The sequence below is a fragment of the Ammospiza caudacuta genome, chromosome Z (genome assembly GCF_027887145.1).
Source record: "Ammospiza caudacuta isolate bAmmCau1 chromosome Z, bAmmCau1.pri, whole genome shotgun sequence".
Lineage (NCBI taxonomy): Eukaryota > Metazoa > Chordata > Aves > Passeriformes > Passerellidae > Ammospiza > Ammospiza caudacuta.
In genome coordinates, this window is record NC_080632.1 from 22,048,181 (window position 1) to 22,170,432 (window position 122,252).

Here is a 122,252-nt window from a genome sequence, read left to right on the forward strand (position 1 = left end):
CGGTAGTGTTCTGCTGTGCAAGACACAAGAATCAAAAGGCACAAGCGATTGTGTGAAATGTGATCAAACGATGCTACAGAGAAAGACTGGATAGTGTTCCAGGAACCAAACACAAAAGATCAAAACAATTAATTATACAAAGTGGACCTGGTATTTGTGAAAGAGAACCAGCCATACACGGTGGATGTCACCATGAAATACGGAAGTATTGAAACATAATTAGAAGTGGCTGCTGTGGGAAAAGTAAAGTATAAACATCTTCAAGAACAAATTCAATAACTAAAAAATGCTACAAATATTGTATTTATGGGTTTTCTGTTTGGCTCATATGGGAACTCTGAACTTTCGAAGGCCCTGGGTCTCTCTAGCTTAAGCACAGAGGACTGCCCATGCTTTGGTTTTCAGGGCACTTTTTACTTCTGTGGGCATTGTGTACATGTTTGCTGGTAAAGCATATAGCATTATATCATCTTAATCTATGCAATAGTGAATATCTACATAACATCTTGTACTACTGGGTTTATTGTAGTATGTATTAATGCCTATAATGAAGTATTGATAGATGACAATAAAACCTGCTGCCAAGCCCTGTACCCTCAGAGGAGTAGGGTCATGAGAGACAAAAGCTTGTTATTATGGCTGAACATCAACAAAGAGCCATGAGATTGAAGGTGAACACCATGAACCTAAAGACACTGTGATCCTCTTGGCATTAGGGAGGGATTGTATGTAGAGATGACAGAGGAATCATGGTGTGATATATCACATACCATCAATTTGGGACAAAGTTTTCCTGATGTTGATCAAAGTGGTCAGGCCATCTATACTTAACTTGGAAAGGAACTTACATAAATTATTATATGCTCAATATCTAGCCTCCTTTTTGACTTGCTTGTCCCCTGCTCCCTTACAGCTACGCTCCTGTTATCAATTGACTGGTCACGTTTTTTTCTTAACACAGGATGATTTTTGGGAAAGGAGAAAATGGAAACTGATTACTCCCAAAGAACACAAATTTAATGTCCCATATTTATTTTAAAAATGAAAAGAAATTGAGGTTAGTTGTCCAGGGATCCACAAGAGCCCAGGCACTGTGCAGCCCTGTACCTCTTCTCTGTGTTTCACAAACTGAGAAGTGCCCTTTTTCACACATGATCGTGTTTCACAGACTTAGTTATGGTGACAACCTTGTAGCACAATCTAGGTCAAAGTCATGTTTCACACGAAATCCTTGGAGTTTAACACCGGCTTTAATGTAAGCACAGAGCTAGGTGAGTTTTAATAACCATTTACATATTCTCTTAACATATCACAACAGCCAATCATAAAAAGAAAAAATAATTTAAAGAAAAACTTCTTTAAATTATTAAATCACCAAAGTATTTCTTTCAATAGGATGACACTCTCTAGATCTTTTTTTTCAAAGCACTAACCCTGTCTGGCATATATTTAAATATATTAGAGAAACATTACCTATGTAGCTAACTTTGCTGGGTTTCTACACAGTGTCATGCAGAGGCTGCAGAGAGGCCTGAATGGTGTTTTTTTGAGCACCTCATCACATGCTTTCACCATTCTTCATTTCTGCCAATCAAAAATCCTTAATTAGTATAATACATCTTTGGGAAGCTAAAAAGCTAAAATAAGATCAGGCTCTATTACATGTGCAGAGATTTCCATATCGAGATTTTCCTATTAACATCAAGTTTTAAGATAATACAATGGGAATTAGGCATACTGAATAAGTCAGGTATAGAGCTCATTTCACAGTAGCACTGTTTGTACTACAGTAGAAGAATAAGGGTTTCATTATAGTTTTGTATAACATCATTTAGAAAAAAAATTAATGGATTTGAAGGTCCATCTTTACTTGTGTTGGTAAAAAGCTAGAATTTCTACAAAAATATTTTCTTAAAAGTGCCTAAAAGTTACAGGTCCTTTCCACTACAAAATATATACAGTTTTTAGTTATAGCTTGTGAGTGATTTGTAGAAGTGAAGAACTTTAAATTGTTTCTTCTTCAGATTTTAAGTCAACTATTACCACAATTTCTCTCTCTCTTTTTTTTTTAATATGCAGAATAAAACATTTCTGTTATTGCTTAAAGCCCTAAATATATCCTTAGAGTATCTGCAATAACCTGTATTGTGCATTAGTTTGGTAGCCTCCATTCAACAATATCTTAAGTGAGACCTTTCCATGGGTTAAAATATGTTTGCCAGCAAACCTGCACCTTTTTTAACTTTGAAGACAAGACATCTCTAAAGAATGCTTTAGATCTTCCAGCTTTTAGACACCTGGAAATATGACTCAGGCTGTCTTTTTGCAGTTTATTTTTCTCGTGAAAGGCACAGAGATTTCATGAACAGTACAAGTGTCAGTAGACATGTAGGTTCTTTTGACCCAGTGGAAAGTCTTCAATTGTTTTCAACTAGATCTGCACATCAGAAGCAACTACACACAGTAAAGCTTTGTGGCTGAGAAGTTGCGTGGCCTCCGGGGGTTGGAAGGAGAGGAGGGTTCATCAGTCTTGCTAAAACATGTCAGAAGTAGCACAGACTTAGGCATAGAACTGGTGAATCATTTGTCTAACAACCTTAAAATACGATGAAAAAGTTGTCCCAACAAATACTTGTGCCTAAAGCTTGAGCTGAGAGATAAAGAACAGGGAAGTTCTTTCTGTTCACTGACTGAAATGGTTAATCCTACTGATTAATTTGTTAACTTCTTCCTGAATGTGAGGTTTGTATTTACAGCCAAAATTGTTTCTTTGGTGTGCACACCAAAGTACAAACCTGACACCCTCATCCCCTGTCAGCAGGAACTACAGCCACTTGTAACCACTTTTTGCACAGAGTACTGTCCCAAGCAATCCATAGCACTCTGTTTGCTAAATAAATATCCTTATCTATGTGCCCATCTATTTCTACAGGTGTAACCAGTTAAATAATTAAAGTAAATAATTTTGTAAATGGCAGAGCTAAATGAGGCATGGTTGTTTTCACATATCTCAACTCACTGCAGATTCTTGCTGGGAGAAGCAGCTGCTTCCACAGAAGTGTCATTGCTATCTGCTTTGTGTTGTCTTACAACCTACCTTTCAGCAATACTTCCTAGATATACGCTTCTCTTCTTAATAGAATGTGTTTAAGTTCACACTGTTACCTTGCCTCTGCATCTGTAATGCTACAATACAGATAAAAAACCCGCAAGCTATTGTAAGGAAGAGTCATAGCAGGACTAGAACACTGGAGCATTTTATTGTAGTATAGTCACTTCACCATAAATGCTTTTCTTGCTTTGCTGATTTTGTTTAAGTCATAAAAATAAATAACCTACTGTAAGAACTTTGAGGTCTTAAAATTAAGCCAATGTATTTTTATCTTTCTCTTGGAATATTGTTAACGTTTATATCTCAGTTCTAAAGACCTACATCTAGTGTTTCATTTCTTTTAAAAAGCATGTACTAGCTAGAAACTATCATGTAGTGTAAACATATCCACCAGGTAGCTCAGAAGTAATTTGCCAGTTTTTGTGGCTGGAATGCTATGCGGCATGATTCAAAAGTTGCTTTTTCCACAGGAGAATTTAGGATACAGTTATGTGTGATGATTTAGGCAGATCTAACAGCTTGCCGCTTCCCAAAACGGTAGAGTCCTTTTCCCCTGCTCAGTTCTTGCCTCATGTTTCACTGCTTACCTTACACCAACTCTAATGCTTGTTATCTTCCTCTACAGGCTGATTTCAACTTTTCAGCTGCCTAATCTGGCAGAAAACTAGTTCACCAAAATAGTAGATAATTTAATTTTGGGTCACAGAGTTTTATTGGAATCTGCAAAGTATCTGGATAACAATAGCAGCAGGAGGGCTCATAAATATGCAGCTAAGCAACCTCAGCTCAGAATTCTCCTTTGCTTCCATTAATAAACTGTCTATGCCAGTCTGCCTCTTGAGGCTCTGTTTGTCAGCTGATCCATGGATCATCCCTAGATTTGTCTCTCTTTCCAGTGATTCCATTCTCAGCTCAGCTCAGGAAGCAGTCATTTCCTCTTATCCACCATAAATTGAAGCTATACAGTATTGAAAATAACCATTCTTCAATACTGAGAAAAAATGGTAGCAAATTGATTCACTAAGACAGAAGTTTTATAAAGTAGGAAGTCTGCCCAGAATAAATCCACACTGAGCATTTTAAAACCACTTAGTATTGACAAGACTTATTTCTTCTTAAAATGAACACTAAATGACATAAACAGTAGTAAAGCAACAATGGTTATCGAGTTTTGAGAGCTTCAATTACTGTTCTTAGTGAATAAGATATAAACAGGATGATTAATAAATAAGATACAAGCATAAGCATCCCATTTTTTATAACCAGGATAACACTGAAATTTGAGAAGTCATCTGTGCTCATGACTCATATCCGAAGTACTCCATTTAGCAACTGAATAGTATTACTTTCTCCTTTTCAAACTGGAGAGCTGCTGAAGAGCTATGATCTTAAATTATCAGGCACTTATCAGATGCAGTGAAAAACTAGCACTATCTATTTCATGTATTTTTATTAATGTATTTGTTAATCTTTGTCTGGTACTACAAAGTTAGTGAACCAGGCAAGTATTGAATATGAGAAATATGAGACTGATGAACCATCCAAAGTAACTTTGCTCCTGATACACTGGGTTTGGTGAACACGCCTACCATAAGGTACTAAGCTAGTTGATGTGTTCTCGATCTTCCATGGAGCAGAAGTAAGCACAAGGTGTAGTGGAATGGTCAGTTCAAAACATCCATATTATTACACATACCTCTCTGAAGTGTTCGGTGTTGACACCCCTAATTTGATTCTATTTGCTTTCAGGCCAATGAGGGCAAAACCCCTTGCACCCATTAAAAAGATTATAAAAAGAAATTGTGCAAAAACAGTATGACTAATACTTCTGTACTAAAATACTCTCTCATAATCTTAAATTATTTAGTAAACTGCAGAGCTTTTACTTGAAACAAAAATGTAGCCTTCAGTCATAGCATATGTTAAAAGATAGAGAACATACCATATGCTAAAGGCGGTGCACATGCCAGAGGCATCTATTAAGCTGCGGTACTCTAACTTACAGCATCTCAAGATAACAAGGAACAAAATTCTGGCCAATGTGTTTGACCTCTAATTCAAGTATATATTCAGAAACTAGAGTTCTTTCCATTTGCTTGTGGTGAATTTTTCAGTGGTGTATTTATTTCACTGTAAGTATATCCCCATGTTGGCAGTGTTCCTTTAAGAGCAAATCTTCAAGAAAGGCAGGTAGGAAATTACTTGATAACACTGTGTTGAAGAGACATATCCTTGCTTCTGATCAAACATTGTAATTACTCTACTAACTTTTTACATAAAAATTGAAAACAATTTCAAGTATTAATACAATCCTTTTATTTTCTTTCTTTTAAGGAATAATGCTTAAATGGTAATGCTTTCATGCTAAATGCTAATGCCAATGCTTAAATCTTAATGCTTTTAGCCCCTTTTTATTCCTGTTATCCATTCTAAGCAGTAGATTGAACTTAATGGGGCTTTTGTGCTGCTGCTTGATGGACGTTATGTGCTATTGTGAGAAACTACTTATAGAATAGTTGCTGATATTAAAATTATAGTCTGCATCTGTCCTTTGAAAAGTCTCTGTTCACGCATTTTATCCACAACCACATTAAGAAATACTGGTTTCATGTGATTCTTCATAGCAGTATGTTTACAAGATTTCTGCAGAGAAAGTAAATGCAGTCTGAGAAACAAAATAATGGCATGAATCCTCATGGGTAAGAAATATGATCTCACACACACAGGTATGTGAAATTTACAGCTGATGGCAGATGGGAATGATAGTTCTAGGCAGAGTACAAAAACATTAATTTAAAACCAACTGGCCATTTGGTCAGGCTAACTTTGACCCAGTAGGTGATATAGATGTGCCCTGATAGACAATCCAAATAGCTGAAAAGTAACATCATTTACGGGACAGCTACCACTATCAGTTAGAAAAACTTGATATGGATTAGAAACCCATAATCCTCCCACTTCTGGCTCCAAATGCAGGGAATAATTACCAATAATGAAAGCACCATTAATGTACAAAACTGTTTCTGGGCATAAGACATAGTACCGAATAATGACATTTTTTCTGGAATACTTTTCAAGTATTGACAAGCCCTTGAACTAAAAAACCAAGTAATTTTGTAGTTCAGCTTTCCTGAGGGGATTTATCTGAAGTTCTCATGCACTATAAAGAGGTTGGTGCTTCTTTTATTTTCTTGACATCTTTCACTTTGGTAGTTCCTTTAAGACTGAGTCATACGATAAAAAAAGATATTGTTGCAGAGGGAAAAAAAAAGTCACAAGAAAGAAATAGAGCATAACTTGTTTAAGAATCAAATAATAATAAATGTCAGCCTAAGCACTCAGAGTTAACTAGTCCTGTCTACTTTTATTCCTTTATGCAATACTTTAAATATATCAATTTTTGAAAACTTGTTGGATAGACCGCAGTTCTCAAGAAAGACTGTGTGTGTATACTATAGTGTTAACAGGCCACACTGATGATATGATTGGGTATACTGATGTAGCTCAATTGGCCCCCAGTAGTTTTACAATTAATTATGAAAGCTAATGATTTAACTCTATAATTTCCAGACTGATGACTAGCTTTCGCATTGACTGATATGGGAGAGTAAAAAAATTACTATCCTGAAAATTGCTATTCCTGAAAATGAAGCCATGGGAATAAAACGTACGACCTGCACACTTCTTGAAAGATACGCTCAGCTCTCACTCAGATAATTTCTATGCAAGTGTAGAATCATCACCACTATGATCTAGCAATAACATGTCTCCAGGATAGCTGCCAGCCAGGGAGAGGAGAAACAGAGCTCTACATTTCACAGTATTTTTAATTGTCATGATTTGGTGAACTAGGATAGTCCATTGCACCAGTACATTTCCAACTCAGGAGAAGGCAAGGCAAGGCAAAGCAAGGCAATCATTCTCTAGAACAACTAACTGCTAGTGTACTTATGCAATTACTAAGCTGATGTTGCAACATCCTAGCTTGTTTTCCAAAATACCCACGGCATGTCTACACTTATCAGTCCCTATCATAATTAAAATGCCATTCTTTCTATCGTACTCTCTTCACCCATTTCATTAACCCCAAGAGTATAGGAAAACTAGACAGAAAACCTAAGATACTGTTCAGAAACCTTGGACCAAGCTCCTAAGTATGGTGTATAGAGAACATCTCACTTGAAGCCTACAACTTTGAGCTTTTCACACTTAACCCCGAGTCATCCACAGTGATGCAGCAACAACGGTGAACAAATAGTGGTTATAGTCACTTCAACAGTCTTATGAAGAGTGTATCTATTGAAAATAAGATAGATGGTTGTGAGTAACATCCAAGAATCTTGCAGTCCTGTTCCAGAGAAATTCACATGTCTTGGATTTTAAGTGCAGTAGCCTGTTTGTGCTCACTGTTCTGATAAGTTTAGCAGTCACCAGTGCTGCCTTGGAAAAATATCAGTTTCTTGAAGAAGGAGAACTGTGTAAAGGCTATTAAGAAGGCTTGTAAGACTATGCTGTATGTGAAACTTTCAAAGTACTTTGCATGTCTGGAGGGAATTTTACAAAACCCTTATGAATACCAGGAGATGCATGCAGTATTAGAACAGGATAATGCTTGATAGGAAGTCTGTCTGGAATGCAGAGCATGCATTTTGAAACAGCAGTGTTCTGTGAAGAGATATAACACAAGGAATATGCAATATAATCAGCACATAACAATGTCAAGGGTAGTGAACTGAACATCCAACAACTGCCTCGAATCATTAAGTTCTGATTCACAGCAGTATGTTTCAAACATAGATAATGCTTTACAACTGCCAAATGTGAAGACAAACTGCAAACAAAAAGAGTCACATTAATATGAGAAGGCTACTAAGGAGAAAAAAGTCTCCATAGGCAGCAGACAAGATGTCACTTCCATATTTAAAAAAAATACTGTGAGACGAGTGTGTGCCTGAAGGACGCTGGTGTCTAATAATAGCATTGCCTCACACGATCTCTTTCTATGGCAAAGGTTTGTGGGCACACCCACATGAGGAGAAATCTGAGCTGATCATAAACAAGCGAGGCTGGGGCTGGGAAGCGGTGGGAGCATACTGCCTCCCCAAGACAGTCAGCTTTATGGCACTAATGTGGCACCTGAGCTGAATCAAACCCTTGGACAAAATTCCTCATAAGGCACTGGAGTCTACTACAAAGGAATTTTCTTTCATCCAGATTCCCCTTCGAAAGAGTCTGGCAAACACAGGTGTTTAGCTTCTTACAAATCCAAGTGAAAAAGAAGTCAAGTAGAAAGACAAAAAGTTCTTAGGCTCTGAACTCTCCATGTATGATGAGGTGGTTTTACACGCACTCTTTATATGTGATGTTAGTTGGTTTTACAGTGTGTATTTGTTTGAGATTTGAATATACTTAGTTTTATTAAATTTTACTTCGATTGCAAAAAATGCCATCCAGAAAATACCATCCTACCAAAAAACAGATGCCAAGGAAAGGCACAGAACTTTTTCTTCATTCAGTTGTGATAAGACACCATCAAGAAGTTGGATTAAAGAAACTTTAAAAAAAAAACCCTGAGGTTATGCTAGCAAGATGATGTGACATCACGATGTCACATCAGGGTTTTTAATATCCCCCTTTCAAATGCTGACTGATGAATTGCAGGCCAGAAGTACAATATTCTTAGAACAAATTAATGTGTCACGTGCCTGATAATATTGAAATATTTCTACTTGCCTAACTACTTTTGAGATCCAATTATTTGGTATATTTCATCCTATGGACAATTTATTTAAGCTACAGAAAAAATTGTAGGCTTCAGCTGTTAAAAAATTGGGGTACACTGACATATGTCTTGTACCTTTATGCTTGGAAATACTGGGAGTGATAAATAGCCAAATATGAGAGGAAAACTCAGGCACTTCCTAGAACCAGTTGAGAGCTTTTAGAGTACAGTATATCATTTGGAAATGTACTGCTTGCCAAACTGCAATTTTCCCCCAGAATGTGCTGTTAGCAATAAAATGTTAGTTGGCAAAGTGTTTTGACATCTGATGTGGAATTCCTAGATGGATTTAAAGATAAATTAATCTAATTAATTACTTTGCAGTTACAATAGTCGTCTAAAATCCAAGTGTCTTAGGATATTTCTGCATTGGCTATTTAACTCAGCCTGAAGAAGGCAGTCTTTGTCTTTGCTGAATAAGAGGTACCAATGATTTGTTCTGTCCGTGTTAGGTTGTCCACTCTGTTCTCTCTGTCGTATCACTATGGGCAGAAACTGGGGACCAGGATAACTGGAGACAGAGAATTGTAGAACTTGGATCAGCCATGTTCTCTGGTTTAGGACATGCCTGTAAAAAACTCACAAAATGCTCATTATAAATCTAAAGAGTCATCTGATCCATCAAGATGTTACTGAGATATGGTGCTTAAATAATATATATGCATCGTATCAATAGATTTTAACTTGGATTCAGCAGCGAGTCTGAGGCTGATGAGATTTTTGCCCTGCTATCTAATGTGGCTAATGATGATATCTAATGATAATCCCATTGATTTACAGTCATAATCCACGGTTCTCCAGAGGCTTACAGACAACTAAATAAAAACATGTCAATCTGTGCCTGATCTGGGTCAGCTTTAGTCAAGCACCTCTACCAGAAGAACATTTTCTATCAAATACAGTAGACAAGGTAAACCATGACTTTAAAATATGTAACCACACTTGTGAGTTTTCCTTATCCTAACTTCTAAGGCTGTGCATGTGGAGAGGGTGCATTTTCCTAACCAGTGACTTGTGAAAATTTGTAAGATCACAGGAGTAAGGTAAGCTTGTTTTTCTGCAAAGCAATGCTCCAGCCCATTATGGCTCTAATTTTTAAGTTCTGCTCATGTCTTTTGATAGGTCTATGCCATGCTCATGTCTTTTGCTCATGTTCTAAAGATAGGTTTTATATCAAAGAACAGAGGATGTTATCCTGTCATGCAACAGAGCACCTACTGAGTTTTGTATAACTTTTTAATAGTGATTAAAATAACTCATTCTGGGGCAGTTTTCTCAATAAGAAATTCACTTTGATTTTAATAAGAGCTCACTAGTGTAAAAATTACATTTGGTTTTAAATCCTTTGGCACAGCATATGGTCCCTAAAGGTAACCTATTTCCAGTGTTTAATAAATAAGTATAGAAAACAAAGGAATAAATACAAACATTACTTTTTCAGCTTCCAGAAAACTTGTGCAAGACAGTGATTATTGATCATATGCATGTCTGTTTTGTGAGCTATGTATGTTTTCTAAAGTAAAGCCTGAGCACAAACACAATTATCAGAAGACTAAATTTCTTTCTGTATAATTTAAAAAGGGCTACACATACTGCAGTAGTAGGAAATATTGGCTATGGCAATACATTTGGAAGACACTAGCTCATATCATACTGCAGAGATGAAGACTGAACCAATAGAGAATTTGTGCTTAACTGTTACCCTTGATTAGCTAAATATCCAAACATCTTTCCTCTAATCATCCAGTCATGCTCCAATACTCTTAGACACAAATTTAATGGAATTATTGTGGTATTCTGGGCTTTTGGTTTTTTGGTGTGTGTAGACATCTTTGAACTCACCCCCAGAAAAAGTAAAAGCACTCCCAGTATAATTAGTTCTAACAGAGAAAAAAGCTGATTCAAATGTGTGAAGTTGAATATAAATATTTTTCAGCAATAATTATAATATTGGAACTGTGTCCTTGCAGTGTTTCTCATAATTGAGTTTCTTTTTAATTTCCCTGTATACACAGCAACATAATTCTAATTAAAAGCACTTCTTTACCATGACAGCCAGTAAGAGTGACTTGTCAGACAAAGTTTTTGTAAAATAAATTAATTTTTTGTTATTAGAATAATTACTCTGTATTAGTTTAATCTCCCTGTAAATTAAGTTGAAACTGTTGCCTTTATCTAATTCTTTGTTAATTTCCCAGAAGAATATATGGACTGAATGCTTACGTTTCTTCTGCAGTTGCAGTAGATAATCACCCATACTTTCTATTTTATTTCTCTCTGCCTCTATAATAGAGACAGATCCTTGGTCCTGACAGCTGTTTGCATTATGAACTGATATTTTTAAAAGTGCAAAAGAAAAAAAGATTAAAATACAGTTTATTAAACTGACTTACCTCAAAAAAAAAGCTAGAATCACATTGAGAAGCACTTCTCAGTAGTAAATCTGGCTAGTAGCTAGCTCAGCAGCTATTTGTCTGTCCCAGAAGGCTGATGCAACTTGGATTACACTACATTGCTTGTCAGAGGTAATGTAAGGAGAAGAGAAGCACCTACAGCTTCCTCAGAGTTTCGTTGGAGAGATGAACACCATCTGTGATAATCAGAGCATTATCATGTTGACAGGATTTTAGAGATTTGACATAATTTTAGAAACCTGTATTTGCAAGTGTATTTTTCCTTTGAAGGTTCAAAGAGCTGCAAATCACTTAAATCGGGTGAGAGCATATGCCATTGAGGACTACTTACTGAGCAGTTCAAAGTACAGGCCGCTTGTTGGTACTAGTTATCTCCAGCATTTTTAACTCTTTTGAGCTGAAGGAGCAAGAAGGGTACAGTATTACAGTAGAAAATCTGTCAGGAAGTAAAAAAAAAAAATTACTAAAATATAAATGAATTGAGTTGTAACCAAGTCACACAGAGACCAGAGACACAAAGAAAAAGGGAGATTCCCCTTGTTAAGTCACAAGTTTCAGAACAGGTCACCTTCCTTTCTAAACTCCTTATGAATCCTAGGGAGGGCCAAGTCCAATCTTAGTGTTGGGTTTATGTGCAATGAAATTAACCTATGCAACATTAGTAGTAGTAATAGTAGTAGTAGCAGTAATAATAATAATAATAATAGTCAGCTACATGGATTAGCAACATTTCATTGCTATTAAATCAGTATTATTTCAATTGCTTACCAAGGATCTGTCAAATATAAGGGATCTCTCCAACTTGGGTAGGAAAGGCTATCCTAGTCCAAGGTAAGGAATTTCAAACCTCATGAGGCATCCATGCTGAAGAGGGGAGTCACCTGCCATTCAGTTCAGCTACAGTTCAGGAAGAGCTCAAACTGGGCCCATCCTGACAGTGGTATTTGCAGAACGAAGTAGTTGGCTCCTAGTCAGTAATAAAGACAAGACAGATGTCTTCATTTTGGCTGTACTATCTTGTTCTGTGCTTTAGCTGACATGTAATTTTGGGGTTTGAAACCATCTCTGGAAATATTATCATGAGGCATTTTCAGTCCTTTATACACGGGCCAGGAGCTTAACAGCATTCAAGTTCACCATAGGGCGTGAGGCCTCTTGCTCCTGTTTTGCGGAGAAAAGAAGAAACCTCACAACTTTATAAAAGTTATTAAGCTCGGTATGTTTATTTACGGCGCCGGACACATGTGGAGAAAACTCTCCTCAAAAAGGCAGGCGTTACTCTGAGAATTTCAGATCTCCTTTTATCCCCCTCTCAAACACATATGCATACAGTTTCACAATAGGTTCATACATATTCATTTTTATGGGTTTCTTGTGACCTTTACCACTAGTTCCTTTTTATCAGAAAGAATTCTGAGGTCAGGTTGACTTGCCCTTACAGCAGTCCCTGTCTCTCTCTATCATCTTCTGTCTCCTCCCCTTTATCTCTGTCCTTCACTGAAGTAACTTCACTGAGCTTAGGCCTTGCAGTCTGGCTAAATAACTATGATTTTTAACCACAGACTCAAAAAATGTACATTTCACCTACATTAAAATGGATTTCTATCCTGGAAAATTTTCACTTTGCTTCAGTCTTTAGTCAGTCTGAACAAAGGCATGGTTGAGGGTCAAGTGTCTGTGACAACCATTTACATAATATTTGCTACGATTTTGTTTAATGCACTTTAATGTACTTGATATTTTTCTCTCATATTGACTTCATGGTGAAGCATTATAAAAGTCCGTCTTTGCATTCAGAAAATAGCTTGCAGCAAGATGACTGTCTATGATTTTGTAGGATTTTTCATGAAAATAATATGGATTTTATAAAAACTAAAGAAAATACTCAGAATTTTAAATCTGCAAAGTAAATATTTCACATGTATATAACAAGGTCATATTTTCACTCATTAATAATCTTCCATTGCATTTACACTTGACTAATACAAAAGGCAGCCAAGTTTTCATGTTAGGAGCTGACGATTCCAGTTCAAGTCAATACCTGAATGAACACACATACTGCATTTGTTCAAGCAGATGGAATTCTGCCCAATATACAAGACAGAGATGATTTCACCGGACATTTATTGCTCTGCCTTTCTGGCAATCTGTCCTTCCTGAGCAGGCTAATTGTTAGCCAGCAACGGCACTCACTGCTGAGCTGGGGTAGCACATATTAACACGTGAGCTAAAGCCTCTCAGTACATGAGATCACAGGAGCAGGAAACAGTGTTCTGGTCCATAAACAGAGTGGTGGACAGAAGAAAATACCTGATAAGATTTCATCACTCACCAAGAAGCAGAACTGCTACACTGTACTATAAGAGTACAGAGTACAGAGTGGTATAAACGTACCAGCCAGCAGAATCAAGGAATAAGAAAGGTCAGTGAAGGCATTAGCATTCCTATACTACATGGCAAGCATAAGAGCTGCAAATCAGAGAGATATGTTACTTTGGAAGCGGCTTTGTTTGACATTATTACAGCTGACAAGCAGCAGATGGGACAAAATAAGACTATACCTAAGGATAAACTGTTATTAAATATTAACCAAAATGTCAATTCCTTTACTCTAACCACTCTGGGAAAGTTCAGTTTACCTTCTAACAGAAGGCAAATTATTTCCTTGCCTAGCTGACCAGATGTTAATTTTTCTCTTTTCTCTTTTAAAATTCTTATTAACAAGTAGTTTTCTACTTGCTTTGCCTTTTGTGATTATTTTGCCAGGCATCTGTTACATAATCCATAGTGTAGTAATGAGAAGAGTAGCAATATGGTTAAAATCCATGTACTTTACCTTAACGGAAAAATCCACAAACCATAGGAAAAATACCTAAGAGGAGGAATACAAGAATGCATGACTTCTAAGATGCAGCTGCAGTTTGCAGATACAGGACTGAGGTAGCAGATCTTGGTTCAACTCCAAAGAGTCACGTGTGATGTCTGTGTAGTCTCTTTCCAGTCAAGTACTCCAAATAATCTGGAAAAGCTTTCCAGAACACTGGAAAGCAGGAAAAAAATTATGAATGGAAACAGGGAAATTGCTAAAAAGTATTTTATAATAATATATGAAGTTTTGATCTAATTGTAATTAAGACACATACACAAAAGTATTTCTCATTTGTTTCCTAATAACACATCTTTATGACTGCTTGAAAAGTAAACCAACTAGTAGAAGGCCTTATTTCCCACAATTTCCAATCCACTTACTGAAAAAATAACTTTTTAATTAAAAAAAGAATGAGGAGAGGAGAGGAGAGGAGAGGAGAGGAGAGGAGAGGAGAGGAGAGGAGAGGAGAGGAGAGGAGAGGAGAGGAGAGGAGAGGAGAGGAGAGGAGAGGAGAGGAGAGGAGAGGAGAGGAGAGGAGAGGAGAGGAGAGGAGAGGAGAGGAGAGGAGAGGAGAGGAGAGGAGAGGAGAGGAGAGGAGAGGAGAGGAGAGGAGAGGAGAGGAGAGGAGAGGAGAGGAGAGGAGAGGAGAGGAGAGGAGAGGAGAGGAGAGGAGAGGAGAGGAGAGGAGAGGAGAGGAGAGGAGAGGAGAGGAGAGGAGAGGAGATGGGAAGAGTGGAAGGCAGGGGAAAAAGAAGAGAGTGAGGGATGGGGTGGAGGTGCAGCACACCCAGAAATTTATTATATGCTAGAGGATATTGTAACCCAGAAAGCCTGTCATTAAGAAAGACAAGAACTCATAATCAGATTGGCAGAGCTGAATAGCTTGAGAAATGTCAGAACAAACCTTCAGGAGACAGTTTGTTACCAAACCTCTAATGCAGAGGTTTGGTGTGAGAAGACTTGCATTGGTTTTGATTCAGTCAGTGCTGTTGGAAGCACTGTGAGAAGCTGTTGGAAGTTTACCCTGTGCTGGACAGATCCAAAGCCATATGTCTCCAAGACAGATCCACTCCTGGACAAGGCTGTGCCAATAAGAAATGGTGGTAATGCCTCTGTGATAACATATTTAAGAAGGAAAAGAAAGTTATTATGCAGATCTAATTGTGGATAGAGAAGGGAGGGGTGAGAATATGTGAGAGAAGTGAGAATATGTGAGAGGAACCATTCTGAAAGCACCAAAGTCAGTGGAGATGGAAGGGTAGAAGATGCTTCAGACACTGAAGCTGACATTCTCCTGCAACCCATGGTGCAGACCATGGTGAAGGAGCTGTTCCCATGCAGCCCATGGAGATCCATGGGAATGTAGAGATTCATTTGCACGCCATGGAGGAGCCCCACGCTAGGGCAGGTGGATGCTTGAGAGGAGGATGTGACTCTGTGGGATGCCCATGCTGGAGCAGGGTCCTGGCAAGGACCTGCAGACCTGTGGAGCAAAAATCCATGCTGGAGCTGGTTTCCAGGCAATATTTGTGATCCCATGGGGGACCCATGTTGTAGCAGGGTGTGCCTGAAGGACTGCATCCTGTGGAAGAGTGACCCACATTACAGTGATTTGTGGAGAACTGTTGCCTGTGGGATGGGCTCACATTGGAGAAGCTCATGGAGAGCTGTCTTCTGTGGGAGGGACACCAGACTAGAGCAGGGAAAGGAAAGGATGCCTGTCCCTGAGCAGCAGCAGGAACATGTGGTGAACTGACCACAGCGCCCATTCCCTGTCTCCTTGTACCTCTGAGAGGGAGGAGTTAGAGCTGGGAAGGAGGGAAGTGAGGGAAGGTGTTTCTAAGGTCTTTTTTTATTTCTCATTATTGTGCTCTGATTTTGTTAGTAATAAATTCAATTAATATCTATAATTCAATTCTGTTTTGCTTGTGATAGTATTTGATGAATGATCCCTCCCAGACATTATCTCAAGTAATAAACTCTGTTATATTTTCTCTCCCCTGTCCAGCTGCAGAAGTGAGTGAGTGAGCAGCATTGGTGGGTGACTGGCATCCAGCTAGGGTAAATCCATTACAAAAAACTTCAAATTAATACTACTAACATTTAGACCTTTTCATTCTTACCAGTCTCCCAGGCAAAAATGTTGTCCAGCCAGGTGTGGTATTCAGACAGATATATATAAATATGTGAACTGTGGCAAGTTCCTGAGGTCACCAAAGTCCAGTTCTTAGCTAAAAAAGATAATCATGTTACATAATTTCTTCAATTTCTATGAAGAAAAAACTTCTGCAGGATTAAGTCTGTTTCTTTTCCCTGTAATTTTTTTCAATTAATATTATTACTCTTTGAAAATAGTTTTACACCAGTTATGCCATATGAAATATATTTACTTACTTAATTTGCTAGTTATGTTAAGGTTGAAAACAACCTTAAAGATCATCCAGTCCCAAGTCCTGCTGCCGTGGGGAGGGACACTTCCCATATACCAGTTTGCTCCAGGCCTTATCCAACCTCAGCTTGAATAGTGCCAAGAACACCCACAACCTCCCTGAGTAACCTGTTCCAGTGTTTCATCTCCTCGCAGTAAAGAATTTCTTTATAGTATCTAACCTAAATTTCCCCTCTTTCAGTTTGTACCTACTACTTCTTGTCTTATCACTCTACTACCTTATGAAGAATCTCTCTCCAGCTTCCATGTAGGACCCTTGAGATAATGGAAGGTTGCCATCAGGTGTCTACACAGCCTTCTCCAGGATGAACAGGTGCATATTTCCCAGCCTGTCTTTCTGGGGGAGGTGCTCCAGTCCTCTTTCCTACTTTATGGCCCTCCTCCAGACTTGTGCTGAGGACCCCAGAGCTGGACGCAGAGTTCTGGGTCTCCCCAGCACACAGCAGAGCAGAGGGCAGAATCCCCTCCCTTCCCTGCTGGCCACGCTGCTTTGGATTCAGCCCAGGATCCCATTACCTTTCTGGGCCGGGAGTGCTCATGGCTGGGTCATGTTGTGTTTTTCATCAACTACCACCCCCCAAAGTCTCTTTCCTCAGAGCTGCTCTCAATCACTTTTCCATCCAGCCTGTAGTTGCGGCTGGTATTGCCATGACCCAGGTGTAGGACCTTGCATGGCAAAGTAAATAACCCATCTTTCACCTTTGATATTTCAGGAATGCTTTGACTTTTAATGATGATTCACCAATTATATAATTAGGAAACGTCATTGTTTCTTATGAAAAAAATCTTCTCTTTTCCTTACTGTTCTATTACTAGAAAAGCAGCAATTACTTTGACTGCAAAAACACATATACTGTTGCAGCTGTGCAATTATATGGGGATACTTCTTCCTCTCATAATACCACATCACAATTTGGGAAAGCAGCAGATGACCATATGAGATTATAATGAGACAGGATTTTCTTTGGTTTTTTTATTAAATTAAAACAAATATTCAGACTCTATTAGAATGACTGGGAAATAATGCAAATTAAAGACATAAAGGCTATTACATGCCTTAAGTAAGTTTATGGTCATAACTGAGTAACTCCTGGAAAACAACCATCTGGACTCAGGGCCAGGAATTAAAAGGATATTAAGCTCTGGTACCTGAAATAATAATGTTTTACTGAGTTGGTGTAAAAGGCAAGTTCATGAGGGAATGTAATTTCATGAGTGAAAGAGTGATAAACAAATTGGTTAATGCATTAAAGTTACAAGTTGCAGTCTTGAAAAATAAATATATCTATACTTTCTAGTTAATTTTTATGACAGGAGTTATTCCTCAAAGCTGGATTCAGTCATCAGAGACTTGCACATATGATGCTTTTTTCAGCAGTAGGAAAGTCTGTGCCAGGAACCTCAGTAGTGGTCCACAATCCATACATAATCTAAAATCCTACCAAAACCTTTGTGACAGACAGAAAGCAGATTCCCATAATCCCAGCCACCACTGTTGTGCTGCTGAGCACGTGGTCAGGCAGCTTTCCAGTGGCCTGTAAGTAGAAGTGTTGTTGAGGAGAGGAAAAGCGCAGTGTGGGTGCAGAACATGCCTCTCTTTAGCAGTGCTGGTTCACTCTGGTGCTGGAGTACAGCAGATCCATGCTGGAGCAGGTGGATATGTCTAAAGAAGGCTGTGACCCTGCAGAAAATGTGCAGTGGAGCAGGCTCCAGGCAGGACCTGTGGCCCTGTGGAGAGAAGAGCCCATGCTGGAGCAGGTTTGCTGGCAGGACTTGTGACCCCATGGTGGAATCATGCTGGGGCAGTCTCTTCCTGAAGGACTGCATCCAGTGAAAGGACCCATGCTGGAACAGCTCATGATGAGCTGTAGATGAGACATTATGAAGAACTGTTTCCTCTGCAAGGCAACCTGCACTGGAGCAGTGTAGGACTGTGAGGAGTCCTTCCTGTGAGGAAGAAGAAGTGTAAGAGATGTGTGAAGAACTGACCTCAGCCCACATTCCTTGTCCTTTTGTGCTGCTAGGAAACAGAGGAGGTGGAGAAAATAGGGAGTGAAATTAAACTCAGCAAGGAAGGAAGAATGGGGGAATGTGTTTTAAAATTTATGTTTATTTGTATTTATCTTACTCTGTTTGGAAATAAATTAAACAAATTTCCCCAATTCGATTTTATTTCTAATGGTAATTAGTGAGTGATCTCTCCCCGTCCTTATCTTGACACATGAGCCTTTGGTTAGTTTTCTCTCTTCTTTTCAGCTGAGAAGTTGGGAAGTGATATAATGGCTTTGATGGGCACCATGAATGAAGCCAGGCTCAACCCATCACACTGGCTACTGAAAACTGAGGAACCATCTGTATACACTTGAGATCCCCTCTTCCAGGCAGCTGCATTGTGACCACAGTTGTGACAGTGTCTCCTCTGGGCAACAAATGGCACATTTCTTCTGTCTGTTTATGTGGAAATAGTAGCAAAGTCTATTCTTTAATTCTTTTTGCCAGCAGATGTCAAATAATGTCAGAACCAGTGTCACAGATAAGGCTCCATGAGATTCACAGCCTGCAGAGAAAATTTCTCTTTCAGTTCACTTTGAAAGCTTCGGTTGCACCTTCTCTCTGCTTCCAGAAGATGAATGATTGTTTGAGAAGCTAAGAATGAGTAAATATTTGCTGCTTCAGAGCAATGCAGAGTACAGGTACACTCTTATCTCATAGTTTCTGTCCACACAGCATTATGTTTCATGGCTAGCAATAGGTAGATAGAGCTCCAGTTTTGGTAGGTCTGTTCCTTCAAAGTGAGTGACTGTTGGCACTGACAAGATGGAATTTTGCCAAGTTATAATAGCTGATGTAATACTTCTTGCTTACTGTTCCACACATAATATTTTATAGGGGATTGAGATAGTTAAAGAGATGCAGTCCTCAGGAAAATTTTTGCAAACACTGGTTTTTTTATTTTTTTTGCTTTGGTCCATTTCAGAAGTGACCAGTTTGGACATAGCTCTGAGCAGCTTCATCTAGTTGAAGAATGTTGCTGCTCAGATGTGTTGCAGGCTGAGCTGGACTGGATAACCTTTAAATGTCCCTTCGAACCTTAACTATTCAAATTATTCAATACCTCACGTTGTGTTGTTGAAGAGGAACATCTAATCTATATTCTTTCAAGGTATCATTTATGTTTCGAGGTGAAAGTATAAAACACCCTAGAACTGTTTTTATATTTAAAAGACCACTGCATTTCACCATTCTTTTTTAAAAGTGATCACAGACACCAGCTGACAGACATTCTTCGCTCAAATTTGTAATGAAAGTTTTAAAGGGAGATAGCAAGGGTCACCAACACTTTTTCTCAAAAATAAATATTTCTTTGCCAAATATGGACTGTTAAGAAGTCCTCAGTAGATAATCAGCAGCCTCTTGTCTCTTTGTGGTTCAAACTATGAATATTTGGAAACTTGGTGAACTCTGGGGGCTTCAAGGTAACCGTGATATGGTAGATTGACCTTGTCTGGGAGCAGGAGTCCACCAAGCCTCTCTATGATTCTCCTCTGCACAGTGGGAGCAGAAAGAAAATAAGATGGTAAACAAACTCACATGGGTTGAGATAAAGTCAGTTTAATAAAACAAAAGAGAATGTTGCATGTGTGCAAGCAAAGGGGAGAAAAAAACAGAAAGATTTTATTCTTTCTTTCCCATTAGTGAATGATATTCAGCCACTTCCTAGGAAGCAAGGCTTCAGCACACACAGCAGATGATCCAGAAGGCAAACACCATAAGCAATGAAGGCCACACCTTCCTCCTCCTTTCCCTCAGGATTTGTACCTGCACAGACATCCTCTGATGAGGAATTCCCCTTTGGTCAGTTTGGGCTGGCTGTCCCAGCTCCGTGCCCTCCCAGCACCCTGCCCGCCCCCAGCCTCCTGCCTGTGTGGGATGGAACGCTGCAGAGAGAGGCTGGTGCTGTGCCAGCGCTGCTCAGCAGCAGCCAAGGCACTGCTGTGTTGACAACACCTTCCCAGCACTAATGCAAGCACAGAGCTGGGGGGGCTGCTGTGGGAAAATGAACTCCACCTCAGCCAGACCAAACGCAAGTATAAAGGCTGTAATAGGTGTGTGCAGAAGTCCCTGGCATCTGGGTGAGCTTTATTATTTGTGTGAGTTACATTATCCTAATTGACAAGTCAGACATTTGACTGCATTTGAACAATCTGACTCTGTTTAAAGCTCCTTTTGTGGTTTCCAAGCATGCTAAAATGCAAATATGCATCTGGATTACTCACAAGGCAATTGCAAAATCTCTCATTGTGTAAAATGGCCACATTTGGACATCCATAAGCCAGCAGACATTAAATGGGACCAATTAACCTTATATTGAGTCCAATGGAATGAAATGTCAGAGAAGAGGACAGTGACTCAAGGCATAGGAGTAATTTATTAAAAAATCAGAGCTGTCTTGGTTGCCTTGCAGCATGTGCCAGTATACAAGTCACCAAACTATCTCCCTCCATAGAGTCAGAATTTCAGGCTTCAGCAACTAGTGTGTATGCTTCCACTGTAGGAGCTTGATTATTATGAAACTCCTCAGTATTTGGTTTGGTTACAGATAATTTTTCTCTTTTGTACAAACTACAGAAGAAAAATGACCTACAAAATGTACTTATAGGAAAGTGCAGGTGTTGGGAGGCAAAGTCTTTTTTGTCAACACAGTGCATTCAGGAGCTACAAACATGGTTTGTGTTCCTGATGGATATTCAGAACCTGACAGGAAAACTGTGCATCAGGGAACTTGTGAACCAGAGAAAGACAATAGGAACTTTTTACTGCTCAGAAGAGCACAAAGACAGACAAACGTGTTGTAAATTACTGTTGCTGGCCCTCAGAGGCAGAAGCAACACTTGACACAGATTATCTGGAATAGAATTCTTTTTCATTAAATCCACAAACAGCAAGAAATTAACAGCAAAATCTGCAGGCCCATCTTCCAATATCAGTATTAGGGTACATGTATGGCCAATCTGAAAAATTGAACTGCAGAACTGTTCCTCTTTCTATGATAATGAAAACCTCATAAAAATGAGGTAGGACAAGACTTCTGAGACTCATTAATTCATTGTTCTGCTTGAAATAGGGAAATGTTACAACATAACCAATAACATAAGAAATACTCTGTCTGCACTGTAGATTTGGAAATGTTAGAAACTTAATTCAATATCTTATTTGCAGTTGCAATGATTTAGCCTTTAATTTCAGAATTATGCTTTGTGTTTTCATAGAATCCAGACTCAATTACTGCACCAGCTGTATGGATTGCTTGTTGGAAGCCTGTGTTCAATATTACTTTCCTGCTTCATAAAGACCAATTTGAAAAGAAGATTATGAAATTTCTCACATCTCTTGTCACAGTAGTTGCCACTAATGTATTTCAGAGGCATGATTACAGCCCAGTTGGTGAGTACTCACTGTGCTGCAGTGTCTGGTTCAACATTTCAGAGGAATGTTTATGGGTGCATGTGTTATTTTCCTGGAGTCTCTGTATTTGAGCTATACCTCTGTTCCCTGCAATTGATCAAGGCAGTTAAATATTTTTTTAGCATGCAGAACTGTCTCTGCTTCTGTTCTAATCCTCTGCTGAGAAACTTATTATGGAGAAATTTTTCCAATCTTTGACCAGTGAAAGTTGATCAATAATAAATGATAAGGATTATCCTGACGAGGAATTATCCTGATGGTCTGATATTATTCTGATAATTTTCTTGAGAAGTACACAGGTTGATGCCTCTGAAGTACTATTTCTTCTTCATTATCATATTGAAAAAGTAATTAGGTATTCCAAGCCTGATGTGAACAAGAGTTAAAAGGAATGGAGAATTTTTTCAGCAAATCTGGAAGCTCTTTGTGAGTCTCCAAATTGCTGCTTCCATAGATTCCAACAATATGATGTGAAATCCTTTAAACCAGATGTGTTTCCTAATTAGAAAACCTATTTAGTCCTCAGAAACTAGAAATAAGTTCAGAACAAAGGGGAATTTTTTAATAAATTAATTTAATTTTTTGTTACCAGAAGGCTCTGGAATTTAACTGTAATGATTTTAAAATTATGGTTCCTGAACAATGTACCTAAAGCAATGCAACAATACCACTGTCAGCAGGATTTTACATCTATTCCTGTGCTGTATCAAAATTTTCCCTCATTATTGAATCTAGGGGTCTGTCTTTTCCCCGCACAATTTCTGGTGCCCCACTCCTGTGCTCCTGACACATGGCAATATGGCTAGCATGACTCATGCCATTTAATATGGCAAAGAGCTGTTCCTGTGACTGATTGGTCACGTGTCAGCTCCCTTCCTCCCCCTTATCAACTCTTGAAGATACCACACACCAGGCAGACTTATCCACCTCCATGTCATCCTCAGTGTGCCTGGGCACAAGCCACCTTCTCACCTCCTTACAGCCTTGAAGGTCTCAGGCACCTGGACAAAGAAATTGTAATGACTCAATCACAGAAAAATGAAATGTAATACCACAGAGAGAGAGAACTATAAAATTGAGAAGTTACAAGCCCCAAGTGGGACTTGGCCCACAGCTGCTTTTTGACAGCAAAACCCATGGTCCCCCAGGGGCCAGGGACTCCTCCACTGTTGTCTGCTTCCTCTGAAGATTGACTACAGATTAGATTGTTTTATTTACACTGCAAGCCAGCCACCCGATCTGTAGAGAGCCCAGGCGATTAAGAAACATCAATTAAGATGTGATTTTAAATTTGGTGCTATACTACTTATATAGTGCTACACTGATACCATTTACAAAAAAATCCTGTGCTACTGTGATCATAAAATTCTATACTGTGCTGATCATAAAACGACGTTTTTAAAAACCAGATATTTAACTGTAATTACAATCTAGTGCCATCATTCCCTGAGGTTCTCCAAAGGAATCTGTTTGTCCTTACAGTTGGTAAGGGGAATTATAGGACAACCATTTTCAATTTAAGGTTGAATAGTGGCATCTCAGTTGGGTAGAAATCAGGCATATTCATATGGAAAATTGTCCTGCTGTGCCAGTGAGGGCTTTTGGTCTGTATCTTGCCTTATGCAGCACAGGAACACAAGAACTGGAAAGAATATGGATAGGACAACAGCTTCATTTTAGTTTGAATGGAACTTCCAGATGTCTCTGGACCACTGTCTTGCTGAAAGCTGGGCCAGTCTAAATCTGGGTATTCAGGGCCCTCTCTATTTGAGGTCTCAATTTCTGACAATGGAGATCACATTACCCCTCTGTACCAGTCCTCAACTTCTCTTCACTGTGCAGGAGGCCCTGTTGCTACCCAGAGGTTCTGTGTTGCACTGGAACACAGAGCAGGAAGGTCAGAATACTGAGATAATTGCACATTGCAATGTGTAACTGCAGGAAAAAAAAAAAAAAAAAAAAAAAAAAAAAACAACAACAACAAAAAAAAAAACCCCAAAACCAAAAAACAGCAAGGAAAATTGGTTGCACTGAAATGACTCCTTGCATCATTTATCTCGTTGAGTTCAAGCTAATTCAAGGCCCTAGACAAAATCTGCAATCAGTGGAGAACACTGTGCTGTTACAGCTGCATCTTTGCCAGAATTTGCCATTTTCATTTGCCTGCTACTGAAGAGTAGCTGGGATTGAAGTACATAACTCCAATGGCTACACACCACTGGTGCTCAAAGCACATCTATGATGCAGATCATACTGGTCACTTGAGCCAGAGCTTTCCAGAGAGGCACTGAAAAATGCAAGAAAATGACAAATGGAATGCTGTACTCTAAATCCAGCTGGCTTTATGAAGCTGCTTTTGCAAATTCTGCAGGATATCTGTAGGTGACAAAACCCTTCAAAATCTGATTTTGTACAGCCCATGTGGTTTAAGAAAACTAAAGATGATTGATGTGAACTTGTTATTGGAGGCAAAGCAATCATCATAGAAGTAGAATTCAAGAGGAGTGTCTGGTTAGGTTTTTTTCCCTGCAGTATGAGAATATGGGACAAATTGGGAGTCTTGCAACCCCCAAGAGACCCAGGTACTAGCCAGTCAAGAAACAGGACACTCACTGCTCAGGCTCAGGCTGAGAAGTTGCTCTGAGAAAAAAAACTGTAGTCAGAATTCAAGAGGAGTGTCTGGTTAGGTTTTTTCCCTGCAGCATAAGAATATGGGACAAATTGGTTGGACTTAAATAACTAACACATGCTCACAGTATAAGAATTTCTCCTTACTTGGGAATAAACTAATTGCAGGAAGATGTCATCCTGGAAAGTAGAAAAATCAGAACATCTTAATAATCCTATTTTTAGTCATACATATGAAAAAGAAGGAAAACGTTCAGCATTCTTACAGACTGTGGACAACAAATTGATCTCTAATCATTACATGGGTATGATTTTTGTGATGCAACATACACAAATAGGAGGAATCCAAATGTGTTATGGATGCTTTCCGAACTATCTGACACCAGTCACCAGGAAAGAAGTGCTTCAAAAAAGAGAACATTTCTCTGTTTTGTAATGGCTTAACATGGTGCATTTGATTTTTTTTATTTTTTTTTTTTGCATCGCCTAAAGCCATATTAACCACATGAATTATCTGCTTTCTATGTTTCTTGTGGATATCTCAGTGTGAAAGATTGATCAATACTAAAAATTTTGGATTTATTTTCTTCAAAGATAACTGTAAAGTTAGACTTTGCAGCACTGCTTGAGTGTTTATTAATACAGAAAGTATTTTGCTCTGCACGTTACTTGCTACTTTTTCTTCTTTATCCTAATTTAAAATGCACTGCATGAACTGCAATTCCTATTATACATGGAAATCAGGAGTGTGAGAGGAAACAGGACCTTATAAATTCCAGATTAGATGCTACTTAACTTCATTATTTCATTAAATGAATATGATTAGGAGTATGAACATTAGCACAAATTAGTGACTTGTGTGCAAGGATATGCCTGTATCAAAAGGTAAGAGACTCTTTTTTACTAATTCCCTAAGCTGAAAGAAACTGTGAATTATCTATGCTTCAAGAAATGCAGATCTGAGAAGAAGTAGATTTTCTATTCAGATAATAACATTTTAGGATTTGTTATTTCACAGAAAAAGTTCACTTTCTTAATCACCCCTTCCTCCTAATGTTTGGCAAAAAAAAAACCAAGCTGGAAATCTGCCAAGCAGAACTTAAAAATGTGGTCAAAGTTCTAGACAAAAAAAGACAAAGCCTGTTTCCTTCGAAAATAAGTGTGAAAATGACTCAGAGCAGGGACAGGAATCCTGCAGGTGTAGATGTACCCTGCATGAGCAGACTGAATTTAGAAAGCATCTTGTGCACATGCAAAAATATTGTGGGCCTTGCAGATTTGTATTGGAACAATCTCTGAGATTAGAGAGACAATGGAATTCTTGATTTTACTTCTCTGCTATGCCGGTTTTACAGATTATTCTGTAGGTATTCATATTATTCATTTGTAGGTTTGGGTGTTCCTAGGGTTATCCTGTACACCCATAGTTCCTATCCTCTCACACTTCTGAGTGGCAACTTTAGACAAATTTTGAAGTATTAGAGAAGCTTCCCTGCATCGATGTGCGTTTGTTCGCTTGTCACTTCACAAGGCGCCTGTAAATGCAGGGAAGAGAACGTGGTTCCTCACTGAGCCACAAGGGTGGGTTTGGAGCACTGCCGCGGCTTTCTTGCCCCTCCCCTGACTGGCAGAACAGGAATTAGGGATCTGCCAGACTTCTGGGTAATGAGATCCTTTGAGTTTTAAAGAAATTGACACTCGTCTTGCCTCAGGGGAAAAAAATCGCTCTCATACAAAGGACCTAAAATATAGCATTCCTGAATCAGCAGCTACTGGGAGCCTTGTAACCCCCTGCGAGACCCAGGTACTAGCCCGTCAAGAAACAGGACACTCACTGCTCAGGCTCAGGCTGAGAACTTGCTCTGAGAAAAAAATCTCTGTAGTCAGACAGGATGAATATGCTGAGCAGAGACAGGAGACCAACACGAAGGATGTAAAAAGAAAAATTTGCTAATGGCAGTAAAGGGAGCATGCAACCCTCCTTTCCACACAACCTGATGAAAATACTGGAGGAAGGAATTACAATTGAAGCCTGTGCTTACAGGGAAGGAGGTTTGTTCTCAGGTGCTCACTAAAACATACAGATGTGCCTATGTTGAGCAAACTGCAAGAATAATGCCCAAACTCAGAGAGAATGAGGCTTCTTGTAGAGAAATGTGTAGCCAAGAGCAAGGTTAAAAGGGTACATAAAGCCAGATAAAAACTTCATATGTAAATCTAGTCTATCTTTATTTCATAAGAGAATTAACTCATTAATATAGCTGAGTCCATTTTGCCCTCATAATTCATGACTGGCTGTGGATGTGTAAATACATTGCAGGTATGTGTCTGATACTGGGCTTCAATAATCCCAACAGGGAGCTAGACAGGTGTTTGCCAAAATGCAACAGGGCAATACAAAGACGACTTGTAGTAATAAGTAGATAAAGGTTTCCTCTTCCCTTCCCTCCACTATTCTGATTATAAAAAGGTTAAAAGAGCTGCAAGTCTGCAAATGATTAAAAACAACAGTGCAAACATACTGTGCCTGACATTTTCACACCCCTCTCCAAACTGTGCATGACATTGCCTTTCTTATCTTCAAAACAGGTTTGCATCTCAAGTCTAATTCTCAGCCACCCTTCTGTGCAGAAAGCATGTTAGGGAAGACAGATGTTAACACTCTGAACATCCCTCCCTTCCTTCTTCTCCCCCCAGTTTTATATGCTGAGTGTGATGCCATATGATATGGAATCATATGGTTGGTTGAAGTCAGTTGTCCTGGGTTGTGCCATCCCAAGCTTTTGTGCACCCCCAGTTTGCTCACTGCTGGGGTGGTGTGAGAAAACAAGGCCTTGGTTCTGTGTAAGCACTGCTCATCAGTAACCAAAACCGCCCTGGATAAATAATGCTGTTTTCAGCACAAATAGCACTGTAATAGCTATTGTGAAGAAAATTAACTGTACCTGAGCCAAAACCAGAACATCATATTAGGAATATGTCCACAGCTCCTAGTGAAACAGCAATGTTGTTGTGCAAATTTTTGAACTATATAATAGGGTTCCCCTTCTTGCTCATCTCTCTGCATTGATGGACTTTATAAAGCAATGGGGAAATGATGCTGTGCATGAAGGTATAGCTCTGAAAAACTCTGTCACAGATTTGCATTGGGGGAATTAAAAATTTTTTATTTCTTTTATTGATAGATCTGATATCTGATTAGCAGAAGATTTTTTAAAACGCAATTGTGAGGCATTCTCTATCTCTTCATTTGAAACTGCGTTCCACTATGCAGTGTAGACAGAACAAAACTGCAACAAACTCTCCTGTCACTGATCATAATGCACAATTGAAGCACCACAGGCCAAGCTATCATCTGAGTAGTTCTTCTGTTTGCTTAACTTTTTCATTGTGGCAGAGGCCAGAGTTAGGCCTGGAGAGATCAGCCTGCAGGTATTCCTATCCCCACTTGAACATCCATTCAATGCCTCCAGCATTCCTTAAAACCAGACCAAATCAGCACTAGGATGAGGACTAAAGATATAGTGAGACTATAACAGCTGGGCAGACAGAACTTAGGAAAACCTCCTGTAGTATATGGTTACCTTTGGGCAGATGGAAAAAGATTAAAAGAGCAATACTAAGTGGCTGCGACTGTGGTGGCGCAGCTGACAAATCCTTCTGGCAACACACAAGCTGAGCAGCATGATCCACACAAGTATCATCTCTGCATTTGATTTACTGTATCCCTTACCTAGGAACACACATGGCAAAAGTACCTACCAAAAAATATGCAACATCCTGTTTTTTAGGCTCAGCCCTGGCCAAAACCAGGGCTTGGTTCGTTTTTAGGCGCAAGCTGGAACCTCCTACCCCACCACAGGGGGAGGGGAAGGGGGACACACAGGTAGCAGTAGTAGAGAATTCAGAGTTCAAACTGTGCAGGTGGTGGCTGCAGGTCCCACGGCCCCTCCAGACGGCAGGCGGAGGCACCTAGGAAAGGAACGGGAAGGCACCAACGCCTTCCTGACGGCGGCAGCTCCCCCCCCCCCGCCCGTTAGAGGGCGCAGCGGAGAAGCCCCGGCGGATCCCGTCGCGCCGGAGTGCGAAGCGGGGCTGAGGCGACACCGGCGGCGACACCGGCGGCGGCACCGGCGCCAGTACCGGCCCCGACACCGCCCCGCGCAGGGCCGGCCCATCCGCACCGCCCCGCCGGCACCTGGCGCGGCCCCGCCCGGCCGCGGCGGTGGGCGGGCCCCGCATGCAGATGCGTCCCCCGCCTCTCCGGTGCGTGCTGAGGTCAGGCTGGGCTGCGCTGCCAGCGCGGAGCAGCGGGGTTGAGGTCGCGGCAGACCCGTAGTCGCGGGGGCGGGCGCGGAGCTACGGCGAGCGCCTGGCTCGGGCCGGGAGCGGCTCCCTCCCGCTGGGAAGCCAAGGGGCTCGGCGGGGCCCTTCCAGCCGCTGGCAGCGGGAGAGCGGGGAGTGCGCGGAGCGGGGCGCCCGGCCCGCCCCGCCGACCCGCTCCTCCATGCGGGCGGCGAGCGGGGCTGGGGCGCGGGGCGCCGGGGGCAGCGCGCAGCGGTGCTGAGGCCGCGACCGGGAGAGACGATGGCCAAATGGCTGAATAAGTACTTCAGCCTGGGCAACAGCAAGACCAAGAGCCCTCCGCAGCCCCCGCGGCCCGACTACCGGGAGAAGCGCAACGGTGCCGGCATCGCACCCCGCCCCGAGGGGCCGCCGCACCTCCACCACCACCACACCTCGCCCGGCTTTTCGCGCCGCCGTCCGCGCGACGACACCAGCGACCTGCTCCGCGCCTACCGCGCCCAGAAGGACCGCGACTTCGAGGACCCCTACAGCGGGCCCGGCTCGTCCCTGCGCAAGCTGCGCGCCATGTGCCGGCCGGACTACTCGGCGTCCGAGGACCTGGGCGAGGGAGCCCTCAAGGCTTCCTCCTCCTCCTCCTCTTCGTCGTGCTGTGCCACGCCTCCCACCACCGGGTCCCCGCACCTCTTCCGCAGCCACAGCGAGCGCCGCCCGGCGACGCCACCCGAAGTGAAGTACATTTCCCCCAAGCACCGGCTGATCAAGGTGGAGAGCGGCGGTGGAGGTGGCGACGGCGCCGGCAAGAAGCTCAGCAAGGGCTCCAAGCAGCCGACGGTTGCTGCCCCCTCTGTCATGAAAGATAAAGTAAGTGTTGTGTTCCTGTTCCTGCCCCTGTAGGCTAGGTGGTAGGGCTGGGGCTACGTTAGGCCCTGGAAGGACTGTTGGCCAGGGGACCAGCTGCTGCACATCTGGAGTTGCCTCTGTTCTCAGCCATCCTTCATTGGGTGGCCTGGCCCTCTTTAATGCTTTAGGTCATGCGGGGCATGTGCAGGAGTAGCACGTGAAGTGATGGTGCCCTGTCCTTATGGCTTCAAGCTCACTTTCCTTCTGATGGGGACATGTTCCCAGGTGTGTCTGGCCCTCCTTTGAGACACAGTTCACTGCCAGCCTCATGATGGGTACCAAAGCTCTTTTTGTGACCCTGCAGAACAGGATATGAATCGTTAGGGGGATGCTTGGGGAGTGCTAGAGGCCCTTGAAAAGCCTTGCGCTTGTGACCCCAGAGAGAGGCCTCAGCGACACTGCGTGTGGTATTGGACAGTCATATATGAAAAATGAACTGGTTTTATGGAGAGAGTTTGTAATTTGTTTATTTATAAACTTCTTACCTGTAGTTCATTGTTTAAGGTGGTTCAAAGTCCTGTGTTACAATAGCAGGGCAACTTCCATGATAGCTGTGTTTCCAACTGGTTTGTAGCTGAAGCAAATTCCATAGCTACTTGCCCAGTTGCAAACGTTATCCTGTCTTTTACTGGTCCTTCTCTTCAAATTTTAACAAAACATTCTAGACACAACCCTGGAAAGTACTGGCCTTGGGAACTGAAGTTAGAGAGGGAATAGCATTAATTTTTTTTTTTTAAGAACAGCACATCCTCTTGCCTGTGTTGGTCTTGTGAGTATAGTTCAGTTTCTCTCATGTATTGGAAATAAATGTTTCTCTATTTTGTTAATTGGCATTTTCAACTCCAGGATAATAGTCACATCACAGGAATGTCAGGTATGTTCTGAATGTTATCTGTCTGAATGATCTCTGTGTACATGTTTAAATATGCAACATGATTGCATTGCCACACTTCCATGACAACTTGATAAATTATATCTGTCCAGGTGGAATTCCAAAGAAATCTGCTTATGATGGTGATGATATAGGGTGAAAAATCTAGGATTTATTCTGTTGTCTTAGTAGGTGTTCCTGACTGGAAGCAACTGTTTTTTGTGGAACTGATTGATTAAAGGCCAGCATCTCTCTATGTTTTCCACTATATGTTACAATCTATTCAGTTTTCTTTAAATTTCCTACACTGATATTAGGTATCCTCTTTTAGGGAACGCCTTTCAGCAAAAACAAGTGCTTGGGGCAGAATGTATTTCTTTTTCTTTTTAAAAAATCTCTGTTCAGTTTTAGACCATACTGAAGCAATTTTTATCAGAAAATACGTATTTGTTGCTAGGTAACGTGCTGCTTTGTAACGGTCATAAATCGGTATGCTTGTCCCAAGGCCTTGTTGCAGGTTCTGAAGCTTGTAGGCAAAAATTCTCATATTTAGGGGTTTTTTTCCCAATTATTAAAAGAGAAAACTATATGTGACAAGCAGGAAATCTAAATGCGTCTGAGAAAAGCCAACTGTGGCTGCCTGCAATAGCATTTTTATGCAACATAGCTTGCCTTTTGTTCAATTGTGTTAGTTCATCCCAGCAATGGATGTGAAATCTCATTTATTTCGCAGCCCCAAAATGTAGAGTTTGACAGTTGAACTTGGTAAGTAGGGATCATAGTGGGCCAGCAAGGAACTGCTTCTCTTCTACACCTGTGATTCACTGAGGAAGAAAAATTGGAAATTTAGTTAACTGAGAGTTAACTGAGAGTTCATTAGCGAACAAAGCAATTGAAAATAAACTTCTCTAAGATATAATAGGAAGACAGTAAAGATAGAATAAAACCCCCCAAAGCTAGAGGTCTGCTTCATAAGAATTCACAGACATGATAAAAACATTTTAAAAACTGGGTTTTTTATGCTGTGTGTAAGATAGCATAAGCTAGTAAACAGTTTAGGAATAAAAAAATAACTAAGGGCCATATAGTTCTGTCTTCACAGAAGTATGTTAGTGTTTAATGATCCAGTAATGCCTGTTAAATGTTTGTGTTTCATTCCAGCATCACTGTTTCAGTATTTTGGTGGTGGGTTTTTTTCTGAATTCATTTACAAGGATAGAATGCTGTTTTCCTTTATGTGTTGATGGAGAAGTGAGAAGTAGGGGTTTTAGCATATTCAGTGAGCAATTTTATATCTTCTGTGGTTTGTCATCAGTAAAGAACTGGATGAAAATCTCAGTTGTGTGTCATACTTGAAAGAGTTACTGGAATGGGAAGGAGATTCATGGAAGTGCTTGTTTGGTGTGGTTACTTATAAAGGGCAAATGGCAAAGTACAGAGAGTGGCAGATTGGTTAGCTGAAATTCCCAAAGGAAAAGAAAAATTGTAAACTAGCTGATTCAGGGAGTAAAGGGGATGGAGATTTAAAGTGGTGGCAGACATGATTATATTATGCAAGATTTTAGACAAAGGCTGGTAAAGTAGCCAGAGAGATGTAATCTATCTGGGATTCAGGAAGTTTTGATATGTAGCAGTGGAAATACCAATTAAAGCTGAAACAGACAAATCCAAATTGCCATGCACCTTTTAGTAGTGAGGTGACTAACCTCTACAACAGATGCAGTGAGAGTCATCATTTCCAGATGTGTTTGAATTCATATTGTTGGGTGGATTTATTTTTTTTTTTTTAATTATGTAGGTAATACAATTAGGTGGGTTTGGGGACTTTAACTGTGGCGTTTACCTTCAGACAAGGGAGAGCAGGGTGTGTTACAATTAATGGCTGAAGGAGTTCAGGTCCTTTGGTATGGTGGATAAGGAAATTATTGACTCCTATCTTTAGTGCTGGTTTGTGAGAGCTTAATTTATTGGCTTGCTACAAAGAAGCTAGGGAGTGTGGGCAAGTTGAAACAACATGTGGTTGTATTCTAGATGAATCTGGCATCTCCTGTATTTGTGTAAGCATAAACACAAGACTTTGTTTAAGACCAGCTCACTAGGCAAACCACTTGTGAATGGAGATCAAAAGAAATAAGCTGAAATCTTTCTGAGTGATTGTCTTCTATCTGGATTTACACACACTTGGTGTGTGTAAATCCATGAAGTAATAACTGAGGGGGAAATGTCTGTGTGGAAGAATACTTCAGATATGTTTTCACCTATTATGTATTTGAACCTAACCATTTCTCTGCCAGGTTTAGCAGCTAAAGAACCTGAGATATTTCCCAAAAACAGCTGTGTCATACTTCATCACAGGAGGTTCTTAAGATTTAAACCTGGGTTCATAGCACATTGTCCTTTAAAAGACATTTATTTCATAATGAGCAGCATTTTGCACTATCTCTGTCCAGTAGAGACAGAACAATGTTAACAATCAATGTAATTCTTCATATTGAATGCAGAAGATGCTGCAAGTTGCAAGATCCATTTCCACAGGTGTTAAAGAAATTTTTGACATTAATCTCCCTTCTTCATTAGATAGGTTTGTTGGCACAGGTCAGTTATATATCTGGTAGTGCCTCAACACAGGGACTCTGAACAAATAAATCCCTAGGCAATTATACACTTACAGTCCAAACTCCCTATCCCTCACATGACAGTCTGGACAAACAGCAGCATTGGGGTCTGGGGTCTTCTTACTTCTGGTTTTCTGTTTTGTTACCAATTGCTTGCTGTATATTTTGTTGGTTCTGCCATCCTTGTTGTAATATGGTTGTTGCAGTCCACGAGCTGTGATCTATTATTTTTTAAATAATATTTAAAATGCTAGTTTTGTCCAGTTTAATTATTATTAATGTATATATTGTTAGCTCCAGGCTGTACTGTAATTGCTGTTCAACTTAGACAACATAACCTTATAGTTCCAATAAAGTTCAACCTACAGCCTAACAATTCTAGCTATTCTAGATATTTTTGTCAAGCAAGCACTCAGTACTTTCAAATAGTACAAATAGTCTTGAATGGTAAGACAGGATGTATCTGAAGCAGTAGAGAATAACTTGATTCTGCACAGAGTCGATCTAGTGCAAAATCATGTGAATGTTGTGCAGCAGCAGCAATTAACCAGGCAACTGTTCAGGACAGCAGAGCTGCTGACTTGATGTATGTACAAAGTTCTGAAAATACTATGTATGCGTAAGAAACATGTGCCTTTGCAGTAGACTAGCAAAGTAGTATACCTTTTTTAACTTCTGACATCTTGCACAGAAGTGATTAGACTCTGTACAGCATTATTAAGATCTTTATATTATTAAAACACTGTTTTAGGTTTGAGCAGATGCTTGTCTTATTTTTGTATATGGAAGGTCTATATTTTATTTGATCTTTAAATTGAGAATAAATCACGTGCATTTAAAACAATCTTGCAGCTGGTATTTCAAGGTGAAATACTGAGAAAACACTTGAAATGTCTAAACAGTGTTGAGGTTATTTGTATCAGAGAATATTATTTCTAGAGATCCTAAACTACAAATGTAACTCAGCGTCTTATTCCCGTGTTTCATCCATTGCAGCAGAGTTTCAAGCTGCCTCCATATGGTTGGTTCTGAAATAGTCCTCCTCTCTACATGTGGTTCCCATTGTTATATGGCTCTGTCTTTGAGTAAAAGAAAAGAAATAGTCATGGCTGCTGGTTGTGCATTAGTTGCTTAGGCAAGGCCATACATAAAGGCAGGAAGTTATAGTTTTTCTGCGTATCGATGTTGTTACAGGGCAGCTATAATGCAGCTAGAAATGCAATTTTTTCTCATATGTCAGTCTTATGATTAAGGGACTACAACAGTCTTGTGAAGAGGAGGATATTTAGATACAGCCTGAGACTTTGGAGTCTTGGCTTCAGAGCTTTTTTGGAATGATGCAGTAGGCTGTTCAGTTACCAGTATGCCTGGCATCTGCACTGTATGCACTGCTTGGAACACTCATGGCTTTGGAAGCTATCCAAATTGTCAGACTTCTGGACATAAAGAGATACAAGCAGAGAGGGACTATCAGGAAAGAGTATGAAGGAGTTGGATGACGTGAAGATTTAAGAAGGGAGTGGTAGACTTCTGGAAGAGTGTATCGTGTGTATACCTTTGCAGTAAGCATCTTAACTCCACTGTAAGAAAGTTCCTCAGATATTGCCTTTGAACAAGGGGATGGACTTGTTGTTCTGCTGCAACACTGGGGTCACCATAAATGCAGCTTTCTTACTACTGCATGATAGCACACATGTTACCTGCAGTCTTTCCTTGAAAACTGTCCAGATGAGGAAAGACATCTGTACTATGTTATTTTACATATCCAACTTGCACACCAACTGTTAGCATTAGACTGTTGTAATGTATATGTGTAAGTAAAACCTTCTATAGGCTAAATAAGGTTATGCAATTTACTATGATTCAAAGGGTATTCTAACTCTAAATGAGAAATTAGGAACAGCAAAAATTGTACGGGAATTCAAGTAAGTATTTTAGCCTGATTAATGAGGAGAAAGGATCTAGAAAGGAAAAAGATGAAGCTGTATTTCTCTTTTTAAACATTAAGTTTGCATGTAATCTTGTAGTTTGCTATCTGATCTTATGGCCAGTTTACCATTTTATTTCTTGGATCACTGAAGAAATGTCTAGTTTTATAAGATTCTTTGCTCCCCAGGCTCACTGACTGGTGTAAGAGAGATGTTTGTGTCTCTAAACACCTTTGTATATGTCCTTGCTTGTGCTAACCACTGCCTGGTGGCAAACAATATGGTTTGACTTTTTACTCCTTTGCTGTTCTGTGTCATTGTGGTTGTATCCTTAACTAACAGTATGGTAGGCATGGTTTGGAAGTGGAGGAAGTGATATGAGAATAAGCAGTTGAAATAGCATAATGATGGATTCTAGCAAGAGATAGGAAAGGACTGTGGTGCAGATCTTCCTGGATAGGCTGTTGTTTTTGTAAATGTTACTGTTAGACAGTCTATTTGCAAGGAAACAGGCATAAGGTGTGGTTTTGGAGTAGTTGTGCATTGTCAGGAAGTGTGGAAAATCGTTCAATTGTTTTACAAAATATATTCTGCTAATGACATAAAAGGGGTACAATTTTTTTAAGCTTATTTTTAAAAACTTTGTTTTCTAAAGAGAATATATCTTAATTTTTCTGTTAGTCTATCCTTCAACAACTCTTAGATCTACTGCAAAATCTTCAAAGCTGTATTTTCAGATTTAAAATACTTTAATGGATGGGTCAAGGAAGCACTTGTTTCTTTCTGAGGGGAAAGGTACAAACACATTTTTAAACTTTGAGCAGGAAGTGCTGCATTGCCTGCCATGTGTAGAGTGGTGTGCATTGCCCTTTGTGAAGCAGTGTGTCACATATGGGATGGCAGGGGACTTCAGTTACTGCCTGGGAATACAGGAGAGAAATGGAGGGCAAGAAGGCAGGAACTGTTATTTGTATCAACTTGTTAGCAGTTCAGTTTTGTCCCTGTGAGTGTGTGGACTTATAAAAACTCAAGAACAATTCACCTTCACTGAGCACCAAACCTTGTATGTGAAAGAATAGCTCTTGAAATCCTGTTATTAAATACTGTGGATTTTTCCCCCAGCATCTCACTATCAGTTCACAACTCTCTGAGAAATTTAGGCACCACATTTCCTAATCTGTGTTTCAATTACCGTTTAGATGAGATGTATCATTCTTTGGAAGTCACCGCTACGAATGAGGTCTGTGATTCTTTCCGGGGTTAGAGCTAGTGTTGGTCTTTCTTAATACCCAAATTTAGGATTAGGAGGAAAGACTCTATATACATTTTATCTGTAGGGTAGTCCTCTAGAATCATACCCTAAATTTCTGACTTGGTAGCAAGGTATTAAATGCCCTCGATATATTTCTCCTGATACTTTCAGGAATCTGGTCATGTATAGATCACTCCATTAGCATGTTTTCCAAGGCTGTGAAATTTATTTTTAATAAAAAGTGGTACTTGGTTACAGGGAGCGTTATCCAACAGGTTCCTGAATGCAGTGCTTCATGGAAGAAAAGTGGAAATCTTTATTAATATGGAAAATAGATCAAGACCAAACTTCACAGTCTTGCTGTATGCAGGCTGAGCTTTGTTCAGGTTTCAACATCAGAGATGTTTCTTATGTGTAGTTGCCTGAATTTTACATGAAAATATAATTATTTAGGAAACATCTGCTTAGGGCATATTTGGGATGTGAGACCTGGAGGTTCCTTGTGGTCAAAGAGAAAAATCTGATATTTGTCAAAAATATCATGTTGTGAAAAAACGCCAAACATACCCTGCAAAAAATCTGCAACCAGTACAACACAACACCAACCAAACAAAATAACAACACAACTCTCCCATTTAATATTGTTAATCACCGTTGGCCACCATGATGATTAGATGCATAGAGCACCTCTCATATGAGGAAAGGCTGAGGGAACTGGGGTTGTTCAGCTGGGAGAAGAGAAGGCTTTGGGGTCACCTAAATGGAGCCTTCCAATATCTGCAGGGACCCTACAAGAAATATGGAGAGGGACGTTTTTGCAAGGGCATATAGTGACAGAGCAAGGGAGAATGGCTTTGTAATGAAAGTAGATTTACATAACATTTTAGGAAGAAGTTCTTGACTGTGAAGCTGATGAGGCCCAGGTTGCCCAGAGAAGGTGTGGATGCCCCATCCCTGGAAGTGTACAAGGCCAGGTTGGGTGAGGCTCCAAGCAGCCTGGTCTATCTAAAGGCATCCCTGTCCACAGCAGAGGGGTTGGAACCAGATGATCTTTAAGGTCCTATCTAACCCAGGCCATTCTGTGATAATTTAGAGTGATTTCTACTGTAGCTAGGGACTAGTCTTTTGTGAATACAAATTCTCAGAGAGGATGAAGAATTTTCATTACATTGTGTTAAATGTGTTAACTGTGGTGTTCTCAGAGATATATTCACAGTTTTTAAGTGCCCTTGTCTTCTGTATCTTTGCTGATAGACACATGCTGTTATCTGCGATATTGGTGGGCTCAATTGCAACTCACAGAAGTTGAAAGAGGAATATATGGTCTGCCATTATACAGTTATTTAAGTATGTGCCTGCCCATGGCAAGGAGTTTGGAACTAGAGAGTCTTTAAGGTCCATTCCAACCCAAACCATTCTATTATTTAATACTGATAATATAATAATATATATTATTTAATAAAAAGAAATCTTTAAAGTAAATATCCCCTAATAAATTCCTCAAAGGTCTGGTGGACAGGAAAAGTATTTTAGATTTTTTGCTACATGTTGTGTATTATAATTTCTCTTGGATTCTTCTAGAACAGTGTGTCCTTAATCACAATAGCCACTAAATTAGTGAAATAGCTAACAGTTCTGTGCTGATGTTAGTGTTTTAAAGATAGCTTGCATTTTATTGCATCTTCTGTGTTTCTGTTCAATTAAAAACAGAGATTACCTCTATTTTTTCAGTGTGGTGAGTTCGTATTTGTTTCCTTCTTTTTCATTCCCTTTAAAATGTTTGGTTTAGTCAGATAGAGATACCTGTGAAATTATGTACTTAGGTGTGTTCTTTGGTTTCTTCCTGTGCCTGCATATGCACATTATGCTTTTGTATATCCAAATACTCATTTAAACTTGTGTTTAATATGATAATATTTGTCAGAGTTTTTTTAAGCCTGTAGAAGAACAAAGACTATGCATCAACAGTGAAGCTTGCAACTTAATTAATATATAATAGAAGGATAAACCAACCTCAATCTCAGCTTATATGTAATTTTCTGGGAGGTAGAGTGATTATTGGGCTTTTGATCTTGTATCTGCTGATGAACTTTTTAGCGAGAGTGATGGTTTTTAATTTGTCAACTTGTCTGGTAACTGAGCTGTACTCTTTTTCTCTGTCTTCTGACTTTTAACTAGCAACCTGCAAGGAAGAGCCCCTGCAAGTGTTCTCTAAATGGTTATTGACTTCTTTTAATAACTGTACTTCTATTTATGTGTTAGTTTCTTTTGCTTGATGTTACTGATGCCTCGAAGTACTACATCTACATATATACAAAAATAGAAAATAGTATCATATATGAATGGGATGTCATAGAACAGGCTTGAATAGAGCAGGGATCGGTAGTTGTAGGAGCTCCTAGCCCACACTCAGAATGTAGATCTCGCATTCTCTCAAGAGATAAGCCATAGGTCTTTGACAATAACCCTGACAAATGCAACTGACTTTGACATTATTTTGGAATCTGGATGACTGCCTTCTGGGGATTCCTGATAGCTGTGTTTTCATTTTGACAGACTGGACCTGTGAGGAAGGTGGCTGGATTTGGCAGAGCAGGGAGCCAAATTAAATATGTCCTGCTCCAAAGGTCATCCTCTGCGTATGAATGCTGTCTTTAGCTGTGCATAGAAAATTTCAACATGTTGCCATTCCTCTGATTATGTCCTGGGTAGGTGTGGCAAGTACAGAATTAGATCCTGGATAGTCTAACTAGCTGAGACTTCTTGGAGGGATGCATTTGTAGACAGTGGATGCTGTCCATTGTCTTTTACCTCCTGTCCAGTGTTTGTCAGTCAGTAACATGAAGGATCAGTTTGGAGACCAGTCAAACGAGTTTAGCCATTTGCCTTGGAAACGCACTAAATCAAAGCTGTGGAAGGGGCACTGCATGCAGGCCCTAACCTGAGATCTCCTGTGCTCTCCTTGGCCTCTGGACTGTAGAAAAGAAATGCCTGTCTGAGACCAGTTTGCTGGGCAGTGGTTGAAAGGTTGTTGGGAGAAATATAAACAAACACAATGCCTCTTTCTGGAAAGCTAATGAGCTCTGGTGAGCACAGGAGCACATTGGTTGTCACAAGACCTGCTCCTACATGCCTGTGGGGAAGAGGTGACAGCATGGTGTTCTCACAGTGGATCTTCCCCATGTGGCATGGAGGTGATCAAGATAATGATCTGCAGAGCCCCCACTGCATATGCAAGGCATGTACCGGTGATATTTGTTTAACATTAGAATGCTTTTTCTTTCTCAGGATAGCATGAAAGGAGTATGAGAACAGTGTATTGATACCATCTGTCATGAAGCAAGTGTTTTGTTTGACTAGAAAATTCATGTACTCGGAACCTTCTATTTCATCAAAAGTTTTTGTCTGTACTTTGTCTATACTTTGTCTCTCAAGCATAGAGGCTTGGAAGGTGAGCTCTTTAAGCTAAAAGTAGCTTATGTGGAGATGGCAAAAAGACTTGCAGAGTAGGAACTCTTTTTCTGCTTGAGATCTCTAAAAACAGGAAAAATAATCCTCTGAAATAGGGTTGTCAAAAGTAGTTCAGACATTTACAGTAAGTATAACAAAACCAGCAGTCATACTCATTTGAGGTTTTTTTTGAAAGAAATGGAAATACTTGAGACTTCCTAGAAGTGGAGAATTTATAGCTGTTAGCAAGTATAGAAGAAATCAAATTCTGGCACTGGCCAGCTGCTACATCTAGGCTGAGAATTACTGAATTTTATTATATATGGAAACAGTAACAGTCAGCTGGGGAGTCCTCTGACAGCTCAGCATTGTAAATCCACTTGTAATAAGACAGACAGTTCCAGGAATGGTAAAGCAGGTTGCTCTTTCTGCCGGAGTGCTGAAAGGTGGGTTTGGTATTTGCTGTGAGAGGATGTTGTTTAGGTTGGAGTTTTTTGGGTGGCTTTTTTTTGGGGGGGGGGGGGGGGTGGTCTTGTTTGACAGCATCTTTTATGTATAATTTTCCTCCTAGTATACTTTGGGCAAATGAAGAAGAAATGTCAAATAGCTGTGCTAAGTCTGCTTTCTGTTTTATGTTCTAGTACAGTTGTGCAAAGGATTGGCAAGTACTATGTGTCAACATTTGCAAAGGAGAGCAGCACAGAGCACATGCAGCCACCTAGCAGCTCTTGACAGGCTCAGAGCAGAAGGCAACATGGATGGCATTTCAGCTGCATCACTTTTGGAAAAAAAACTGCCCTTGTGACTAGGAGAAATTACTGCTGCATTATACACGTGTCCTCTTTGTCTCAAGGGTGTGCAGCTGCTGTCACTTGATTTGCTCCTTGGGCATATGTTGCCAGACAGGGGGGAGGGGACTTTTTCCCTTTGTGTTAACTGTTTTCGAAATAATGAGGGAGTAATTTTGGACACCAAGCGAAAGAAAGAATTATGTTTTCCTCTCTCGATGATCCACGTCAGTCTGGTGATTTCTGGTCAAAAAAAAAGCTTCCAGTCACTTTAAGCTCTGAGTGGAAGAAAACACGAAAAACCCATAATTAAAATGTCAGTCTTGGTAGTAAAATAAGCAAAATAAGTAGTATAAAATTGCTATGTGCCAGTGTTATGGGGCCTGAGTAATGACTCTGAAGTGTGTTAGGTGTTTTGTTTCCTAATCTTAAAGGAGATCTGTCTTTCCTAATAGAGTGTTCATTTATTCCATGGCACTTGTGCAGGTGTTTGATCTGTGAATACTTGTGTGTCCTGTTTTTCTTCTCTGACTGGTGGGATATGCTGGCAGCAGGAGACAGAAGCAGATGCCGCCTCAGTCTCTCAGCTGGCAGTGTACTCCAGGTTCTTTGTTGAAAATATTGAAACTGTTGGAATAGCACTGTGCTGTAAGTCTTACTAGTGCTTGTCTTAAAAATGTGAAGTAACTCAGTTGAAAAATCCCTTGTAAATAAAGTAAGCAGTCAGGGCAAAACCCCCAAGGCAAAACCCTTTGCCTTGCTTTGAGTGATGAGTTGGATAGGGTGATCTCTTGTGGTTCTTTCCCACCTGAATAATCTTAGGGTTTCATAGGGATTCTGATGTTGAAGCCTGCCTCTGCCTGCTTTTGTTTGCTTCAGACTCTTTTGCCTGCTGTAGATTCTATCTCTGTGCTCTGCAGTATTTCTCATAGGAGGATTTCTGCCTTTGCCCCAAGTCTGCTTGTCACATCCTAGAAACAAAGATTAGCTCTACCACTTCAATTATGGGGAGGAATGATTCCTGTGACTTTAATTGACTGATAAGAAACCTATAGATAGGTCCTACACAGCATACAATGATTTTGCAGTTGTCAGGAAAGCAGAGCAATGTAAGGTCAAATGTGAGATTTTCAAATCTTCAGATGTTTTTAGTCTCCTAGTGGAGAAGAAAATGTTTTCGGACAGATAATTTATTTTTGCTATCTTTTGTCTTGGTCCACAAAATATAAATAAAAATAATGTTCCTTTGAGCGAAAGAATGGCACAGATGGTTTTGAGGGTTTAAGTTTAGCCAAGAAGTTTTTGTCTTGCTTTTTTCAAGATCTAAAATTAAAAGGCTTCTTATTAATGCAGTGAAAAGAGTACCTTTAGAATGTTTATTTTTAAAGTTTCTAGCAATATTTTCAATTGTAGCTCATAAAACTTAAAAGCAGAGGAGATGAAGTATGTGCAAGGGAAGGAGTGGGTTTTTTTCCTGAATATTAGCAGACTTCTCTAATAAGATTCGCACTGGATTGAATTTGCTGACTGGTTGGCTCTTTCTAATTTGTCCATCTGAATCATTCCATTGCTTGTGCTAGTCAGAAATCCTTTTGACATGGAGTCTGCCCTCATGAGGTTTCTGGTGCACACTTGTATTTCAGTACCATTTAGTAACTAATCTGTGGCAATTGTGTATTTATCCTCTCTTAACCAAAACTGTACTTTGAAGATGGCATAGGATGCAGCCGAGTGAAGGTGTTTTTATTTGCTGATAGGATGTCATTGCCTTCTGCTTTGCACACTGGAGACTTTAGTAACAGTCTCCTTCCTGTCTTTCAGGTATTGATAGCTGATGACTACTCAGATCCGTTTGATGCCAAAAGTGAATTGAACAGAATGGGAAAAGGGGAGAACACCGGCTATATGGAGCCATATGAAGCCCAGAGAATAATGGCTGGTAAGGAAAGACAGTTGCATGTGTGAGCTCCAGTTGCATGGCAGTTCACATGCATATTATAGCTGCTGTGAAACAGAAATGTCCTTTGTCATGGAAAACCATGTTTCTGAAGATGCTTAGGCAGGCAGCAGCAAATTCCATAGAAGCACTGCATTTTCCTGCATATGCCTTTATACCTAAAAAATACCACTCTGTACCTCGCTTTTAAATGTAGAAGTTTTGTATTGTCAGGTAATAAGATGAAAAACTAAGAGCAATGGGAGTTGGAGTTTGTATTCCTCTTCTTGGCAATGTGAAGGCTGTCATCTGTGTATGTGGGTGAGATGGCCAAAGCATGACATTGTGTTATTCCACTTAAAAACAGTTGAACAGCTTGCTAATGGACTTTTTTCCTCAATCAGATTTGGTCTTGGTGTTGGAGGAGGGCTGCAGATCTACATCGTTCTGTAACTTCTTTCTTCCTTCCTTGCTTCTCTGATGTTTTTTTATCAGCAGTCAAAATGAGACACTATAGGATGCCAGTGGTGGTGATGTTGTATGCCTTTGAACTATTTAAATCTCTGGTACCAGCATTGTGCAACTCTATTTTCTCTGTATTTTCTTTATTAGAATCAATATCCTACTCGTTGGCTGTGCAGTCTGCAAAATGTTCTGTGGTATTGGGCCATATGTTTTTAATTTGTGATGATTTAACCAGTCAATACATATCTTTGTGCAGATCAAATGTACATTTCTTGGATTTGTACAGCAGGTGCTTTTTTTCTCATTTTGCAGTATAAGTCAGTCTTGTGCCCAGTTAAGTTGATTGTGTGCTTTCCTTTTCTATTGGCAGCTCCTGTTTTGGGCCCTCAGGAAAGATTAATCAGTGGGGGAAGATGAGGCTGTTGGATGCAAAGATCCTTTTTTCATGCAAGTGTTCCTATTTTTCTTTTCTTAAAGCATTTCTGAAGAGAGACCCAGGAAATGACATGGAAACAGTTCTTTGGAAGTTTTCAGTACCTTATAGAAGGGCTAGGAGCTGTTACTTCTCATTAGTGTAAATCTATTAATTTTAAGTCAAGGAATTTCTCAGCAAATCATATTAGTCCAAATAATTTCTTGCTCTTTATACAGCAGTGGTGAGCACTTGTAATTTAAATTATTAAGCTTATAGTGCATTGGCTTGTTTCTTCCTGCATTTAGGACTGGAGTTTGTTCTCTCTTCTTTTTCAGATTAGTCATAACAAATGAGATATTTAGTAGGTACTGGATGACTTATCTGCAGAAAGGGACAGTAGGTTCGTGAGCCATTGCAATTACGAGACATCCTTTTGCCTAATTGCTACTTGGTGCAACTGATAAGCTGTTATATCTGCTCCATGTCATTATAAAGGAAACATGAGGAGCTCTTCAAGATTCTAAAGGCACTTTTGAAAATAGGGTTTAATTGATTATAATGATAGAGCAAGTGTTTTGAATATTCATGTGACTGAGCAAGTAGAAGATGATTGATATACCTGTGAAGATGTTTTGTGTTTTGAGATCTGGGTATTTAGTTTCCAGTCATCTTGTCTTAATGTGGACAGAGAAGATCTCCCCATAAACCTCCATGGCATCAGGCTATGTTGACTGTATTCAAGCACATAGTTTTATGTGTGGGGATTTTGTAATTGCTCAGGTATTGCCTTTGCACTTTACTTGATAAATGAAAATCCAAAGGCGTCTTGTTGGAGAATTTTTAAAGGTTCTGTTTACTGAGTGAGTTCTATTATGTACGTGCTGCTACTGAAGAAGACCTTTTGACTGAAGTTTGACTTGCCTCAAAATATTTACTGCTTTATTACATTTGTTAGTTTTGTTGTCTGATGAATAGAAGAACATCAGATGGCTATCCATTTAGCCTGACTAATCTGATTAAATTCTTCTGATTGCATTTAAAGTGGCTTAATCCTAGAGAGCATGAATTTGCATAATCCAGCGGAATGCACTGTAGGAGAGATAGAAAATAAAACAGCTTTTTTTCAGTTATTCCGTGTTTACTGGTGCACCTTAACTCTTGAACTCTGGGGACCCAGTGTAAGGGTTGTTGAAATATGACCCTAAAACTTTTGTGCATGCTATGTGTTCCTTGAGTTAGTAGAGGATTAGGCAAAAGCAGGTGTCCATATGAAATAAGACCTTGTGATTTCAATATGAGAAAGTAAGCTTATATCTGAATAGAAATGTGTGATGTCTAAAGTAAGTAATATTTTTATTCAGAGCTTGTCCTTTCTTCCTAAAAGTTCTGTGGTCTTGCAGTTGTCAGGCAGTTTGTTCTGAGCTGATGTTTAATTTAAAAGAATAGGCAGTCCCTGAGTTGATTTATTTCAATTAATTATTGAAATAAATAATTTTATGTGTTCCCATGCTGTCTGTGGTTAGAATTGGGTTCGGTCAGACTTGAAGTTTCTTCTGCTGATAATGTTCCCCAAAAATCTGCAGATTTGTGGTTGTGATGACTGAAAAAACGAACAACCTTTATGACAAAGTTTGGAAGGACTTCTCAAGGAAAGACTTGACCTGAGGCCAAGTTAGAGTGTGTTGACAACATGATAAATGCATGTTGATAAGAAGCTATCATCTTTTGTCAACTGAACACATCTGCTGTGGTATTGCCATTCCTAAGTGTCTGTCCTTGTCTTCAGGAAATCCATGCCAGAGGTTCAAAGAGAATCCCTGGCAATCCAGTTCCTGAAGTGCTGTGTGGTGGGAATCTCAGCGTGGCTAGGTGTGCATCCAAAGCCACAGCAACAGTTGTTGCATCTTTGCCTTGACCACAACCTCTTTGGAGATTTGATGTCCCAGAGTAACTACATGAATATAAAGGAAGTTCTCTGTGATATATGATGTTAAGTATCCTGGACTGTGCATGGAATTGGTTGAAGATTCTGGACTGGATGCTACCAGTGACAGCAAACAGAGATAGCTGATTTCTAAGGATCCTGAGTAGTAGGTTGACCCTACTTCTCCCCTGGCATCAGTTTGTAGCTGCTGCAGTGGCATGAGGTCTGTCACAGAAACAAGCCTGTGCTGCTTTACCTAGGCTGTAGCCAAGCATCACTGCTTGGATCAGGTGTAGTATGTTCTTTATGCTTGAGAGAGGGCTCTGCAGACGAGCAGTGGCTGGAGATGCTGCATTTGAACAGAAGTGAATGGCTGAGACACTGTCAGGTTAGAGTGCTGGTGGTCATAATATCCAGGCCTCTCTGTCATCCATTTCTTTCAGGGAATGGTAGGGGAAGAGAAGTTATTTCCACTTGAATATTTACTCTCATCAGCCTGCACTGAATGTCAAATCCTGGAGAAAGGTCTGTTTGTTTTCTGTGGTAATCCCTTACCTGAGAGGAGAGAGGTTTCCTTAGTTGATGGATATATGACTATGGCAATGGTTGGGGAAAATGTGTTCTTTTTTTCCCCTTAAAATCCCCTAAAAGGCAGAAGGCCCTGTTCCAGCTATAGCCTTACAGCCACGCCTTTCCTCTTTCTCCTGACAGCTGTGCATGTTGACATAACTCTTCCAGGCATCTCTGCCTTTCAGAAAGATTTAACACCAGTCCTCAGATTGCATGAAACATTTGCCATCAAATGCTAGATCAAGGCTGCCTATACCACAGCCTTCTGTGTGCCGCATCATAGAGTGCATCTAAAACTTGTCTTTGGAGAAAGATCCAATTTTGGATCATCATTCAAATGGAGATATGCTGGTAGGCAAATTGTTGCACAAACAATTGAGTTATTTTAAGGTATGATAAGGAGTACTGCCTTTAGAAATTGAGGTAATAAACTGCATCTGTTGTCCTACTTGGTCCTTGGATTTGAAGAGAGCATCTTGCTTCCAAAAGGAGATATTTTATGCCCTGTGTAACCTCTAAAGTTACCCTCATCAGAACAAGTTATGATCTCTTGAGTATGAAGCACCTAGCATGATACATACTATAATATATAATTCAGCTTACTCAAACCACCATAAAATTAAGGTCATTGTAAGTCTCAAAATAATTTGAAACATAATGAAAAATGGCTGGGTGAGGGGTGGGGGTGTTTGGTGAGAGAGGAAGTAGAAAGCATTATCAGGATATGAGGCCTACCCTCAGAAAAGTGTGTGGCAAAATCACTTCTCTTTTTTCTGGATCAGGAATTGTATCTTCTGTTCTGTAGAATGGTCAGGGAAGGAGAAATTAAGCCCTTGAATTAGAACAGTGATTTGAAAGGTGAGATAAGCATGTGCTGCAATCAGTGCCCTGATTACTTAGAGATCTAGGAATGCCTCAGGTCCGTGCCCTGGTAGTCTTGATGTACATCACGTTTTTCCTTTGCTTTTATAAATATGACCTGGGGCTGTGCCAGAGACATCAGCCTCTTTACGAGGTTCTGGCCTCTAGTTCATGCATCTGCCTCAATGATGTGGTAGCCACATCATTGAGACACTCTTCTTGTGTCTCAGAACTCTGGAGATTTAAATGGGTAGCATTACTGAAAACAGTTGCTTTCCCTGAGATGTAACATACCATGTGGTATTCCTCATGGAGCAAATGCTATGTTATGTGCAGACTTAAGAAGGCTGCCATAGCACTATTGATAAAACATACGCTGTGCCTCTGTTCTGATCTGGGTAAATTGAGAGGTTCCTCAGGGCATTAAAGATCTCCTTTTGGGCAGCCGAAAGTAGGTGTTAAAGGAGGAAGGAATTCAATTTGTTATTGATGTATTTCTCACAAGAGTCTAGTCACACAATTGTCTGGGTACTGGACATGTTAGATCTTGTAGGTGGGATGTGCCAACCCATGAGATCAGGGAAAGTGCTCAATGTGCATTTGGTGAGTCTGAAATTGACACAAAAGCATGCTGCCACTACTCCTTGAACACTGGAAAATCTAAGTCATGAAAAGGCTTCTAGCCATAAATGGAAATCTGAATTCAAGTTTCAAACTGAAAAGATAAGCTTGTATGCATGCTCCAGGGATAGGTGAGTGATGTAGCAGAAGGATCTGTGTACTGGACTGAAGACCTAGGGAATCCCTAGAGCTTTTCCTAGGGATTCTCTAGAGCATTAGAATCATGGTACAGAGATACCTGTTTTCTTGCCTGTGTTGTTCAATGCTTTCATCAACCTGAGCAATTACATAATAGCAAAAGTGAGCACAAACTAAGCGAAGTGTGTGATGAGGCAGGGCAGGATTTTCATCCAGAGGGGCTTTAATGAATGTGAGCATTTTGTCAACAGGAGCTCTTTTAAAATTAAATGAGGGGTTATTAGAGAGAATTCTAAAAGAAAAATCACAGCTTTGTTCGTAGGCTCACAATATTAGCATCCTCTTATTTCTTCTTTTTCTTTGTATTTATCATCCTGACTCCATATGCATCATCCTGCCTGTACCATAGAACAGCAGTGATCAAGTCTAACTAGCTCATACTTAGAAATTTTGTGCTTGGGCTTATTTCTCTGAGGATGCAGAAAGCTGAGACTCCTCTGTAGGTGCAGACAATGCTAGAAGAGTAAATGCCTTCTTGCACTTCACTACTTCTTTCTATGGACTGAGGTAAGAGCCCATAGCTGCATCACAATGGAATCTCTAATGCATGACAGGTGGCCTAGCAAAAACAGTGCACCTGCCTTAACTGGGAGCTTCCCATAGACATGCTGGGAGAAGTAGCTCAGTCTTCATACAAGCTATCACAGAAATGCTGGGAATATGGAGAAAACAGGATTCCCATGAACGTGGACCTACTTCAAAAGGTCTTGGGTGTCAGTTTCCCTTGTAACTAGAAAGGCTGTTTTTTGTTCAGACATGTAACTTCATCTGAATAGTCACTAGAGCACATTGGTGGTGAGTCAGATCTTGTAAAATTCTTTACCAGGTGGCCTCTGGCGTGTTGCTTGTTGGCACCGGGTTTGCAACTGCAAATAATATAAGAAAAGCAATGATAACTACTTTGATAAAGGCTTTGATTAGAATGCCTGGATTAGCACATACAGATGGGAAGTTTAGGAAGAATATTTTTGGCTTATTGAAAATCACGAAGCCTAGCAAGCTAACCAGATCTCTAAGCACTGTAGTGGCTCTGTGTAAAATTTGCTGTCTGTCTGTACTTGAGCATGGCAGACAGCTGTAGTGAACACAGGAGAAGCAGTGTATTTGTCCACTAAGCTCAACAGCTGGCATCATTTTCAAAAAGCTTTAAGCTCCTTCTTTTGTTTCTACATTTATGTGTTTCAAGTCTAATTCTCTTTGAGGGTCTGACAATAGGCTAGCCATAACTGAAAATGAGCCCCAAATGAGAATCGATCTATTGTGAATTCCTCATTAGCACTATTATCATCCGGTTTCCAGATGATGTGAATAGACCACATGCTGGTCATTCTAGTAAAAAAATTAAGATTTTTATTTTTTCCTTTAAAAGTGTGGGAAAGTGCAAGGTAACAATTCACTCTTGAAATTTAATGTGCATATGCTCTCATCTCAACATTTGCAATGTGGAGAGCCACTGGGTAGGATTTGAAGATCAAAGATCAGTAGCACACAAAAATAAGTTTGTGATTGATAAGAAGATGGTTTTATTTGGTGTTGGGAGTTTCCTTTAGAGCAGCACTGGAAATCTTGGAGAGCTCTTCCTAGAAGTGACAAAGGAGGAATGTCTGATATGTTCTGAGCATTCCCCATCATTTGGAGCATAGTGCTAGTGTTACTGTCACCTGCTGCCATCCTGTAGTGCAGAACTCCCTGCGGCTCATGAGAAGTGAGGACATGTGCTCTGAACAGCTGTGCTTCTTCTTTAAAGTATGCTAGATGCAATTTTAATTAGAAACCTCCTGGGCTTCAGCATCTATTTCAAATTGTTTCTTACTTAATTTGGAATTTGGACAGACATTCTATTGGGCAATGATTTAAAGGAAAGAAATTGTCTAAGAACAATTACAGAAGAGAACATCTTCCTTGGCATTAGGTCTAAAGTGCATGAATTGAGTGATGTTTGAAATAGTGCTGGGCCTGCTTCAACACAAGTCCTTGTGTTCTCTGAGCAAAGCAGCAGATCTCACACGTGCCGTGAAACCCTACCAGTTTAGAAGCATGTCCAGTTGCCAAGATCATCAGTACTTCTCTTCCTGTCTTCATGAGCACTTGTACCCCATCAGTGACTGTGAGAAGATAAAGCCAGAAAGGGGAGAGCCTAGTTTCTCATGTAGTGAGAGACTGTGATGTGCAGTCGTTGCTGCAGCTGGGTGCATCACTGGGCTGGAAACCAGCTGTGCATAAAATTAATACAATTTCTTTATGTTTAAAGACGCTTCCTCCCCTAGAAAGATTTAAGGTGTTCTCTCTAATGTTTAATGCTACAAGCTTAATTTAATGTTGGTTTTGTTTGTGTTTCTACACCTTCACCTTGCGCTTTTGATTTGATATAGTTTGGAAATGGACTAAATGTGAAACTTGAATCACAAGACTGAATAAAAATTGAGTTTTTCACAGTTTCTTGACTCTTGTTCTCATTAAGACAAAAGTTTATGCCCAAAGTAATGGAAACAAGATGTCCAGAACTTTGGAAACATACATCAGAATTATAGTAGACTATCTGAGGATGCATGTTGATGGACTGTAACTTCATTTATTCAATTTCCTTGCTCACTGTCTGATGAACATGTACTTGCATAAAAAGCAAAATGAAGGAATGGATGTTTGGGAAAAAGAGACCAATGAGGTCAAGGTGCTATTTAACCTTTGCCTGCAATCTGGACGACTGGTGTTGGCAAAGGAGTCGTTTCAAGACACTTTTGATGAAGATGGTTAGTTTGACAAAATCTATCTGCTTTCCTAATATAAGCAACGTGTGTAATGTATGCAAGTATTTTTTCCTTGGTGCCTACCTGTGCTTTGCATACAGCGTTGCCTGTGGCATAGGGAGTTAGGTTTCTGTTTCTTAATATGCTGCTTTGATTCTATATCTGTTTTCACCTGCCAGTTACCACAGGGCTTCCTTCTATTCCATCCTTCTCATCCCCAGGTAAGTTTCACGATTCTGGACTGTTCTTCTTAAAAACAATGATACTTTTAATATAGAATGTGAATTGCCTGTCCTTTCAGGACAGCAATGCTTCTGGCAGCAGTTTGAGTAGCACTGAGGTCTCTGTGGTCCTAGAGGATCTTTAATTGTAGCACTCCAACAGTTGTGTCTTGGAAATATGAAAAAGAGAACTGTGACCCTAGAGTGAAAATAATTCAGTCAATTGGAATATTGGAACTCTTTTGGTTACAAAGGTGAAAGAGCTACTGTTTTTTCATTTTGTGTCCTGCTGACCTGTTTACATATCCCTCCCATCTCCCCTCTACCCTCCTCTCCCCAGCTCTTACCCTCTAGTACCACGTATGTTGAATTTGGAGGTGTCTCACTTCTCTGGTCATTGATTTGATCTTGGTACAAAGGATTCTCTTAGGTAGAATATGCCTGAATGTGAAAGTATATTGCCATGAAGGGATCCTCTGCCTGCCCTGTAGAGATTGGTGTGAGTTGTATAAACCTTTAAATTGGATAAAGTAAATAAAAAATGAAACTGTTCTGCATTTTCCCTTGTAATCAGACCTCTGTAGACTGTGATTCCTTCTGATTTAATCAGTGTTCCATCTGTTCTTTCCATGCCTGGAAAGACTTAGAGGCAGTAAACAGAAACTGAAATAACAGGTTCATTGAATACAGAGGGGAAAAAAAATCTCACTATGAGGACAGTCAGATTGTGGAGAAGGTTGCCTAGTGAGATTTTGTAGTCTCTATCTTCAGAATCTTCAGGACTGGACTGAAAAACCAGAATGTGAGTAACCTTGTCTGACTCCGTAGCTAAAACCTGCTTTGAGTTGGACATTGAACAGGATTGCTTCCACTTCCTGAGATTTTGTTTAACCGAACTTATTTTATGATCCTGCAACTGATTTGTGAAAGTGAGAAGTGGCTGTGAGAGTTAGCATATCCCAGACTAGATTGCTGGAACCCATGTTTGTTTAGTCTCAGTTGATTTCCAGCTTCATACCATGACAGTATGTTCCCAATACTGATCCTTTTAAACTGTATCTCTGGGAAGACCAGACAGGTGACTGTGAGGCACAAGGAAACAGTCTTCTGAGATGTAGCTTGAGCAGGGGCTTATGCACAAATATTCTGGTTTTGTGGAGGTAACCCTAGATGGGCAGACTCCATGCTGAAAGCATGCTATTGAAGCAAGGAAGTCTGACTCTTGACAGCTGTTCACTATCAGTTTGTGGGGGGGGAAGGAGCAGAGGCTGAACAGATGGGTTTCCAGACTGCACTCAGCCTGTATGTGTACTTCTGGACTCTGTTGGCAGGAATTGTGGGTGCTTTCCAGGTGGAGGTTATGATGGAAGCATAGGTGGCTGATGCCATTGTGACCACAGCAAAGGAACACTAAACTCATATTTGATCTGACTGGGAGGAGTGTTATTTTATTAGATAGGGGGACATCAGAGGTACATCTTGCCAGCATATCAGCTCTCAATCTTCTCAAGCTGATGCCAGCTCTATTGCTTCTTGCAACATGGCTCAAAAGCAGAATGTGGAGAATTTGTTACATGAATAATCAGCATTGTATGGTAGATGTAGACTGTTGCTGATGAGTTTTACAGGGATTTGTTATATGGAGATGTAATAGTGATATTAAAATAAAAAATGAGACATGCACTAGGGACAAAAAGTGATACAAAAATGCCTTGTCACTCTTGTATGTATCTTCAATTATGCTTTATTTTCCGTTTCTCTTTTATCCTTTTGCAAAGAGGCTTTTAGCCAAAGGAAATGTGAAAATGTTTAAGAGCAGCACGTTAATAAACAAGGTAGTGTCAGGATGACAACCCTGGGAATAGATATTTCTAGCCTAACCCTGATTTGTTGTATTTTAAAGGCAACTACTGGACTTTATGCATGCCATCAAGCCAGAAGGAATTTCTACCATTTCCCCAGCTAGCTGTGCTCAATTCAAAGGTCCTGCTTGGGGGTCCTTCCACCCCTCCCCCCACAAACTAGTGAGAGTTTTTTCTCAGAAGAACTTTCTTAATCATACTCTTTCATATTATACTCTCACTTACTCAAATCACTTTGGGTTTTTTATCTGCCCTGTACAGAAGAGTTAAGTAGGCTCAAAAAAGCTGGTACAGGAAGTATTAGTTAAGCATGAGGTAAACAGAATAGTTCTTTGAAGGAACAAGATACCCTTTCAGCCCTGATATGTTGTCATTTTTATTGTGCTTAGCTTGCAAGTAAATGACTAAAATTTTTGCCTGCTGTTTTTGCATCCAGACTCTGGAAATCCCAAGTGGCAAAAATTTGAGTGAAACCTTTAGTAAATCAGGTCTGTTTCTGACATCAGCTGTAATGTAGTAGCTAGTATGCCTTTTTCAGTTAGGAAATCCAAACCAGATGAGTGCTTTCATATTCTTGGAAGTAAATGACACTTGAAGATTCAGCCAGTTCTGTGTCTACTTTTGCCACAGAGACTGTACATCTTGCTACATCAGTTTACCAACAGTTTAATGTGGCTTCACAGCAGTGTCATAAAACAAACTTAAAACTTCAGTGAGAAGTGGTGAGAAACAGTTTTTGTGCTCTTTGCATTTTATATTGGGTGGCAAAACCATACAGCTTCTCTCTTTCTCTGATTTCTGGCTATGAAGAACTCTGGTTGAAAATGCTCCTTTGCAGGAGCTCAAAAATCTATGCAAACCCAGCTGTTCATGATCATTCTGGCTGCTAAAATTATTAGAGGCAGTTGTCTGCAGGAGCAGCCTGTTCCTTCTGGCTGAGGTCAGGTAAGCTTCATCTGGTTTTGGTGTGTGTTGGTGTGCTGATATGTCCATTAATCTTTGTTATCCTTACTCAGGTAAAGACCTAGGACACCTTCAGTGTGTTTCTGCTTGTGATGGACTGTGTTGTGCTACTGTGATTAAATTTGTTGAATAATACCAATGTACAAATAGAAGATGGAAATATTCAGTCTTCATCTGGGCTTGAACAAGGCTATTCATTGTTCAGTTTCATGTGTAGGTGTCTTGGGAGAGTCCACATACATCTTGGTTTTATGAAGCAGGATGTAAGCATGCAAAACTGATGCTATAGCAGGTTACACTAACAATTAAGAGCAACACAGGTAAACCTGGGGGAAATTAGGTTTGCCTGAAGGAACTCGGCTTGCTTTCTGCATTCATTTTCTGTGGATATTTTGAAAATTCACTGATGAAGCAGTGGGGTTTCTGCAGTTCTGGTTCTTCAGTTGAACAACAGTTGTGCTTGTCTGGGATGGGCTGCAAGACAGAAAAGCACGAGCTTTTTCTAGGCAAGTCCTGCAGCAGCAGTTATGGCTCTAATGCAGCCTGAGATTACCATGAAGGTGTCTGTGCTGCTGCCTCAGTTGAAATAGAAGGGGAAGAGTGAGAAGAAGTTTAAAAAAAGGTGATGTCTTTCATATATACTTTGATTTTGCATTATATTTTTGTAGAGTAGGACATGCTATAGCTCTTTCCTTTGACTGTGACATGCATCCATCACTGAGATCCTGGCATCATGGTAGAATAATAGAGCATAACAAAAGACAGCCTCTCTTAACTATTCTTAAAGGATCTTTTTGTATCCATCTCTTAAAAGGGATAAAAAAACCAGCAAAAAATAAAGCCTTCCACAATTGTTTCCATGGGTGTCGTTTTGTGCATAGTAAATGTTTCCATGTTCACTGTTTGATCATTTAGAGATGCATATTGAAAAGTGAGAGTGTAACTGGAAAATTTATCAGAAAGTGTTGACTCAGTTGCATCAGGATTGCAATGAATTTTTATAATGTGACTTTTTCTCCCTTGATCTAATTGGAAAATATTAAATATTGCTCTTCCAGATTTGTGATACTTCCTTTGCAAGAAGTGAAAAAGTACTCATTTATGATGTTTGCACATGACTCTTAATTGCTTTCTTAAAGCACCTGTTCTTAACAATTCTGTGCTGAATGCTAACCAGATTTGTTTGCTGTTATGTATCAGTGTAAGCACAAATACTCTTGAGTGATGATGTGATAGACTGTATACATGCAAACACTGCTGCATGTTCTGTACTGTTGTATAAGTCTTGTCCAAGAGGAAAACCCAACACTGTGTAAATGACAGATTACTCTGCAGGTGGGCTTCTAACTAGGAATGGACATCCAATCCGGGTTTACCTGACTAGTATAATAATTACAGATAAATCTGGAAATACAGGCAAGGTACTGAATATTAGCAGCTGCACAGCTCAGCACAGAGTATTTGAAACCTCCAAATGCTAGATACAAGTTTCTCCTTCCATCAATCTCTTGCTGACCTACTTGACATAATGAGTGAAGAGATCATAGGCCAAAGAGGATGAATTTTCCCAGTAATTTCAGTGTTCATATCCCTGTCACTTTTTCTGTGCTGTCAGCTGTCATTTAATGCATGCAAGGCCTTGGATTGTGATAAGTAAAATCAATGGTTGCATGTAATGACAACTGAGCAGCTTTCTTCATCTAATCATGCGAAGGTAGAAGTCTAAACTAAACCATTTTTTCTCCAGGGCTGAACAGCAAATGCAAACCATTTTTTATTTCTACATTAATGATCCTTATGGCATGTATGTGCAGAACTGTGCTAGATTTTGAATTTACATTGGAGTTACACAGTTGGAGTTATATTTGGAAGCTTGTATGTCCAAGAGGTGGTGATTCATCTTCATTAGGTGCTGAATACAGTTGCTAGATTATCCCCATAACTCAGTTTGAATGACAGAACAGAAAGATTCCAACTAGGACAATACTTCCCTTGGGGAAAGTGTGTAAAAGTGGGGAAAATTGCAAATGACCACAGTGGCTGATCTCTGCTTCTTGCAGTTTGCCAGTTGGAAAATTGCAAATGATCACTGTGGCAAATAATCACTGTGGCTGTTCCTTGCAGTGAACAGGAGAAAAACCAGATGGTTTAGCGTGCAGATGCTGTGTGGCTTTTAAGTCCTGCCAAAGGAGGAAACAGTACTGATAGTGCCTGCTCTTCCTGGAATGCTGGTTGGGGAAAGAGCTCTTACAAATGCGTCAGATACTGCTTCCAATGCTTTGACTTCTGTTTGTTTTCTTAGCATTTTTCTTTTTAAAAATTACTAATAAAGATAAAATAATGGACATTAGTTACCAGGAAAGTTTCAGGCTATGTTTTCAGCTGGCAGCTGGGGCGTTTTGAGGTTTTTTTGGTTGGTTGGTTGATTCTTTTTTAATCATGGTGATGCAATCATTCACAGGCTGGATGAAAACATTGCACAATTCACATTTCTGTGTTCTGCTTGATGATATGGCCACCATGTCTATGGAATAAATCTGTTGTAGGAATTATTAAGTAGCAGTTCTTCTCCTTGCTTCTATGGCAAATGCTAGCAGGTGCCTAAAAGAAGATAGCATGTCTCATCTGGCTGAGAATACACCTCATCTGAGTTTGTTAAATCAGATATGGCATTTCTTCTGGCTACAAAAATCTATTGCCTTACTGTACCATGTAAGTTGTACCTGTAGGGAACTTCTTCCTACTATTTCTATCAAAGGGAGGAAGTCTGGAGGGAGGCCTCTATCTACTTATCCTTCTGTGCCCTCTCCCACATCCCTAGTAGGCTGTGCTCAAAGCCAGTAACATGCAGAAAAGATAACTCCTTTCTGTATAATTCTCATAGAATTAAACCTCCAGCTCTCAGGAAACAGTTCTCTATATTGTCTTGATCCCTTTTGCTCCCATCTGGTCACTCCTTGCAATATCATCCTGAATATATAAATATATATATTTATACTCATTAAAAATAATTTTGATCTCATTTGATAATTTGATTCTTTTGACTAAGCTTTCAGCAAACAGATACTCTCACAGACAGTAGACATGATGGAAGAAAATATCTTCCTTCTGTGTCAGTCTTGAAGAGCATTTAAATTATGAATGGTTTCTTCTTCCACTCCCGCCCTCTCTCGAGGTAATTCCTGTGAAGGTGAGATTTTTTTCTTTCTGAAGAGCACTGGCAAGGGCATAGGGGGGCATCGGTAGCAGTCATGAGCAGCAGGACTGATCTAACTGCAGGAAACAGTCATTGTCACTATAAACTTCTCTGTCCTGACATGGGACAGCTTTAGCTTGTTTAAAATACTCATTTAGATGTTGGTGTTAGGACGGCTTTCAAGGAGAATTTATTCTGTTTGTGCTAATCTTAAAACAAATATTTTGGGACACTGTAGTTTGTGTCCTGGGCCGATGAGAACTCTTGTACTAACTGGCGTACATGGAAATTCCAGCACAGCGTTCTGTTTCCCAGAGGGCTTCTGTTCTCTCTTACCTCAAGAAATGAATCATCTTTTACGCAGCTTAGAAGTTTTAGAGTATGGAATGGGGATCTTGAATTTTTTGGTTTGCACTGTTGCCACTTGGATTGCTCTATTTAGACCGTGAAACAATGATTCTTGAATCCCAAAGATCAGTACTCCAGGGAGGTCAAGAAAAACTACAAACGAACCAGGAACATCGCGCTGTGATGTAACTGTCTGTAGCAGCATCTGTAGTTGGCTCTTGGTCAAGCAGCACTAAATGTACAGAGTTGCAGAGTTTTTTGGATTCTTTGTTCCCTTATCTAAATAAAAAGGGCATCCCTACTCCTCTTCTGTCTTACTGAAAAATGTGCAAGGAGTAAGTAGGTCAGCAGCATCAAAGCACCTCCAAAGAGTCAAAGTCTGCAGAAATCAAGAATTTAAAACTGACAGTTAAACACTGCTTATTTATCAGAAAATATGGTGTTGAGGTGGAAGGCTTTATAGAATAAATTTCTGCCTTCAGGGAACTGGAGAAAGTTAATCTTTTTATTTCTTTGCCTCTGCCAAAAGAGAAATACATCTCCAAAGATAATTTTCATGTCCTTTAGAAACAGTATGGCTGTCCTTCCAGGCCACCAGGATTTAGGTGTTCTTGCCATGTGTTTTGTTTTTTTAATCAGCATCCTTTGACTCCACCAACACCCACCCCTCCTCTTCCTCACCCTTCCCACACACAAAGACAAATGTGTACTTCCTGTCCTCTTGGGCAGGGTAGTGGTTGCTTGTTTTAATTCAGTACATACCTTCTGTGGAAAATTTTAATGGGGGTTTTTTGCTGTTTTATTGATACTTATCATAAACGGTCTTCTCCCTGCCTACCCCTGCTCTGACTAGCCTAACAACTTTTCTTTATCAGGATTGCTGGAATGTCATGTTGCTTTGAATGCTTTTTCCTGGAGTAATGAGTCATTCTTGGACTTTAGTAGTATTTCCGGCGTGATGCAGGCATTGTGAAGATGTTGGTTTTCACATCATGTGGTTATGCCAAGCCCTCACAAGGAACAGGGGAACAAATATCTGTTCATTCCTGGAAAGTGGCTCACTTCTGAGTCATTTGGCTTCTCTTTGGAAGAAAAGATGAGGGAAGGAAGATCTTCTCATATCCAGCTTTTCCTGTAGCAAAATCTGGAATAATTACCATTGGATGGTAGTTGCTGCAGTCTCAAAGCAAAACAGCTCTCCCTGCCACTGGAATATAATTGGTGCTCCCTTGTATCGCAGCAGTTGGAGGCGTCCAGCTGGATCTGGAAGCAGAGGGAAAAGCAGTTTGATTTCTGGTGACCTGAGGGTAAAATTTGAACAGAGGTAAAACTTAGCTTTTCTAATGAATAGGCTTTGTAGTAATAAAATGAGAATTCTGCATCACAAGTCCTAAAATATTTTCATACTGTCTTTCCAAAATAGATTTGAAAAGAAGCAGTAATGGCGAGGCTTGGATAAGTAAGCAATTGGCTGAGTATTTTGACCTGTTTATCTGGGAATTAATTCAATGGAAGCAAATGTTCATATCAGGGTGATCTTTGCATTAATCTGTCTTATGCCTGCGGCAAACTGGCAAGTTAGTGGTTGATTGTTGCCTGCCCATACACCTGGAGCAAACAGCTCACTGCCCTTCAATGTGATTACTTGCCAGTTCAGTGATTTTCCATTAGAGCAGAACATGTGTAAAGCAGAGGTTTGAGCATTTCAGAAAAACTTATGCCTTGATAGCAAGCACTCCTGCAGATGGGTCTTTGTTGTCTGTGATCAGATCTGGCCCTGATGTGACCTTTACCTGCTAGAGATTGCCAGGCTGTCAGGATAATGTCGGGGGGGAAATGCATCAGATGCTCAGCAATGCCTCTCAATGTGAACCTGAGCATTTTCAAGTTTCTTTCTGCTTCCACTGATAATTTCTGGTTTTCAGTGGTAGGTGAAAATACAAGAAATGCAATTGGCTGTTGTCCTCAAACAGGTCTTGTTCCTGAGTTATGTTCTCACATACTTTGTTTTTTTTTTTTTCCCCAGACTTATCCGCAAAAAGCCAGTATGCTTATAGCAAGTTCTCCAAACACTTTATGGACTGCCCTTTTACGGCTTTTGAATGTAAAGTATTTGAATCCACATTCCACAAGTTCTGCTGTTCATAATTCTGCTTTGACTATCCTAGTTAAAGACAGGTTAGCCTGTTCTGCCATTGCAGAAACACTCCCTCTCCCTATAGGGAATTTTGTATACCTAGGAGGAAAAGATGCAAGAAGTTGACTCTGTTAAGGCTATAGTTGCTCGCTTGCTTTAATTACATACCTGTATCTTTCTGATAAATCTTTGGTCTGTCTGTGTGCCTTGAATAGCAGCACAGTATATGGTGAATAGCAGCACAGTATATGGTGTTCACTGCAGGCTGGTTACAGTTTTGCTCGTAGTTAATAGCAGGTTGTGTTTTTATTTGGTTAGTGGGAAACTAAATCTAGGTCAGTGGGATTGAAGTTGTTTAAATGCTGACTTCTGGAAAGAGAGCAGAAAAAAAGCAACCATCTGTAATCTGAATCCAAAGGTAGAAGGATAGAAATTCTTCAAGCTGACAGCTTGACAGCTGTCCTCTGTACAACCTTATTCTAGCATAGTGTTTACATGTTAATGTGCATTAAATAGATGAATAGATTAAATAGATGAATCTACTGGGCTTCCTGAAAATAACTATGTATTTGCAGGACTGCATGCCAAAATGACCTTGAAAATCATACTTACATTAAAGGGCTTCTAGCAACAGCTGCCTGTTGGAGTTAGGAGTATTTCCAAGTATTTTGTTTCATGCTTTCTGAAGTAGGATGAAGATTTATTCAACAATTTGGCCAGATAAACTCTGTGAGTTCTGTACTGCTGAATGGAGTTGAGTGCAGCTAAATGTCCTCTATAAAATCCCTTCAATAGAATTCTGTTCTCTGTCCTGAGTATTGCTCTTAGGCTTGTCAGATACAAAGGGCTTTGATAACCCTTGTACTTTTCTTGAAAGTCAATTTCAGTGGTACCTTTTCAAAAGTTGAGCTTGCATCTTTGTACTGTTTCCAGCATGAGAACTTCATAGTCGGATTTGCCTCACTAGGACAGGGCTTTTGGCTAGAGAAAGCAGCTAAGGAACTGGAAGGACTGTCATTTGAATTTGGCATTAGTCTTGAAAGCAGTAGCTGAGATGGACATGGGTCTGGTTTATCACTTTTGCGCCTGATATGTGTGAGCCCATGCACTTTGAAATCTGACATACTGGCAAGTAAAAACAGCTTTATTGTGCTTCTGTTGATCAATCTGTAAGTTAATGTAACTATATCCAATTCCACTCTAGTTTTCCCCGGTTTTCAGTAAATTACAGGTGGCTGTCAGACTGATAAAGAACCACCTATGTCTGTCTTACCACTGATGCTGTGATTGGTTCCATGCAATTTGTTTAAAAGTTTTCCCAATAGAATAGCAGGAGTTGAAAAAAATCAGGCAATTGATATAAGGCAGGGATTTTGTCTCCTGCAGGTTTAGACTCTTCCTGCATATTAGATGTAGACAAGCAAGATGTGCTGTTACTGTGATGCAGGAACCCCAACCTGCACAGAGTCATTGTCTTTCACCACACAGGAGAACAAAAACTCTTGCAAGCCTTTAACTTCAGGGAACATCTCTGTAACTAACATTCCTTACATGATTGTGGCAGTAAGACTCCTGCATTTTGCTTGTCTAGTGTTTCATCAAAAGATATGTTAAAAATGGGCTGTAAATGGCATTGAGTTTATTACTGCCTGGTGACATTTACAGATGTGCTTTACTTGGGAAAATGGGCTTTTATATTATCAGAACTTTTTTTAACAGTGCAACTACATTGTTTGACCTCTTGTTACTGCATGCTTGAGTTTGAGATGAAGGAAATAGGCATTGGCATCTGGCCATTATATGTTTTTTAGTCTGTTGCAACCTTTTGGAAGGCAAGCTGTAGAAGTTCACCTGTTTGGTTTGGTAAAGAAGTAAAGAAATGTTGAAAACACTACTTCATTGGCTTCATAGCTGTTCTCTGCCCTTAATGATATATCCCCTAATTCTCTTCAAACTATTTTCAGAAATATAGTGCATCTATGTGTAATCCTGTTCAGTTTTTTAGGGCTATTAAAGTGTTTGGTGTGGCTGATGTGGCTTCATGTCTTGTGGAGCTCTGTTCTGTATGTGAGTATTCAGAATTGTTCACCAAGTGGGAAGAACAATGTCAAGTTGAGTCTTGTATCTCATAGTGTTGTTTCTGTTTTGGTACCTCTCCTAGTCAAGTTCTTGGTTTTACGCAGGAGCCCAAACTTCTGGAGCCTGATTCTGTAATAACTGCTGATCTGTGAGAACAAGAATTGTCTGTGGGAGTCTTCCAGACTGCTAGCAAAATTACTGCTTTCAAAACTTAAATTGTTACTTCTTCTGATGGCTAGTAACTTAATGCTGAATTGTATACAAATGTACTTTTAATCAGCAATAAGAATTCTAATTATATAGTTCATAAAAGTAAATTTCTAAACAAAAAGTTAAATTAACAAAGTTTTTTATTTCCTAATCTTTCCAAAGACTTTAGCCCTTAGAGCTGTCACTGGTAGAGGCTGTAAAATTACCACGAGAAAGGCTTCATCACAAATGTGCTGTTGTCTTCTATTATTTGATTCTTGAATATCAAGTTTGCATTGAGCTATCTGTCTGTATTTTGCTAACACTGCTTATGGTACAGATTCAGCTGTTCTGTCGTTTATTGAAAGGAACTTTTTCTGATTTAGCTTTCAGTAAAATTGCTTTTATTTACAAATACTCTCAAAGGTGAATTTTCAAGCATATTTATACAAAGCTTTACAAAAGAGATTGGAGATGTGTGTAGAAGTGTGTGTGCATGCATGCATATGTTTTTATATATCACAGAATCGCAGACTATGGTGAGCTGGAAGGGATCCACAAGGATCATTATTAAGTCCAGTTCCTGGCCCTGCACTTTCCTCCATCTAGGTTGTAGCTTTTCCTAGAAAGACTTCTGTTTTAGAATCAAATATTCATAATTTTTCTAATTATGCTTCCTGAACATGAACCACCTTCTATTTACTGGTAAACTTTTGTGTATCGCCTGATGCTTTGGTTTTCTGGATAAAAGAAAAATGTCAGGCAAGAGTTCTTGTATTGAAATATGCTCACACACAAAGAGCCAATTGCATAGCTGTATTTGGCACACAAATTTGTGTTTGGCACTTTCAACTGATTCAGCTTCTGTTCCTCAGAAATGCACATTTCTTGGTGCAGCATTGACTGGGTCCACAGTGCGAAAGACAAAAAGATACATACCAGTTTTCTGACTTCTGAAAAAACCAAAATGTTTCACTTTCTGAACCAAAGTATTGAAGAGAGCAGTGTATTCTTTCTATTACAGTTTTTTTTTTCTCAATGCAGCATTTTTTCTTGATGTGGTTGTTCATAAATAGAAGTGAAGAGGATGTGTCTTGCTTGTAGCATCAATTTTGGTGTATATTTCTTCAAAATTACTGTATTTTTAATGCATAAATGAAATAAATTTTTTTCAAGGAATAAGGGCACTGTCATTTTGCAGACTTTTCACTGTGCTTTGAAGGGGTTTGGAGAAGTTACTTGATTATAATATTCTTGTTGATATATTACTTGATTTATGACTTTTGTTGTTTTAACAGAGAACTGCTCTGGATCTTTCCTTCATTTGTAGCTTTAAAAGTTCTCTGAGTCTTTTCATAACTTTGCAATTTGCTATATTATTGGTGTTCTTATTTTGTTGTTGCAGTGATCAGTATAATCACACAACATCTGAAGTTGGAAGGGACCTCTTGATATTACATAATAAAAAAAAATCCTCTTCAAGCAGATTCAGCTAGAATAGATTGCCCATAACTATGACCAGTCAGATCTTGAATATCTCCACAGATGGATACTTCACAGGCTCTCCAGGCAACCTATTTCTTTGTTTGACCATTATCACAGTCAAAATGTGTTTTCTTGTGTTCAGATGGAATTGCATATTTTTTGACTTGTGCCTGTTATATCTTGGCCTGTCACTGGGCACTGTCAATAAAAGTCTTTCTCCATCTTCTCTGTCTTCCATCAGGTGTTTATATGCATTGATAATGTCCCCACTAAAACTTGCTTTCTCCCAGCTAGCCTGTCTCAACTCTTTCAGTCTCTCCTCATATGAAAAGTGGTTCAGTCCCATTACTGAGCTTCATGGCCTTTGCTGAAACTTCCTGCAGTATTCTGTGGTTTTTTTGTGCTGGGCAAATGAGAACTGGACCCAGCAGTCCAGATGTGGCCTCTTCAGTGCTGAGTAGAAGGGAAAAATCCCATCTCTTGATCTGCATTCAGCACTCCTGATGCACCTCAAGTTGGCTTGTCCCTCATTCCTGTAAGGGTGGATTGCTGGCTTGTGTTAACTTACTGCCTTTCAGGACCCCAAAGTCCTTCTCTGGTGAGCAGCTTTCTAGCCTGTTAGTGTGCCATTTTCCAGCCTTCCTAGGTCTGTTTGAATGGTAGCACAGGCACCTGGTCTATCATTCACTCACCCAGTTTTGTATGAGTAGATGCGGGGACTGTGGCTTTGCCTAACCAAGGCTCTGTAAACTCAAAAGAATGAAGACACTTCCCATGACCTACCTGGTAATCTGTCCTGGGGCTGCACCTCGCATGAGGGGAAGAAGGTACCCACAGTGTATCACTTGGATCTCCTGAGCTACCTCTTGTGCCTGTTCCTCCTTACTGCTTCTTCTGATTTTGCCCAAAACGGTTTGGTTCTGACGGCTGTTCAGGCAGCCGAGAGCTGCTGTTACGACTGCTTTGATGTGAGATAAGCACTAATGCTTTTCTTTTAGTTCTTACTCTAGTTCTAGTTAATTTTTTAGTTCTTACTCTAGTTCTAGTTTTCTTTTAGTTCTTTTAGTTCTTACTCTAGTTCTAGTTCATTTTTTGCTGATATTCTGTAGGTGTAAAGGCAGACAACTTGTTTTTTATCAGCATATACAGTAGTACTGTGGAATTTATTTTTTTTCTGTTCTTTGTGTCTTCAAATTTCACTTCGGAACCATCTCTTCCTGAAGAGCTAACTATACACAAATTTCAGTGTTCTTGGGAATCTATGTACAGTTGCTTGTGAGTGTGCTTTTTAGCAGCTGACAGGGGTTGTGTGCTTCCTGCAATCTGGCTCTGCACAAGCTGGGAAATGTTGGTGGAGGCTTGAAGCTGTGGTGGTTAACTGGAGCAAACTTTTGCTTCCAGCCAGTTACCAGTGTAGAGGTAGAATTTAGAAGTCTTGTACAAGCTTGTCATCTCTATAATTACGTGGCTATTAAGAAATGGGTGGAAGTTGAATGCTCTAAAATTATAGACTGTAATGATAAGACACGGTTAGTAGTGATTCTGATGCAATTTTCCTCCTTGCCAACAGAGTTTCAACAGCAGGAAGGCATGAAGTCCCATCAGAAAAACATGCAGCTCTATGACACACCCTATGAACCAGAAGGCAGTGGTGTGGAATCTGATTCTGAAAGTGTGGTGAGTCGCCGTTTACGAGAAAGCAAATTGCCACAGGATGATGACAGGCCTGCAGATGAGTATGATCAGCCGTGGGAGTGGAACAAAGTCAGCATCCCAGCTTTGGCAGGTAGGATTCCTAGATCCCAGCCTCAAAATTCCCTCTCACAATTGTACTATATACACTTGCCTTTGGGGTAAATCAAATAGTTATGCTCTTTTGTGTATGTGTGCGTGAAGAAATGTCTGTAAAGTGAATGTGGGTCATCTAAATCTTTACCTACTGCAGAAATACGAAACTGCACTTTTTGTTTGGTATTTCAGCCAACCTGTTGTCAATCATCTTAGCAACTTATTTTGTAAAAGTTCTGATTCCCCTGCTCCTTCTCCCTTCTTTCATTTTAATGGATGGGATGTAGATAGAGTTAATTGTTGAGTATCTCTGTGGTGAGGAAGTTGCTTTGCAGGGTCCTGAAACTGTGGAGCTCTTCTCAAAGGGACAGTGTGATGAAGTGTTGGGGGTGAGGCAGGAAGAAAAGAGGAGTGACTCCAGGACTGAACATGGAAGAAGCCTGAGAGCAATGATTACTGGGTAGTCAGTGTGCATTTATCCTAGGTAAATCCTGCTTGACAAACCTGTTTGCTTTCTGTGTTAAAACTACTAGATCTCTTAATGGAAAGAGAGAAGTATGTCTCATCTGTGTAGCTTTTAGGATGTTGTGCTGTGGCATCAGCTGTGTTTGGAATGTTGTAGCCCAGATGGATGGACTAGTAGATCTGCAAAACCCTTTCAGAGTCATTGACCTCAAAGGGTAGTGTTAGTGATTCATACTCTTCCTGGAATCTGGTTACAAGTGTGATTCCTCCAAGGATATGTTCTGAAACCCTTCCTGTTTAGCACAGTTATTAGTAACCAAGAGCAGAAGGAGAGGAAATGCCCCTTATCAAGCTTGGAATAAAAGCCAAGGGAGGGGAGGGTACGTACAAAGCTGCCATTCTGAGGGACTTGAACAGGCTGGAGAAATGAACTGACAACAAGCTTACAAAACCTAATGAGAACAGACCTAAAGACTTGCATCTGGAGCAAACTAAGCCCCTGCAATGATATGGACCTAGATGTGGTTGACTTGCTGGGCTACAACTTTGCTAGAAGGGGCTTAAACAGTCTTAGGGGAAGTGGACTAAATGTGGCTAGCAATACTCCTCACCATGATGAAGGCTAGTAGCATGCTAGCCTGTGCGAATAGGAGCAAGCTAGTGGATGAAGCAAAGTGACTGTTCCTCTTCACTTCATATTTCTTGAGCTATTCATAATGCAGTGGTAGAATTCTGATATAAGAGGGATGTTGATAAACGTTTTTGTTAGCATAGAGCCAACAAAATGACAAGAAACTGAGCACATGACAGCACATGTGAAGAGATGCTGAGAGACCTGGGCTTGCTTAGCCTGGAGAAGAGAAAACTTTGGGTGGGACATAGTGGGAACTTTCTAATGCCTGTGAGGAGATCCTCTATAAGATGGAGCCATTTTCTTTACAAATGAGCAGGTGTGTGATGGGAAGATGAGATGTAAGATGAATCAGTAGAGGTTCTGACTCAAGTTGGTTTTTTCTCTGCAAGAACAGTCAAGTATTGGAAACAATTATTCAAGGAGCTCTTGCAGTCTCCATATTCAGTTTTTTTTTCATCCTGTGGGAAGAAATGACTGGATAAACAACCTGATCTGATCACATAACTTCCCACACAAGGTCAGTGATTGTGTGCTAACCAGAAGTAATTTTTCTTTCAAAAACCAGCAACTTCACTGCTTAATGATGATGAGATGCAAGTTGTGGACCAGTATGCATCTGTCTCCAGTGAGATCACATTTCCCAAATTTTTCAAATTGTAATAGAGCAACTACAGAGACTGGATTTTAAAAGTTAAGTCTAAAGAGTCATATAAGGGCATATGTAAATTATTGTCCTTCATGCATTGGTCATATTATATGAAATCTACGAGTTTTAATTAATTTGGATCTTGTCTTAACCTCTGTATTCATCTTTGTGTCCACTTTTTTGGTCTTTATGAGGTAAATCTGAAATAGGGTTTTTCTGAGTTGTTTTAAAATAAAGAATCTTAGTGGGTTTTTTTTCTTTATATCTACTTTTCAGTTTTTATATGTAACTGTAAATTAACAAGGTCAGTCCAATACAAGATTTTATGATTGGCTTATGTGTAAATATTCTTTCAAGTACTATGCAGTTACGAAAGCACATGGAGCAAAATATTGCTTTACTGAATTAATAGACTAAAGACAGGTTTAATTAAATGGTATTATGATATGATTGGTTTACTTACAGGCTCAGCATAGAGAATTGTTATTTAAAATAAGAAGAGTAAACGCTTTTTGAGATTAATTAGATTTCTCTCATTACGGCTGCCATTCATTATAGATTAATTTGTTTTAGGTACAAGGTTATTTTAGGTACAAGAATTTCTTTTGTCACAAAGAAATGTCTAAGGATTGGCCACAAGCCTGATTGCAAGTTGCTGTTTCATCTAGTGTCTCTAGAAATCATCTTTGTCCTAGGAGTAGTAAATGTTTAAAATAAGGAATTAAGAGGTCCAGCTCTGAGGTTTGAAATGGTGGAAAGTTTGCAATGGAGAAGTGTTGATCCCCTGCTGAGATGTATGAAGTGCTCTTCTGACTTAGTTGGTGGTTCCATAGTATAGATCTGGAAAGGGGTTTTTCAATTCTTAGCTGAGGTGGATTTTTCTGAAAAGTGCAGTGTTGGTCTAACTATTAAAAATTCTAGCAATGGGTAAGTCCCATTTACAGGCCCACAATTACCATCTTCCAATTCTGTGGAACTGTGGAGATCCTGGAGGGATCCTCTGCTGAAACTTTCCTATTTTGTGAAATTCATCTGGAGGAAACAACATACATTTGTGATGAGAGTTGCAGACACAGAGTCTTATGAAGCAAATGTTTTTGATTTGTCAGGTGATAGACTGTAGAAACAAAACAAAATCACCAGCAACACTAGAATTACCATGAACCTAATTACTCATGCAGGTCTTTGAAGGAAAAAAAAATTGTTCTTCTGCCATGATTTCAAGATTTGTTGCTGAAGCATAGCTAAAACCTTTTTGTTTCCAGCCTGGACTTTGGGATTTGTCAGAATGAAAGGGTGCACAAGCTATGAAGTGTGCTGAGGCTGAGGGCAGTGTGTCTGTGCTCTGACTCCTAAGGATGAGGCTGAGGCTGGTGTCATGCTGGCATTGTGGATGGAGCAAGATGTACATAGCCTATGGATTTTGCTGTGTTAAAAGATACGGCTCTGTGTAGCAGAGCTGGAATGCTGCATTTTGACTGTCTGCAGCTGGAGTTCTTTTACGAACAATTTTGGGGTTGTTTTATTGGAGGCTGTTCAGCTGAAGCTAAAATGTGTTTTTGATGGCTTTTATGGGAAGCGAGCAGGTCTTGTTAGAACTCCCGCTGAGCTGGGCAGACTGGTTTGCCCAGAAGAGTTGAGGCTGGCAAAGCAACAGGAACAAAGTAGCTTCCAGGTACACAAGTCTGGCTAGAAAAAGAGATAACACCAGGGAGAGCCCACTGGATAGACAGAAGATAGCATGGGTACCAGAGCACCTATTGAAGAATGTCACACTGAGACTGGCTTCCACTGAGTTTGTGAGAAATCTGTGCTCTTCAAACTGTCGTGTGGGCACAGAAAACATTGGGTAAAGGAAATGCTTGTGAAGTCTGTAAAGCCAGTCTTAGTATTGCGTTACAAAATGTGTGACCCTCACTTACAAAGAGGGTCTCAATGGTCAAGAGGGCCATTTGGTAGCAGTTTCCAGCACTGATCATGGGCTTATGGAAGAAGGACTTATAAATGCCAAACTTTTTCTGGCTTCTTCTGCTGTTGAATGGAAGATGCTGCCTCGGACCCTGAGTGACCTAAAGCAAGGGAATTCTGGCATGCCACTGTCACAGGGGTAGGGCGGGAATTACAGGGCAGTGGAAGAGAGGCCACATGAGGAGTGTGGAAGTAAAGTATTGCAGTCTATTCCATAACTGCAGTGGCTGGATACACTTTAGCTCTGTTTAAGAGAGGATTCATAGCAGCCAAAACTCAGATTACAGCATTGGGTAGGGAGGTATACCTGACTGAGTATCACACTTGTCACTTTAACCTGCTTGGATAGCCCTTCAAGACTGCTTCTTCCTGGGGGGGGTGGGAAAAAAAAGCCAGAAGTCCAGACACATGTCTAAACTTTTCAAACAGAGATAAAAGCCCCAACATTCAAAAGCATCTGAAATTTGACTTTGTCCTGTTTTGGAGAATAGTTCCTATGTCTTATCATCATGTTAGTGACTTTCCACACAAGCATGTAAAGATAAAAAAAGTGGAAACATTTTTAAACTAAAAGAGGAGACATTTAGATTAGATGTTAGGAAGAAACTGTTTAGTCAAAGATGATGAAGCAATGGAGCAGGTTGCTGTGTGTGAATTGTGGATGGTCCTTCCCTGGAACTGTTCAAAGCCAGGTTGGATGGGGCTTTGAATAATGTGGTTTAGTGGACAAAATCACTGCCTGTGGTGGCATCTCTTTGCTCTTAGGGTTTTGTGACTAGATAATCATTAATATCACTTTCAGCTCAAGCCATTCTGTGATTCTGTGTTAAAATCACAAGTTGTTAACAGTCAGAACTGAGTTTGTTATGTGAACGGAGCTTTTTGGCATCTGAAAGGTGTTCCTTGTTTGGAAGGTGACAATAAGCTCACTGTGTTTCAGAGAGTACCCAAGTTACATCCGGGTGTTTTTCTTAAAGTAATAATACTGCTTGTATATGTCACGGGCAGGTATCCACATGCAGTGTTTCTCCTTGTTATGCTAATCAGCTTTCATTATCCAGTAATGAGGTTAAATCTGAGTTTATGTTAAGAAAGAATCAGCATATTTCCACTATGTATACTTAGGAATGTGAGCGAATACGTTTGCCTAAATTTTACAATAAAAAAATTGTGCCTACTTTCTCTGAGTAGAGGGGCGATTTGGAAGTGTCCTAAGCTTCATGACAAAAGCATAAACAAATTTTTAAAAATCAGCTCCAAAACATTTTCCTCATCCAACATGTCTCTGTGCATTATCATTTTGAACTTGAACATTGCAGGTGTCTGCTTTAAAACACCTAATACTGTCAGCCACATGCCTACTTGGCTGTTTGTTATAGTAAGTTCACTTTTAAGTGCATGAGGCCTATAAGTGTTGAGGGAGTTCCTTCAGTTTTCCTTGTAACATTTTTCTCCAGTATTGTAGTTGAAACTCACACAGGGGCTGATGGAGCTGTTTGTGCTTGTGAGCACTGTGCTTTTTACCTCCTGACACAGTCAAGGTTCTCTGCCTGGTCCTCACTAGATGGCCTTAATACACAATCATTTGCAGCTGGGAATGTTAATTTTTGATGAAGCAGCAAATTGTAGAAGGCAATAAGAGTCAGGAATATGGTGTGGGTAGATTCTTTCACTGTTTCTGTCAACATTCTGTCCTTTAGTATTTTTTTTTTAAATTGTAGCTATGTGGAATCTGTAAGTGTAGAATGAGAATGCTGACATCATTAGTATGTGCTTAGCTACAGGTGTTGCACTGCTGTAATAAATTACAGCTTTGCAAAATAAGTTGTATTTCTTTTCTTGGAATAATGTAGCTAGTGAGAGAAATGATGAAAGAATATCTTCCTTTTGTCATCTGTTTCCTAGACTTTAAAAGCAAAAGCTTTGTGCCAGCAGCATGTGAGTGGATGCACTGTTAATTCTTTGCTGCTTGACAGTATTTCTGATATGGATATTAGCTGCCTGATTTGCCCCCAGATCACTGTCTGGATGATACCACATAACCTGAGGCAAACTGATGTTCTCACTTATTTCCTTTGGAATTATGGCAGGTGACTTAAGGCTCATTACTGTTACTTGTTTAATAGCATCAGCTCTGGAGGATCAAAGTATCACATGTCAAGATAAGCAGTAGTTATTATAAAAAGGTTTAGAAGAGCGTGAATTTTATTACTGGGAAAACAAGAGAATTTTAGGACTGTACTCTGCATAGTAAGAAACACTTTACCTGATACTTATAACTTTGTAGATAAAGCATCTATGGGTATATGTTTATTCTCTGTGGGGTGTGACAACCTCTGTAAGTGCTACAACTCTTTTGGTCCTTGCTAACCTTGCCTGGAGAGGTAATTATTGTGTATCTTGCAGCCCAGTTTAATGGAAGTGGGAAACGGCAAGCATCTCCTTCTCCCTCAAATGACCAGCACAGGCAATTAAGAGCACCTGGAGGAGGCTTTAAACCTATCAAACATGGCAGTCCAGAATTTTGTGGGATCCTGGGAGAGAGAATAGATCCAACTATTCAACTGGAAAAGCAGATGTAAGTAAGCACAGTAATTGCTCTCTAGCTCTTTGCCTCCCCACTTAAAGGAGCAGTAAGTACCCAAATCCTACTGTCCAGCTTCCCTCCTCAGTATCCCCAAAGCTCCAAAGATTTACTCTTACTAGTCCTGCAAATTGTAAGTAATTTTTGTGGGGGAGCAAAATAGTGTTAAACAGGAAACTCATCTCAGAAACAGTGACTTTTATCTGTCAAGTATTCAGTTATTCCATTTTCAACCTTGTTGTTTATACTGCATTAGGGGAAAAAAAAGTTGTATCTCACATGTAACCAAATTCTGTTTAAAGCTACATGAAACAAATATATTTGTGCCTGCAGAGGAGCATGTTTCTAATACATCTTCCATCTGGCAGTGATTCTCCTCCAGGAGAGAATGATAAAACCACTTAAACAGCTTTTAGATAAGAGATTGTTATTTCTACCCTTGTGCTATCAAACTTGAGAGTGGTATTTAGATGCACTTCTATCTAATTCAGGTTCTAGGTGAATTCCCTGTAGTAAATTGTCTGGTATCCACAAGAGTGGCCTCTGTCCTGCCTTATTGTTGCCCTTCCTTGAACAATTTGGACAGATTGGCTTATGTGGTGAAATGACCCACTGTCCTGTATCATATCAAAGGTGCAGCCTCAGAGAAGGGGCCCAGAATTCCTGCTACACAGAGAAAAATCCTGAAAAGTGAAAAAGTAGAGCAATTTACAAAAATTAGAGTGATATTCCTGGTCACTGAGAAGCCAGTGGATTCATGCAATTAAGTGAAGAAGCTGTGTCTTGAATCCCTGAAGGCAGTCCACTCCAGAAACTCTCGTTCTGGGTTAGAGGCAGAATTTATTTGCACTGGAGAGGGAGGGCATAACTTAGCATGGATTTGAGTATGTGCTTTGTGAGAATGCTTTGCTCCTTAATGCTAGTGGTATTGAAAAGATTAAGAATCCTTTTGCTTAGAACCCTCAGTAGGAGGGTTTGAGAGGAGGTAGTTCCAGAAATTGCTTTCCCTTTGACATTCTATTTTTCAGGCAGTATTTGGAAGCATAAGTTTGAAACAGATAATATCATCCACATGTTGTCATGTTCCATCTAATCAACCTCAGCCTTTGAACCATCTGCCCATTCACTGATTGTATGCTTATCTCCAGTAGAGGAAGTACCAACCATTATTGTGAAATCAGTCACTGATACTGTTAGGTAAATAAGTAAAAGGTTGTAAATTTAACTGTAGGTTTGGTCCTCCAAGTTGGGTAGTTCCAGCTTGCCAAAGTCGCTCGCCCAGTCCCAAATATATTAAAAATAATTGCAGGAAGGAGAGTGTCTGTTACGTACTGTTTGACTCACAAATATGCTGTGGTGTCATTCTGTCTTTTAGTATAACTGCAGTTAAATGTTACAATTGAAAACTGCAGATCTAGTTTTTCCTTCCTAACTATTCAAATGTCAGTGACATGAGGGATTTTTTTGTTTCTTCAGCATGATGGATCAAACCTCGAATGCAGTTAAGAATGATGCATCATAAAATGAAAGAGTCTGCATTCATTTTACCATAGAATATTCATAATAATTCATATTACTCATTTTAGTAGTGTGAGACCTCTCCACAGCACATGCCAACCCCTTCCTTCTTTTTCTTCAAAAGTGGAGTCTGTTTTTGCAGAAAGGAATACAAGAGCTAAAGTAAAGGATGCACACAAATTGACAAGTGGATGGGTAGGTTAGGATATTCCCCAAACACGCAGAAATACCAAGGTGAGTTAGTATATTAAGAAAATATTTTTAGTTACTTGTGACTGAGGAATCTGTAACTCTGAACTTACTAGCTCACGCACCCAGGGGAAGCAAAGTAATTTGTTCTATTTCCTTAATAACAGTGTAAAGAAAAAGTGTGTTCTGCTGTTTCCATTGTCTTATTGAAAGTGAATCCCTCCCAGTCTTATAATCAAGATCTTGTGGTTTCCTGTTTTGCTCTAACGCAGAAATAGAGTAGTACTGTGCATTATATAAGCTGTAATATCTTAGTATACTTACTGTATAATTGATGCTGCTCTCCTGTCTTCAGTGGAGTTGTGGCCCCTTAGTGGCCAAAACGTGACCATTGACAAAGTAAGGGACGTCAGGAAGAGCATTCTGTAAACCACAGTCAGGGTACTTACAAACCTGGGAGGAGATCCTGTTAAGGGTCAAAGTGTGTGGTTATGTTAGAATTTTGCTTTCAGGTTTGCATTGTGTGCATGTGTTTTCCAGGATATCTTAGAAGACATTCAGGTTATTCCATACTTTTGCACTGATGTCTTTCACAAGCTGTCATTGCACTTTTTTAAAACCACATCACTGATGTTTGAATTTTTGACCTTTCTTCATAAATGCTTGTATGCTGACATTTAAAAAAAATGAGCACACCCAGGACAAACAGACCCAATGCAGTTGAACAGCAAATCTCTCAGGAACTTAAAGCTGATTATCGCACTTTGCTTATCACACTAGGTAGCTGGAACAGGAGCAATCAGAGTGTCCCAATTACATGGGCATATGACTCACAAACAATTACACTTCTGGATACTGCTGCTTACTGTCAGGTGTAGCCAAAACAGCTTCCAGGCGTCACATCTGAATCAGAGTCTCATCCACTGTTTACTTTCAACTCTTAAAAGCAGGTTTTTCTTCCTCAAACCAGCCCTGTGTTCTTTTTCTATTTCTCTCTGAATATCAGAGTTCAGTATCTCCCTTCTTTTGGTAAGGTAATATTTCACTTTTGTTTTATTGGCCCTTTGGGGAGAAAAGAAAATAAAGATAATTGTAGCTAACAGGAAAAGTTTTTAAATTCTCCCAAATACATGTCTTGATTCACACTTGTATTAATATTATTCTGTCACACTCAAAACACAGTCTAGTCTTCAAATTCCTTGTTAAGAAATATCTTTCACCAGTAAATATCTAATGAGAGATGAGGAGGAGCCTGCCTGAAATAATTTGTATCTGTGTCTCCATCTTATTTGTGAAGGGAAGAAGCTGTCAGGACCTCCCTTTCTAGTCTGTCTTGACTATACAAATATAACCTCTCTTTAGTTCCCTCTAATGCAGACTTTGGTTTTAATCAAGCACTCAATGAATTTTAATTTGGGCACCAACTTTATTTTTTTTAGCATATTCATCAGATTTGACAATGGAGTCACCAGCAAGAGGCAGTTAAGGGAATGATTTCTGTCAAAAAGGCTTATCTGGTCTTTAGTCACCTATCTTTTAGTTGGAGCATCTTTCTTAGAGTAAGAACAAATGGAATTAAACTCTTCTACACAAAGCAAGCAACAGTTCCTGATAAGAACAGACAGGACTTCTGATGTGTTCATTCTTGCTTAGGCAGACGTGGTAGTGTCACGTAATGTTTCAAAGTGCACCTGGCAGTTGCAGGGAGGGAGACGTCTTCCTCAGAATCACGTTTGACACAGGGCCAGACACGTTACATTGCTCTGGAAACTTAGGGAAGGGTCAAAGTGCTTACTCCTGGAGTCTCAGATTTTGAAAGCTGATACAGAGCAGCATGCACTGAGAAGCTTCTTTGTTTGCAGTGGCTAAGTTCAATGAAGGACCCACCTCTCTCACCCAATTCCCTTTTTAACCTGAGTTGTTCAATCCACTCTAGAGATCCACCAGAGATTTATCTAAAGCTCTCAGAATTGCCTCAGCTTTGTTTAGAATGAGCCTTTTCAATAGATTTTCACACTCTTCTCCTTTTACAAAGATTTATTTTAGCAAATCTTTTCCACTGTTAACTGTCCATATTCTCCATGTGTGATCTTCAGTTTCTTTGCTTTTGTTGTTTATTTTGTGTATTAGTTTTAAAACTGATATATCCCAGGGATGAAATAGAGCAAATTGTATATCATGGATCTGTTTTCAAGACAGATTATAATGTGTTTCTCTAAATGGGAATTTCTTACATAAACATGTACACCAATCTCATTGTGTGGTTTCCTGATCTGAGTTTTCCCCTCAGCTGACAGGAATGAGAAGCCTCCACAATTTGTAATAACTTCATCCGGAGCTTTTTATCCATAATATATTAGATTTTAAAGGTATCCATGTGCTATTGGTAGCAATTCACACCTTAAAAAGTTATGTAGTTAAAGCAGCATGCGTGGGAATATTTATGTATGTTAATTAACCTCTTTGCTTTTTTGTAGATGGTATCATGGAGCAATAAGTCGGACAGATGCAGAAAACCTGTTGCGTTTATGTAAGGAGTGTAGCTACCTTGTAAGAAATAGTCAAACAAGCAAGCATGACTATTCACTTTCACTGAAGTAAGTACTTTTCAGTAAAAAATAGTAAATGTCTTTATAAGGCCTAACTTCTCTGGTGCCATACGAGAAAATTATCCAGTTTGTTGCTGCACTGTTTTAGCTCTGAAGGACCACGTGATGTATAGTAACAGTCACTGAATTAGTATCTTCCTGTCTGGGGATGTTAATAGATTTCTAGTCTTCATTTGGTGTCCACTTAAATAAATAAACTTGGATTATTTCTTTTTTCCTGGTTCTAATTTGAAATGCTCCTGCTGCTTCTGCTTTTGGCTGAATAAGGAACTGTATTGTTAGGGAATTTTATTCCTTTTGTTTTGTTTGCTTTACTGGAGTAAAGCTGTACAGCATTGTTACAGTTCTTGGAAGTCAAAAGCCCAGGATTGAGGATGAAAGATCTACAGAATTAGGAAATCAGCAGTATTCTAGTCTTAGCACTGCTCTGAATCTGCCTTACCTAGCTTAGGGTGAGTAGGATACATTACAGATGTCTTCAACCCATCATAATACAAATTGATGAACTGTTGGGGTTAGAAGGGAGGATCAAAGATCATCTAGCCCAATTCTCCCACCCATAACAGGATAATGAGTTAATTTCATTTTCTAGCTGAGGAAGATTGTCAAGGTTTTCTGTGCAGGAGAAAAAGAAGCCCGTTTACCTTGGTATAGGCTGTACAGGTGCAAAGAGAAATGTTTCCTTTCTTTCCTTCATGCAGGATAGGGTCTGATGTGGAACCCAACCTTCCATGTAGGGCTGGGGTACAGGCCAGCTTACCCTTTTCACCAGCATTACTCCTGCCAGATTGGCTTTTATGCCATTTCTTTGCAGGTGTGTTCTAAAAATACATTTTACTGCTGGGATGATGGTGATACCTGGTTGTAACAAACACTTTTATAAGTAGCACCAAAGTGGATCCATTTTTTTTATAAGTTTAAAATTCCATTCTAGGACTTGAGAAGAAAAATATTTTGTAGGAGTGTATTTTAAATCACTATTCCTCTGCTACTATTTTTGGGATCTCTCTGTAATGCAGAAGTTTGCCTTGAGCTGGAACACATCTGCTTTAGAATTGTGGTTGAGTTCCTGTTATCTCCTTTGTAATTTGATCTCTGTATACTCCGATATAGGTGTCTTCTAGATATTTTCAAACACTGAAGCATTAATGGCACAAGCTTTGGAATAAATTTTCCCTCAGGCCTGAACTGTCCCTTAAATTCAAAGTCTTGGAATATGGCCTATTTTTAAAAGTATTTCACTTAATTCTTGCATCAGCCCAGTGATTCTTGTTATTCTGCCAGAGCACACATCCAGAGGAAAGGTGGCAGTTAAAATTATATTTTGCTGTTTTGGACAGCTGCATTCATGCCTTTAGTATCCTTTTGTAGTCTCTTTGGACAGAACTATGATGTTTCCATTGCCTATAAGGTGTGTTTGTGCTTCTTAGGGACCTTTAGTATCATGATGTGTGAGTCAGCTTGCTTTTTTTTTTTTTTTTTTTTTGTTAAATGTTTCATTTCTGCTTTAGGGAAAAAGTAAGACTCACACCCTGATTTTGTACTGAGATTAAGTAACAGTGATTTAAAATCTATTCTTCTGTTTCATGTGACAAGCTTTTTCTAAAAACAAAACAGAAAGCAAAAACCAAACTCAAACCACTTCACTCTATTTTTTTAGTTTTCTTTTCTCTAATATCAAAAGATTGTTTCCCAAAACACAGCAATGAGAATCTACCCAAATATTACCTGTATTGAAAAGTGAAAAGATGGTAGAACTTGCTCATTTTCTTTTAATATAGTTGAATATTTCATAATGGAGACATCTCTGAAGACCATTTTTTTCCAATAGCAGGGAGTCTTTTTATGTTCTGTGGACATTGAGAGAGTCAGACAGGCTTGACTTGCATGGGTAGTTTGTGTGAGATATCTGTCTGGTTCAAAATCCAAAAATTATCATTCCAAATATAATGAAATGAGTGTGAAAATAGCTTTATTGCTAAATTGAAATGTATCTGTGTATAAAACAGTAATTGAGGTAGTTTAAGTTGCTCATGTCAATGTTTGTCACTTTGAGATGATGTCGTTTACCCAGTCAAATTTAATTGCATGTGGATTAGCTATCTCTGCAGGCATCAGAGAAGGTTTTATTGAAGTACACATTTATGTTGCCCACCTCAGTTAGAAACAAGGAATTGGTATTGTTAGTGACAAGTGTTTGAAGCTAAAAGCATCTTTCTATGGATTGGGTTCCAAAGACCTAAGCCTTCTTGTCAGCATTGTTTAAATTCTGCACAGCAGAAGAGGAAAAAAAAATGATCTACCTTCCCAGAACAAAATTATCGCAAAGGCATGAGGAGCAGCTGTACATTCTCTTGAATCTCCTCGTCAGCCCTGGATTGTTCCATGTTTCCTCTTCTCTGCATTCCTTCAGGGCTGTACATATTTGGCTTGCTCACACCCACCCACTCTTTCTTTAAACACAATTATAATTGCAGAAGGCTGGGTAAAAATTGGAGACCCATACTCCTGGTAACTGTGCTGTGACAAGAAATTCCTGGCTGCTGTTGAAATGCCTAGTTTTAAATTCCTTGTCTGAGACCTGTTTTTTACTAACAAGCACAGTGGTGAGAAAGGTAGAAGTATGTGTGGAAATGAAGAGGGAGAGCCATTTCTTACTTATAAATGTTTTAGGTGTTCAGCAATTACTTTATAACATTGAGCTCACAGAGATGCCTTTCTGATATAGCAATAAAACAGGATCTCCGGATGGGGTTATCATATTTCAGTCTTGGTCAGTAAAGACCAGGCACCAGCTGGGCTCTACTAGCTAGTCCTTTCAGTCAGGATTTCCCCCTCCCAGGACTCTTGCAGCAGTGTGCACCGTGCCCACACTACTTCATTTCCTGACTCACATTTCAGTTTTGAGAAATGTGGCTGTTCTCAATTTTAAATAAGGACTATCTCACAAATTAACTAAATGTGCAGTCCATGAGCAAAACAGTAACAGGCATTGCTTTCTGATCTGTCAGATAGTTCCTGCACAATCACAGCCACTGGAAGTACAGAGCTGAATTCAGAGAGGGTGGTGCCTTTTGACATCCTGATTCTGTGGATTCGTAAACAGGCATGTGGTTTCCCTGAATAGCAAAGGAAACTGCAAGCTATGGGGTTTTTTGTCATTACAGTCTGTAGAAGTGGTCCTGATTTCTAAAGCTGAGTACATAAACTTTGAGTAGTTCTGGGTTCTGGATAAATGCTGGACTTGCACCTTTCTGTTGATTTTTGTTCTTGGAAGTAAATCTCATAATATTGTAAAAATAACAAGTTTTTTCCTGTCAGTATAATTTACAAAGAGGTCATGGGATTTTTGATGGGTCTCTAAAGTAGCAATTGAATAAAAGTATTTAAAAGTGTAATATTAGTCTATTGTTAGCCTAAACCATAAAGATAAGGTCCTGGCTGTTAGCAAGAAGTATGGATTCTGTCACTTCTATGGACAACCCAACAAGCTGAGGATTCTTGTTACCTTCAAAGCAGCCGATGGGAACTGGTTATAGAGGATGGAGCCTGGGCTCAGTCTTAGTAGTGATTTTCACACACTGGGTGCAAATGAACACTTGTACACCTTGTTTGTAGAGGAAGAGATGTTTATTTTATCATGGAGAGATTGCCTGTCAAGTGTAGAATGACAGTGTTGTGTATAATATGCTTGACAAAGCAAAGCTGAAGCAGGGAAAACAGCTAAGAGGCCAGCCTCTTAATGTCTCTGGTAAATGATTTTTCAGTGGTTTTGGGGTTTGTTTTTTGGGTTTTTTTGGTTGGTGGTTTTTTTTTGGGGGGAGGGGGGGGGGTTGGTTTTTTTTCTTCGTCAGGCATTAAGCTGTGAGGTTTTATTATATTTTCTTTTTGCTGTACATAGGCTTTGTTCAAAGTTACAGCATGTAACACAAGTTAAAATTATGAAATGGGAAAATATTTTAGAGTGGAAAAATATTTTTCCACTATTATTTTAGAGTGGAAAAATAATACAATATATATTTCCTACATTGCTAGAATTTTTTTCTGATGATATTGCAAAGTTGTTGCTTTTTTCTTTATGCAAGTGATGTTTCATCAAAATTAATGCAGAAAAATCTGTTCTGACAAAACAGTGCTTTCTTCAGCAAAAATAGGGTTCAGAAGACTAGGCCAAGCTTTCTGATTGTGAGCACTGAATCATGTTTCAAAGCCATTGATATTTCCTGGAAAAAATAGTAGGTTTAATATGTAATTAATATTTATTACAGCTGCTTTTATCACACTTCCTGCATAAGATCAAAAAAGCACATTCTAATTAACTGTCTGCCCAATTCCTTTCTCATCCTCACTGGGTTTTGAAAACTGAAAGAAAATATGTGGGGAGGTTGCAATCCCAAGTCTCTTGGTATTATGGTTGTGTTGCCAAACATTTTAAGCAAGGTGTGACCGACTGTTAGTCATGTATCCGGTTTGTGTCTGTGTAAACATCTGTGCTTGAGAGTTCCAAAGAAATTTGGTGCAGGGATCAGCAATTAGCAATTTTTTCTGTGTTTGAAACTCACGGGAATGGTTGCAAAAAGGAAAGAAAGGATAGAATATTGTCTCTAGTACCACTGTTTTGTCGCTGTCAATTGAATGAAAAAGTGGTGAAGAGTTGTTGCAACATTAGAAAAAACCACAATGACATTTAGAATTCACACTATATAACAATATCACATGCTGTAGTTCAGGTCCCAGCACCTTCTCTTACAAAACGTGTATGTCTTGTCTCTTCAAGGCACTGGCTCTTACCAGTGTTCACATATGTGAATTTGGGATCACTATTTAGGTTCTTTTCTTTGAAAACCTTGGGCCTGACAGGTTCTAATAGTTGTTGCTGAGCTGAAAATAGGCATTTCAAAACTAGGACTACTCAATCAGGCACTTGTTCAGGTAGACTCCAAAAGTGCTTCAAAAACTAAGCAGAAACTTATTTACAATTACTTCAACCATGGAGCTTTTTTCCCTGCCATTGCCTGAAATTTCAGTAATCTCTTTGCATACAAAAATCAGCATTTGGAGGAGAGGAAGAGAGAATAAGACTTCCAGGTTCTTTTTTCACGTGGTCCTGTAATTCTAGTCACTGATCCAGCAGCATTGGTGGTGTTTATCAAGTGCAGATGCATCTTGCCCTTACCTGTCACTAAAGGCACTGATTCTCTGAATCCAGGCATACCAGAAGAGAGAACACTGTGAGACGGATTTTAAGGACAAATAGAGAAGGTGAGACAGCACAGAAAGATTCTTAGTGTAGATGTGAATAGTTTACAGTTGAAAGGGTTTAATTCAAGGACATGATTACAAGGTGCTGAGTTGACTTTCTTCCAGCTTAATTTGTTCTACATTATAGAAGATGGGAATTGTCTGTTTTGCTATGTCTAATTGCAACCTGTGATAGTTCATTTGAAATGGGGAAGGGCAGATAGCACATTCAACAGTGTAATTTTTGGACAACTAAAAGAGGGTGGAAAGGGAGTGAAGAAGGAAAATATTTGAAAACATAATCTTTGCTTTCATCCTCCAGTAAGCCTGCAACAATGCTCAGTTTAAAGAGTTCTGAACATCCAGAAAAGTAGCCAGGATAGAAATCAGGTCTATCACTAACAATGTGGTATTGGCTGCAAACACTAGCAGTAAGCAAAACCAGTTCATTGACTGAATGTTCTTTTTGCCTCTTAGTTCTCCTCTTTTATGAACAGAAAATTTGTGTGTGAGACACTGCAAAGCTTTGAAGTCAGTTTAACATGCCTTCCAGTTGCCTAGAGAGATCTAGTTGCAAATGGATCTCTGGAGATGCCTAGTCCAATCCCCTGCTCCAAGTTTGTTGCAGTGTGATGTAATACCGTGTTTCAGCTATCCCAGTTCCTTTCCCAGGTGTGCCAATACCCCCTCCCTTCCCCTCCCCTTGCCTCCTGCTGAGAGCTGTCCATCAATCTCAGTATTCCAGCAAGGGTGTTGTTGTGTGACTGTGACTGTCGAAGTTCAAAAGATGCCTCTCAGCCCTGGGGACATTGGGTTATCCAAGTGTCACTTGTCTCCTGAGCCTTCCTCCCTCACCTGGTTGGTGGCATACCTACCCCTTCCCTCCCCTCTCCCTGGAGTTAAAAGACATGCTGACCACGTGGTTCGTGGTTCTGTTGGAGCTGCTGCAACATGCAGAGGTCTGTGTGCCTGGAGTAAAGCTCTGGATCAAACCCTCCAGCAGGACCCGTCTCCTTTTCCCTTCACCATCGCCTAAAGCCTTTCCACCAGAAGTAAAACTGAGTTCCTGCATGCCTGGACCTGTTCCAAGTGCCTAGCTGCAGCATCCAGCCAGCCAAAGGTGTCTCTGAGGTGAAACACAACAGGTGCTGCCTTTGGTCCAGCAGCAAGGGCCAGATGAGCCCCGGCGCATTCCATCCGGCAATATTGGGATCTAACTCCGATACATGCTTATCAGGTTGCTGAGTGCTTTGGAAAACTTGTGAGGATGAAACCCTTCAGACCTGCCTTATCCTGGTTTCTGGGCTCTAGGACTCCTATGAGGAAGAAATCCCTGTGTCCAGTGGGAACTCCCTTGCAGCTTGTGCTTGTTGACAGAGAAACTTATGTTTTCTCTGTAACTCTCTCTTTTAGGCAGCGGATGATTGTAACCTGACACCCTCCATCTCACCTTTCCTTCTCCTGAAGACAAAACAGACACAATTCCCTCAAGCCTATCCTTGTATGTCAGATATTCCCATCCCCAGACTATGGTTAGTAGTCCTGCTCTGGATATGCTCCAGTATTGACATGTCTTTTATCATGGGACACTCTCTCACCAGATACGGGTGCAGCCTCACGAGCGCTCTGTAGAAGTAGTAGTCACTGTCTTCCAGCAGCTGGCTGCACTTTGCTGTGGAACTCAGGGCTGCAGTAGGTCTTCATGGGCAGACCATTGAATCATTCTCCTTCCCACCATGTGTCCTCCCTACCATAGTTCCTCTTCTGGCCTGTTGTGCCCCAGCTTGCACAGCTGCTTGGGTTTGTTCCATCCCAAGCACAGAAGCTATGTATATGCCTTGTCTACATTCCATTAGCCTGCTATTCATAACTTTTAGTTCACATTCTTTTTCCCTCACCCTCACAAGCAGTGTGGCCTTCCAGAAGGCTCACCTCTCGGGATATATTTCCAGGATTCTTTTTGTGTGAGCTCAATGATTATGTGCTACACAAGCATGAATATATACATAGGTCCTTCCTGGGGAAGCAACAGCTGTCATGAATACATGGCTTGTAGCAATTTGTTCATGCTCTGTGCATTGTCCTCCTGTTCAAAAAAGGCTTGTGCTTTTCCCTTCTCTGCACTAAAGTGCACTTAAAAGATTATTCTTCAGTCCTTGTCATACTTCTGAAATTAGCATGCACCTGATTCCATTAATGTATCTGCACACTTTCAAGTCCTTTTGTGGCAAAGCAGATTCGTAGTCAACTGAAGAAAGAGAGCAATACATCTGTCCTCATAATAAGTATTTAAAGATGTTGCTCTTATTTAAGGAAAATAATTTAGAGATTAATTATGACTTGAAAGATATATTTTCCCACTAAGAAATTGATATTTAAAGCACAACTTTAAGCATTTAGAGCCATAATTACAGTGCCTGCCATAGTTTCTGCACACCAGGTTTCTCTTCATCAGGCAATTGTTGAATACATCTGAAAGATATGAGCTTGGTTATGGTACAGGCACTTAGAGAAGGAGCTTTGCACCTGCTAACTAGAATATGGCAGATTTTAGAGAAGCTGGTTTTCACATAATTTTGTTTTTCTGCTGCAGCTTTCTGTGTCATCTTGAATTGGGTTTTTTTGCTGACACAGACCAACTCCAGTTTTAGCACTACTGTCTCTGCCCTTGGACACATCTAGAAGAAACAATGGCTTGGAGCCAGAAAGTTCGGGATTGGGACATCAAACAAGCTGTAAAAACCTTCTAAGCCTCATTTAACGTCTTGATGTGTAGGAGCTGTTCTTTGCACTTGTGTTGCCCTAGCTGAACTCTACACTTTTAAAGTAGCCTATATGTTATGTTAAGACTGCAGACACTGAAAGGTCACTTCTGGGAAGAGCTGAGGCCAGCTTTACCTCTGGTGCTGCATGGCAGTGTGGGTGCTTTCTATCAGAGTGGAATTCTGTTGGATGGGTTGCTTTGCCAAGAGCAGGCAGTGCAATTCCATGAGTTCCATGACACTCTTCTCCTGCCTGTGTAATAATGAGCCTTCCTCAAAGAGAGTGCCTGCAGAAAGACCACAGGACAGCAGCCCTTGCTCAGTATAGCGTGCAGTCTGAAGCATTACTATGCCATGAACCTTGGGAACGTGCTCACCTGGAGTAGCTTTCTCACCTGAAGCCACTAGATTATGCACAGAGATCTGTTCTGGGCAGTTACTGCCCGGGTGGAATGGGTGAGGTCTGCCCTGAGGCAGCCGCAGGGTAGAACAGCACAGGTCTTGTCTTGCCTAGCTGAGCAAGGTGCATGGCCTGCTTGTGCCTGTGAAGGGACTGTCAGGCCTCTGACAGGCCAACACCACAGATATTTGGGTCCAGATATAATGACTAGCTATAGTGAAAATAAGTGTTCACAGAAAATATTGAAGGGGCTGGAGAGAAGGGCCATGGGAAGGAAATGGATTGTTTACTGGTACACATCTGGATCACTTTCTGTGTGAGACAGCCATGCATGTGGATCAAGGCAGCGCAAGTGCTGAAAACTAAATACTGCCTTAGGTTGCCTTTGTGGTGAACTGTCCATGGGGGTTGCAACTAGCAGTTGGAAACAGTCAGTCCACTTGTCTTGGCCTGCCACCCAGAGGTACTGGCATTTTGTTCTCCTACTTTCCCCTCCACGAGGAGAGCCTGTCGTGGTGCTGCACCCCTCTTCCCTATGATCAAGCATGAACTTACACTTTGCTTTCCTTGCAGGAGCAGTCAAGGTTTTATGCATATGAAGCTGACGAAAACCAAAGAGAAGTACATCCTGGGCCAGAACAGCCCTCCATTCGACAGTGTTCCTGAAGTCATCCACTACTACACTACCAAAAAGCTGCCTATCAAAGGAGCAGAACACTTGTCCTTGCTCTACCCTGTGGCTGTACGGACTCTCTAATAACCTAGTCTCACCCCTTCCTGTGGATGGGAGGTGAGAGATAAGCAGGGTTGCACAGAATTCATTGCCAGAATTAGGAGCCTGAGTGTATAACGGAGAGAAGCAGCATTTAGTCTTGTGAATGTGGGCGCTCTGCAGAGTTGTCTGTGGGACTGTGTGTGTGATACACTTGTGCTGCAGCATGTCTCTAGAATTGTATTGCTGCGTAAGAGAAAGAACACTTATTTTAATGCTAGGAGAGCAGATAGCCTTCCCAGACCTTATGTGCGAATGAAAGTGCTTCCCAACAAAAGTTCTTCCTTCATGCTTTGAGAAGAATCAACAAGTTCTTCTCAGCAGTAAAAACCAACAACTTGTATTCTCTTGCTACCCTGAGAAACTTCTCCATGAGAAAGAGTAACCTTACTCTGAGGGACCCTAGGATATTCTTGATGGACCTGAGAAGCAGCTGCTTAGCAAGCAAGTCTCTGGCTCTGGTCACATAGTCTGAGGGGTTTGGGATTTTTTTAATACAGTTTCTTGTGGTAGTCAAATATTGAACTTCTATTAGACACACAATCTTAAAATAGTTTTGTGAGAGCAAATCATGGTCAATTACTTATGAATAGGGGATGTAATTAAACAGTAGTTTGTTATATATTTTTATCCTTTTTGGTACAATAATCTCTTAATGTTTACTGTCTTCATTTGCAAGTTTCATTTGTAGGTACAGGCAGCTAATTCTGTTTGGGACAGTTACACCATAATGTTTTAAGTAGTTAGGATAAGTAATTTTGATATGTGGGTTAGTAGTTATGCATGAGGGTCAAAGGCTTTTATAAAGCTTTAGTAGGCAAAATCTTCACTTGCTCATTCATCTGGATCAAACAGCTGTCCTACTGATGTAGCAGGCTAATGTGTATCACACTGGCTTTCCACAAGATGGCTTTTGCAGCTGTGAGAATTGCAGTATGTAGTAGAGCAGAATTTTGTTTTTCTGGTCTACCAAGGCATTCTTAAGCCATAGCCCCGTTGGCATATACCTTCTGGCCAGTGCTCTTTTTCACCATGACCAGAAGCCTGCCTCCTGCTGTATTTCAGTCACTGTCAGCCAGAAGCACTGTGGAAGCTGCTCTGTATCTTAGTCCTGCCAACTCGGTGCCCATGTACTTGGGACATATTTTTTACATGCTCTGTGTGCTCATTCAGTGAGATAAGTGAAAAATTATAATTGTACACAAGCTGGAACTGGGGAATCTATAGCCTTATAGTCCTCATGTTGTGCCATCTCCCACATACGTCTAGAATGTTGTGCATTAACCCATCAGCTGGTATAGTAGCAAACTGGTTATATGCAGGTTATGTATTTTACAGACAGCAATAGGACTGTGAAATTGTGTGCTATTTAATTCAGCTTTCTTAGCTACTACTATTTTTTTTATGTATGCTTAGAAAGAAGTGCAGATCTGAAAATTGTGATGGAATAACCACTTATTGCCTGTAAAAGTAGTTCTTCATGGTATTGTTTAATCGGTTAAGAACCTCAAGGATGACCCATATACTCTCACTGGTGCTAAATATTGTTTGCTTTTAAGCCTGCCTTATTCTTTAAATGGCTTCCAATGCAGATTGAACAGAAGTTGATCATATGTGTGTGAAGAGCCCAGTGTCATTTTGTGCAGCAGTGGTAGTGGGTCAAACTATCCGTCTTACCCAGAATCGGAAGTTGCATTGAAATAGGTTTTCCAGTGTTCCGAGGAGGGTGGCTCAGTGGAGGACAAAGAGACAACATTCCTTTCCAAGTGAAAACAATTATCCCCTTTTTGTGTACTTGATGCCTTTAGAAGGCTGACCTAGAACAGAGGCTAGACAGAGTTAAAGAATGAAGTAGGTATTTATTAAAAGGCCTTAAAGGATACACCGTGGGCAGTGTAAGAGCCTGGCCAGGGCTACACCCAAGATGAACCCAAAATGGTCACAAAATGGATGACCAGTCACAAGGTGTCACACTTTTATACGTTTTGGTCCATTAGCATATTGGAGTTAATTGTCCAGTTATGGATTGAGGTTATGAACTTCCATTCTCCTTGTTTTCTCTCTTCAATTCACCATTGTTTATACTTTTTGGGCCTGCAGCTTGTAACAGTTGTCCTTGGTCAAGCTGGAAAAGGAATTGTTTTGTCTATCTACCCTGTGAAGAGAACTTGACAACACTTAATATGAAGCTCAGAGCTACACACTAAAACAGCACAGAATCTGAAAAATATGAAAGCTGAAACTTTAGGCATCATATTACCTGCTTGCTTTTTGTATTTCCCTAAAGTCTTTACTGTCTTAACATCACTCAACTGACAAGAGCGTACAGGCACTTTTAAGTTAGTATATTATCTCACCGGAGTAGGAGTTTATGAAGGTTGCAGAGTTCACACAAATTAGGAATCAGGTGACATCTGCTCTGAATCTTGGCCTTTGTGAGCTCGAGCAAAACTATCATTCCCTTTGGGACAGAAATATATGTTATTTCTTTTGTGCGCTGAATCTGGCGTGATTGCTGTTCCATAGTCTGTTTTTCTTCTTTAAAGGGGAAAAAAAAAGTATACCCCTACTCTAACAGCAATTACCAGTAGAAGCCAATAGCATCATTAACCAAGGCCTTGTCTGGCTTCCTTAAGCACTTTGTCTTTAATTCATGGGGATAACTATTGTACCAGACCTTTCTTGTCATGGGTCTGATCAAAAGTCAGATGAAGCCAGCAAGTGCCATTTTATTGCTGTCTGCGAATTTTGGGTTGGGATCCATTGTTTCATACAAATTATGTGAATGTGCATCATACAAATGAGTATCCTGCTTATTACAGCTTCAAGGATCAGATCAAGGTTCTTGGTTCAGGAAGAGGAAATCATCTCAGAACGTATTGGTTCTCCATGGGAAGGTTTTTTTATTATTTTTCTAAAAGACTTTTAGAAAGTACTCAATAATTGCAGAATAAATAAAACCAGGATTTTGTTTGCACTGTAATGTTGTCTCTGTTTATTTAAGTGATTGTATGATATTTTTCCAGTGAAGGAATATTCTTCCCAGATTTTTTAATGTACAGTGAAAATGCGGTGTGTTAACAGTGTGTAGTATTGCGTATAGGTGGAAGATCTTGTAGTGATCATGCCTATATTGCACATTAAAAGTTTATTTAAAAAAATATATATAAACCTCTCCCTTTTTTTCCTCTGATTGCCTTGTGTACTGAGATTGTCATTAATAGCTAATAATTGAAGCAGCCTTTTAGAACAACTTGTGTTTATTTGTCTCAACTGTGTTGTGAAAGTAATCACTAGGTTGTAATTTGGAGTCTGGAAAATCATATATCTCAGTTCTACCCTGACTGATTCTCTTGATAATGTGCACCTTTGCAAGGGCCTGACAAGGGTGCATGTGTGAATGATATTGCTGATGATCCAAGGAATCCAGTTATTGCTGCTAACAGCATAACACTGGTGAGTCACTTTTTGCAGTCTTTGTAAGACGTGTTAATTTGGCTTCTATTTTGATGAGTATTTCACAGCATGGTGAAGGTTGTGAACATCTGTATGATGTGTAGGAGAGCTTTAGTGGCCAAGGTTGCATTTCACAGCTCCTTCCATAATTGGAAAATCATTTAGGTTTGTGGAAGTACAGTCATCACCATGGTTTCTCTACTTGATTACAGATTATTGTCTTATTTTGAAATTAAGTCTTCAGAGACAGAATGCAAAGCACAGGGCTGAATTAAGTTCAAAGGTACAAAACAGACATTTTCGGTTTCTCAAAGAACCTGACCTGAAGTAAGTATTCCTCTATGTTCTGAGGAAAATGCTTACTGCTTGGAGGATGACACATTTGTGTGCTTCTCCTCAGCATCCCGTTGGGTTTTGCACTTTATCTTGATGCCGTGGCTCAAGATGGCAACACAAACATCATGTGGCAATGTTGGTGGAGTCCACAAATAGTATGTTTTATCCAGGCTCTGATTCCATTTCGACACTGCTACACAACTAAGCTGTACTCTGGTGGACTTGGCCCTCTGCTGCTGCAAGTTGTTCGTGCTGTCCTTGGGTGGTACCTCAAGTGGTGCCTGAGCAAAACAAACAAGGTCTTAACAGAATTTTAAATAACAGATTAAAGACCTCACCCCACACACTATACTCTCTCCCTGCAGAGAGGGTAAAACAAAACAGATTTGGAGCAGAGCTGTTTGTAGTCCTGATATGAGCAAGGGGTAAAGGAAATAGAAAGGAGATTCAACTGATTTTCATACATTTTTTTTCTTTTTTAATGATTAGCAATGATCCCACATAAAATGCTGCATATTGCTTTCTTGTATTACTTATATTTGGAGGCCCAAATAAGAAGGCAAGAAGAAAGAAAGGAAGGAAATTGTAGCAGCTGAACCAAGTTGTTGATCTGAAATGAAGCAAATAGAAGTCTTGCTGAAAAAAAATGTTCATATGTTGCAAGGGATGACCATGTACAATCCAATTTTCTGCAGCATGTGATTTCCCATCGTGAGCCTTGAGCTTCTTCTGCGAACTAGGTATGCACAATCTAGAGATAATGTGGTGACTTCAGTGATCTGAGCCTTGTGTTTAGTTCAGTGATAAGATTAGACCAAACATTGCCTTTGCTTTCAGGGTCCCCGAATTGCATTTGTTGCTGCTAACAATTCCAAAACACAAGCTTGGTGAAGCTTATTGGCAAATTGATTGTATTAACCCATTCCCCAAGTCTGCCTCCAAGAAACAATGGTTCTAACCACGGGAGAAATATCAAGAGGATGGCTGGAAATCTGCTGAGTTGCATAAGTCATGGGGATGACTGAAACATGATGATTGTATGAAATTAATACATGGGAAGAGTTACAGGATTGTTTATAGAATAATGGCTAGATTGTGTCAGGCAGTATGGGCGGGGCCTGGCTGAAATTTAGCTATGAAAGAGTAGAGAAGGATAAGGTAACCCTTTACAAGTAAACAGCTTGTTAACTGCTGTGAAAGTTGTAAAAGTGTCATGGAGAAAGTGTGGAGATACTTTCAGCAAGGGCAGACTGAATTGCAGTGTGGCAGGAGCCATGTGTGAGATACTGAGAGAATTTGAATACTGGAACCAGGCATTTACTAGCAGTCTGTAATGGGTATTGTCCGCTGTCTCAAGAGAGATACAGAAGGTACCTACAGGAGGTAACCCAGACAAAGAGATTATGAGGAGAGACTACAACTTGATGAGAATCCAGAGAGATTCAGAAGAGATCTCGAACAAAACACTGGGGAGGAAAAGGGGAGAATTCAGGAATACCTTGGGAGAAATACTAGGGACCCTACATCCTTAGAGACTGCACACGGTAAGGCTGGAACTGCTACACTGACCCTCCTGATTTCTCTCCCAGATTGTGTGGTTTACCACGTAGGACAAGGACTACACTGATCAAACTTACCTCTCTTCTGGACTGCCCTGTGGAACAGGAAGGTCATGTTTCTCATGGTTGTCATCACAGATATCCATGTATAAAATGTTTTTGAATCTGACTTCATTTAGACTCTGCACTTTCATTTTAACTTGTATTGCAAAAAACAGCCCTGAACTCTCTATTTCTTATTAATTAACTATTGCTAATTATTTTCAAATATAAAGTTATGTGATATAATTGTGATAAATTATTATAATAAAAGGATTCCAATTAGTAACTTTGTATGACCAGGATGGATCATGGTTTCAACCTGAATATTACCAGTTCTATTTCAGTGAAAATAAGGGTCATGTAAGCAATGTCTTTGATTTTTATTGTTTGTTCATAATCTCCTTTCAGTGTTAATGTAGTAAACTTTCCTCTGAAATCATCCTTTTATTTACCTCCAGTAATTAGATCAATTCATAGAGAGGGCAGCCTATAAAATCTTGTCATCCATCTGTTTTTTCTACACATTAAGATTATTTTTTATCTCCATATAAACATATCTATGTAGAATAATTTAGGTCATCGAGTCCAACATTTAACCTGACACTTCCAAATCCACCCCTAAATTATGTCCTTAAATGCCGCATCTTTTAAATATTTCCAGACAGTGGAATGAACCACTTCCCTAAGCAGCCTGGTCTGTGACTCATAGCCCTTTCAGTAGTGAATTATTTCCATATTAATGCAGTCTAAACCACCACTGGTGCAACTTGAGGCTGTTTCTTCTCATCCCCTCATTTGTTGGGAGAAAAGGCTCACCCCCACGTCACTAAAGCCTCCTTCCCAGTAGTTGCAGAGTTGAAATTTCCCTGAGTGTCCTTTTCTATAGGCTTAACACATCCAGTCCCATCAGCTGCTCTTCACAGGACTTGTGCTCCACACCCTTCACCAGCAGTTCCATTGCCTTTCTCTGGACACACCCCAGCATCTCAATATTCTTTTTGAAGTGAGGGCCCCAGAACTGTACAGAGCACTGAAGGTGTGGCCTCACCAGTGCCAAGTACAAGGGGACAGTCACTGCCCTGGTCCTGCTGGCCACACTATTATGATGCCATTGGCCTTCTTAGCCACCCGGGCACACTGCTTCTTTGTGTTCAGCCAGATGTGTTGGCCATATCACCCCCAGGTCCTTTGCTGGGCAACTTTCCAGTTGTTGTGACCCCAGGGCAGGACCTGAGACTTGGCCTTATTGAATCTGACACCATTGGCCTCAGCCCATCAATCCAGCCTTTCCAGATCCCTCTGCAGAGCCTTCCTGCCCTCCAGCTGGTTGACACTCCCACACAGCCTGGAAAAATGACTGATGGTACGCTCAGTTCCCTCATCCAAACCCAAACTGGCTCCAGTACTGACCCCTGGAGAAAGCACTTGTGACTGGATGGATGTAGCTCCATTCACCACCACTCTCTGGATGTGGCCATCCAGACACTTTGTTACCCAATAAACAGTGCACCCATCCAAGTCATGAACAGCCAGTTTCTCTGGGAGAATGCTGTGGGAGAAAATGGCAAAGGCTTTGGTCGAGTCAAGATAGACTACATCCAAATCCTTTCCCTCATCTATTAAGTGGGTCACCCTCTCACAGGTCAGGTTGGTCAAGTAGCACCGGCCTTCCCTAGATCCTTGCTGGCTGGGCCTGATCCCTGGTTGTCTGGTATGTGCTGTGTGATGGCCCTCAGTGTGGTCTGTTCCATGACCTTCCCCAGGCTGACAGATCTATAGTGCCCCAGCTCCATACAGATCCTCCTTCAGCCCTTGTAGAAGGACATCACATTGCCCACCTGCCAGTCTCCTGGGACCTTCCTGGTTAGCCAGGACTGCTACTAAATGATTAAAAATTACTCAATGAGCTCTTCCACCAGCTCCCTCAGTACCCTTGGGAGGAGCCCATTTGGCCTTATAGGCTTGTGTGTGTCTAAGCCATGTTTGATTGTTAATTTTTTCCTCTTGGATTATTAAGCCATCATTCTGTTTCCCATCTATGCCTTCCAGATCACCAGATGTATTGATAGAAACATTTTGTCTTTTACTGTGGTAGCCAAATTAAGTCCTAGTTGAGCTTTGGCCCTTTAAACTTTCTCTCCATGCAAATTTGGAACTTGGTAGTCTTTCTGAGTGGAGACCCACTTTTCCCAAAGGTCATAAACTCTTTTCTTTACTAATTATAGCCAAAACTCTTGTCCAGACTGGTTTTCTTCGCCCTCACCCTGCCCCACCCCCATCTCCACCACATGTCTTTTGGCATTCAGGGACGGTACTTCTGCAGCTCTAAGAGTTTTTTCTTCAAAAATTGCTAGCCTTCCTAGATTCCTTTGTCCTTCAAGAATCACAGAGTCCTTTAGGCTGGGAAAGACCTCTGGACCATTGAGACCAATCTTTGACTGATCACCACCTCGTCAATTAGACCATTGCACCATGTCCTGTGTCCAGTCCTTTCATGAACACCTGCAAGGGTGGTGACTTCACTGCCTCCCTTTCCATCAAGAAAGGCTGCCCTTTAACAACCCTTTCCATCAAGAAATTCCTCCTAATATCCAGTCTGAACCTCCCCTGGCACAGCTTGAGGCTCTCCTCTCATCCTGTAACTAATTTCCTAGAAGAAGGGGCCAAGCCCCAACTAGCTACAACTTTCTCTGGGATTTTGTCCTGGTTTAGGGCAAATTTGGTAGAGAATCTGCAAAGGAGGGCCCCTCCAGAAAGCAAAACCTACACGGCCCCTCCCCCCCACCGGTTCGGGAAAAAATCCTTGGAGAGAGGTGGAAAGAACCTGTTTATTTCAGGCACAGCACCCCCCAGCACACAAAATGAACAATACCTGGTGACACCGCTCTGAGAAAGATGACAAAATCAGAAAGTCTCTTTCGGGGGTGGTTGCTCTGTTCTCAGTCCCTCCGGCGCTGGGGCAGCTGCTGCAGCCGAACCTTCGGTGTTCCCGGGTCCCAGTCCAGAGCAGGCTCGAGATGGCCACAGAAACAGGAGAGGAGAAACAGTCCAGGAAGGAATGTGGACTGTTTAGCTAGAACTAGCTAATAAGCAGAAGCAAAAGCAAGCAGAAGCAAAAGAAAGCAAAGCAGAAAAGCCCAAAGAAAAAGCGAAAACAGCCCTAGGTACTGCCCGTCTCTGTGTCCCTGATAAGAGAAACCCAAACAAAACTTTCACTCTTCAGTCTTAAAGACAGTCTTAAAAGGCACAGAACAGATGAATGGGGATACAAGCATCATAACGTCACCCCAGGACATTTTTAGAGCAGTAAGGTCACCCCTGAGCCTCCTTTTCTCCAGACTAAACAACCCTAGGTCCCTCAGCCTCTCCTACTAGGACTTATCCACTAGATTTTTATCCAGCTTCACTGTCCTTCTCTGGACTCACCCCAGCATCTCAATACCTTCTTTGAAGTGCCTTCCAAGGGACTCTGTCAACTAGGCCAAAGGCTTCCTGACAGAAGTCCAAGCTGGTAGTTCTAACCACATTCCTTAATTCTATCGTTTCATGATTACCACAGCCCAGACATCCTCCAGCCATTAGCTGCACCAATTTTACTGCTGTTAAGGCTGTTCTTCACCTCCGTTAAACAAATTAAACTGTCCCTTCCCTTACTTGTCTTTTGTACTGTCACCATGTGACTGCCTGAATAATTCTGATTTCAGGGTACTGAGAATTATCTGAATGAAAGAGTTTGAGTTGCAGAGTCCAGTGTCTGCTCTGTCGCTAATAGGAGCCCTTGTGAAGAAAACTAAAGGTGAGACCATGCTCCTCTTTCACTTGGAAGCTTCATTTAAGCTCAGATTTTGCTACTGACCCCTACCTCTGTATTATCTTTGCTTCTGTAATACATTGCCTTGTATCTCGTTGATTCTGACCCTAATCCTGACATATCACCATGGTTTTCAGGCTTAGCTTCAGGCTTTCTACATTCCTATGCACCTGCTGTGTTACTGCTGGACTGAGACTGACTTGCTTGTTCAGAATCATGCCAGAAAAACAAACAGAGAGACAAACAAAAAATAACACTGCATCTTGCTCCACCTGTAGGTTTTGTTTCTATAGAGGTCACGTGAAAATGGAGCTTGACAGCAAGAGATAATATTCTGGGATGGCCAAAGCTGCTGAATTGCTTTGTTTTTTACACATTGAGCTGCTGAGTGCTTGCATGTACACCCTTCCTTCAGTTTTTACATCTTCCATTTACAGCTGTGGCCACCCAGTGTCTGCAGAAGCAGGCTGGTTCATGAGCAAAACAAAATTTTCCTGCTTTCAAAGAAATGACATGCTAACCAAATCCAGATCAATTATAGTGGGGACTATCAAGATTTCTTAATTTTTTAAAATCTATGCTAATCCTAATTTAAAGTTCATCATATCGTGATTTTTCTACATATTAAATTTTCTTTTTACTGAATCCTAGAATTTTGGTTATTTGAACAACAGTAACAATGAAAATGGAAAATGTGTATGGCCTGCTTGTGCCCATTTTGCTTTTTATGTTTGTATCTCTGTATGCATTTCTTCTTTCCTTTCTTCATCTTAATCTCTCATTCCTCCTCCTTTTGCCTACCTACTTGAAAAGCTGAAATCTTTTGTGTCTGAAAACCTTTTATTTTTGGAATTCTGTCAAACATTTTGGTTTGAGTCTTGGAAAATTATAAAAATTATGAGGCAAAATGAAATTTTGTGGCCACTCCCAGCATATTTGGTCTTGATGCAGCCAGTCAGACAGTGCAATCCCCAGGACTCTGAAAGGGCAGAAGGGGATAGGGCTATGTTTTCTCTCTGCCCCGAACTGCCAACACTCTCCAAGTCTTGGTGGCCAAGGCACTACTGGATTACAGGGAAGGTCCTCCAGCCTTGTGAGGACTGAACATACCCAGCTTGGCCTGAGGTGGGGCCCTCTTCAATATAGAGACAGAGCGTAAAGAAACTCTTCCAGAAGTGGATCCCTCCCACAGGCAGGCAGTGATCCTAATTTCTGTAGTCTCACATGCCCCTATCCCATCCCTCACAGCCTTAAATCCTCCTGTTCCCTGCTGCTGTGTCTCTATGGGACACAACTGGGGCTGTGTAGAGATGCACTCCTTCGATAGGCAGTACGGGAAAAGGAAAGAGAGATTTCTTCCTTCGATCCCATTTTGGGTCTCTAGGACTGATGTACAGAGGGAAATCAACTCACGCTCTCTTTTCTTGGGAACACAGCTCCCTCGTGAGGCAGACTTCAGCAGGGCTGTTTGAGGCTCCAGGTTCATCTAAGGAATGGGATATTGCTGCAGAACCACCTGCAGTACCAAGGAAGCAGACATACCCATCAAATCTCAGCGCAGGCGCAACTGGCAGAAGATGTGTCTTCTAAGAGGTGAGGCTGGGAAATGGAGGGTTAGATCCTGCTATTTTCCAGGGAGCCCGGGTGCCCTGCTGCTCACTAGCCCTGCTTTGCTCTAACTGCTAGTCCCAATTGTTCTCTCAACACCAAAAGAACCCAGACTTCACCTCTTTGCCATACTCTAAAGACTCTACTACTTAATTCCTTAGAAATCAAATTATAGACTCCCACTCCTATAAACCCTGCTGCCCACCCAGCAGGCTTTTTTATCCCACCTGTTGATGTCATTGGTGTATGGTAAGTGTTCAGGGGGATCATTCTGGTGACTGTCAGCTCTGATCAGTCCATGACAAATGGTAGGATTGTGCTTCCAGCCTGGTGTAGTTCATTCTAGGTGTACTGACACCCTGTCACATGCTTCTGCTGCCAAAGGAATTGAGAAAAAAACATTGATAATATCTGTTGTAGCATACCACTTCTCTGTCCTGGACTCCAGTTGGCATAGGACTCCGGCGTATCAAGTATAGCAGCACTCAGCAGCAACATAACATCTTCATTCAGAACACAATAGTCCCTCTTAATTTCCACCAGACTTCTGCATGGGCCATATGAGATATTTAAAATAAACTGATCATTCTTTGGGTCTCCAGTGGGTGAATCAGCCTGCAGGTGGGAGCCAGGGAATCTCAGTTACTGCAGTATCACTGCTGGTGCACTGTCACGGTAGCAATCAGCCTGCCATTCATCCACCCACAGTAAGGCCACAACAGAGAAATGTTCTGAGAGGCCAGACAAGCTAGTCAGCTGTTTAACCTTCTCTATATTCATGATGGCTACACTGAAAGCTCATTGGTGCCCTTTTGAGCCCTTGAAGTTCACTGCCCTCAGGTAGTCTATGCCAAGGATACATGAGGCCTCCAGGACTGTCCAGAATAGGGTGTTTTTGCCACAAACCCAAAAATATCAATTAGTAGTATTAAACAACTCACGTAAGGGTGAACAAAATCTATGGAAGTCTATACAGTAAAACCACCAACGTAAGTCTCAACAAAGAGGAGCTGTATTCTCTCATTCTGTCTGCAAGACAACTTCCCCAGCATAGTTAAGTGCACTGCATTAACATGCTCCAGAGCTCAACAGAATGAAGAGGTATTCAGTGCAGCCAGCCAGCTTCAAAGAAACAGAAACCTGCCGATTGATGACTGCTATAGATATGGCATGCTCAATTCCGAGCTCCCATTGGCTCAATTCACATGCTGGCTGCCAAAAAGGATGTGGGGGGTTGACCTTGGCTGGATGCCAAGTGCCATGAGCAATTCTATTACTCAACAGAACAGGGGAGAAAATAAGATGAAAAAATTCATGGGTCGAGATAAAGGCAGTTCAGTGAAGAAAACCAAAGGCTGTGTGTGGAAGCAAAGAAAACAAAAATATTTATTCTCTCGTTTTCATCTTCAGGTGGTGTCCTGGGAAGCAGGGCCTCAGTATGTGTAGTGATTACTTTGGAAGACAAACGCCTTAATAACAAATCCCTCCCTTAACTTCTTTTTTTTGCCAAGTACAACATCACATGGTATAAAATATCCCCTTTGATTATGAAATACCCTCTTTGTTTTGTCCTGACTATGTGTGCTCCCAAACTCTTGCCAACCTCCAGCCTACTGGCCATTGGATGGAGTATGAATAAACAGTCTTGATGCTGTGTGAGCCCTGTTCAGCATGACCAAAACATTGGTGTGCTATCAACACCATTGTAGCTGTAAGTACAGAGAACAGCTCTATAATGGTTGCTACCAGGACAGTTGACTCCATCCCAACCAGACCCACTCACCATGCTCGTCTGTGAGTCCAGTGTCACCCAGCTGCAATCAGAATCCCATCTCCCTCCATTTCACCCCTGCAATGTTAGGGAAAGCCCTGTCCTCTGCCATTCCAGGCTGACCCTCGCACTAAACTTTCCCTTTCCCCATAGCAAAGGAGGAGGCATTGAAACCTCCTTCCATGGCTCCACGCAGCTGACAATTGGCACTGCTGGCCACTCTCCACTGTGCTTTGCTCCCCAAGCCCAGGGAATAGGGCAGCAACCCACTAGGTTGCTGTCCCAGCCATGAAGATTTATTCCTCTGCTTCCTAAAGGGCCTAGGCTTGTCTTCATCAGAGGTCTGCTTGCCCAAGAGCCTTCTATCCCAAGCCATTTTTCGAAAGATGCAAAGACTACAGCAGGGATGGGATCTGGCTCTCTAACAGGCCACAGCAGGTCAATAATCCTCATGATTGCCAGCAGCTGTAGCAGTGAGAAGTGGGTTACAGGTTTTGTATCTGCTCTGTGGAAACTCACTGTGCAGCTGGCCAGGCTTTCGGCAGAGGTGTGCCTTGGAGCGGCTGCCAGCTTGCAGACAAAGTGGCAGATTTTCTCTCCCTGGGCTCTGTTGCTCGTTGCTGAGGTACAGCCAGCAGCTGTTTGTGACCCTTCTGTGAGCTGGCTCACCTGCCTCGGTCAGGCCCTGACATCTCTTCATCGATTAAGGCGTTTCCACTCAGGCAGCCTGCACGTGCCTCCTCCCGTGCCAGGGAATGCTCCGCAACCCTGGGCACCCCTGAGGAAGGAGGCTCAGGCGGGCACAGGTGAGGGGAGGGAGCTCAGCCAGGCAGTGCCCTGAAGCTCAGGCCTTAGCCCTGCCTCTGTGGGTTCTCTCTCCACTCTCCATCCTCTTCTGGGAACTGCCACCAGGCCCGTGAAGGCAGCATTTTCACAGGAGCACACTGAGAGCCCAACAAGCAGCATCCCTCTTTGGCCTGGGCCACTGCCCAGCTGCTTTGGGATACTACAGAGCTAGCTGGGTCTTCCAAAGCTGTGATTCCAGCCCTAGATGTGCTGAAGGATCAGGGCCTGGATCCTAAAAGGAACCCCTGAAGTTCCAGTGTAAATGCTGACTCCATCACCCACCTCACAGTCCCAGTTTTGCCGCGAAGGAAATAGTGACAGCACCTGCTGTGCCAGGAAAAAATACTTCCTAGTCCTGGAGCTGCTTTGTTGAGCATTTTACCCTGTGGTCCTTGTAACCTAATGCTACCCATTGCAATGTGGGCAGGTTCTTCTAAAGATCCTTTGCAGAACTAAAATGGGTCACAATATTGTAATTACAATTAGATCTTTGTTATTACATAAAGTAAGTCAATTTCAGACAGAAAATCTTCTGGAAACTCTACAGTAGCATTCCAGATAACTTCAAGCATACCAGAAATACTTAGAACAGTTGTTTCAATTTCAACAGTACCTGAAGTTGGAAAAATCTTTTTGAAATTTTGTGGTTTTGAGTAAATTGTCGAGTATGCAGGCATAGCTCCTGAGTCCCACAGTGTAATCAATGCGGAAAGAAAATAAAAATGCTGTATTTGATTGGCTTTGAGCTGTGATTAATTTAAGTGGAATTTGGTCATGTGACTGTCTGAAATATTGGAGGGCTTGTCATTTCATTAGGGAAGATTTATGATGCTGTGAATTGATTTTAAAAACATAGAATGGAGAATATGTTCCAAACTGAAGACTGTGATTTAGCTGAGATGGTGAAAGTTGCCTTTCTTTATGGGAAAACAACTGTCTTCATTTTTACACTCTGTTTTCACAAAGAAATTTTCATGAAGCCATAGATCCTTTCCTCTTTCATCAAAAATCTGTTACTTGCAGTTCATTTTCTGCTAGAATATTTTTTTTCCAGTTTAAATTATTGTAAGCATCATGGGGGGAAAAAAATCAGTGAAAATGTTATTTGCAATAATAAAAATGTATCCAGATTAAGATTTTCTATCAAAATAGATGAATCTTTAACAAAAAACTCTAATAATGAGTTTTAAAATTGGGAAGGTAGTCTGAATAAAAAAATACACATATGAAAGTGCTAGGTAAGAGAAGGGGTTTAAGGGAGGATTGTTACAAGGTCTCCCTGTTTAGCAGAGACTTTTGTGAATCCAGGAAGGTTCTAGCATAATATTAGCTTAAAAACCCAGACTCTAGAATCCACCTAGAAAACTACAGTATGTAAAAGAATAGTTACAGTCGTATATACAGAAGATGTGGAAAATTAAGGTTTCATTAAGAACGGCTTTTTAAAAGTAGGTACTTCAATGATGTAACAGAGAAGTTCAGATGTTGTGAGAGCTTCACAAGATTTGGTGCTTGAAGGAAGATGTCAAGATGGAATGTTACAGGAAAAGGTGCAAAAAAGTTTGAAAATGACAGCTAAAATTTACATTAAAGGGAAAGTCATGCAGAATAGTCAAAGAAGAGTTTTTCCTTGTGAGATTTTCCTCATGGCAATGTGGCCAATAACCTGTTTGGAAGGGTATCCCATCCAACAATTTCCATCTTTAGAATGGCACTCCAGGCAAGTTTTGGTGATTAGCTCCTGATGGCTACATGCATTTAAATGTGAAAGGGCTCTGAATGACAACAAACAGATATAAAAAAATAAGCCAGAGATAGATGCCAAGGAGAAGTGCATATGCTGCTGTACCTTGGACAAATGCAATGTCCAAGGTACAGCAGCACCTTTCATGCAGTTAGCAATAGTGCAAGAGAAAAACATGACAGCTCAGATGGCTAAAGAATGGTATAAATCAGACTAGTGGAGGTACTGCATTATTCTGCAGAACTAAAAATACCTTCTCCTGGGAGTGATGCCTGCCCTATTAAATGCCTCACAACTCTGGAAAACTCATAAAATCTTCTGCATCCCAATAAACATAGGAACACCTTGTCAAATTTACATTACTGTAATTTCATCAAACCCCATTGCACTGCTGGAACTGAAGAGATAGCAGCAGAAAAAGGGAAAGAGGGCTTCTAGCTAACTAATGCTTTCAGGCCCTGTTGTGAGGGAGAAAGGGTATATGGATCTGCCTAGCTACTACATGCTTGTATAGGGAAAGACCACTTCATCTAGGCCTGTCTGCAAGTGACATGGATATCACTTAACTGTTTTACCAGGAGTAAACAACCCATGGAAAATTGTCCCTTCCAGAGGGAAATCACGCTGTCAGTGCAGGGGACACCGCTCCCAATTTGTTGTCATTTTGCAGTGATAGCGCCCTTGATAGCAAAGTGCTTTCGTGCTGCCATCAAGAGGGAGCATGAAACTGCATCGCTGCTCTGTTAACTGCATCGCTGCTCCTCGCAGCGCGGGCTGTGTCTGCCTCTCCAGGGTGTGTCTGTCTCTCCAGGGTGGGTTTTCGTGCCAAGTCCTTGTCACACGGCCTTCTCGCCTGTTTGGTGAGCTGTCAGTTTTGTCAAAGCCGTTCAGGACACATACCTGATACCATATTCTGGACTGAGGTAGACCGTGTAAGCATCCCAGGTAATGGGGGTGATGGGGTTGGTGGCAGTGCAGGGTTACCTAACTAGTATGGTTTGTAATTAGGGCTGCTTCAGCCACACGGAAACCAGGACACTGATACCAGTAAGAAGCAGAGCTTTGACAGAAGTTCTCATAAACTTTGGTTTTCTTCAGTCAGATAAAATTAATCCAAACTAGGTAGAAGTCTTCCATCTGATGATCTTACAGGAGTGTTTTGGATCACACTGGCAGGTCTACATAAGCAGTGAAAACTGGATCTGTTATAAGGCCAGGCATCACCTTTACCCATTCAAGATTGTTTTCCTTCAATTGTACACAATAATTATCTCCTTTTTTTTTTCTTGTTAGAATACTGACCTTGTATTTCTAAGCCTTGAGTTTCAGATTTCAGTGGGAATCCTGATACAAGGGGTGTAAAAAAAAAACTTCATCCAAGGACTTATGAAATATACTTAAAAGTTTTACTGCCTTCATTTATTTATGTAGAAGACCCTAATTTTTTTTCTAAGGATCTGGGTCATAATTGAATAAATACAAGATAAAATTCATCTCCCTGAAATGGAGAGGTCAGCTCCAGCTCATTAGTGATCAGTGTGGGTTCACCAACATTTCCACTGAGCTTGCTTTCTCAAAGTATGTGAGAAAAGGATCAGGGAACTTTTAATGAAAACAAATGGGGAAGTATCTCAGCACTAAATTTAACCAGAAATCTGTATCTCTTTGGGGTTTTTCACTCAAGAAGAGCAAAGAATGAGGAATCTGATGAGTGTGTCATCAGATGCAATGGATCTTTAGGTAACTGCTCTAAAAAGTGATACACAACTGCCACCCCTCAGAGCTCTGCAAAGAATGATTAAATTTGTTACCTCTGTACAGCATTCAGATACCCTGCAATTAGAAATCTAGCATCATAGAAATTACTTTGCCAGGTAATGGTGAACAGATCCAGGGGTTTGCCACATCTATGATTGCACTCAGTCATAATCCAAAATCTCAGATTTGCAATTTACCACATTCTTTCTCCCATTTCAATGCTACTGTTGGAAAACTTTTTAGTGAGTTATCCATACTTTTCTAACATGGAATGAGGCATACAGCAGTGATTTCAACAAGCATTAACAAGTGCTTGACAAGCATGCTTGTTTGTTGTCATTGTTGTTTTAGTGGCACAAAATGCAATGCAACACATTGGATACACTGGAGAAAGCTCACAGGTATTTTTCTTTTCTTGACAATAACGGAGTCTGGTGTGCTATGTCTCTTCAATGAAAAACAATGTTGATGCTGGATTTCTGCATGTTATCTTACTTAGATTATGTAATTTTCGTCATTTTTCCTATGTATGCAGCCAGTCTAACTGGCTGTAAACCAAGCAGTATAGGTGCAAATGCATGTGCCCATGTCTTTACTAAGGAAAGATATTTCTTCATCTGGATGAGATCCAGGATAATATTAGGAAATGGAGAATAAAATATTCCCAAAGCCACTGGAGGACAAATGGTAGTGTTCTCTGAAATGCTTTAAAGCTGTGGAAGAAATCATCTTCCAGGTAAAATTAGTCCTGTTTTTATAGTTGTCACAATACTTCTATCAACTATTATCATATTCGGGCCCCTCTGCTCCCCCCAGAGGCCAGCTGTGAGAGAAAGCTTCAGGGAGCACAAAGCTAGATATTTGCATGAATAGCATTTTCACACATCCTCTAGCAATAGCATCTGAAAGCCTTGGGCACAGAATGTTTTCAAAAAGAGGTGTCCTCTGAACCTCAGAGGCTATGAACCACGCACAGCATCGTTAGGGCAGTAAGAGGCAGGAGAAACAAAGGGTGAAAATAGAATTACCACCACTGACTGAGCACCTCCTTCTGCTCAGAACAGCTTCAGCACAGCTTTTGGTCTGTCTTTCCTAGGGTGGCTTTTGCACAGATTAAAGTTGAGTCTTAGTATATGGGTTGGATTTATACAATGATTATGCATTTTGCAGAACTGGGGCATGGAAATGAGATCCAAAGAAGTTATTAGATTGACTTTTTTTGTGTTACTGTTGAAAAAAATTGTTAAGGAATTCCATGCAACTGCTCATGCCATATATCCTGTCACCCACATAGCAGTGGTGAGGAATTTATCCTCCACACCACCTGAAAGGAACCTCATTTAGCATTTGAAGTTCTCTGGATGGTTTTGATTGATGGTTTTATTTTTTTTAAATACTATGGCATGTTCTAGAGATAGATGTTTATACTTCAGTAATGACTGAGTGGATGGTTCTATATGCATTTTTATGGATTACTAGTACTAATTGTTAGATTCCTGGATTATTTGCCTTTTTTTTCCCCCAGATATTCTTATTTCCCGGGTTTTTTTCTATTAATATTTCTAGAAGTCAGAGTTTACACCACAAATTTTCTTACTAATTCTGGAGGGACGAATATGCATATAATTTATCTGCTTACAATATTTCAGAATACTCTGAATGTTCTGTTTCATTTTGCCTTTGTTACAATCAAAGGTACCCATTTTCCAAGTGCGTTTTCTGCAAGCTTCTGGCTCTGTCTGCCTACGGTAGTTCACTGGTTCACTGATGAACCAGCACCACATCTGCAGCATGCATAGGATCTTCCTGTGATAACTTCAGCTGAGCAGGTGCAACCTGTGTCAAACAGTTGTAGTGGGTTAACCCGAGCAGGCAACTCAGTACCAAGAAGGTGTTTACTCACACCCCTCCCTATGGTGGGATGATAATAAGAATTGGAAAAAAGAGGCAAGACTTGAGATAAGAACTGTTTGATAATTGAAATGAAGTAAAGATAACGACAAAAATAATAGTCGCAACAACAACAACAATGAAAACAACAAAAGCAACAACAGTAATAAATAGGAGAGAGAAGAAAGAATGCAACTGAAGAAAAACAAGTGATGCCCAATGCAACTGCACACCACCTGCTGGTTGATGCCCAGCATGTCCCTCAGCAGTGACTGGTGACACCTGCTCGGCTCCCCTCAGTTTATACACTGAACAGGACACTCTGTGATGGAAAATCCCTTTGTCCTGTTAGCATCAGCTGTTCTGGCTGTGTCCCCTCCCAGTTTCTTGTGCACCTGCTCATGTGGCCGAGCATGGGAAACTGAAAAGTCTTTGATTTAGAGCAAGAACTACTTAGCAAAAGCTGAAATATCAATGTGTTACCAACATTATTCTCCTACTGAATCCAAATCACACTGTACCATCTATTAAGACAAAAAATAACTCCATCCCAGCAAAAAACAGGTGAGGATCCATGTCTTATCCTATTTTTGTCATGCCAGGTCCTATGCTGCCCATCACCTTTCCTATCTTTTGATTGATGTACCCACTGCTGTCATTCCTTAAGTCTATGGAGCTTCCCTGTAAGAGTCTGTTGAATTCATTTAGTCTGTGACCCTGGACCATCACAACAATCAGGCAGGAAAGATGGTGTGTAGTGTCCAGCTGGTGCATGTTGTAGACAGCTCTGATTCCATCACCACTGTGCTCATTGAGTTCCACCAAAGTCCATTCCTCCCTAACATGGCGATTGAAAGTCTAGAGTTGTGGAGATGGAAACTGTGAGGCACCCAATGTGATGAAGGGTGGACAGCAGCCATAGAAATTATAATATACAGCATGTATATCTATATATATATATATATATAAAATATTTATCTGTATATATGCATATAGCAAATAACATCATACTGTGACAGTGTTCACAGGGGTTTTCAGGATGAGAGAAGAGACGTAGATCTGACTCCATATTTCAGAAGGCTTGATTTATTATTTTATTATATATATATTACTTATAACTATAGTAAAAAGAATAGAAGGAAAGGTTTCATCTCAGAAGGCTAGCTAAGCTAAGCTAAGAATAGAAAGGAAAGAATAACAAAGGTTTGTGTCTTGGACAGAGAGTCCAAGCTAACTGGGCTGTGGTTGGCCATTAGTGGTAAACATCCAAGATGGGCCAATCACAGATCCACCTGTTGCATTCCACAGCAGCAGATAACCATTGTTAACATTTTGTTCCTGGAGCCTCTCAGCTTCTCAGGAAGAAAAAATCCTAATAAAGGATTTTCATAAAAAGATGTCTGCGACATCATACCATTTAATTCATTGGCTATCCTCACCCAAAATGAAACCCCCTTGACGTACACACTGGACTTCCTCATGCTCCTGCATTATCCACCATGTGCACCTAGGGTCTTCAGAAAAGCCTCCCACAGATGGGTTTGCCTGTGCCAAAGGCAGGGACAACCCAAACTGTTACATTATCCCTTTTGGTCGGTATGTATGGCACAGCCCCACAGATGTGGAAATCCCTGGGCCGCAGCATAAACTCAGTTCCATCCAACTGGAACTGCTGCTTATCCCACTTGGAAGTAGCAATTGCAACTCCTGCCTTTAGAAGTGTAGAAAGATGCTTTCAAGTGAACTTCGTTACAGTTTTGGCTCTAGAATTAATGATAATAGAGCTGTTCCTTGCAAGAAAAACCTGTAATTGCTTGAAATTCCAAAAAGGGATCATGCAATCATCTGCAATGGGCCATTTCTGCATGACTCACTGCATGTTGGAGGCTGACTGATCTTGAGAACAAGACATTTGCAAAGTGAGCAGTCATGAAACTGAAAATTATCTCATAAGTCATGTGACCAATAGCAATACATAATTACCAAATTTCATGGAAATCAGAATAATTTATAATTAATTGAAACAAAGACTTCAGTGACATTTAGAGCCCAGTGAAGGTATATTTTATCAGCTGGGATCCCCAGACATGAATTTATGCTCTCAGGTTAATTTCCATTTGTATAACTTGTTTTGCACATATGCTTAAAGTTTGTGTTTTCTTTCTTCGGGCTTTTTCTTGACCTAAGATGATTTAAGCATCGGGAACACAAGAATCTTTGCTGTCTTCTAAGTTCAAAACTCTCAGCCTAACAAGAAGCACTATGGCCAGCATGGAACCAGGACAGCTTCAAAGGGGAAAGGAAAAACAGTGAAATGGGATTTTCTACTCACTAACCATATCACATGATTGAGTTCTTTAACTACTCAGTGCTTATGATTAGAATTTGGCTTTCAATAGAACTCAAACTATGTTTCCCATGCCTAACTCTTTTTTTTTTTTTAATCATTTAGCACTGTAGACCTGGACATGGACTCTGTCTTTCATCATTCTGAGGAAGAAAAGGATGAAGGGGAGAGTCAATTTGCAGTGGCTAATTTATGGAAAAGTTCAAGGGGACATGATTTGTAATTCAGCTTTGCAGGAGTATCTTATGACTTGGGCTGTACCTTCACTAAAGGCTGCCAGAATCAGCAAGGATGTAATAGTTGCAGAGCTCTGGGCAGAAAAAGTCAAAGTGCCAAAGTGAAACTGTTTAAGGACTGAAGGCCAAGGCATCCATTCTGCACAGTGAAACATAGCGCTGTCCAGGATCTACTCAAGATAGTTGTTTTGTGGATCATTAGCTCTGAACAATAATCTTCTGTTCAGGATCACTACAGTGGCTCATTCCATATCACTGAACACATCTTGAATTTACCTAAGCACATAGCTGTAGAAAAGGATCTGAGCTGTAGGATAGAATCAAGAATGTGAACATAATTAATTAAATATTATTGATATTTACCATTTCTATTTCCAATCTAAATTTTTACCTGCTGTTATCACTTGTTTCTTGGATGGCTGGTCAAACCAGAATATTGTTGTGCTTTATAAAACTAAAAAAAAAAAAAAATTATAATTCTTGCTTTAATGATCATTAGATCTGTAGGATCTGATGATCAATAGGACTGAATAACATAGTGGAAAACCTATGTATGGAACAAGAAAATACAGAAGGTAGAAGTTAGTATAGCAACAAAACCCTGTCAATAGCTGACAAAGCCCAAGCAACTGTTGTTTATCCTGAAATAATATAAAAACCAGGAAATTAGCCAAAGAGAGTGAATTTCCCCAGAGCAAATTCCATGTGAAAACTCTTAGTTCAGCTCCTGTATTCCCATTCTCAAGTTTCCACTCATTTAATGGTACTTTATGTTCCAAATTCCCTAGGAAGGCAAAAAACCTGGCACAAAATTAACAGAAGTGCTGGAGCCAGTCAACGCTTGTGTGAGCTATTTGCTGTCTTGGTGCCGTGGAGAAGCATGAGAGCCAGCTGGACAGGCTGAGGCACTGCCTGTGCTGCTGCTGCTGCTGCTGCTGGTGCTCCCCGTCAGCCTTTGCCCTTGCTACGCGCATGAACTCTGCTTTGAATAATGCAATCAGAAGACTTGAGTTTGAGCTATGTTACAGAAAAGTTCAAGTGAAACTTCACGCCAGGACAGTATCAAAAGAGCAGCTTTCCTGCCAGGTGCACCTCGTTTGTGGGGAAATTTTCTTATTGCCTCTTGTCCCCTTTGTTACAGCAGTATGAATGACCAGCTCAGTGGGCAAACTTTCCAGCAGAGGCATGCGCTGTAGCATTTCCTGGATCACAAAAGTTTTGGGATAATTTAGTGGATGTATTTGCAGGGCCAGGGAATCACTCGTAAAAAAAAAGTTCTTAGTTTACAGAACTCAACTGACATCACAGTGTTAAACTCAGAACCTAGCAGCTCCCACTCAAAACAATGGAGATTCTTCCTTCCTCCCCCATTCTCAGGAGAAGAAAAGGTGATACTATAATGGCCAGGATTTTTAAGATCTGGATGTCAATGAATCTCCGGGTTATTGTTTTTATTGCAATTGCTTGAGTAGGAGAGAAGATACTGTTTTCCGAAACAGTATCTTCCTTAGTAAGGAATGGAAGACCTGTAATACCAGGGAATTAATACTACATTGATAAATTATTTTATTTGTTTTTCCTTATTTTCATTCTGTTTATTCCATATTCACACTGTACAAAGGATAAAACCAGAGATTATTCATATGAATAAGGTTATTAGCCAATATACCAGATTATTTATACAAAATACATTTCCAGGCGTGAAGCAGTGTATTTTAGTTTTTCAGTCTACTTTCAGATCAGCTAATCAGTAGCCCATGTAAATTCACCATTTTAAAAGAGACTTCTACCACGTGTGGTGGTACATTCCTGCTATCTCCTAGATTGCTTTGAGATCTCAGGAATTCTTGTTAGGCTTTGTCCTTGATAAATTGCTCTGGGGTGATGAATCTTCCCTTGAACTTATCAAAAACATCTTATCTTGGTCCATAGCAGGAAATTCTGTTGCCTAACCAAGGAAGGGGACAAGGGATAACTCTGAATGCCTTGGAACTTAACTTCCTGAATCATAGCCCAAGTGGAATAATATTATTGTTACTAAAATTTTGAGGAAAATTACTGGTCTGGATTGAGGCCAGGATGGAGACTGACTGATGACTGAAGCCAAGAAACTTGCAACCCCATGAACAACAGTCCCAAGTGAGGCCCTTTGAGCTCCCCTGGGCTGCAGTGGCTGCTCCAGTGTCTTGTGCAGGGTCTCTTGTAGTTCCCTAATTCACAGGTTTGAGAACTAAAAACAGTAAGTGAAAACTGAGAACAGGGCTCAGGTGGGTACCCAGCTCCTTGAGGCTCAACCCTTCATCCACAGAGATGCAAACACATTTTGTGTCAATCTGAACACGTACCTTTTACACATCCATATACACATCTGTGTTTGTGTGCGTCTGAATTCATTTAAATATCCTCTATGAAGTATAGCATGAGTCTGCCATCTTGAATCTATTATCAAGTCACTGTTGTAACTGTAGTAAACCCTGTTGCTTCTCTTTCTAAATGTTAAATTTGTCAATTATTGTGCACTGCCAAATCTTTTATACATAAACCATTGGCCAAGGGCCTGGGACTAAGAGTGTGCTCAGCTGCACCTAGGCTCCATCAGGAGTTTAGAAAGCAACGGGGTCCTCACTGAACTTCATGGCTCAACAGGGGTGGTGTCTCACTTACCCTTTTGCATCCTTATCATTTTGCATCTTCAGACTATGTGTGAATCATTCTAAACTGATTCTAATCAAATTATGCCTTGGATTCTGATCCAATTAATCCAATAATGCAAGTTTTCCATGTATGCTTCATCTATATGCTAGGACATAGAGTGGACCTTGCCACCAAATTTTTTAAGTCATGCTTTCACAAATTTGTATTGAATTTGCCAATACCCTCAATGGTGATTCCTTAAATGACCTAAAGGACTCATTTGTGACATCATTGAAAGAAAACAGCTTGTTCAAAATGGAGATATAACTGTTTCTTCATGCCACTCACACACCTCAGAGTATCCTGGATACTGAAATATGAGAAAAGACGGAAAAATTCAATGGAGGAAAAGGCAGTTACAAAATTGAAAGACACAGCATGAGGCTCAGAAACCTCAGTTTACAGCCTGAAGCAAACCTGGTCTCAAACAATTCCTAATACCTCCTGTACTGCCCAGTGCTACAGCCAGGGTTCTGGGCAGACCCACAGATCTTCTGAAAGAAGACAAAAAGAGAAGAGCATGGTTGTTTCTCCCAGTAAAGAAAAGGCTTGAAGACACTTGATTACTTTCTGTAAAAATATCCGATTACAAAATGCAGTGTTGTATGAGAAAGTTTTTGAGCTAAAACCTGATGTTGGTCTAAGAACAAATGGATACAGATTTGTTATCAGTTAAGTTTAGAACAGACATTTGGGAAGGTCACTGGAGCAGCAAGGTTCCAGCAGTGCCTGCCCCCAGAACTGATAGAGAGAGGCTGCCAGTCTGGCTTTTGAGAGAAGCAGAGCTGAATTTTTCAGAGGGCAGTTTGATGAGGTGCCAGAAGGAATGAGGCCTCCTAAGCCAGGAACCAGTGCCAGTCTGGGTTCTTTACCTCAAAGCTTATCAGCAAAGGCATCTCTTGACTATAAATCATTTGCTTGGCACTCCAATATATGGCAATTTCTATATTCAGAATACATTACTTAAAGTGGAGATGAGACACTGCTTCCTTGCTCTCAATTTGAGGACTTGAAATAGCAAGTTTATTTTTCAGGAATTATTAACTGGATATGACACATACAAGAGATTTTCACACATGGTTTGTCCTAGGTTGTATTGTTAATAGCAGCCTGAAATGCAGACCTCTGGCCACTTCTGCTGCCTGTAGTCTGTCCAGCTACTGTGATCAGCCATGAGGCAATGCTTGCAGCTGACATCACTAAAGGTCAGGCATATTTTCTGTCACAGAGATGTGCTTATCCTTAGAGAAGGATAAGCACACTGAAGACACACTGTTATTTTGCAAATCTTCTGTCAGAGTAGCTACAGGATTCATACCATCAATCTGTAAGGGAAAACAAAGAGAAGAAGTATGACAGTTTCTCTGATGTAAGCTTTGAAACCTCCCTGGGTAAAAGGACTGCATTTCTTTCACCATTTGAGTGAAAAAGTGTTTGTTATGCCCCTGTGTGCATGGCTCAACTGCGTATTTTCAGTATTAAGAAAGGAAAGGGATGCTGATCAGTGTGTAGACAAAGTCTGCCTCTCTTCTCTGCAGCAATGTAGGCATAACAGGGTACAGCTCAACTCACACTCCCTTTCATGGTGCAGGTTTCTCATCACGTTCTAAAAGAGAGATTTCCACAAAAAACATTGCCTCTAAAAACTTTTTCTTACAGGTCATGTGCGAGGACTGCACGTCCTCAGGATGGCAGTATGAATCTGAGAGGAAAACTGTGTCCTTAGAGTACCATTTGGCCTCACTCAGGAACTGTGCTTACCTCAGGCAGGCACCAGATCCTGGGTCCTTAGGCTGATCTTGGAGAAACAGCAGTTTAGAAACTGCTTGGAGAAGCTCCAAGTTTCTTTCTCTCCATCTGACTGCTTGTTACCTCAACACTTTTCACTTCCTCAGGCATTGTGCCCTTTCTGCCAGCCCTGGCTGAGTAATCATAGTTATTTTTCATCTCAAAAGACAGAAATGTTAGTTTTCTACTTACAAACTAGCTCTCCCTAAGTTGTTTTCCTTACAGACCTGTAATGTGTAATAAGGAACTTACTGGCTAAGAAGGCTTACATTGGGAACCTCCTTCCTCTTGCTCAGGAAAGGGTTTGCATGAACCTCAGTGAGAACCAGGCTAGGAGGACAGATGAAGATAGACCTTTATGCAAAAAGTTTCTAAATTAATCTCACAATCAGGAGTAAAATCTCCAGCTTGCAAGATCAAAGTCACCACCACCAGATATTTCCACCCCAAGCAGAAGTAATGCAATTAGAATGTGCAGGGCAAAGGCTGACACCAAGGAATTGGTCACATATTTTCCACTTTAATTTTTTGGCAGTCCTGAAGCAATCAGAGTTTCTCCCACCATCTGGAATGATGGAAAAAAAATTGGAAAATTTTCAGACTCAAATAACAGCAATAGTCCTTAGGTGGTCCTTTCAGATCTATGCCGATTTCCATGGCAGTAATCAGTAAATATCCTCTTGACTAGATCAGCAATTACACTCTTACATATAGACCTTAGCAATATAATTTCTCAGTTCTAAGATTGATTATTCTGTTTGAATATTTCAAGACAGAACCAGCAGATTATAATAAAGAGAAAAAAAATAAGGTGAAGTTCCAATTTTCCTTTTTCTAGGGAAAAAATAAGGCAAAAACTGAGATAGGAAACTCGCCACTCATCTGAGACTAGGATGTTACCCTTCTGAGGACTTTCCAAATGTGAAAGTGAGGGATTTGATAAAAGAAAGCAGTGGTATTTTCATTCAGAAGAGGAAATGCAAAAGTTCCAACTTCTTACTGCTCCAAGTTATCTACAGCAGCAGTATTTGATTGATCATATTATTGTAACAAAAGGTTTTTGCACAAGTACTAGGAAAAAAGATATTGTTCATATAGATAAAGAAATCCCACCTGGAATGTATTTAATAGCCAAGGAGAAGGAGAAGAAGGAGAAGAAAAAGCTCTAGAAGGAGAAGAAAAAATTTAATATTCTTATGAGAACATGCTATTTTTCTAGAAGAAATGTGTAAGAGGTTCTGTGTAAAGTGACAGTCATCTGAGGAAGGCTGGCGTACTGTTGTGTGATTGAAGGTTTTGGGTTAAACTTTGCATGGCTGTATTAAAACAGAGGAATATTGCAAAATTGACTTGGCTTATAATTTTCAATGGCATTCACATTAAAAAAGGAGCTGTACTGCAGGTTTTGTGCCAGACTATGGATAGTTTAGACAACATGTATTTCTCATTCCTAAGGGACTCATACTATTTCCTGTTTTCTCTGGAAGACTGTGCAGCTTGCAGTTCAATCCTAAGTATCAATATGGGAAATCAGAGATATTGTGCCATTTTCTATTCAGTTTTTTTTTCTTATAACTAGAGAGAGAATCTAAATATTTATTCAAAGTTGGAACATGAGCACAAAAGGAGATCCAGTACCACAAGCAGGCAAACAGCTACCAAACCTCACTCAACTTATTACTTCTTTTGTTGCTTATTGCCAGAAACTGGTATCTATATGCAAACAGATGTTTTTAATCAGCCTCATTTGCTACCTGTAATTTACAGTCTCTACAGCCACACTCACTGATGCAGTACTGATAGCCCTCACTCAGGCTATAAAGCCACTTGCTCTGCAACGGGTGAGCAGACCAACCACATCTATTTAGAGTAAGAGAAAACACTATCTCCTGGTGTAGGAAACTTGACTTACAGTGCTGTGTTTTGCTGCAATTGGATAATCATGGCAATTCATGCATAAATGAGAAGGAGCTGTTTTGGCCAAACTCTGAATTTTGAGGAACATTTCTGTGTTGCTCTTCATATAGGTAGATCTAGTACAAGAGTTTCTTCAAGACTGAACAGGTAAGCCTTCTTGTGAGCACTTTGTTTCACTACACATTTCAGTTTCTTCTTTAGTTACCATGATATGACAGGAGAGTCTCTGACTGACTTGTACTCAGGGAGAAAAGGCCCAGGTTTAAAACAGCCCAAGTTTAGTCTGTAGGGGTAAAAGGAATTACTCAACAAAATGAAAATGTCAAATCAATTTTTTTTGGTAGACATACAGAAATAGTGCCCTAATGGAAATTATGGTCGGATGAAAGACATATCCCAGAGTAAGACCAGCCTGAAGCATCTATAAAAGTTGACTTTATCTAGTTGATAGAAGTTCAGATAATGGTGGACAATAACTCAGGAAGGACCAAATTTTAAAACAAATACCAAGATGACTGTTGATCATTACTCTCTGAAGGCAGACTGCTCCTGCATGGCAAAAATTCCCACAAGAATGCCAACATCTAAAATTCTTCAGCTTCCTAAAATTCAGTCTAACATGTAGCATCTCTTCAACATCTAAACCATGTTCTTCCAAAAACCATAATATATGAGAAAAAGTTCAAACCAGCACTACAGTCCTAAACAGGATTATCCTTTTTAGGTTTTGTTCTTTTTTTTTTTCAAGCTTTCTTCTTCCGAACAACAAGCATTCAAATAGGTGATGACATTTGTGTTTTTAAGAGGCAGATAATGAAAAAGTTTGCAAAGAGTACCATCTCTTCTAGAAAGTACAGGTTTATACAAATAAATATCCAAGTATGCAATACTTTATATGCAGTATACAATCTGCCACCTTCTCAGTTTCCTAAAAACTCAGTTCTCTAACATATGAATCCTTGGTCTGAAATTAATGTGTTGTCTAAGAGCTTGTTATTTCAAAAGTCTAAAATATACCTGATGTTCTTAACTTTTCTTGCTGGAAGAATAAGTCTTTCAGTGATGTTGCCTACAGAGAGAAGGTGGAGAATCACGAATCCCTGACTTAAAGGTATGCCCTGGAGTTGTTTCCCAGCTGACTTCCTAAAAGATCTGACCGTGGATTCAAATTTATGGTTCTGAGTTATTGGGCAGAAGAACACAGGTCAGTTTAGCTAGCAGCAAACTGCCAGACAACCATTAGACTCATGCAACACAAGACCCCCAACACAAGAAAGAATCAGGCCTGTTGGAATGAGACTAGCAAAGGCACAAAGATTATCAGAGGGATAGGGTACCTTCCCTGTGAAAATAGACTGAGAGGGTTGCATTTCTTAGGCCTGGAGGAGAGAGTTCTCCCAACAAATCTTACAGAATTTTCTGGTACATAAAAGGGCCCTATAGGAAAGCTGGAGAGGGTTTTTTTACAACAGCATTCAATGTCAGGACAATGAGAGGCTTTCAAATTTATAGTAAGTTTACATATTACATAGTAATTTTACATTTACATAGTAAATTTAGATAGTGAATTTAGATTAGATATGGGGAAGAAATTCTTTACCATGAGGGTGGTGAGGCACTGGAACAGGTTGCCCAGACATTTTGTGGATGCCCCATTTTATCCGTGTGGATGGAGCTTTGAGACACCTGGGAGGTGTCCCTGCCCATGCCAGGGTGTTGAAACAAGGCAATCTTTAGGGCATTTCCAACCCAAACCATTCTATGATTTTATGAAATCCTGAGCTTCCAGGGCCTGATGAAAAAAAATCAGGTCCAATTTGAAAAAGCAGGCACATTTTTGAGAAACACAACATTCACGTGCCAAGGGGTCCACGAGCTGATGGAGAAGCTGGAAGCCTCTGCACCATGCAGAGGCAGTTACCAGTCCAGCGCTTAGGGCAGTCTGCATGATTTCCTGCAAAGTCTCCACTGCCAGTACGTGACAGCGTCTGCTCCAGGGCTGTGAGCAGATACCAGTCCTGACTCTGATGCTGGATCTGCCCGGAGGTGTTTGTGACACATATTGTGTCTATGCCTGGTTTTAAACCCATGGTTTCCAGGCTTTAGTAGTCTCCCATTTATGGAGCACAGTGCACTTGCTGCCAGAAGAAGGTCTTTTTCATCTCCTCTTCTGGACAGCAAGATAGGAATGTGGTCTAGCAAGGTGCTAAGCCTCCAGGTTGGGAGCAAAAGATACCAAACCATTATTCCGTCAAGGCAAGCACCAGCCACTGGAGTGAAAACTGCTAACTTTCAAGTTAATACATTGGCAGATGGCTTACCCAGGTCTATAATACCAGTGTGGATACTGTAGATTTTGCATCTTTTTAAAAAGGCTCCAGACTTACAGTCATGTCTGGCTGACTGCTGTGTTCACATCTAATGTTAAACAGCACATTGGCAGTGGGAATACAAGAACAGTGGCAATTAGTTTATATCAATAGCTACTTATTTTCACTTATTTTGCGATAAGAATCTCAGGATGCACAGAATCATATTGTGCTGAACCTGCATTTTTGATGATCTCTGACTGTTGATGCATGCCTATTTTGTGCAAGAATTTGTTGCAGTTTTCTCTTATGCTGAGACATTTCTGAGAAAATACTGCTGTACAGCTATTGATAGAGAAATACTCTAACAGACTAATGAAATTACCAACTGTTTAACATTTGAGCCAAATATCTCATTTTCCCCCTGAATGCTGTTAGTAGAATAAATGTAGCTGCTATTAGAGTGAAAAGTCTATCTTGTAGTCAATGTTAGGCTCAGGTAAAATACTGTTTCACCAGTAAGATCCTCTCCTTTCTTTACCACTTCCTCTTGCATTCTGTGGTACTACATCCAACAGGCAGACCAGTTTTGGAAACATATCTTCTAAGAACTGAACTCTTGTCTTACACTGGCAGCTCACAACTATTTGTTGCTTGAAGCAAATTTTCAGCTTACCAAGCACAGCTTGTAGAAAAGTTTGTGGTTTATTCCAGGCTTTGATTTGCTGATTGGTTGTGTTTATCATAAACCGCAAGGGGTTGTGAACTGCCATGCACTGAAGATCTTCATTTATATTACTACAGCATCCAAATAACAGTGTGGCTTCAAAAGCCTCCTGTAACGTGTAAACCACAGTCTAAGGCATTTCTACTCTATTGCTGAAGAAAATGTAGTAATAAACTTTTAATGGATTTAGGTCAAGTCTGACCACTGTAGAGGAAAGTATATAATAGCTTTATGTACTTCCGTATATAGGTGTGTTCATGCTCAATAATATTTCTGATTCAGCCTCCCATTTAGTATAATTTCATTAATTCATCTCTGGGCTCCCACTTAAGGAAAAGTACAGTTCCACCAAAGGCACCCACAAGAGTTTTTTATATGCTGAAGGCCCACACAACATTATTCCGTAATCAACACTAGATGTTAAAAAAAATCAGAATCCAGAAACAGAAAGAAACAGGGAAAAGGCAGTCCCTAGTACCAGGGGAAATTGTACCAGCATAATCAACACTCATCCTTAGTAAGGAGTGTGAAGGTGATGGAGAGGAAATGCAAAATGCTTTACACAGCTTCCAGTGCCAGCTGAGCAGCTACATATAAATGTCACAATATTTCTTTGCCTCCAAGACGTTCTCTGTTTAATGAAAGTGTAAAAGTATCTCTGCTGATTAAGACAATGCAGATGTTTTGCATTGTGTTGTTAATATTTTTAACAAGAGAATTGAGGTTTTGTGTAACAATGGTAAAAACTGACAAACATGCTGTCATAAGCTTTTTTTTTAAAAGGGTAGGGGGGTGGGGAAACCACTATTCACACCCAGAGCATGTCCATTATATATGATGAGGAAGGTTAATGGTCTATGAGAAAAAAGCTCATCTATGAGAAAAAACCTCATAGTGACAGACAGGGCTGCAATGTACTTCTGTACAGGGCCAAAGGAAAGGTCAGTGGTGGGCAGAGCACACTTCTAATGGCAACTTACACAAGTAGTGAAAGGACGACAAATGGTTTGAAACTTTAGAAATACTTTTTTTTAAAAAAAGCGTGCATGTGGGGAAATTTAGATTAGATGGTAGGAAGGAATTCTTTATTCAGAGGGTAGTGTGAAACTGGAACAGATTGCCCAGAAAAGTTGTGGATGCCCCATCCCAAGGCCAGGTCAGATGTAGCCCTGAGCACCTTAATCTAGTGGGTGGCATTGTTGCCCATGGTAGACAGGTCTGGAACTGAATCATCTTTTAAGGTCCCTTCCAACCCATGCCACTCTATGATTCCATGATAATGCTGAGGCTAGCAAAGATCAATTCCCAAATTTTAGCACTGCTCATTTTTGCAGGATTTTGTCATTAATTGTTTAATCATGCCTTGAATTTTCAATCTGTTTAAAGGCATTAAATATTTAATTAACATTATTAATTCCATTTGTTACAGCTCCTCAAAGTATGATTTCTGGAGGTAGTAAACATTTAACATTGTTTTGCTGAATGGAGGTCCTATATAGATTTTTAAAATACTGATAATTTATAGATAACCATGAAAAGAACTAGTAGAAGGTTAATTTTTTTTTTACTTTGAGAATGCCAATTTCACAAAGTCTTGTTAGATTCCTGAAGGGCATAATTTTAATGCTGTGCATTCATCTAGCCAGTGGGAGGAACTCCTGCTTGGCACAATCACTGCTCAAATCTCAGCTTGGCACATGAAAGCCATTGAAGATCTGGACCACAACATCTCTGAATAGGATTTTGATGCCTGAGTCATGCAGGCATTTAAGCATTTCCATCTAAACCTTTTACTTTTGGCAGGCCTATAGAGCTCCCTCTTGGTGAATCCTGAGTAAGTAATCCCACTAGGTACATGGAGCTACTTGTGGAATTTTCATTAACAATCACACTGAGCCTCAAGGCTCAACAGATCATTGTGCCACAAATGCTAGATTTCAGGGTCCCCTGCACATGTGAAGGAATTGAACTAATAATGCTGATGAAGAAGATGTGAGTGTGTGTGCCATTGTTCACAAGAAGCAAGAAAAGATGCTACTTTGTAGTCTGGACCTGTGTTTTTACTCAGGAAAACACCTCTGACTGTGCTTGAAGAATTTGGAACCAGTGGTTTGCCAGAATGTCACCATAGCTCCACAAGTGTCTGCGGACAACAGCCACAGTTCCTGCTTAGAAATTACAGGCCTGCATTAAAAGTTAAAATTAGCAACATCAGAGAAAAAAAAAATCACATATCCATGTCTTATGGCTCTTTTTCTTTGTTTGAAAGCTCCCCACCTCAGAAACCATGGCAGGAGCCTACTGTTGGCAGATCGGGATGGAGTAACCCCAGCAGGCAGCTAAAGCCCAAATATCCACTCCCATCAAGTGGGATGGGAAAGACAATCAGAAGTCTTAAAGGCAGAAAAATAATGTATTGTGATAAAAATAGTTTAATCAGTAAAGCAAAGTCTGCACGGGCAAGCAAAGAAAACCAAAGTATTCATTCATCACTTCCCCTTAGCAGGCTCTAGGAAAACAGATCTCCATCATGTGTCTTTCCCCTATAATCATCACCAATGTACAAAACATAAATTAAAATTTCCTTCATAAATCTTATCCAGCTACCTGGACCTTTTTACTCCTCTCATGTTTAGTCAACTAATATGCAGACCTGCTTCTGATGTTTGGAAGACTAATAAACTTGTCATGTGAGGAGGGTTGTCCAATGACTTCCAGTTTCTCATCAGTAAATCCAAACTTGGTCTTCCTCGGCCTAAATGGAGGACAGGAGAAGGGGGAGAGTAAGCAACTTTTACTGCACTAATCAGCCCACATCTTCAAAATGAAGACTGTAACAGTCTTCATGGCTGATGTTCTTCTATGTGCTGAAAGCATGAACAGCATTAGAGTTCCTAGCACTAAGCTATAGCCAGCACTGTAGATTTGGAATTTGCATTTTGCAGAGAGCAGCACTCATCTGCTTGGGTCATTTTTAGTGATGAGCTAAGAAGCATCAATAAGCAGAGTGGAATTTATGACCCAGTTAGCAGTGATTATGACTACTTATTGGAAAAAGATGTTTTGGATTTTTTTTTTTTAACCAAAAAAGGAACTGACATCTTACTTACAGAGAAGTTTTCAGAGATTATGAAGTTTCTACATATCCTTTGCTTCATCCTTTTATGCTTCTGGGTGTATTTGAGTACACACGTACCTGTAAGTGCATATATGTATTTCTGTATTTATGTATACACACAGCAGGAGTATATTCCATATATTCCAGGATTGCTGCGAAATTCTTTCAAGAAAAGGCCAGGACTTCCTGTGGTCATATGCATAACTCTAGAAAGCTCTGCAGGTTTGACCAGAGAAGCAAATATAGAGCAGCAAATGCTTGTCTTGCAATTTTCTCAGGAAAACAATCTAATCCAATTTTGGAGTCTTAAAAAAAAAATTGCTGCTAGATTTTTTGGAAGCTAGTTCAAAAACTGAACATCACCTGTTAAAAATGTGGTAGTTCATTCTTTGTGCCATCTAGCCTTGACATCTCCTGCCTCTTTTTCAGTTTTTCTGCTGCAAATAAAATAATTCTCCAGTACTTCCTGCAACCCAGAGGAAGTCCCTGTACATTTTTAAGTTGCCTCAGGGAGCTCCATTCGGTAAAGCTGCACAGGTCCTGAAGTTTCTCACTGGGAGCAAGGTCTTCACATAGCATCAGAAATGAGGTGAGAGCAGAGATGAAAAATACGTACTAGTGGAATCTAGTTGGTTTGCTGGAGTCAAATAGAAGAGAGATTTGGTTTGTGCAAGAATGTTATACCACAATCCCTCAGAGCTTCATAGTCCTCCATGTTGTAAATCTTCCTGAATTGTAGAAGAGAAGAACTGGGGTGGAGAGTGGAGATTACCAACTGGAAACAGCTGGGACATAACATGAAGTCTCATAATTTCTTGATCTGCAGAAGACATGGCCAACACAGCAGCAGTTCCAGAGTACGGTTTATTAAATCAAATTCAAGAGGATTTCCTAAAATTTCTCTTCCTGCAGGACTGTCTGAATTGATTCTGGATCTTGTTCCAGTATTAAGCTCCTGCCATTTGCATCTTCTCTACAGTCAGTGAGGTACAGCGAGGCTTTTATAATGGAAGATATTATCAAGTACATGCTACATTGGATTTGGGGGACTTAGCTCTACCTCATAGCTGGGCTTGAGAGTTCTTATGCCATCTTGGGCACCATCATCCTGACCCTCCAGCAAGAATCCTTGCACATATTTATGGGCAGAGGGAGTTTTAGGAGCTTGTTCTTCCCTAGACTCAGTCAAGGTCTTTCAGCTGTGTGTCACACACAGAGAATGAAATGCCAATGCTGCTGCTCCCATTTAAGCTGATGCTAGGTTTTCACCCAAGTTTCAAGCATGGGAATCATAGTGGTGATCCTGAGCCTGGCAAGATTGTGGCTCAGTCACTCACCAGTCTTTCCTCTGCTTCTTTGCTTGCCCATGCCTTAGTTCAGTGGAAAACTCCAGTGAGGCTTTGTGCACCTCATGGATCCTGTGATGCTCTCTATAAAGTGCCCAGTACAAATGACTGACAGGCCTATCTTCAGGAATCTTTTGGCTATATGTCACAAACAAATCAAATGGCCCGAATCATACCTGTGTGTGACCTCATCCCTTTCACCTCCTCCCACTGCCCACTGGGATGATTTGTCTCTCTGTCCTGTCTATTGCTCTATATGTACCCATGGCCCTTCTCACTATGGACAGACCTACTTGGAGCCTGAAGTGAGGTTATTTGCACTAATGCATTGTGATGACTTGGCCAGGCAGATGTTTACAGGACAAGCATTTTCTGCAGGAATTTTAATTGATTCAAGCACCAACACCTTCCCAACACAGTTAATTCAGGACCACAACAGTTGCATTTTCTTTTCTGTCTCCTGGACATGATGATGTAAGAGGCAGACACTATAGCAAACACTGAGTGGGTCTGATGTATTTCTTGGCACAAATGTGGAACACCAACTGAGCTCTCCTCCCCACATCAATCCCCATAGCGAGCTCTCGATGTCTCTGATTTCAGCAAGGTTCTTTCATCTTTGTGAAAAATATGTCTGATGCAAGGATTCTGGAGTCTCTTTTGATATATTATTGACCACTGATACAGGAAATTGACCTTTGGAGACCCTTGAAGATTTGTATTCTATTGATACACAAGTAAAAGCTCTTGCTTGGGAGTATTTGCTCCTCACTGTCTGGATACATCGTGTGTTCTGTCACAAAACCCTCTCAGAAACTTGCATGCTCCCAGTTCTGCTGCATGCAGACTCATGATCTATTATCTGTTACTGCAGTACCTTGCCTTGCACTCTGAGTCACTAAAGGCTGCAGCAAATCAAACACCAGCAAACAAACATCTTCTAACAAACATCACAGGGGTTGAGCTGCTCAATCTGTTTCAGCACCAGCCGTTATCACATTATGTTACTCATAAGCCATGCTGATAAAGTGTCGAATGACATTTTGTTTTAGGTACTAATCAAGGAGTTGTGGTCCTTCAGTGTGTCCCTTTCATCTGCTAAGCAGAGTGGCTTTGTAAGGGCTCAGTGGAAGAACAGACATGCTGACAGTGATTCCAGCTGCCTCAGGAAAAAAGGCACTTGTTTGGCCAAATTCATCTAGAAAATCTACTATTGTGAGATATGACAGGGTTGTACTGATCAGGAGGGAAAGGCATCTTAGTCAAAGAGGAATTAAAATATTCATTATATCTCAAGCATGTCATCCAGTGAGGGTCCTTTTAGAGCCTTGTCCTGCCTCCTTTAATAGAAGTATTTGCAGCACCTTGCTCTGGAAATGGTTTCACAGAAGAAAAAGGGCTGTCCACAGAGAGAACCATTAAGAAGTTGGGTAAGATACAGCACACTTAACCTATTGTACACTTCACTGCTTAACTGTCTCCACACGTTGACTGAATGCACCTGAGGGGTCTTTCTGAAAGTCAAAGCAGACAACATATTCTACCTCCCCACAGAACTATGTACTTACCTCGTGGCTACAACTGTACACCACTTACATCACCTTAAACAGCCAGTCTGTGGCCATCTGGAGGATCTCCCCTGATCAAACCAAAAGGGGTTTTTGTCATGAAGGAGAAATTCAAATGGAAATTGCTCAGCAATGGCAATTTGTGACAGAGGAATTACCTGGCATAGTTCACAGGAAGATTTAACTGCAGAACTGGTTTAACTGGTTATCAGCTTTTTTGCTCATATGTCAGCCAATACTTTATCACAAAGTTTTCTTTTAGTTCCTTCCTCTGTATTTCTTGAAAAATGGATTCTGGAATTGCCTGGAGTTTTTCCTTCTCCATCCACAAGGAGGTTTGTTTTTTCATTCATTCTGGATGGAAAATAGCTATCCGGACTGTACACATGGACATTCACATATGCTCATGCACACACAACAACACCCTCTCCCCCCATTACAGATATTTACCAGACTCCAACAGGAGCCTTAGTCTGAACCTAAATTAACCCACTGAAATTAACTGGCTTTGAGAACCCCACACTAGTTCCAGAAGTTTGTAAATAGCAAAGCCTTCAAAGACTAGTAGGCAAAATAAGCAATGTCAATCTTTGCCACCTCATCCTAGATTTGTTTCTCTGTATGCATGGACATGATGGGGTCTCACTGGAGAAAAGAAGGAAACTCAGTACAGGTTCTCCTTTAAGAGAGACAGATATTCTCCTGCTCTGTTGGCAGAATCCTTTCTTTTCACCGAATGCAGCCTGTCAAAGCAAA

The 122,252-nt window shown here is 40.4% G+C and overlaps 1 protein-coding gene across 2 annotated transcripts; it reads left to right on the forward strand.

Moving 5' to 3' along the window:
• The first annotated feature begins 29,292 nt into the window (after window positions 1-29,292).
• On the forward strand, window positions 29,293-87,691 carry SHB (SH2 domain containing adaptor protein B). 2 transcript variants are annotated; one of them, XM_058823806.1, is made up of 6 exons: window positions 29,293-29,889; window positions 42,654-42,771; window positions 64,620-64,835; window positions 70,957-71,128; window positions 75,319-75,438; window positions 84,427-87,691. In XM_058823806.1, the coding sequence occupies exons 1-6, from the start codon at window positions 29,308-29,310 to the stop codon at window positions 84,608-84,610; spliced, it is 1,392 nt and encodes a 463-aa protein (XP_058679789.1). In that variant the 5' UTR covers window positions 29,293-29,307; the 3' UTR covers window positions 84,611-87,691. The 2 variants fall into 2 exon arrangements, with proteins under 2 accessions (XP_058679789.1, XP_058679790.1); XM_058823807.1 differs by lacking the exon at window positions 84,427-87,691 and adding an exon at window positions 81,169-81,383 and having other exon boundaries at window positions 29,308-29,889.
• Window positions 87,692-122,252: the final 34,561 nt, after the last annotated feature.

Bases quoted from the DNA above. Each gene is read 5' to 3' on its own strand.
- SHB (XM_058823806.1), top strand. From the start codon at position 29,308: ATGGCCAAATGGCTGAATAAGTACTTCAGCCTGGGCAACAGCAAGACC. The intron at 42,772-64,619 runs GTAAGGAAAGAC...CCTTGCCAACAG, and splicing joins AGCCCAGAGAATAATGGCTG to AGTTTCAACAGCAGGAAGGC. The intron at 71,129-75,318 runs GTAAGTAAGCAC...GCTTTTTTGTAG, and splicing joins ATTCAACTGGAAAAGCAGAT to ATGGTATCATGGAGCAATAA.